We start from the raw sequence: 138,101 nt of genomic DNA on the forward strand, positions 1-138,101 counted from the left end.
GAGAAGCACAGGCAGGCAGAGGAGGACCGTGGGGAGACTTCTGGGGACGATCAGGCTTCATCCCAACCTCAGGCATGCAGCTCCTCGGCTGCCCGGGTGGGAAGTCTCGGGACTGGAGGAAGTCATCCTGGAGAGGAGGGAAACAATCCCCTAGGGGGGACCCCTTCTCCAGGGGATGGGCCCGTATCCGAGCGCACTCGGGATACTCCTCGGTGGGAGGGGGGTCGGGGGCTTCTTGTAGTGGGGGATTTGATTATTAGAAACATAGAGAGGGGGGTTTGCGACGGATGTGAGGACCGCATGGTGACTTGCCTGCCTGGTGCGAAGGTTGCGGACATCACTTCTCGTCTAGACAGGCTAGTAGACAGTGCTGGGGGAGAGGTAGCGGCTGTGGTGCATGTCGGCACCAACGACGTGGGCAAGTGTAGCTGGGAGGTCCTGGAGGCCAAATTTAGGCTTTTAGGCAGGAAGCTGAAAGCCAGGACCTCAAAGGTAGCATTCTCTGAAGTGCTACCTGTTCCACGCGCAGGGCCAGCTAGGCAGGCGGAGATCAGGGGTCTCAATGCGTGGATGAGACGGTGGTGTAGGGAGGAGGGGTTTAGATTCGTTAGGCACTGGGGCACTTTGGGGCACTTTGGGGAACTTTGGGGCACTTTGGGACAAGCGGGGCCTGTACAAGAGGGACGGGCTCCATTTGAACCAGAATGGAACCAGACTGCTGGCGCATAACATTAAAAAGGTGGCAGAGCAGCTTTTAAACTGATCCCTGGGGGAAGGCCGACAGGAGCCGAGGGGCATCCGGTTCGGGACTCCTCATCCCTATGGGATGAGGATGGGGAGGTTAGAGAACAACAAGACGAAGGAAGAGTAGGAGAAGAAATTGGGAAAGGTAGGGTGATGGGATGTGATAGAAGGTTGGGCACAATGAGAGGATGCGGGGACAAAGGAGCGAATAAGCAGCGCATCCTGGGGCATTCCGTGTATAAATGCTTTTATGCGAATGCCCGAAGTCTACGAGCAAAGGTGGGAGAACTGGAATGTCTGGTGACAAGGGAAAATATTGACATAGTGGGCATAACGGAAACCTGGTGGAATGCGGAGAATCAGTGGGATACCGCAATCCCGGGCTATAAACTCTACAGGAGGGACAGGCGGGGCGTGTTGGTGGTGGGGTGGCCCTTTATGTTAAGGAAGGGATAGAATCCAGCAAAGTAGAGATTGAAGGTGGGTCTGACTCCACCGTAGAATCTCTGTGGGTTAAATTACCAGGCTTGTGCAGCGATGTAATACTGGGGGCGTGCTATCGTCCTCCAGACCAGAAATCTGATGGGGACCTTGAAATGAGGAAACAGATCAGGGAGGTGACAAGGAGGGACAGGGTTGTAATCAGGGGGACTTCAATTATCCTCATATTGACTGGGTCAATTTGTGTTCTGGTCACAATAAGGAAACCGGATTTCTTGACGTGCTAAATGACTGTGGCTTAGATCAGCTAGTCACGGAGCCCACCAGAGGACAGGTGACTCTGGATTTAATTTTGTGCGGTACGCAGGACCTGGTTAGAGATGTAAACGTTACTGAGCCATTGGGGAACAGTGATCATGCTGCGATCCGTTTTGACGTGCATGTTCGGGGAAGAATACCAGGCAAATCTCTAACAAAAACCCTTGACTTCCGACGGGCGGACTTCCCTCAAATGAGGAGGCTGGTTAGAAGGAGGTTGAAAGAGAGGGTAAAAAGAGTCCAATCTCTCCAGAGTGCATGGAGGCTGCTTAAAACAGTAATAGAGGCCCAGCAGAGGTGTATACCGCAGAGAAAGAAGGGTTCCACTAAATCCAGGAGGGTGCCCGCATGGCTAACCAGCCAAGTTAGAGAGGCTGTGAAGGGCAAGGAAGCTTCCTTCCGTAAATGGAAGTCTTGCCCTAATGAGGAGAATAAAAAGGAACATAAACTGTGGCAAAAGAAATGTAAGGTGATACTGGAGGCCAAGCGAGACTATGAGGAACGCATGGCCAGCAACATTAAGGGGAATAATAAAAGCTTCTCCAAATATGTTAGAAGCAGGAAACCCGCCAGAGAAGCGGTTGGCCCTCTGGATGGTGAGGGAGGGAAAGAGGAGATAAAAGGAGACTTAGAGATGGCAGAGAAATTAAATGAGTTCTTTGCATCTGTCTTCACGGCAGAAGACCTCGGGCAGATACCACTGCCTGAACAGCCCCTCCTAACTGAGGAGTTAAGTCAGATAGAGGTTAAAAGAGAAGATGTTTCAGACCTCATTGATAAATTAAAGATCAATAAGTCACCGGGCCCTGATGGCATCCACCAAGGGTTATTAAGGAATTGAAGAATGAAGTTGCAGATCTCTCGACTAAGATATGCAACTTGTCCCTCAAAACGGCCATGGTTTGCCTCAAAACCAGCCCTTGACTTATCTGTGGGATTGACTTATGCTGGAGTGTCTGTGGTAGTAACCCTGTCACATATGATTACTTCTGCTTTAGAGTTCCTTCCTCTGAATTAAAAGTTTGTGAGAGTTGCAAGGCTTTATACCGTACACAGAAAACCAGCTATCTGGTGGAAATATACTTCCAAAAATTGGAATGCGTTGGTATAGACACTATACCACATTTAGCCAGTATAGCATCTATACCAATGCATTGTGGGGTGACACTGGAGGAGCAATAAACCTGGAAGTGGGTCTTTAAAGCTACCTTTAAAGCTTCCAACAGTTATAGGTCCTCTAATGTTCTATTTTGCTTGAGGTTCTGATAGATTTTTATTTTTTAGGAAGCTCTGGGGAGCCAATGGAGCCATTCTGGCTAAATGGAGCCAATGGAGCCAATGGAGGAGCAAGTAACCTGGAAGTGGGTCTTTAAAACTACTTTTCCACTGATTTTTTAATCCACTAAGGGCACTGGAACAGAACCCCAGTGGATAATGATGCACAACCTGTATGTTATATGTAGAGCTTCTGGCTTAACACATCAGTCGCATTAAAAAAGGATTCAATTAATGGTTCTACCAGTATGATAACAGTGTGCTTATTCTGATAGTGTTTACAAAACAGTGGTGAAGACCAGAATTTTAAGCGTTAATGAATAAAAATGTATTTTATGATTTTACTTATTTTTAATAAATTAGAAACTCTACAGTTCTTGGGTAACAATTACAGCTAGCATTATTTACTACCAATTATTTTTCAGGATCTGACCTTGGGTAAAATCAGACATTATAGTCAGACACCACCCCAAGTTTAACCCTTCGACTTGTCCAATGGTCATAGGAAAATCCTCAAGCAGACCTTTATTACCAAGGTAAAATGGGCTCCCTGGTTGAGTTTCACAAGGACCACAGTCTTTCAGACAAAAGATTTGAAGCAGGCCTTGTAAGCTAGTTTGCGCTGGAGAAAGGTGCATTTATCTGAAAATGAACATACAGGTTTCAGTTTTGAGCTGTCTCTCTGAATGATGCTTGGAAAACAGTTTATGGATATTTGATTTTTCTCTGTAAACCGCTTTGTGAACTTTTAGTTGAAAAGCAGTATATAAATACTGTTAATAATAATATTGTGCAATTATTTGGTCTTGTGCCCCAAGGGCACAAGCTACTATCATTTCTACTAAAATATTGTAGTTCTGCTCCAAGTAGAAGTATGCTCAATTGAAAAATCCTTTTTTCACTAAACTGCACTTTCAAAGGTTTAGCTAACTGTTGAAGGTCATATTGGCTGCTCCTACTTCAGATTAGGTCAGTCTGTTTTTTAGACAACTGAAACGAGGAAAGGTGGATTTGCATTTATCTAAAGCTTGCAGTTGCTTGGGTTTGAGCATACACACAGCTATACAAAAATATAGTGGCCCATATCAGAGAGTTGTTTCTGATAAATTCAGAAACTTCATAATAGAAAAATATTCTTCTTTGCCATCTCCCTCACCCCTGCTATGCATGTTATTAAAGCAGACTTATTGGGTGTTTGCATGCCTGTGTGGTTCCAAACACATAAAAATGTACATAAAAATAAGGTGCATTTCTGTGTCTTATAATCTCAGCCACACTTGCTCTCTGATGGGCTTTATGGTGTAAAATTACAGATTTAAAAGGCTACTGGTTCACTTATGTGAGTCAATTTGGTATTTGTATAAGCTTGCAAACAAAACCAGTCTTTCCAACTACATTTCATTGCAATCTCAAGTTTTCAGAAGTATATGGTCTCTCTTCTACGGTTGTGCGATCTTCAGTCTGTTTAGAACCTCAATATGCATGAAACATAGCTGTGAAAGTGCTAAAGAAATTAGCCATACAAATCCTCTGACCCATTAAGATTCAAATAGGTAAAAGAAAGGCAGTATTAGTTATCCTTAGCAACCACCCTATAAGAGAGACCATTATATCTACCATTTTATACATGAAAGCAAGGTAATGATAGTTTGACTAAGACCATTCTATCGTCTGAGTTCTGCTTCTTAACCACGATAGCAGGTCTGAATGTTGTTGCTGCAGCACACAATACAAATCTAAGTAATTTGTCTCCCTGGGACATGTTTGGCACTTTTGGAATAAAATGGGTCTCTCATTGGACAATTCAGTACTTTCATTTGGCCTTGAAATACAGATACTATCAGGGTGCCCCTCATGCAGCGTTCAATCTTTAACTTATATCGTTCAATGAACACACATACTACTACTACAACCACAGAGAGAAAAGCAGGGATCTAATTGTCTCAGTTCTAAAGAACTCACAAGGTTGTATACAATGTGAATGGTGAGACGCCCTCTGCTGTTCGAAAGTTAGAAGACTTCTGCATACCAAGATTAAAGACAACACACAATTTTGAAATCTGCTACGTGGCTGCTCATACACCCACTTAATTTATAAGTACTGTACAATGTTTTGCTTGAGATTTTGAGCAAACCAAGCAGTAAATGCAAGTGTTAAGACACATTTATAATACTCAACTATCAGTACAGTTCATTATACAAGGTTAATCACCTTGAACTTCTCTTTCAGACTAGAGCAGGCAAACTACCTACAACTTTTACCATGTCAAATTAAATCAGTTTTAAGTGTACAACTTTAGTTTATTGGAAATAATGTTCAACATTAGGAATTAGGCATGACTAACTAAATATAATCCTTTAAGAAATAAAAGTGAATTTTCACATAATAGAACTCAGAACAGTCCAGAGTTTTAGTACAAGCTGCTTGGTTCAGAGGCCTAGATTGGTTAAGTTTACTCAGCTGGTATTCAGAGGACTATCACCAGTATAAACAAAAGGATGCCAAGCCTCAGTATTGATCCCCATTTGTTTTCCTAGAATCAACATTTAGGCTGCTATCCTATCTACACTTTCCTGGAAGCAAACCCACTGCAGGCATGTATAGGATTAGCTGTAAGTTATAGCATTACACATCTTGCTGCAGTTTCATAATAGAGGTACATTTTGATCATCGATTTTTACACATTTATAATGAAAGCACACCCCAATCGCACATATAAACATAATGTACCTTTTAAAAGTGTGGACTTTCATTGTTCCAAATCAAAACTTTAGATGTTCTAGTAAAGCTTTGGGTCATGTCCAGTCTTTATGAAATTCTTTAGCAAGTTATGGCATTTCCTCTAAGTGAAGAAAACATTTTCAGGAAGAGCAGCAACTCCCATAAATTCTATCTTCTTTTAAAGATATTTAGGATTGCATCTCTGTCACCCACCTTTTATATGAATGGATTTAAGTCCATAAGCAAGCTAAACCTAATTTGACCCTCCATTTTACCAGAAGACATAAAGTTAATGACATGTTTATTAAAGTTAAGAATCAAGGGGCAGGAGGTCTGGTCTAGAGGGTAGAGCCTCCATTTGCCTGAAGATTAACATCCACAAGGTCGCCAGTTCGAGGCCACCGGCACCGTGCGACCTTGAAGCAGCTGACAAGCTGCAGCTGAGTTGTTCCATCTGCTCAGAGCGTGGGAGGATGGAGGCCAGAATGTTAAAACCAGATCGGAGTGTAACACCTTGAATGTGGTGGTTCTTGAAAGAGAGAACCTTCTTTCAATTTGTAAAAATCCCTGCGTGGATTTAATAAGCCTGCCTGTGTAAACCGCCTTGAATAAAGTCTTGAATAAAGACCAAGAAAGGCGGTATATAAATACTGTATATTATATTATTATTATTATTATATTATCAAGTATTTTTCAAAGGCTTTGCAGCAGGCCCTGTACTCAATTCAAAAGATAGCAATGTTTATTAAAGATAAACTCAGAGCAAGTAGAAGTACAAGCAAGCACAGTGTTGAATTTACATGCATAGATTTTACATTTTATTGCTGCTGTAATGATCTGAAACAGAAGGGCAGATATATTCAGGTGAACATATCTTAGTAGTACAAAGTAGCAAGATGTTATGCCACTGGAAAACATTTACCAGAAGTTTTTAAAATATTCTATGCCAGTTGATCAATCTACTTTCTTGCATCATCTTTCTTCTTGGCAAAACACTAAACTTGTAAACTTTGATCAACAAGCTTTTAAAGTGCTGTTTTGAGACATTCATCTCTTACAAGAGTGTGTGAAAGGCCACATGCTTAAGAATACATCAAATTCCTTCAGTCTTCTCTTTTGGAAGTTAGTGCTGGTGATAGCTCCCAGATCTGCAAGTCTCAGAATAGACCCTGTACACTTAACCCAGTCCAGTAACAGTTTACATGGATGTTTAGGAATTCAGTCTTCATACCACATTCAGTTCACAACATCTACCAAAAGGTTCAAAATTAGTTCTGACATTTAATGTGTCGGATTGCAGTTGTATGTTGTGATACACAGAAACTTGAACAGGTACAGATTGGAATGAAGAATGTATTTATCTACTCTAAGCTGAACAGAATGGAAGAGAAAAATATTTTCACCCATTAAAGTTACATTTTACCAAGACACTAATTATGAATTTTAACAAATCCAAAAAGTTTCAATCCAAATAGCTTTGCTCTATTTCTATTATGCCTAGCCTTTGAATTCAAGTGAAGAGCAACTGTATTCTCAGATTTTCTGCTTTGGTTCTTTTCCACCAAAACAGAATGTGTTTTTTAAAAAGGGAATACTTTCAAACCACACTTTCCAGAATAATGGTTACTTTCAAGTACAAGAAGTGCAGTGTTCCATTTGAAAGAAATTCTTACAAAGAACAAAAACAAGGAATTCATGTGTTGACCTTTTTTATCTGTAAGAAGAGGCGTGCAGATATACAGAATTTTACTATAAGAAATTCAAGGGATGTTAAACATTAGCTATTCAATTAATACAATGTTTATTTTTCAGTATTTATTCTTGTCTGTGACCTATCACCCAGTTTAATCAATACACGTTTTCTGTACAGAGTAGTTCTGAAATCAATGCAATGTCCTACTCAGTCAGACAGATGAACATGAGTCAGTTACATTTACAGCAGAATGTATACCTCATTTCCCCTTTGGAGTTTTTAGGGCAACATCTTTATAAGGCAAGGCTTGGATATTTAGGTTTCTTCTAGAAAAGACAATTAAGGAAAGATATGAGGGATTCAGAACATGTGGTAAGCCAGAGAATTTGTCCTTCTCTCACAAACTTAGAACTCAGGGTCACCCAGTGATGTTGACTTTGTGGTAGGTTCAAGACAGACAATAATGTCATACATGTTTAGAGGAATTGGCTACCACAAAGCCGAACAGCAAGTAGCTTAGAAGGCTTGGAGGACAGGTTTATCAGCAGTTATTAGCCACAAAAGCTAATGAAACCTCCATTAGGCAGAATGGCCCTGATATCCAGATACTGGAAATAAACTAGATATAGTGATCACATTTGTGTTCCACTTACAAGCTTTCAGGTTCATCAAAATTGTCATTGCTTGCAACTGAATGCCAGAATGAATAGTTTGGTCTCATTTTGCTATCTGAATGCATCCAACTGCAATGGACAGTCAGACTGATTATTTTTTCCTTTTTACATAGCACATCATTTCATCCACAATTTTAGCACAATCCTGATGTACTAGACAGATCTACATTCAAAGACATTTTACCTGAAGACCTATTCGTGTAATAAACACTTCTAGCATGCATACAAAAATACTGATGGCAAGACTCCAAAAGAGAGAAAGCAACACTTTAGCAGTTGGTCTCTACTTTTTAAAGTCTTTAGCAAAGTGTCTTCTTGTTCAAGTTAGCACACTCCTCCACCCGTGTTTTCTCTTGAAATCTCACAGCAAAAAAGTAACAGTGAAAGAGACTTCCGAAATGAAACATTTAATAGAAAATACACAAAATAAATAACTTCCAATAGCACCTTTGTCCAAATAGCAAACATTAGCTTTGCCTCACACCACCTTGTGAGATAGGTGGTTTCACCCATTTCTCAAGTAGGCAAACTGAGGCGGAGTCTGCCTACAACTGCAGCCAATGTTTAGACCATCAGTCCTAAAAAACATTTAACTACTACTCAAATCAATATTCATGAGTGCATTTCAGATAATAGCTTTACATCTTAGCCTGAACACATTCATTTGAAGGTAACATGGATTTTGAATGGTCTATATTATTTCCAAGGAAGTGGCTTATGTACGTGGCTTTAGAACAAATGTTTAATATACTCCACTTGAACTATTGTATAAAATGTACCCAATCTTTTTTTAACTATTCTTTTATATGTTTTAGAACTACATATATACATAGGCTTGTAAAAAGCTACAGAAAGAGGCTAAAACATGAGCTTGATTTTAAAGAAATCACCAGTGCCAACACTACCGACAAAAATCCTCCCTTTTTATTGGCTTTAGTCAATTTCCAGTATTTAATCCACAACCAAGCAAACCTTTTAAACACATGATTATAATTTAAATTTTTCCAGCTTTTCCCCCCTATTCTACTGAAGAAAGTATGTAGCAAGGCAATCTTGGAATTGCCCTCCTGAAGCATGGCCCCAGTTTGTTTCCTTAAGGCTTTAGATAAAGGATCTTATAGATACTTTAGGTATTTGCACTTAACAGCCCCAATCCTGCTAAATTTGGTCATGACAAAGTTCCATTTAAAGCAAAAGGTATCAAGTTAGCCATGAATAATTTATTTCAATTGCTTTCCATGGGACTTGCAGAACTTTCGCTGGACCAGAGCTAACCTGTTTTAACCTACCATTTTGGGGGCAGTGACTGCATGCAGTCTGCTATGATAAAAAGTTTGTTCCTAGAGTTCTTTCCCTTCAATATATTCAAAATGAAAATACATAGGAATATAAGGTGATTCAAAAATACCTGATCCAAACTACAGAAATACTACATTAAAATGTTGATACCAAATGTTACTGTTTTTAATATATAAAGAGATCTGGAACTCCAAACCTGGAGTCAAGCAGCTGCCAACAACACACACAGCTGTATCAGCATTCTAAGTGCAAGAGGCTACTATCATTGTAGGTCATGTGAGCTGCAAACATGTTATCAGATACTCCAGATTGCGCAATTATTGGCTTTCATGGATTACATCTCCTCCCAGTATGTACAACTGAACATGCTATGCTAGAACTAGTGATTATAATTGCTCCTGGCATAGTAGCAACCACCAATGTGGTTGCATTGGCTTAGTATTTGTGGGTCTGCCTACAACACCATGATCCATTACAGTCACACTGACAAATATATCCCATCCTAACCGTTTATTTTTCCCCACTCAGCCGTGCATAGATATAGAATTAACGCATACAAAAATATTATGCTGCTGGGAATATATTTTTAGTCCCAGTGAAAGTACCTGCTGGACTGCAGTTACTTACACAAAGGTCAGCGAGCCTTATTTTCTAGTGTCCATCACCTCAATGGTGGCTGGTGACAACCCTATGCCCATGCCACTTTGACCTTTTAATGGATGCCACCATGAAGCTATTTTAAAACACAAGATAGAAACTACAATTTTGTGAACCTGATTAGGGTTCATTCCTCACCCCCCCACCTCCACCATTTCATTTCTAAAAATTAAATCTTAAGTTAGACACAAGATTAAAATGTGGTTTGGCATCCAGAAAGGCCATATAATGTAGAATGACGATGTTCAGAATGTGTTTCAGTGGAAGCAACTATTTCTTAAGAATGGAAAAGCTTTACTAACAGATACCATTCAAGTGATCACAATAATTTAGCCTGGCAAAATCTGACAAGGCAGGCACTAAAGCAGCAGGAAGGTCCAAATTCTAAAGGAGAGTCTAAACATAAAAACAACTTATAACTACTGATAATGTACCTAGTTAGGGGAGTCAGCAGCTAAAAGGTTATGCCAGTCTGCCATGTGATGCAATGAAAATTAAGGCAAGAGTGTAAAACCTCCAGATGCTGGTCACTAAAGGTAACCAGAAATTTTACACCTGGCAACAGACAGCATATTCTGATGCAAGTCTTTCACTTTCATTATTAGTGAGTAACACTAATCCCAGCTGGCTGTAAAACATAACAAAAGTAGGCTAACTGCTTAAAATATAACTAAAGGATACTAATAAGTTAAATAATGAAGAAATATGTAAACTTACCAGCAGCTTTTCACTCCCTAAAAATGTTGAAGGCAACACCTTCAACTAAGAATAACAACCTTAATTTTGTACATCTGACAAGGTACAGATGTCCTCACATAACTATTCCAGGGTTATGGAATATCCAGAAATTGGTATCCAGATACCTAAACCATGGATACTGGAGACGCCTGTATTAATAGCATGACCCGCGCATGCCCCCATGAATGTTAATGCTCTACAGTCTTACCAATAAGTTTTCCTTGCTTTCAATAGGGAGCTATAAGCATTAAAGCTTATAAGTTTTAATGCTTACAGCACAGAAAAAATCAGGCAACCTGAATAACTGACAAAAATAGACCTAATGCTGATCAGAAAGCAGAAGTTAACTGCTTCCTGTTTAGTGTTAAGTCTATTTTCATCAGTTATTCAGACTGTTCATGCTGTAAGCTTGGATGCTTACAGAACCTTGTTCAAAGCAAGAAACACTTACTGGTAAGACTTTAAAAAACATTAATGGGCGTGCAAGGGTGCATGGGCAAATGAAAACAGTGGATACCGGATCCACAGATATGGGGGCCCATTTCTACTTTCTTAAAATAAACCAACTTTGGGATTGAGGCAATTGTGTGACTTATTTGCTTTTAGCTCAGCACAACTCTTCATTAATGAAAATGAGACAAGTAATTTTGCAATTCTTGAATGCAAACCAATTTAACTAGAGTGGATAATGAAACTCAGTAACTGAGCCAAAATTTTTATTCCATCAGTGATGTTAAAAATCTTATATGCAGTCTAGCTAGCTGCAATTGTATAGCTATTAGGTTGTGTCCCAGAGGAATCCCTGCATCAGCTCTTCCAATTCTGTCAGAAATTGATACTGATGTTCACATCAATAGCCGTCTCTTGTTCTCCTAGATATGCCAAAGAACACTTTTAAGCCAGTTGAAAGATGCTATACCACTGCATACATGCATGTAAACTTATCACACTAACCACAACAAATCTGTGCTCATCAGCCATAATTATGTTAATGGGGCTTTCTGGCTTCAAATGAAATCTGATGATCACATATAGATTTAAAACCTAGAGGCTTGATCTGGATCAGTGAGGTAGTAGATATGATCAACCTCACACAAAATTCACACTTCGCCAAAATTGGTGTGTCCCGTCTCCTTGGCATGTTCTCTGGCTTCCACTTGCCCTGTAAATCCTTTCTGACATACCATACATCTCAATGTAAACCGGTTTACATCAGTAAACTGTCTCTTTCTTCTGGCTTCATCTGCTAACTCCAAAGCCTGTGCAAGGACAATGTCATCTGTTGCTGAAAAAATTGTCTGGGGAGGAACATCTGAGTTGGGGATTTTACGCTCAAGTGGATCATAGTGAATACCATCATAAATTAGAAGAACCCGTTTAGCATAGCCAGCGTCTTCCCCAAAACGGTCTATTCTAACTGTCTGAGTGTCCACTACACAAATTTCACATTGATAGAATTTTGACAAAATGGAAACTTCAATTGCACCTCCCCATGTATCGTCTCTTCTGATCCAGTCACAGTATTCCTGGTTAGTTTTCCCCAATACCGCCTCACTATAGGATTCTGGATCACTTGCAACTATCTGTGCTATGAGACTTCTCATCTCTGGGGCACATGCTGGCTCATAAACACCACCTTCTACCACATAGTATATGCTGGTAAAGAGGCACGAGTTATCTGCTGGAACAACCTTCCGGGCAAGTACTGGAATAGCTTCTCTGACTGGATTGGGAACAGTTCGCTTTGTAACTATGGGTGACTCAGTCTCAGGTCTGGTTGCATCTTCTTCAACTATCAGAGTATCACCTGTCAAGAAAAAGGACAAAAAAAACAGAAAGGTAGATAAGAATATAAACTTAGGTCCCTCCATGGTAATGAACGCTAGCCTCTCCTTTCTCACAAAATCCAACAATAGTAACATCTATATTGCAAAGTTATGAGGATTACACAGATGACAGCAAGACATACAGGTGGGTCCCAATATCCACAGATCCAGTATCTGCAGTTTCAATTATATGTAGTTCCGGAGGATACCGGGGACACCTTTTTAAAAGAGAGCAAGTGAAGGGGAAGGTTAAAAATAGTTTTGTTTACCTATTGCAGCAAAACTGTTGTGTTTTCACAGCTGCCAGTAGCCTGTTCCTGGACACTCTGAGGCTGATTTCTTCCCCCCAATGTTGCCCCAGAATGCAGCGCAACCACGAAGGAAATGCATTGCACTGCATTCTGGGACTACATTGGGGAAGACAGCAGCCTCAGAATGACATGGAAGAGGCTGCAACCAGCACAGAAGGCTACCTATAGTTCTGAAAATGCAGTGGTATCGCTGCGATAAGGTGAATGACGGTAATTTTAACCTTCCTGTTCACTTTCAAAAAGGTGTCCTTGGTATCCGTGGCAGTAAGGAGTAGAAGCACGCCTGTACTCTAAGCAGTCAAGTGAAATACAATTATGGGTGCAATCCTAACCCACTTTCCAGCACTGACATAAGGGCAATGAAGCTCAGAGGTAAGAGAACAAATATTCCCTTACTTTGAAGAGGCCTCCGTGAGTGCTACCCAACTGCAGAACGCAGCGCATGTCCCATTGGCACCGCTATGCCAGTGTTGGAAAGTTGGTTAGGATTTGGCCTAAGAACGTAAAACTAGTTAATGATATGCAGAGCAGATTTGAATCTAACTAGAATAGCTAGGAGACAAACAGAACACATAATATTTCAAGGCAGAGTTTCCAGAAATAACACATGCCAACATGCATTTTGCTATCCTAAATGTTAGACCTATTCCTGGGTATATTTTGGGTGCCGAATCAAAAAATGGGATCAGTTTTGCCCAATCAAGACTAAGTTTTGGAGATACAGCATGGTATCATTAGTGAATGGTTTAAGCAGTTTCCTTGTGAGGAAGCCTATGATAGAATCCATACCAGTGCTTTATAATCAAAAGTTTCCTTCTAAATTTTTTGTTGTCGCCCTAATGATTTTATTTACTGTTTTATATATTGTATATTTTTAGTTCTTTATGTAAGCCCCACCTGGAGCATTTGCTCTGGCATAGTAAAACTGGGATATAATTTTTTTTAATAGGGAAAAATTGATGCCATTTTCTGAATTGGTGCCCCAAATTCATATAAAACCACCATAATTTTTGGAAGAAGTTTTTCAGACCCTCAAAATTATAGGCCTGTATAATCAATGTAATGGGGCAATCATTTCTGTATTTTTCATGAAAGTACAAGCAAAATGTGTTTATTATGACTATTAAATATATTTAATTGAATTTCAAAACTCATCATGTTCATTTATGGAATTACAATTGTGCTTATGTATATTTTTTACTATCCTGTCCAAGTCACATTTTTGTCCCTAAAACTTCATATTTATCAAATACAATACAGGAGACCAGATGCTACATCAGTTATCTATGCTCAAAGGTCAGGTCACCAACATTTCACACAGAGGTAGCAAGCTTCTGCAATTTAATAAATGGGTGTCAACTACCGTCCTACCAGTTTCTGGCAATTTCTGAATGACATTAGCATCATTGCTTCACGACTTCCTGTCACAGGACACAAGTATACTCTATATTCCAGAGATGCTTAATGAAAACTTGGAATATGGTAGTAAACAGCACCATGACAAGGCATGAAGGTCATTTCTTTAAAACTATTAAGGGGAAAGGACAAGAAGCCACACAGCTTGTGCTCAAGACATGCTAGGTAAGCTGTCAGAAGACCTGTCCTTTCCCTGAGCAATCTGGCAGGAAAAAAATACAGCAAAAAGTTTTTCAAGTCCCTCAGGCTGCCCTACAGCTGGTCAAAGAACAAACTATATATGAAAACCCACCCTACATTAGACAATTCTGAGTTGGCATTTCAAGTAATTATAGTTTATACTTTTCAAACTATCACCTAGCATCTTATATTTGAAAAGGGAATTAGCGATACAAGATTTTTTTTAAAAATCCTGATTTCTCACAGTTCTGCACCATAGAAGTGACAATACAGGTTGAGTATCCTGCTTGGGTGAAAGTGCTGTCTGGATTTTGGATTTGTTTTGATTTTGGCATAATTGCATAAAATAAATACAGTGAGAAAATTTTCCTCTTGCTCTTTCCACTGCTACCCATATGTGTGTCTACTTGCCTGTTTGAAATTTTTTCAACAATGTCTATACAAGCACACACCACAGAGCTGAGTACAGAACCTACAGCCTGTATGTGGGAATGAGCACAGAACCTTCTACTGTTCACACTACAGAAAACAAATCTTAGACAAAAATATCAGATTTTGGAACAGTCTGGATAAAGCGTAAGCTACCTCAGTGTTTCTCAAGGTTTGTCCTATGCTGCACCATTTCACATGGTCCACCTATTTGAAGTACCACCCAAAGTAACTGGTGATAACACCACTGCCAGTTGGGAGGCCAGATATGACACAACCAACACAAGTAAGAGGCTCAGGGTGGACAAGAAAGTTTTTTTTAGCATGGAAAAGCAAGCTTTGGAGCTCTGCCCGCTGCGCTGAGCTACCTACCGCTGTTGTGCTGTGTTCATCATCATCAGTATTTATATACTGCTTTTCAACAAAAAGTTCACAAAGCAGTTTACAAACAAAGGCCCAAATCCTAACCAACTTTCCAACACTGACACAGCTGTGCAAATGAAGCATGTGCTACATCCTGCAGTTGGGTGGCACCCACTGAGGCCTCCTCAAAGTAAGCGAATGCTTGCCACCTTACCTTGAAGCTGCATTGCCCTTACCTTGGTGCTGAAAAATGGGTTACGATCGCACCCAAAGCCAAATAACTAAATGGCTCCCTGTCCAGAAATGGGCTCACACTCTAAAAAGATGCGGAAGAACACCAGTAAACAGCCACTAGAAAAGACTCTGTGTTGGAGTGAAGAGGGACAGTTACTCTCCCCCTGCTAAATATAAGAGGCACGCTAGTTGCAAAAGTGTCTCTTGCCCATTTAGCAGGGGATGATCCTGGTCTTGCTGCTGGGCGACAGGTGTACCTGTGAGTACCACCAGACAGCACCTCAAGCACCACAGGTGGTGCCCAAACCACTGGTTGAGAAACACGGATCTACCTGCATTCGTGATCGCAGGCTGGCAGCACACACTGTGCCTACTTAAATTAGCTAGGCAGCCAATGCCTTTCAGGGGCAGAGTCATTCCTCCCTTGCCTGGCAATGCCAAGCAAGAAAGGGGGACCTCCAGGGCAGCCTGAGTGGCACATACGTACTCACGCCATGGAACTCCCATGAGTAGCGTGGCCAGGTACGGGGGGGGGGGGACAGAGTGCTCATAGCTAGGGAAGAGTAGGGCCATGGGTGGGTGAGCAGGTTCAGGGGGGGCAGAGTGCCTGTGCCTTTGACCACTGTACAGAGGGGCGTGGGCAGGTGTGGCCTTCTCAGCCCTCCCCTGTTGGGCTGCTCCTGCCCAGACTCCCCTCCACGCAGTGGCTGCAGGCAGAGGCTCTCCGCCCCCTCGAGCCTGGTCGCCCCCCAAGCGGCCTCCCCCCCCGTACGACACTCGCTGGGCGCGGGGGCCCGGGGCGCGCTCCTCACCCGAGTGGATGCCGAGGTCCCCGAGGCGCCGCTCGCCGTCGCTGAGGTCCAGGCTGCGCGGGGGGAAGCCGAGCAGGAGGCGCTGGGCCTGGACGGGCACCCCGGTGAGGGAGGCGAGGGCGGCCTGGAGCTCGCGCAGGCAGGAGTGCGCCGTCAGTCCAGGCAGCGCGTAGGAGCCGCTCCGGGCCTTGCAACGCAGCCGCAGCATCCTGCCCCCTTCCCGCCTCGCTGGCTTCTCCCGGCGGCGGCTGCCGGGTTTCAATGCCGCCCTCTCTCCCCCCGCAGCAAAATGGCGGCGGCGACGGACCGCCCAGGCAACCCTCGCGTCCCTTCTTTCCGGGTTGCCGATTGGCCAGCTTCGCCACCGCCCCGGCGCGTGCTGCTCCACATCCACCAATCAGAGACGTGGGCGGGCTTCCAAAGCAAGCCGGTATTTGAATAACAGCCGCCTCACCTCTCAGTTTTGTCCGCTTGCGTGAGACGTCGCGTCTGGGGCGTTGTGACGTCACCGCACCGCCCCTTTCGCCTCGCGCCGCGTTTTGTAACTAGAGCCTTTGAGGGGGTGGGGCTTGTGTGCGCATGCGCGCCTCATGGACGCCGGGTAACGGGTTCACGCTGTAGAAGAGTAATTACAGTAGTAACGAAGCGCCTCCCGACAAAGCGGATGTTGCAGCACGAGCCTATGCATGTCTACTCAGAAGTAAGTCCCATTACAGTCAATGGGGCTTACTCCCCTGTAAGAGTGGATAGGATTGCAGCCACAGTCTCTGAAGTGCCTCAAGGTGTTTGTGTCATAATTTCTGAGGCGTTTGTCACACTGTAGTTAGTCATGATGACTGCTGCTGCTCAGTCCTTACGAGTAGATTTCCTGCCCACGTGCAGGCAAGCCCCAGCTGTGGCTGGGTCTTCACACACTGCAGTAGCCCTGGAAATCCCGTGCGTGGCATTACGCTCGCTGACATGGCGCATCCTGGGAACCGTGCAACTTGGGGGTGCACGTGTACCATGCATATCGTTGGGCAGGGGTAGGGAGCTCGGGTCACCCAATGGACGACACAGTGCCTACACCTTTAACCACAGCACAGAAGAGGGAATGTGGGCAGGTGCAGCTTTGAAACCCTTCCCTGTTGAGCTGCACCTGCCCAGATTCCCTCTCCTATGCCATGCTAAAGGTGTGGGCACCCTGCCCTCCGCTGCCCCGGTAGGGAGTCCCTCTGCTCTGCGAAAAAAGCGCTCAGATGCAGGTTGGAAAATGGTGCCCCAAACGCAGCCCACTTCCTTCTTTCAGCGTCGTTTCTTAAGTTCAGGTTTCATCAGCTCATCCAGAGCTCCCCCGTTGCACCGCCTTCGCATCTCCAGAGAGCAGCCGCCCTCCTCCTGCTTCCTCTTCCTGCTCAGCGGCTGACAGGTGCCACCTGCGCCTTTGGAGCTGCTGCCCTTGCCGGGGGTGTCTCCCTGCACTGCCTTCGCGCTCCTGGCCTTGGGCTCTGTCGCAGGCTGCGCTTCCACCCGGCAGCTGCTGGATCGGCCCCTGACTGGACTCTGGAGGTGCGCGGGTTGGGACGCACGCGGGGAGGAGAGTTGCGTTGCGGGCTGGGGCAAACAGTGTGGGGTCCTTGGGTGGGTGGGCTCCAAGGGAAACAAGGGGATCGTGGCTGTGGTGGCCACGATCGCGGGCGGGGGTCTTCCCTGGTGTGCTTTGCAGGCCACTTGCAGCCCAATCCTATGCATGTCTACTCAGAAGTAAGTCCCATTGTGTTCGGTGAGATTCACTTCCAGGAAAGTGTGACTAGGATTGCAGCCTTGGTTGTATTGCCCTGGAAACCTCTCCAGCACTTGGCATCATCCTGCGTCAATGGGAGTGGAAGAGGAGGATGTTGATGATGAATGAGATACTGGATCAAAGCTGCTGCGCTCTCTTTCTCACTGCGGGATCTCCTTCCTGCCCCGGCTGCGAGGGTCCCTGCGAAGAGCGCCCCCCTTCCCTGCCCCTCGTCTGGAGGAGTTTTCCTTCACCTCTTGCAAAAATGCCTGCTGACCTTGAGGAGCAACTTCTGCGCGGCTTCCTGCTTCTCACGCTCCCGTGGCTGGTCTCTCTCCCCCGCCAGGGCTGGAAGAGCGTCACGGGCACACGTTGCTAGCCTGCCTGCGTGTTCTTGCTTTCTCTGCTGCGGAGAGGCGAGCGTTTCATCACGCTTCTCTTTGGGTGCTTCGTTTCTTCCAGAAGGGGAAGTGCCTGCCTGCCTGCCTCGCAGCAATGTCAAAAGATGAAGCCCAGCTCCTCCGGGGGCAGGTCAACAGCAGCTGTTGCAGCCAGGAAAGCAAGCCTTCCAATGCAAGAGTCTCTGAGAAAAAGTGTTGTGAGTATTTTTTGTGTGTGTGATTATTTTAGGCTGTGATGTGGTGGGGGAGGGGCAAATTCTCTTCAGCACATATAAATACCAAGGGAGACAGATAGGCGTTAAGTGTCTTCAGTTCGATTGCCTTACTGCAGTGTTTCTCAAACTGTGGGTCACGAGCTAATTTCAGGTGGGTCCCCATTCCTTTCAATATTTTCTTTTGAATATATCAGGCTTGATGCTACCATGGGATGTGACTGCATTTGGGGAAATGTTACAGATCTGAACTTTTAACAGGCTACTATGTATATGCTTTTAACAACAATAGTAAATGTGACTTACTCCTGGGTAAGTGTAGGTAGGATTGTTAAAAAATTTTCTGCCTGATGATGTCACTTCCAGTCATGACATTACTTCCAGTGGGTCCTGACAGATTCTCATTCTAAAAAGTGGGTCCTGGTGCTAAAAATTTGAGAACCACTGTCCTACTGAACTGCAGGGTGTAGGGTCATCCCTGGTGTACCACAGTGTTTGGAGGGTATGCTACTGCACACTCTTTCTATACTGAATGATAATTAATATCTTGTAAAAGCATCACGCAGAATAAAATAGGAATATCTGGCTACCACTCAAAGTACCTTAGTTCAGTGTTTCTCAACCAGTGGTACAGGTAGCACCAGGGTACTTGGAGTGGTGCCTGGTGGTATTCACAGGAACCCTGGACATCTGCTGCCCAGCAGCAAGACCAGGAGTGTGACAACAGTATATATAAATACTGTGGTATATAAATACTGATGGTGATGAATGCAACACAACAAACAGCAGTAGGAGGCTCAGTGCACTGGGCTGAGCTCCAAAGCATGCTTTTCCATGTTCAAAAAAAGTCCTCCTGTCCACCCTGAGCCTCTTACTGGTGTTTGTTGTGTTGCATCTGGCCTCCCACCCCAGAAGTAACTAGTGATGATGTCATCACCAGTTACTTGCAGTGGTACTTCGGATAGGTGGACCATGTGAAGTTGTACAGTGGAGAACAAATGTTGAGAAACACTGCCTTAGTTCACATCCCAATTTGGCATGAAGCAAACAGAGTGACCCTGGTCCAGTCACTCACTTTCAGCTCATCGATCCTATCTCATAGGATCCTTGTGAAGATAAAAAAAGGAAGTGGAGAAGGAACAGCCTTATACACCACCCTGAGTTTTTGGTAGGAATTTCAGGGTAAAAATAGAATAAACAAACATTTAATACAAGTACTTTAAATGATTTTTTTACAGTGGGTCATGTGAAGTTATTAGCACTCAGCAGCATGGGTGGGATACATCTGTTCATGACAACATGTTTCCTTTGATAGAAAACCCCTTACCCACTTTGAAGAGTTGTGTAGTTTTAAGGTCTCTAGCAGTCCCTGTCCTTTATGGGGCCCCTAACTTCAAGAAGATTTTCTAAAGAGTTAGGAGTCACAAGGTCCTTTGCTGATAAACAGCCGTGCCACCTTAGTACTGAGTACTTTCAGTACCTAATATTTAATGTTTTTCCTGGAATCTCGGGGAAGGTGGGAGGATGAGAACAAATGTCCAGTATGTCAGTGAGGTGACTTCATCCAGTACTTTGTGAATCAAACTGATGAGACTTCTGCTGTAAATGCAAATGACGGGGGAAAAAAACCTTGCCTATCCCACCAGTCCCATCTGTGAGATGACTGATATGGTTGTACTGAGTGGTGCATTGCAGGGAGTAGCAAACAGACTGGGGGTTCCTTTCATGCCAAGCTTTCTACTGCCTCCCTTCAGCCCTTTAGACATTGCTCCTTCCTCCTTCAGTCCCTTTAAATTTAACAGGAAGTGCTCAACATGCTGGAAGGGTTCCCAGTGTATACTGTACTTCCAGATTTGTTTAAAGAGACAGTGCAAATAAGGAACACTGTGAAGAGGTAGGGGGCTGGATCACCACTTTCAGAGGTGTTTTGGAGGACACATAAAGATGAGTTGGGGGTGGTATCTACATTGCCAGGCTGCAGATCAATCTTGAACTGTTCCTCAGCTCAAGCTTGCCATTATGCAGAACTGCTTTTCGTTTAAAAAGGACAAGTAGGAAGACTGTTAGTTTTTTCTCCAGTGTCACATCCAGTACTTCCAGTTTGGCCCTTGATTGGAGAAAGATGGACATTTCTGATATGCTTGTACACTATCTGACACAACTAATCCCAGTATAACGCTATGCTAATGGCACCTTGCATAGCACAAGGCTAACTTTTACTCCACAGTGGTACCACATACTCTTGTGAACCATTTTTTAAACTTATTTAGTACCTTGAAGGTATACATGCAAGTGTGTCTTTTGTGTCTCACCAGCCAAGTGCCTGTTTGCTGGAAACCCACTGCCCCCAGCTGAGTTCTTGTTTTGTTTGTTTTTTCCTCTCCTGTACCCTCAGTTTATTCAGGGTGAAATGAAATATTATGAATATTCCTACACAAATGAAATATGTGTAGGAACTGACTTCTAAGTTACAGCACTTTATTTGAAACAATAACAATATAACAAAGCCAAGTAGGTTACTTTAAAATAAAAGCGTCAGTAAAAATACTTTCTTATGCACACTTCCATGCATGGCTTCTCAGAAGTAGGTCCAAATAAGTTCAATGGAACTTACTCCCAGGTGTGTACAAGACTGCAGCCTTCAACTAATATCTACTTATGCCCTGTTGCAAGTCAGGCAGTATGCTGCCCTTCATTTCCTGATAGGCTTCTTTCTCCTCCTCACTTCCTTACCGTTCTCTTCACTTGTCCTTTTTCTAACTGCCAGTGACCAGCTGTCAACTTCTAAGTGACCCCCTCACCTATCCTTCTATAAACCAAACACATCTTTCCACTAATCCTGAAAGAGTTCTGCCAATTAAAATAGTGTTTCGCATTTTCTTCTGCATCCTCAAGTTGTTACCTCTCATAGTTTTGCTTTTTTTAAAAAAAACTTTCAATATAAAAACAGAGAAAACATTAACAACTTTAACAGTGAATCTATATCAGCATATAACCTGTTGCCTCATTTCTCTACACAGTAAAGCTGTGTTTCCCATCCTTAAACCAATCCATTACCTGTGGGCTGGATAGGGAGTCCATTATTTTTGACTTGTAGGACTTTCACACTGAGATGAAAATGTAATTCACAGGTTGCCTAAATAAACATTAAAATAGTTTTTCTCTCGTTATTGCATTTCTCATTCAAATGCTTACTTTTGACACTGTGCACAAGGAACTTCCTCTGCTCATGTCCTGCTGAAAAAAAAATCCAAGTTGCATAAGAATACAGTTTTCCTCTCTTGTAACTTCCTGTGATTTCAATCTGTGCAGAAGTTCAGTGGGTTATGCACAATTTAATGTTACCCTCTGTGTTCTTTTTTCTTGGAAAAATATTTCCATGTCATGTTATTGCTGAGATGGATTTCAGAGAATAATTTTATCTAATTGATATATAATTGTCAGGTTTCAGGGCATCATCTTATTTCTAAGCACCAAAATTACATGTGACTTTGAAAGTATTATTAAACTTGATTGGTTTAGTTTTTGTCTGGAGCAGCTATTTCTACTCTACATGCAGGTCACAAACACTACTGTGAGTAGTGGGGTGCCAATATGATCTTTTTTTCTAACGTGAATAACAGCCAAATCAGGAGGGCCATAGTAGTGAGTTAGGGTTAAATCCCCACTGCAGTGTCCTAATCCAGGGAGACACCTGATCCAGCTGCATTTGATCAAGAAAAATGAACTAATTGGGGCTAATAATGCTTTATATGTCACATGTAATTTGGCTTCAAGACATCCCTGTGAATATCTGGAAAGCCATTCCTGCACAGCATAGGCTGTAACAAAACATAACCCTCTTATCATATAAAGTGCCTATCATATGACTAAGAAATGGATCTCTTCATTTTATATCTTTAGAATGTTAACATGGTGAAGTTTTATCCTGGCTCTCCTGCAGTAATTGAGAGCTAAGTAATTGAGAATGTTGGTATTGACTGCAATGGAGCCCTAATTCTTGGAAGTTATGAACAGGTTTCACTACACACCTGCGACCTTGTCTTTTCTCTTTTTTTGGCCCACTGCACTTGGTATAAAAAGGACTTTATTATTAATCTAGAAATAATAATATCCCATATCTGAATGGTGTTAAATTCTGCCTGTGTGCAACTTCCATTCATCTCAGTGAGGCTTGAAAATTAATGTTTAAGAATGTGAACAAAAGCAAACTAAGATTAACTTAGCCACATTCAGCATGTTGAAAAAGGAAGTTGTCTGTCTTTGTAGTCTCAAGAGGAATTCTTGTCTGGCATTTTTTCTTCACCTTGAAAGGCCACCTGCTTAATTCGAAAATATTTTTAACTCTGAATGACATATTCAGTTGGAGCACTTAGTCACTGGCTATTTTTTGCTTGGCGAGCCTACCTTATTATCAAATACCCACAACAGTATGTTATGGTCTTTTGATCGATTATAGGAAATTTACACAGCCTCACTTCCTCTTGTCTACAGTGGATGCATTGGCAGAAGAAATAGGAGTAGAAAACAGGAATTATTTTGGCTTTTTATTAGCATTTTTCTTTTTCTGGTATTTTGATTTTATCTTTTGATTTTATCTTTTCTTTTTGCAGCATGGGCCTCTTATATGACCAACTCCCCTACCCTGATTGTGATGATTGGCCTTCCTGCAAGAGGCAAGACATATGTGTCCAAGAAATTAACTCGCTACCTCAACTGGATTGGAGTGCCTACAAAAGGTTTTTGCCTATTTTTAGTGAATGAGATATTATTATAAACTATTGGTTGAAGCAATAGATATTCTAATTCTGTGCATGATGGGGAAATTGGAAAAGGTGCATGTTTATGAGTTGCTGAAAAGGCTGGCATTCAGAAACTCAGCTTGGGGGTTCTCCTGGATCCACAGTTGCTCCTGGAGTCTCAGGTGGCGGCAGTGGCCAGGGGAGCCTTTGCTCAGCTTCGGCTGATTCGCCAGATGCGACCATACCTGAGCTGCGCGGACCTGGCCACAGTAACCCATGCCCTAGTGACATCTAGATTAGATTATTGCAATGTGCTCTACGTGGGGCTGCCTTTGAAGATGGTCCGGAAATTACAACTAGTACAGAACGCAGCTGCTCATGTGGTTGCTGGGGCACATCGGTTTGACTCTGTCGAGCCGTTGCTCCGGCAGCTACACTGGCTGCCGGTTCTGTTCCAGGCCCAATTCAAGGTGCTAGTTTTGGCTTTTAAAGCCCTTTACGGCTCGGGTCCGGGGTATTTGAGGGACTGCCTCCTTCCCTACAATCCTGCCCGTGCTCTTAGATCATCTGGGGGGGCCCTTTTGACTGTGCCGCCACTAAGTGATGTGAGAGGGGTGGCGGCCAGGAAGAGGGCCTTCTCGGTGGTAGCCCCCAAACTGTGGAATACCCTCCCCTTAGAACTGAGAACTGCTCCCTCGTTGCTAACGTTTTGGCGTGGACTGAAGACCTTTTTATTTCAAAAAGCTTTTAATTGTTAACAGGCTGGCTGGTGTTTCTGCTTCTTGCTTTTTATATGAAAATCCACGGGGTTTGTTTGTTTTTAGATTTTTTAATTATTGTACATTGTTTTTAATGATTGTTTTTTATGTTGTACTTTTAAATTGTAAGCCGCCTTGTGTGCCCGTTGGGCAAAAAGGCGGGGTATAAATTAATTATAATAATAATAATAAATCAGATCCTCATTGACTGATAATTAGGACTAGAAATTGTTATTTTGTGACCTCTTTACAGAATGTGTGGGATATTCTGAAGCTGTACTATGTAACAATAGAGTCATAGTACTCCTTATTAGAAGCAGCAATCCAGGCCAAATAAATTTCAGTTCCCTGTTTTGTACCAAATTTGAGCATGTCTCAGATAATGTAATCCTCAAAATATTTATGCTGTTTGGAATCCCCGTGGACCTCTGCTAATATAGAGGTTATAATTCACCCTATTAGTTTGCCCAGTGGCGTTGCTAGGTGGTGCGGGGGGCGGGCTGCACCGGGTAACGCGCACGGGGGGGTGACGCGCATGGGGGGGTGACGTGCACTGGGGGGTGACATGCTAAAATCGGGGTGGTTAGGAGTAACCCCATCATATTATATACCATTGGATGTGGAATTTCAAGCGGAATACAATGCAGAAAACCAGAGTGAAATATCTCCTTTCTATCAAAAGTTATGGCCAAAAAACCGGAGAACAAAAAAATGCATGGATCCCTATGGAAAGTGAAAGTGAGCCTTATCGCGCGTTTACTCGCGAGTAGGTGAACTAACCTTAGTCCATCGGAAAGGGCAGGCTGAGAGGAATCCAATGACACCAGAATTAATTACTACACTAATGTTATTTCTGTAGTCTATTGAGGCTTCAGTTTCAAATCCCCCTATACCAGAGCAATTCTATAGAATTTAACAGGCCTCTTCAAGCTGTGTTACTTGTTGAGTATTGTGCAAGTTGTGAATTGCTGCCCTGATTTGTAAAGTGTACTACCATCCTTGGGCGCAATCCAGGGAAAGGAAAGTGTAACAGCCCAGTCCTAACTTTCCAATGCAGTCATGCCAACAGGGCCTACCTTGCTTTCTTTGCTGGAGGGGAGGGCAGTCACAGAGGCCTCCTTAAGGTAAATAATTTTTTTTGTTCCCTTCAGAGCTGTATTGCAGCTGCATCAGTACTGGAAAGTTGGTTAGAATTGGGCTGTTAATCCCATTTATTTTGTAGGAGAGATGCAAGTTCTTTGCTTTCTCTCATTGAAATCAATGGACTAAAAATGTTAACCTCTGAATGGATCTTGCCCTTTGTGTTTACACTGTGAGGTAGGTCACAGTAATGACCATTTTACAAATGGGAAACTGAAGCTGAGAGAAACTGGCATGCCCAAGGACACACAATGAATTCTTGACAAAGGCGAGACTGATCCCAGGTTTCCAATTCCAATTTCAGTGTTTCATCCACTGCAGTGGTTCTCAAACTGGTGGGTTGTGACTCACCAGTTTGTGTAATGCTTCCCCCATCCCTTTAAGGAGCGGGGGAAGGGAAGGGAGGCAGTGATGCAATCCCCAGGATCGTGTTGCTAAGAGGGGCGAGGGGAGATGCTTTGCACTTACTTCAAGAAGGCAGGGCTTCAGGAGGCACGGGGAGCCCTGCGCAGCCCTGCACAGTGCTCCCCGAGACTTGGAGCGTTCACTAAAAGCGGGTGCAAAGCACTTCCATTTTGCAGGAGGTGCTTTGCGCCTGCTTTTAGCGAACGTTCCAAGCCTCAGGGAGTGCTGTGCAGGGCTGCGCAGTGTCCCCACTCCTGCAGCCCTGCTTTCTGAAACTAAATGCAAAGTACCGCCCCTCACCCCCCTTAGTGATCCCCAGGATCATGTTGCTGCCCTAGCCCCTCCCCTGCAAAAACTTACTGAGGGAGTAAAATTCCCTCAGTTTGAGAACCTCTGATCCACTGGACAAAACTGGCTCTTGTACAGTAGTCTGTTAATAGCTGCGCTAGTTACTTATTCATGGATTATCTGGAAACTCACAGAACTCAATGGCCTTGTTGTACATTCTATAAAAAATATGCTTGCAACAGTTATGTGACAGTTCAAACTTGTTTTGTTATAACTCCCAGTGAAATCAGTAAGAATGAGATGCAAATAAGTATGATTGCAATCATAACCTTTGCTTAACTCATGCTGACTGTAAATGTTTTAGTTATCAAAATATAAAGGCAGGTGGGGGAATCTCTTCTTTGCTCAGTATTTATAGGATGTTGCTAATTTTATTTTATTTATTTTTTGAAGTGTTTAATTTAGGGGTATATCGTCGTGAAGCAGTAAAATCGTACAAGTCATATGATTTCTTCAGACATGATAATGAAGAAGCCATGAGGATTAGAAAGTAAGTGGTTGCCAACATCACTCAAAATACTGTGTCTGCAAACTATAAATGATGCTAATTGTGTTGCTAGTCTTGGAATGCACTATAATTAACCTGAATTAAGAGAACAAAAAAAATCTGTGCTATGCCAGTGCTACTATAGCTGTCTTTCTGTGTGTGTATCCCAGCAGTACTGCCCAAAAGGGCAGGGGTTCCCCCTGCAGGTTTGCCCTTCTGAGGCATTAAACGTCCCCCAGCAGACAGTCTAGGACAGTCTCACCTCCTCTGAGGACTCAAAACTCACAGATCTCAGACAACCACATGAGTTTTCTAAACAGGCATTCAGAACCCATATGGAAAATTCCAGACTCATGGATTAAGAAGCAAAAAAAGGTACTTGGTTTATTCCATGAGGAAAAAAAAAACTCATGGATAACACACAGATAAGGAAACTAACATGTGTCTTGCTTCCAGACATGTGCTACATTTGTAGGAAATATTTGTAGGAAATACTGATTTTTATGTGCATTTTGGCACGTTAGTTCTGGACACATTATGAAGAATGAAACAGGCTAAAGGCCCAATCCCATTGGGGCCTTACGCTAACAGATCCTGTAATCTATCAGCAGAAGTACTGCGCCAATTGTGAGAAAGCTGCTCTGCCATTTGGCAGGCTGTGGCTGCCAGGGCAATTAGACAAAGACCTCATATGGATGACAGCAGCCCATTGAATGCCCTTCATCTCCCATCTTTGCTGGTAAGTCAGCAGCAGGGAAGGATCTTGATGGCAGTCGTGCATGCTGAGATCCTATCTTTCCTTCCCAGCCCAGACCCTCTCCCAGGAGTCTTCTCAGATTTATGCCATCAAAAGATCTGGCATAGGTTCAAGGAGACCTATTGGAGAACAGATGGCCTATAAAGTTAAAAAAAAAATTACTTGCCTCTCCCGGACTTTCTGGTGCCTCTCCCATTCATAGTATGCAGGCATGCTCCATCAGTGACACTGCACACTCTGGGCTGGTGAGTAATAGGATTGGGCTCTAAGGGACAGAAAAAGAAGATAACAAAAACTGGCCAAGAAAATGAGAAGATGAATTTCAAAATGGTGCTAGGTAGAAAATTTTTCAAATAAATATGCTCTGCCTGACAAATTTCAGCAATATATCCTTCAAAGACAATTACAATTTTTCTCATCGTGCTTTCTCAGCATTCTAGTTCACAGCAAAGGTCTGAGCTATCATTAGTTAATATTCAACTTTCCAGTACCGTACCATGGGGAGTTATAGTTAGCCTTCATACAAATGCTGTGTTATCTGTTTAACATAATTTGTAGAATTGTTTATTTTAGGTGAAGTGCATGCTATTAAAATGATTATTTTAGAAGCAAGCTTTGAAGTTTTTTGCTCTTGAGGGATAACAAACTTTAGACCTTGAGGAAAGACTTGTAGAAATATAATTTGGAACAGGTACAGGCAATTACCAAGAGAACATACTATAACTGTTTTCTGTTCTTTTTGAAAAAGGCTGTTGCTTGTAAAAAGAAATGAAACTTGGGCATTCTGAAATTGTAAGAGTGGATTAATAGATGGCTAGAGGAGCTATTTTTCACATTTCATTTCCCCCTTTCTCTAAGGAACTCAGGGTGGTGTACATGGTTCCTCCCCTCCTTTTGTCCTCACAATGACCCTGTGAGATAGGTTAGGCTAAAAGATAGTGACTGAGACATGGTCATCCAGGAAGCTGCATGGCTGAGTTGGGATTTGAACCTGATCTTCCAGATCTAAGTTGAGCTCCAGAACCACTATACCATCCTGGCTCCTGGTAGAGGGAGGACAGCCCAATCCTGAGCTGCCCAGGGCACCCAGCCTCAGCGGCATTGAGAATGGCTGTCGCCAGATCCTGCACACTTCGGGCTACTGCAGGTGGCACCTCAGGAGAAGGGGACTTTCGTCCCCTTCTCCCGGATAAAAGGCTACTCACTTTACCACTGACCAAAAGGTTGGCAGTAAAGTAAAACCGTTCGTGTAGGGCGCTGAACCTTCCACGAACCTTCCCCCACTTACCATGCCACAGCTCAGCGGTACATGAGACCGGCAAGTGTCGGAGGCTGGGCGCCCACCCTGCACCCACCCCGTGCTAGCCTGGCACTAGCCCAGCACCTGCTGGCACTTTTGTGGCGCCACGATTGTGGCGGTAGTCCAGCAGTGAGGCTCGCAAACGTGCCTTATGAGCCCAGGATTGGGGTCTCAGGGATCTAGAAAATTATACTTTTTTTGAAACACTCACATTCTGCTATGGGAAACAATGGAATAAATGCAACAGTTTAATTTTGATGTTTTGGCTGAACATTTTGGAGTGGGGACTTGGCAGAATTTAAATAATTTGTAATTGCTTAGTCAGTGAACAAGAGAATTGAGAGAAATTCAAGAAACAATAATTGGGCAAAAGAAATGTAGCAGGAAGGGAACCAAGAGGTGAATATGAAGGGAGCTATATTAAGTAATTAATCTCTTCTCCCTCAAGTCCTTCTGAGTCCATAGTTTCTGAGCAACTGGAATCTGTTTTGAATAGTGGGGGTTTAATGCATGAAGTTCAATTTCTTTGTTTTTAAATGAAACAGTTGATTTTCTTAATTTAAAAGAATCTCCTACATTCCACACTGGAAAGCCAATTTCTTTAGTTGATTGTGTCATCTGAGTATTTCAGGGCTCCATATGCTTTTGCAACAATGTTTCTAAGAAATGAACAATAAATGTTACCAAATTATCTTTTTAAAAAATTGTTCACACAAGCAGAGCCTTGAGGCTTGGAAACAGAGATCCTGTATGAACAGTAGAGAAGTAGATCTTTGAAATTTGGGACATGCCTTGTGTCCTGTAAGTGGAGCTGCCTTTTTGCTGTGTGTCCACATAAGAACAGCCCCACTGGATCAGGCCATAGGCCCATCTAGTCCAGCTTCCTGTATCTCACAGCGGCCCACCAAATGCCTCAGAATTTAGCATCCACAACTCAGCATGTGAGATTTTTCTGATTGTTAATGTAGGAAGCATTCTTTTTCCAAAAGGACTGAACCACCATGAAGGCCTCTCTGTAAACTGAACAAGCTACAAACGATTTGACAGACACTTTAAACTTCTCATATTCAGGGTCAGAATGGACATTACTTGTAGTATGCACTGTGTGGCTGCCTTCTTGCTTTTACTTTGTCAGATAGCGTTTATGGAGGGAGGGCAATACCGATTGTGACTGCACTGGAAGAAGTGAACTTTAACCTTTGTCCCCATTGCAGTCACAATCTGGATTTCCTTCCCCATTTAATAAAAACAAGGGATTTAATTTTAATAAAATTAAAATTTTAATTTAATTTATGCTATTTATTAATTAATGTTTTATTTAATAAAAACATGAGATTGCCTTGAAGGGAGAAGAATACTGCTGTACACTATATCCTACTGTGTTACTATTTCAAATAGTTTGGATTCTCATAAATTTAAAACTTATTTCACCCTTTCTTTTTTTTCACAGGCAATGTGCCTTGGTGGCTCTTGAAGATGTGAAAGTTTATCTGATGGAGGAGTGTGGCCAGATTGCTGTAAGTGCATAGCCTACTAGATGGGTGAGAGTTTAATCTGAAAGTCCAGCCCAAATGTATGAAATGTCTAAGTGTTGAAATGTGGGGAGGGGGAGCACAAATCTTGGAGGTTTTCATCCGTGGGCCCCTCTCTCATGTTTTGGTACTGAAACTGGGAACTGATACAGCAAATAGAAAAAAAAAAATGTTTCATGCAATGTTTTCTCACAAAGAAAATTGTACAGTGATTTCAAGTAGTTTTTATGTTGTCATCACTGTACTTCATTCATAATGCTTTCTAATGATAAGTAGTATAAGTCTTTTAGTACAGATTTAACTGCAGAACACTTTTAAACACCAAAATGTTATAAAGGTCTGCTCAATTTAGGGCACAATTCTAACCCCTTATGTTGGTGCTTTCTGCACCCAACTGCAGGATGCAGCACATGACCCATTGGCACTGCTATGCCAGTGCTGGAAAGCACTGACATAAGGAGTTAGGATTGTACCCTTAATCAATAGAGATCAAAGAAACCAGTCTGGCAAGAAAGGTGCCCAGAAGATTTTTTTTCCCTTCTGGTCCTGTTAGCACCTATAGTCCTATTTCAGCCCTGGAGGGGAAGAGATGCTCTGCCAGGGTCTGGAACTCCCAGAGTGGCCACCAACACCAGCCCATCCATGAGGCCAGCTGATGCAGGTTGCATTCATGGCAGATTGAGAAGAATCCACAGGGCAGTGTATTTGGGATGCCTTTCACCCTAAATTCTATGATGACCTGGCCACCACTGTCAAGAAAATCCCTGTAAAAGAGCCATTGTTCATCCTCGGCGATTTCAATGCTAGAGTTGGTGCTGATAACAGTTCATGGCCCACTTGCTTAGGTCAGTTTGGCACTGGGAGGATGAACGAAAATGGCCAACGCCTGCTAGAGTTTTGCTGTCATCACGGTCTCTGTGTCAGCAACACATTCTTCAACACAAAGCCCCAACATAGAGTCTCTTGGAGACATCCAAGATCAAAGCACTGGCACCAGCTCGACCTGATCCTCACCAGACGCTCCAGCCTTCCCAGCATCAAGATCACACGCAGTTATCATGGTGCTGCCTGCGACACTGACCACTCCCTGGTGTGCAGCAGAGTGAAACTGCAAACAAAGCGACTGTATCACACGAAAAAGGAAGGAAGACCTCGCATTGATACCAGCAAGACCCGGGATCAGAGAAAAGTGGAGGAATTTGCATGAGCGCTTGAGGAATCTCTTCCAGGCCCGGCCGACGCAAACGCATCCAACAGATGGGAACATTTCAAGAATACCGTTTACAACACCGCCTTGTCCATATTCGGCAAGAAGACCAACAAGGCGGCAGACTGGTTTGAAGCCCACTCTGAGGAGTTGACACCAGTCATTGAGGAAAAGAGGAGAGCTCAAGCAGCATACAAGGCCTGTCCCAGTGAGCGCAACCTGCAGGTCTTCCGAACTGCTCGCAGCAAAGTCCAACAGACTGCCAGGAGATGTGCTAACGACTACTGGCTCCAGCTCTGTTCCGAGATACAGATAGCAGCTGACACGGGCAACATCAAGGGGATGTATGATGGTATCAAGCAGGCCCTAGGTCCAACACAGAAGAAAATTGCCCCTCTGAAGTCTGCCACAGGCGAGCTCATCCAGGATCGGGCGCAGCAGATGGAACGCTGGGTGCAGCACTACTCTGAGCTATATTCCAGAGAAAATGTAGTCACCGAAGAAGCACTGAACAACATTGAGTGCCTGCCTGTGCTGGAAGAGCTTGACAGTGAACCAACCCTAGAAGAACTTCACGTGGCCCTGGACTCCCTTGCCTTTGGCAAGGCACCTGGAAAAGACAGCATCCCTGCTGAAGTCCTAAAATGCTGCAAAGAGATCATCGTCACTGAGCTGCATGAAATCCTCTGTCTCTGCTGGAGAGAAGGTGGAGTACCTCAAGACATGAGGGATGCAAACATCATCACGCTGTACAAGAACAAAGGTGACAGGGGTGACTGCAACAACTACCGCGGCATCTCTCTCCTTAGCGTTGTAGGAAAGCTGTTTGCCCGAGTTGTACTAAAGAGGCTCCAGGTACTTGCAGAGAGCGTCTATCCAGAATCGCAGTGTGGATTCCGAGCCAACAGGTCCACCACTGATATGATATTCTCCCTTAGACAACTGCAGGAGAAATGCAGGGAACAACGACAGCCACTCTTTATAGCCTTCATAGATCTCACGAAGGCTTTCGACCTGGTCAGCAGAGACGGCCTCTTCAAGATTCTCCCCAAGATTGGATGTCCACCCAGGCTCCTCAGCATCATCAGATCTTTCCACAAGGACATGAAGGGCACTGTTGTCTTCAATGGCTCCACATCAGACCCTTTTGACATCCGAAGCGGAGTGAAGCAGGGCTGTGTTCTTGCACCAACCTTGTTTGGGATTTTCTTCGCTGTCCTGCTGAAGCAGGCCTTTGGAACTGCAACAGAAGGCATCTATCTCCGGACCAGATCAGACGGAAAGCTCTTCAACCTCTCCAGACTGAGAGCAAAATCCAAAGTCCAGCTGAAATGTCTGCGTGACTTCCTCTTTGCCGACGATGCAGCTGTCACTACCCACTCTGCCAAAGATCTCCAGCAGCTCATGGATCATTTTAGCAAGGCCTGCCAAGATTTTGGACTGACAATCAGCCTGAAGAAAACACAGGTCATGGTTCAGGATGTGGACTCACCTCCCTGCATTACAATCTCTGAGCATGAACTGGAGGTTGTCCATGACTTTGTGTACCTTGGCTCAACGATCTCCGACACTCATTCTCTCGATACCGAGCTAAACAAGCGCATCGGTAAAGCAGCTACCACGTTTTCCAGACTCACAAAGAGAGTCTGGTCCAACAAGAAGCTGACGGAACATACCAAGATCCAGGTCTACAGAGCTTGCGTCCTGAGTACACTTCTGTACTGCAGCGAGTCATGGACTCTTCGCTCACAACAGGAGAGGAAACTGAACGCTTTCCACATGCGCTGCCTCCGACGCATCCTCGGCATCACCTGGCAGGACAAAGTTCCAAACAACACAGTCCTGGAACGTGTTGGAATCCCTAGCATGTATTCACTGCTGAAACAGAGACGCCTGCGTTGGCTTGGTCATGTCGTGAGAATGGATGATGGCCGGATCCCAAAGGATCTCCTCTATGGAGAACTCGTGCAAGGAAAGCGCCCTACAGGTAGACCACAGCTGCGATACAAGGACATCTGCAAGAGGGATCTGAAGGCCTTAGGGATGGACCTCAACAAGTGGGAAACTCTGGACTCTGAGCGGCCCGCTTGGAGGCAGGCTGTGCAGCATGGCCTTTCCCAGTTTGAAGAGACACTTTGCCAACAGTCTGAGGCTAAGAGGCAAAGAAGGAAGGCCCATAGCCAGGGAGACAGACCAGGGACAGACTGCACTTGCTCCCGGTGTGGAAGGGATTGTCACTCCCGGATTGGCCTTTTCAGCCACACTAGACGCTGTGCCAGAACCACCTTTCAGAGCGCGATACCATAGTCTTTCGAGACTGAAGGTTGCCAATATATACACCCTAAATCAGCTGTTACTGCCGCTGCCATTACTGCCTCACTCCAACCCACTGCCAGTGTAAACCCCAATTATCTGCTTGAATGGGAAGCAGATCAGTCCCCTCCTTATAATGTTCCATGGTCCTGACATTTGTGCTGTCTGTAAATGAAACCAGAAGTCCTGTACTTCCTGATGTAATGACAGAATGTAAGGGTAATGGTAAGGGTTTTGGGTTTTTCTGGTAGTGCAAAGATGGCCAAGACAGTATCAGACAATGTTGCATCACCTCTGTTGCCACTGCTGCCATTACTGCCTTCTCCTGCCCCAAAGCAAGTGCTTAAAGGAGCCTTGGGACAGAGAAGGGAGAGGTGGTGACCATGGAGGAAGCTTGGAGTACTTGCACTTTCTGCTTCCACTGCAGCATCTATGTTTCTCTGTCTCAGAGCAAGTTCTGGGGTGGTAGGAAGGCAACAGCAGAGACAGCATGGCCCAGGTACCTTTGAGCACTTTGTCAGCTATCGAAAGATCACCTGCAGAGCATCAGGGATCCATGCACGTTCCCTTGGAACATGCAAAGTCCTCAAGCCAAGCTTGGTTGAGCTATGTTTGCGCTTATGCATCTGTTTATCAGTAGTGGTAATTTAGAAACTGCGTCCCTCTGGCTCAAAGGCAAACAATACAAAATGTTAAGCATGCCTTCGAATGTTCTTGGGTGTTTTTGTGAATAGATCAGGACAACGGCATGGGAGGAAGCCTTAGGTTTTGCTGTATCATGGTCCAGATTCAAATTAGGGGGTCCTGCAGCTGCCGTTTGTTCCTAGAGGAAAGCTGCTATAGCACCAGTAAGCTATGAGGTGAACTGGAACACTATTAAGTCAATAGCTATGATTGAAAACTGTCTAGACATTGGGTGTGTGTTTGTTTTTTCCTTCCATTGATTCTAATGTTCATATAAAAATATATATCTAAACACACTTCTGGATATTGCTGCTAATGCAATTTAGCATTACACTTTTTTCTTTTTATTTAGGTCTTTGATGCAACTAACACAACTCGAGAGAGGCGGGATATGATTTTAAATTTTGCTAAAGAAAATTCTTTTAAGGTGACTACTTCATTTCAAAGAAGGATTAAGGGTTATGGATTGAAACCTTTCCATGGCACATGCTGTAGTGTCTTTGTGCATATTTAAATCCTTTGCTGTTCCACACTTCAGGTAACTGAGAGCACAGACCAATGCACATCTACTGAGAAGTAAGCAGGCTGCAATCCTGTACACCAGAGGTTCTCAAACTTTGAGGGAGCTTACTCCCCTCTCCCCTTAAAGGGACAGGGGAAGCATTACATGAACTGGTGGGTTGCGACCCACCAGTTTGAGAACCACTACTGTACACATTTATATGGGTGTTACATTGATCTCAACAGGACCTACTTTTGAGTAGACGCGCATAGGATTCTGCTGTAAGGCATGGGAGCAGGCATGGATCCACAAATCACTTGAACCATCCACAAGGCAACTGGAAGAGAAAGATTCTAGATTAACAGCTTAAAATTCCAAGCAGTGGGACTAAGCTGTTTGAAAGTACATTGGTATGAGCTGATTGTAGAAATCTAGAGATTTCTCCTCCTTTCCTTAGGTGAAGGGCTGTGGTCAAATTTCTGTAACCACACTGAGTTTTGGAAACTCTGTAGTGCAGCAAGCCTTCTTGTTATTCCCACATGCCTCCCAGCACAAAGTCAGAAACGAACCCCCACTTGTCACTCAGTTTGTAGTGGTGCAGCCATGCATCAGATTAAGGCTTCCTGTAATTGAACGCTGTGTTGTTGTATGCAGCTGATTGTTCACTGTTGACTTTGTGGAAGTTACAGAAATAGAAGGAAAAGACCTACCTTTTCCAGAAATGCCTTACACTCACTTGTTTCTTCTTGCACTTAACTATGTTTTTTACACTTACTTATGTTTGACCACTAAAGCACTGAAATGACCACATAGGAAGCATTAATGATGCTCCCAGAATCTTTTATTTGTTTTCTTATTATTAAATTCAGAAGATTTTAGAGATCTTGAGTGTAACTTTAGTTGCAAAACCTGACATTCTTTAGACATGTAATGAATGTATTACATTCCTGGCAAGGAAATGCAGTTTACTAATCCATTTTCATTTTTCCTTTGCAGGTGTTTTTTGTGGAGTCTGTCTGTGATGATCCAGAGGTTATTGCTGCTAACATATTGGTGAGTATTGCACGTCCCAAAAAGTTGCCACCTAGGGTTCCTTTGTAGTAAAATTACACCTGTTAAAATGGCAGAACCCTCACTTTAATGAACCTCAATTCAACAGACTTCAGAAAAAAGGACAATCTCTGATGTCTGCAGAGATTTGTTAAATCCTTACTTTACAGATCTACCTTAGCAGTGCTAACGGAGTTTCAGAAGGGGCTCATGGACAGACTAACCTACTTTCCAAGACTCTGTTGATGCTGGTGTTCTCTTTTTCAACTTTGAGTAGGGTGCTTTAGAAATGGAAATAGTTTTCTGTTCCTGAGGCTGCTCTAGGGACGGAGAATTCCTGAAGTTGTGTTCCAGTGAGATTAATCCTATACAGCATCAGAGTTTAGAAATGCAAAGTTTGTATAGGTAGTCCCCTACTTAAATTCAGGTTCTGTTCCAGAGGTCTGTGCTTAAGTCAAAACATTAATAAAATTGTATGTAAACAAAATTGTGAACAATGTTCTGCAATACTTGAAAAAAGTATAGAAATATTTATTTCTATAAATTATTATCTATGAAGTAGATAATTCACTCTGTTGTGAATGTACATTCTGTGGTAGCCCTGCTTTTTTGTGTGTGTTTATAATATACAGAATGGGCCCTTTTACAATTTGCATTTTTATTAACTGAAGAGGAACACAAATACAGTACAGTTCTGGTGAGTATTGTACTGATTCTCTTTAGCGAGCACTGTTTGTCTCCAGAATGCAGTATCTCTTTCTGTTCAGAAAAAAAACTAGTGATTCATTCTCACAAACCAGCATCTCTCTCCATCTCCAAAATCAGCACTATCGCACTTGTACAAAAACATCAGAGCAGACAGACTGTGCCTGTATGAAAGCATGACATGGCTGTCTCTAAGTTGGAGTGTCTGTATGTTGAATATCCTTAAGTAGTGACTACCTGTATATTTACACACACATTCTTTGTATTTCTAACTTTGACTGGAACTATAGCAATTTTATATGAAGCACATCCTTTAGTAATGACTGGATAATGCTTATGGTGCTTTCTTCAGTTCAGTTCTTGAGGATAGCTATTAATCTTTGTTTGGTCATGAGAACTAAAGACAAATATGTATTTGCATAGATTATGTAAGAGCTTGGAAACTAAAATGAAGTTATGAAATTATTAACCCTGTGATGCATTTTCATGGGAAGTTTGTATTGCAAAGAGCATTTACTTTATTGGAAGAGTAAAAGAAATTGGAGCTTGGTCTGTCTTTCCCCAAGGCATATGTTGCACTGTGCATTCAGAATTGTCCTTTGCCTCCATGCCAGGGGAAGGCACAGTATGTATTTAAGGATAGTATCACAAATGTGTTTTGTGCATATGTGTACACTTTGCTTTACTTTAAAATGTTTTTGTTGCTTTTATTAGGAAGTGAAGGTATCTAGTCCTGATTACCCAGAGAGGAACCGAGAGAATGTGATGGAAGACTTCTTGAAGCGAATAGAGTGCTATAAAGTCACCTATCAGCCTCTTGATCCAGTTGATTATGACAAGTAAGATGCGTAGCAAGAGAGTTTTCTTGGAATGGAAATCAAATAGAAGTTGTTTCCAAAATGATGTTAAATGAAACACGGGAAGAGCTGGGAGATGAACAATTGAAGGGAAAGGAAGTACAAGTGAATTGAATTTCCTTTCTCTGCATCTTAACATCCAAAGCCACTTTCTGGCGGTAACAGAAATAGCAGCTTTGAACCGAGATCACTTTTTCTTCTGGAACGGTTCCAAGGTTCCTCTTTCTTAGCAATAAAGTAGCACCACCCTTGTAATCTTCAAAGTTCTCCATCACTGCAGACTGGAATTCTTTGCAAAAAGTAAAAGTTACCTTGTGGCTTCCTTGAAACACTTTTCTGGCTGTTGAAGCACTCATCTGCACTGAAGTCTGCCATAGTACAAAATTGCCTGGTTTGCAGTCAAAGAGATTGCACTTTCGCTATATCTGGCTGTCTGCTGTTTTACGTTTTACAGGGCACAATCTTAACCATCCTTCCAGCACTAGCATAGCTGTACCAGTGGGGCACTTGTTGCTCCTGCAGTTGGGGGGTAGTCGTGGAGGCCTCCTCAAAGTAAGGCAACATTTGTTCCCTTACCTTGGAGTTTCACTGCCCTTATCTTGGTGCAGGAAAGTTGGTTAGGATTGCACCCACAGTGTGTTAAGCAGCATTGTGATTGAAGTTTGTAATTACTTGGTTTGGATGTAAATTTGTACAGCTTACAATGTTCAGATGTATTATGAATCTGGCATCATTTCCCAATAACTTATTCTCTGCACATATACAGAATATCATTTTACATCCAGAGCCAATCAGTGAGCCTTTTCAACTGAATCGAGCCTTCTCCAAGTTCATCAATTTTTTATTCAACAACTAGTCACTAATCACTGCTCAGGCAGAGCTCTGCAAAAGCCCCCAAAACATTACTTTTAAAACGCTGAGAGTTCTCAAAGGAAAGTTGTATATGCTGAGCCAGCTCCAAATCTGCCTGATGGAAATTCACCCATATTAGTTGTAAGTAAATAAATAGCATGGAACTATTCCATGTTTTAAAATGAAATACTATATCTAGTTTTTGGCTGTGTTTATTTCTACACATGACTAATGGGGCTGTTTGTTGTTCACTGCCATTATACTCGTAAATCATCATACAGATATACAAGAATTCAGAGAAAGATTTGTTTCAAATAACCTTTAAAATGTTCAGGAAGAAAACTTTCTGTTCCTGATTAAGTTTAAAACCCTAAATAACCCAGAATAAGCAACTTGCAGGGCCATGTTCCCTTGCAGCAACTTGCAGCAACTTGTTCCCATGTTAGCCTCTCCATCCTGTAAGATCCTTCAGAAAGGTTGTCTTGAAAGTTGTTCTACCTTCTGAGGCTTAATTAGCAGTAACTTTCAGGAGGGCCTTCTTAGGGGTGACTTCCACAATGTGGAAGTTGCTTTTTAGTCAGTCTTCTGGTGCCAGCTGAAGACCTTTTGTTTTGACAGGCCTTTGTCAGCTTGTTATAGTCTCTTCCCCAGTATTAGATTTATTTTTATTTTTTTCTCTGTTGTTCTTGCCATGATTTCTATTTGTTGTGTTTTAATTTTTGTTTTTAATTATTGTGCTCTTTAGTTGCCTTTGAATCAATTGAGAAAAGCAGAGTATACATTTCTAAAACAAATAAATACATTTTGAGAAGGAATGGAATATGAGACGGTTTTGATTTTGAACTGAATCAAAGTTGCTCTTAAGGAAGAGTTTCAATATTCAAAACACACTGGGCAATAAATTGTCTTCTGAATACTTTTGAGGTCTCTAAATTCAGTACAGTACTGAGCCAGAGTAATCTAATAATGTATACAAACCCTTAGGACTTACAAAGCCTGGTTGGCAACCTTCAGTCTCGAAAGACTATGGTATATAAGCCTACAGCACCTGGTATTCCCAGGCGGTCTCCCATCCAAATACTAACCAGCCCTGACCCTGCTTAGCTTCCGAGATCAGACTAGATTGGGCATGTGCAGGGTAACAGTTGCTGAGCCTGCATGTGCAAAAAAAAAAAAAAATGACCATTGAAACATTAGTGATTCCCTAGGAGAGCTAAGGTATTGCCACAGCAGACCCATCTATGAGGCCAATTGAGCCCACTTCTCAGTCTCCGTACTTGCCACCCCTACCGTTCCCTCTCCTTCCTCTCCCTGGACTGGAAGGGGGCCCAAGAAGAAGAGGAAATGTGGATGGGAGGAGAGCTCTGAGTTAGATCACTGGAGAGTGGGAAAGCAGGGGCTGGCATATCAACAGGTAAGGGGAGGCAGCATTTGGCAAGCCACCTCGGGCATTGGAAGATCTTGGGCTGGCTCTGGGTAGCATAGTGGTTAAGAGACTTATCTACAAATTGGGAATTTCCAAATTTGAATCTCCTCTTTACCGTGAACTCATTAGGTAGCCTTGGGCAAGCTTCTCTTCTCAGCTTCAGCTTCCCAGCTGCAGTGTGGGAAAATTAATGTTTACTTACATTATAGAATTGTTGTAATTCTTGCAACAAGATAAGCGTATTGTAAATTATTTTGAACACTTTAAAGTGCATAAAACTGTTTATTATGTATGTTTCTTAATTTCAGAGACCGATCTTTCATTAAAGTGATTAATGTGGGACAGCGCTTCCTTGTCAACCGCGTCCAGGATTATATCCAAAGCAAAATTGTCTATTACCTCATGAACATTCATGTTCAACCACGCACCATCTACCTTTGCAGACATGGTGAGAGTGAGTGCAACCTTGTCAGCAAGATTGGTGGTGATTCAGGCCTGTCACCACGAGGGAAGCAGGTATGGCTTGGGAAGTACAAGGCTTATTACTCAGTACTGCCTCTTTTGCATGTGAGAGCTAAGCTAAATGTCACATTTTCTGCTGAGGTTCAGTTTTAGGAGAGCTAAATAGCCGAAACGAACAGGAGAAATGTCATATTTTATCACACCAGTAGGATTCCCATTGGTGGAACTATTCAAATTATTAAATGATATTCTGAGAATCATTTCTCATAACCACTTTTTAAAAAGTGCTACTCTCGATCAAGCATCTGTTTTGCCTATCTTCAGTCACCAGGAACATCTAACTGCATACTTGCTTTGCATTGCATATATAATCCTTCTAGATAATAGGAATGATAAATCGTTAATTCCGTTGGAGTTTTACATTTTTCCAGAAGAGATTTTGCTTTCCCAGGCATCCACGTTATGTGTACTTTCATGTACCAATGTAGCAACCTTCCCTGATAGTGTGAGCCATATCAAGCATAGGTTGGTTTTCTGATCTAAAGAGAGAAGGAAGAATGATTTCCTTGTACAACTGCAAAAACTGCACAAACCTGTTTTCTCCTAGTTTGCACAAGCACTGAAAAAGTTCATCCAAGAACAGGAGATTGCAGATCTGAAGGTTTGGACTAGCCAGCTGAAGAGAACCATACAGACAGCAGAGGCCTTGGGGGTGCCATATGAACAGTGGAAAATACTGAATGAGATTGATGCTGTGAGTAGAGTGGTGGATCTGGGGTGGTGGGAAGAGTGGTTATTTCAAGTAATTTGTTATAAAGTTAAGTAGGCCTGATCTGAAAAGTCATCCCTGCTGCCTGTCCCATTTGTAGGCAATTAAAATGGGGGAGAGCTATAAGGCTGTGTGGGAATTGCCATTCGTTTTAACCCTGGAATGGCCTGGGAATTATGTGTAATGATATAGCTAGAAGTGTGATTTTTTTTTTTACAACAAACTAAAAACACATAACACCGCTTTCTGCATGTGTTGCTTTTGTAAAAACAAAAAGAAAAGACCAACAAACAACAAACTCAAAATCAACTAAAAAATAAAACACATCTACATATTGGTCACTGTAGGCTGGTTGGGCTGGACTTGGGGGGGTACATGAGTAGTAACTGGGGCTGCATCTGCTGACACAATGCCACCTATATCTACCTAGTACACTTCTAAATCAGTTATAATTTATAATTATAAAGGCAGCCTTGGAATGAAAACACATAACACGGCTTTCTGCACTTTTTCTCCTTGGGCAGAAAACAAAATCTGCAAAAAATTTTTTAAAAACCCTCTAGACATAGCATCTTCCTGAGGGACATCCTGGAGGAAAAATGGTGGCTGGACAAAAACCAACCTCCAAATCAGCCTACAGCACTGTCTGCACTGCTTCTATTTCTTTATTCTCTTGGAATTGCTCCCTTTTTTCCAGGGAGTATGTGAAGAAATGACCTATGAAGAGATTCAGAGAAAGTACCCAGAGGAGTTTGCACTTCGGACTCAAGAGAAATACCTCTATCGCTATCCTGGAGGAGAAGTGAGGAGCTTTCATACTCAATTCATAAACTATTGCCACTTTGTGTGTGTGTGTGTGTGTGCGCGCACGCAAAGTTTATTTATTTATTACAGATATAGGTAAGGAAAATGGGTTAAACTTAGGGCTGGGACTACATAGGTTACACATGAGGATATTGGCCATAGATTACAACATGTCTTAATCCCAAAAAGAAATCAACAACGACTGAAAAAAAAATAGTCATTGATACAAAAATTATCATATTTGTCATTATACTAATTAATGATTTAACTAAACAATCACTATTGTTTAACTAAAATTATTTATCCAGTCATAAAAAGGCTTCAGATTTTGCACATACAATATTCTTGCTGCTATACTGATATGTACAATAAAATGTTTCTTATATTGGTCTTCAATTTCTGATATCACATTTAAGAGGAATATTTCCGGTTTGAATTGTACTACACAATTCAATATCTCTTGTAACAATATATATCACTTTCTAATATTTCTTTACTTTCCACATATCCACCACATATAATAAAGAATTCCCTCATTCTCTTTGCATATCTAACAATTATTTGATAACCCAGGGTACATTTTTGCTACTTCCTCTGGAATTAATTATCTATAAAACAATTTATATAACTTCTCTTTAGAAGATACCGCTTTAATTATCTTAACACTGCTTTAATTATCTTAATATTTGTGTTCCAACTTTGTTTTCATTTACATCTGCTTTGATTTGACATAATTAATGGAATACTCCTCACTTCTGAGAATTCAATCCATTAATATCTACAAAAAAATTTCCACTTGTTATTCAGCCATTTTCACTTCCTGTCGCTTCACTTCACTTAGTATTTTCTTTGTTGTCTTGTTGATATTTTCCTTCTTGCTCCTCCCGCTGCTCCTTCCACTCCTCCTTCTTCCTCTTAACTCTCTTATATTTTTGTTCCCTCTCTTTTCTTCTTCCGTTTTCTCCATTTTATTCTTTTTGAATTTAATCCAAAGATTCTTCTTCTTCTTGAAAGGACGCGTTCTCTTTCTCTGAGAGTTCCCTCTTTTTTCTTCCTGAAAATTCTGAGTTCTAATAATAAATGCTGCTTTTTCCATCTCCTGTCTCATTACAAAAATCTCCAATTCTTTAGTTTCATCTGACATCTGGTCCATTCTTTTTTCCATCCCCTCCATACTTTTCTTTGTTTGTCTGTTTGTCAGGGAGGAGTTTATTTGCCTCATTTGTTCAGATAGTTTTCCAACCTCTTGCTTCAGTTCATTTCTGAATTCTTGCAACATATCCATTAACGAGGTCTGGCTTTCGCTAACATCCTTTAAATTTTTTGATGTCATTCTTATCAGTATCAAATCAAGCCAATATAACTCTGGCTTTAATTGTTCAGGTCTGAGTCTAGCCTTTTGTGGCAAAAACGAAAGTGAAAGTTGTTCCATCCTTTAAAGATTGTTAATTTCTTTTCCATGCATACCATTCCAACAGGGTGATCCTTTATTTTCCCTTATTTACTTTTCTTCCAATCATCCTTGTTACAAAAAAGAAAGAAAAACTGCTCCAGCAGGGGCTTCTTAAAATCCACATTCGCTCTTTTTCCCCTCTGGGTGGCTGCAAGCCAATGTAAATAATCTTAAAGTTGTCTTTCCCTCCTTCCAACCTCTTGATTGCAGTTCTTTTTATAACCTTTTAATGAACTGGTTACTCACAGTTATTATTATTATTATTATTATTATTATTATTATTATTATTATTATTATTATTATTATTATTATTATTATTATTATTATTATTATTATCAGTATTTATATACCGCTTTTCAACTAAAAGTTCACAAAGCGGTTTACAGAGAAAAATCAAATAACTAAATGGCTCCCTGTCCCAAAAGGGCTCACAATCTAAAAAGATGCAAATGAATACCAGCAGACAGCCACTAGAACAGACACTGCTGGAGTGAGGTGGGCCAGTTACTCTCCCCCTGCTAAAAAAAAAGGAGCACGCACTTGAAAAAGTGCCTCTTACCCAATTAGCAGGGGTTAGAGAAGGGGTTAGACACCCAAGACAAGGTGTCTCTTATGTATACACCTTCAAAGAGATTTGTGTAGTTCATGTTCACAGACAAAATACTGTTCATTTTGAGGGAGGGTTCAAAGATAAAGTCTGCAATTCTATGTACACTTACTAGGAGCAGCTGTTGAACAGTGGAACTTGTGAGATTTCATGCATAAGAGCATGCTACACATTAACAATATTTCTTGCATTTTTCTAAATTATTTAAGGTTTAGTCTGAAATTTTACTGAAACATACCAAAATTCAAGGAGCTGTAAATGCATTTGTTTCCTTTCAAATGTACAAGATCAGCACACAGCAATCTGCATATTTTCATAGTAAACTAGCACATTTGTCAAGATTGTTAAGGCTTTGTTCGCTTTCATGTTTTATCTGGGCTGTGGGGGGGGGGTAGTCCTCAGCTGTCTGAATCGTCTCCGAAGATGGCGTCCGGGATACGATGTGATTCAGCACAGAGCAATCGGGGAAAATATCTCTGAAACCGCCCCATCTTAAGAGACTGCCCCGTTCAAGCTTTCAGCCTTCGTTCCTTTTTCTTGGCAACAAAGAGTACCTCATTGTTGAGGTTCTTGGAAAACACATCTAATTAGCAGTTCCCCCCCCCAAGCCCTCCAAGGGAGCCCTCCAAGGTTCCCTGCTAATTCACTGTGTTAACTCCACCCCCCCCCCAACTATTGCCACTTTGAATAGGTTTGGGGCAAGAAGGCTACAATCTCTTATAGCAACTGCTAAATACAGAAAAAGAGAGACATTCAGTAGATAACTACCATATCTCAGGCTGCAAACCTTTATACACCTTCCTAAAAGTAAGCCTGATTGAACACGTGCCTAGGATTGTGCTATTTGTTATACAAGATGAATATCTGAATTTATTATAAGTCCCCCAGATAGTCTCCTCTCCACATCAGCAAACTCTTGACTTTGTACTTTTTGTTTTAAAATCAAAATTTTCACTGAATACCAGTGTTCAGACTTACATCTAGTAAGATCCCTTGACTAATTTCCTGGGACTATATCCATTCTTATTATAATGGGGGGGGGGGAATGCTGATCTTTAAAATATGGCAAGCATTGTTTAACTCCTTGCCACTTGCCTACCTTAAAATTTTTCACTTAACACAGTCGGGAAGCACCTGATGACATGGTAGTGTCAAAGTTCAGCATATGTGATCCTGAACAGTGCCTGTAGTTCCATGTGAGTCTCTGATAGGTTTCTAAAGGAACCAGCAGCATTTGAGCATATTCATCATAACGAAATAGTCATCAAGGGTTTTTTATATTGTTATTGAACACTTTTTCAGTATGTATGAAATTAGATGAATAGCCCTTGTTCTGATTCACGTTATTTCTTCTAGTCCTATCAAGATTTGGTCCAGCGCTTAGAGCCCGTGATCATGGAACTAGAACGCCAGGGCAATGCGCTAGTTATTGCTCACCAGGCAGTTATGAGGTGCTTACTGGCCTATTTCCTTGATAAGAGTGCAGGTAAGAAACCAATCCATTTTGGGTACATCCTTGCTAAAACAAAATAGGTCACTATCTGGGGAAAAAAAAAAAATTTCCCATGAGTAACCATAATTCAGCTGTGATCAAACTCAGTTATATTTGATCATAGCGTAACAACACACATGCTTGCATACAAAGTCCTTTTCTGAACCTGGGAATTGTGATGATTGTGTGAATGTGAGGGGGTGAATGTACAAATGTGGTTTGGAAATGTGAACTAGTGGTGCAATGAGAGAGCACTAAAAGGTATTTAGGCCTTTGGGATGGGCCAAAGATCTGGGCTGGCAGCCACCTAACATGTTTTGCATTTAGTCTTCAGTTGCTACTTGTTTTCTTATAGATGAGCTACCTTACCTGAGATGCCCTCTTCATACCATCCTTAAGCTCACACCAGTTGCTTATGGTAAATATTTGTTTGCTTATTTATGTGAATACATATAAGTTGGTGGACAGCAAGAAGGGAAGAAGCAGTAATCTAGTGATTAGAATATTAACTTAAAACTTGACTCATGGTTTTAAATATCTCTTCTTTCACACAGCCAGGAAAATATCATTTAGAGCCAAAATACATGTTATGGTGAACAACTTTGTCTGGTCCAGTATTTTTTTAAACAATAGTGTGTGTGTGTGTGTGGGGGGGGGGGGGTGGTGGAGAAAAACTGTAGTGGGAGACAGGGGACCTTTAGCATATTGCACTGCAGATTCACTCTTGATTGCACATGCCCTGTGAATTAATTAGGAAAAAAGCTTCTGTTGAAAGCTAGTGGAAGTGTTTTTTCTAATTAAAATGGCCCATGGTGCAAAGGCATAATTGATATCAGAACTGTGATGGGGGCAAAGTGCTAAATGCTCCTATTGCCATTTCACCCCATTTTAAGCCCCCCCCCCCAGTATGAGTTAAAAAAAGAAAAGAAAGAAAGCCACTGAGTGAAACTAACATGTTAATTGTAATTGTAACTGTAATTTGATCCTTAACATCCATTGTAAATTTGGGGATATGAACCTGCCCTATCAAGCAGAAATGTTTGCCATGGGGGGGGGGGAAATGTTTGGGGAAGGACTGGGTAATTATGACACATTCTTGTCTCTTCCTTATGTCCAGGATTCTCCAACTTTCATGTTGGCATTCCTTCCTTTGATTATACAGCTAAGAATAACATTTCACTTTTTTCCTTTATGTACAATGCTATTTCCATGATCATTTCATATTATACAATGCACATAGATTGCATGATTCTAGAGTATATGTTGCTTTTTCAATTTTGTTAAGGCTGTAAATTGGAAATGATCTCTCTGAATGTTGAAGCTGTGGACACACACCGAGATAAGCCATCCTCTACAACAGTATGTACCTCTATACAAATCTATGCTAGTATCATCTGTTTTATGAATTGCTAAACTTACAGCCTGATCCTGAATATGTTATCCTGAAAGTGCTTGGATTTCAGCTGTTGAGTCCCACTGACTTCAACAACACACCCAAGTGTGTTTCGATTTCACTGAAATCATGTTGTTGAAAAAAGGGGTTATGGCAAGCAGAGTAATCAACAGAAGAACCCTTTTCCTATGATATATTCCATCACCTAGCCAGTTTGCTTGCTGTTAAAAAAACATGCAGAGGAACAGAGGCAGTTTTCAGAAAAGAAAAATTTTACTTTACAGTCTCAGAACCACATGCACCTTCTGAAGTATCAGAGGCTTCTACAACTTCAGCAAAAGAGAACCTACAGCTGTTCCCTTTGCATGAATGGAAAAAAGAATGTGCTCTTTAGCAGTGGCTATCTGCCATTGGGGACAGAGCACAGCAGCCTTGATGTCCCTGCTTTGGTGAGCAAGAAAAGAAGGTAGGAACATGTGGGAGAAAGGAAGGAAAATGAAAAAGGGACATACCTCCTACAGATACCACATTGAAAGAACTTCCAGGTGTCTGGAGAATACCCCATCCCCTAGAATCCTGCATGCAGCATTATACCCATATTCCAAAGATTATAAGGCTTTAAAGTCTTTAGAAATCAATGGAAATTTCTTAGAGTGCAATCCAAAAAGCACCCTAGGCTGGCGCAAGTCCCTTGTGCCGGCCTCCAGGAATCACAAAAGTGCTGTAAGGCACTTCTTCTGTGGTGGTGCAGGAGGCAGGCTGGGACACTGATGTGCGCCAGCTTTCAGAGGCCAAATTTGGCCTCTGGAGCACCAGTCAGTTTGCACTGACTTGGCCTTGGCTGGTGAAGGGGTTCAGGAGGGCAGTCTGGGGGGTGTTCTGGAGCGGGGGAAGGTGAGTGTTGGGTGGGCCAGGCCTGGGATGGGGGCCGGACCAGGATCCAACAGTTAGGTCAGATCCTAGTCCCCCTCTGCAGTGGGGCCCCCCTTACACCCGTTCACTCAGATATATACCACCTCTTCAGGTGATGCAGATCTGAGTAACCCCTTAGGAGCAGCTGCCATGCAAGTTGTACTGCAACCCGACCCAGCCCTGCTCTGGATGTAGCAGAGGTCAGCCGGCCTGCCTGCTCCAGGGCAGGTTAGGACTGGGCGGCCCATTTAAAATAGATGATGCCTCCATCATCTCCATTCAAGAAGTTAATATTTTTCTAGAACACTCAGCCTTTCTAAAACTGTCTGTGGAAAAAAATGATAGCTTGTTTTTCAGACAAGTATAGGATTAATTGCTACATTAGAATTTGGAAACAAATTAACCATCAGAGAGTTGTTGTTTAAAAAAATTACTTTATTTAGCAACAAAAAGCCAGTTTCTTGCCTTGTGCATTAGTGGTTTATAATTAACCATCAGCTTTCTTTGAAAAACATTAGACCTGATTTCTCCAATTCTCTTCTGCATACACTTTGAAGAACTTTCTGCTTTATTGGCTTTCGTGTTCCTTCAAAAAACGAAGGTCACACCCATAATAGGCATCTTCTTCAAAATTTGACCTTGTTTACCTCAGTCACCCGTTCATCTGTGCTTCTGTTCTGGCAAAAAACAATGATATCTCTAAATATGTCAGCTATAGAGTGAATACAGGCAGCCACTTACCATGCTGTAACTGCACTAACAAATGGTTATTTGCCTATGCCCGTGCCTTCTCATCCATAGCATATTGTTACAGGCTGAGAATTTTACCACCCCTCTATACCTAACCAAAAATCTAGGAAAGCAGATGGAGCAGCAAGATCTTACTTCCCTCCTCTCCACACACCAGATCTCATGTAACAGATGATCTGTTAACCATTCAGACTGTGAAAGCACAGAACAAGTGTACATATGCCAGTATGCTCTTGTACAGTACTGAAATGTAATCTCTGAATTCACACAGTTGATACAAATGCCTGGTCTGCATACTGGTGTGTCATAAATGGGTAAACATGTGTATGATGTTTCCTTAAAGTGTAATAGTTGCTAAATTAGTCATCAGTGTACAGTATAGACTTAGTTCCAGAGGGTCTCCGGAAAGCTCATTCAAGGAATCTCCTCTGTGTCTTTTGATTTCTGTGTTCTGCTGCAGACCACATTCCACACTCTAAGGGTCTCCAACTCTTAGGAGTGGCATTGTGGGGATGCAGCAGATGTAAAATGTGGCATTGTGGGGATGCAGCAGTATTTGGATCTAACTCAACATATTGCTACTGGTATTTGGGAAATTATTTTATTTTTGTATGATTCTGGGTACATGATTTGCCACCATTTTGAGTTGTTTGGTTCACAGGAAAGGTGAGATTTCTGATGTTTTAATGCCACTATAGAGGCAGGCCTATTAAGACAGGCTGCTAAAAAAAGTCACTCATAATTCAGGACAATAGTTTAAAATGTAGGCAGTTGGTTCTCTTGGCTTTGATTGATGTAGGCAGTGCTTAGCAATCTCATAGCAGTGTTTCTTTATGAAGTACTGTGGAGTTCTAAAGTTCTATAGTGCTTGAACATACTGAATTGCTTGCTTGCTGCTCATAGTAGCTTATGATATGGCATGGAAATTTCTTTATCCTATAGATGTGCTGGATTGGAAGTTTTGATTTCTAATTATAAGGCATTGTTAGCACCATGAAGGATTTGGTAGGGATACAGTAGTGGGAGCCATTCCAGTCTTTGGGCATTTTCACAAGTAAAACTTCAAACTATTCAATGTATAACTTAAACCGCCCAGCCTGTCTTTCTTTGTCAGAGAAAGGGGGAGAGGGTCCTGGGAGAAAGCAGGCTGCTGAAGGGAGTAGTGCCCAGTGGTTAGCACACATGCACCCCTTCCTCCTTTCCCCTTATTGGATCATTTTGACACCCAAGGCAAGACTCAAAATGCATTTGACAATAAGTGATTTGTGGTGTGCTGTTGAGGTTTCCTGTCCTTTAATTCCAGCAGTACATGAACCAGGCCTTACAGCAGGACACATGCATTACTAGCTCTGTACTTCAGTGCATTTTATAGGGGAGTAGTTATTCTGTGGTTGGTTTGAAGTACTCTATGTCAGGCAGTCTCATGAAAATCAATGTCATTAATATGTCTGGCTTCAGAAAATATTCAATGATGTTTAATTTTGTTGTGTGGTTCAACTTCTTCTTTATGATATCCTCCATTTTCAATCAGAACAACCTTTCAAAGAGCCAAACCCCTGTAAGGATGAGAAGGAACAGCTTTACACCACTAGCCAGCTCGGACACAGTAAAGCGTCCTCGCAATTACAGTGTTGGGAGCCAGCCTCTCAACCCAGCAGGGTCTCTGCTATTCCTCAAGGCTCAAGATGGGGCTGATCAACAGAAGCTGAAAGACAGTGTTCAGGTTGTAATTCCTCAGTCTATCTTAACCCCCATGTCCTAAGCCACACAACACAGTCCTCTTCCTCTCTCTCTCTCTCTAATTTAAAGCATTGTATAAATTTTGCTACCTTATGGTACCTGCTGTAGTTCATAATACACAGAAATTCATCTTTATGAGCTGATTAAAAGCTATCAAAGACGAGCATGGTTTCTCATGCTATCCTCTCAATTATCATTGAACTTTAGTTAAAATTTTATTAACTTAGAATGCTATTTGGATTTTTTGTTCACTTGATATTTGTCATATGCAGCACATTGTTATCTTTGTATAATTGAGTGTAAATTGAAGACTGGCTGCTCTTTTTGTCCTTGGCCTCTGATATATTTTCAAAATCACATGGATTGTTGTATGGAGGTACTATCAAAAAATCCAAAGAGTCCCATCTTTGAGACCAAGAAGCTTCTGTACATGTTTAGAGGTGTTACCAATTTCCCCCTTCTAGCCATAGTCTTTCATGCCACATCCAGTGCAACTTTTGAAGGGTCTCCTGACATTCAGATGTGGTTTTATGGTGCAGGAGGTAGCACACAGAGAACTGTGCATGGCTCTTTGGATCTTGGCCAAACATTTCACTCAGGACCAACCCATGACCTATTGGTGCCTAAGGCAGAATATCAAATGCTCCTTACCTGGCAATGTACCAGCCTGTCATCCTCTCAAGCCTCCTCCCTGGCTTGGAAAAGAAAGAGGGAGGACAGAATAGAAGAGGAACTGTAAAAGAGAGGAGTGTAGTGGGCTAGAGCACCCTCAGTTCTGCAAAAAATGCATTTCTACAAGTAACAGCAAACAAAAAGCAATGACAGAGATACTTTTTTGTCAAATGGTTGTAAAAAAAGTTTTCAGCTGAGTACAGAAACTCAGAGAATTTGTTTTTGTAGAAACAGTACCTATTTCCTTGCATTGTACAGTAATATTTGTTATACAAAAATAAGCCAATCATTTGCTATAATTGGCAGTGGCTCAGGCTGTTGGATATCCCTTATGAATAAATATGAATTATTCATCAGCATGTCCAAGGCATAGTTATAGGCCCAATTTCCAGCATGTACTTTAGTGTGGGTGCTACAGTGAGGCTGCAAATGATGCAGACTGCACAGGTACTGGAATCTTGCTCATTTTTATGCTATCTAGAGACCATATTGTTATGGTCTGCTAATTGGGCAAGAGACACTTTTTCAAGTGGGTGCTCCTCTTTTTAGCAGGGGGAGAGTAACCGGCCCACCTCACCCCAGTAGTGTCTTTTCTAGTGGCTGTCTGCTGATGTTGTTTTTTTTTTTTTGCACTTTTTAGATTGTGAGCCCTTTTGGGACAGGGAGCCATTAGTTGTTTGATTTTTCTCTGTAAACCGCTTTGTGAACTTTCAGTTGAAAAGCGGTATATAAATACTGTTAATAATAATAATAATGTGGCTTTCTCACCCTTCTCTTTCCCACTGCAGGCCCCTTTTGGCTCCTCAAAACCACTTTTGAGGGTGGGGGCCCTCTGTAGCAGTATGGGATGTAGTGTGGCAGGGAGATGGGGAAAGTGGCAAAAATTGTGGAATGTACTAGTGGCACCTTCTGCTTGTACAGGAACCCCTTTGCGTACAAACCATTGTAAAATTGGGCATTGCACACATACTTCCACTGCTTTGTAAAACAATCACTCTTGCTCCTGGACAGGAAGTTAAAGGTGATCGGTCTTGATGCTGGTCACATAACCTCTGTGTACTGAAATGGCATGTCTTAAAAACAGTGCCAGCTAGCAAAGGGTGGACTTCACTTCTTCATGATCAGGGAGCAAGGTAGGAAGGGTTACAAAATACTATTGGCCTCTTTTTCACACTGTAAAGGGAGAGAATATGTAAATAGCCTGTTATTCCCCTCTCTACAGGGAGAAATCAGACAAAATCATCTGTGAGTTCCTGCTTTCTGCCTCAGCCGCCAAGTGAGATAGTCAAGCGAAAGAGACATTTGCTGCAAAGCTGCTCAGAATGGCCAGTCTGTTCCTTTTCTTCCTTTTGCATTAATTTGTGATTCTCTTTGCCTGCATTCCCCTCTGCTGTATTACTTAAGCAAGTTAACCTGCAAATATTTCGTGCTACACCAACTTTTTCCATTTTGTGTGTGGACTTGATTTGTACAACTTCTAAGTAATATTTTTGTGAACTAGTGATTTTTTTTAAAAATTCTGAAACTGCTGCTGTTGTCCTGTGAATCTGTTGTATATGTGTGTGAGTAAGAAATGTTTTGTGGCATTTTTGCATGGTTCCTTCATGGAGTCAAGTTTCTGCCCAGCATGCCTGGGTAATTGCAATGACTCCCTTGTAACACCTTTGGGGTTGCATTTATTTATTATTCAAGCAAACTGTAATCTGTTTGTGATCACTTGTTGATTATAGGTGTACATTGATAACCTTGGGAAGATAAATATTTTTGTAAAACATTAGCTGGAAGTGTATGCAGGGATATTTGATTCAGTGACTTGGATGCACTTTGAATGGATGGCACTGTTTCCGTGCCTTGCCTTAATGGAAACATTCTTAAAAGAAACTGAAGATTATTTTCCTACATAATGTGCTTTATTATTTGCCTAAAATGTTTCATCTTTGTCGCTCATGGATCTGGGAACATTGTGATGTGTTTCTCACACATAACCACTTCAGTCTTCTCATAACTGAAAGCTTGAGCTTTGACATATTTTCTTGATAAATTCAGAATTTGTTTGTCCACCTCCTATGATAAATCTGATCCAGTTTGATGCAGAAAGGAGGAGTGGTGGAATACTTGAGACAGGATGCACTTGTAGATGCGTGCACAGTATCATGGCACAGATTCATACTTAAAAACTTGTTTTGGTTTGTGTTTTTAACAAATAACTCTGATAAATGAAGGGGCCACAGGATAGGACAGCAACCAGGAAAAATGAGAGCACAAGGCTTCTGTCCAGACTAATCACATAAAGCTCATACCACTTTAATAGGAACAATAAACATTTGCATGAAAACACAAGTGTAGTACAGGAACATATCCTGGGGTGTGGATTCTACCATATCTTTGCACAAATAGCAGCAGATCACAGATACAGGGCCAAATTCTATCCAACTTTCCAGCCTTGGTGTAGCCGTGTCAAGGGGTTATGCACTGCATCCTGTGGTGGGAGGTTAGTTACGGTGGCCTCCACAGGATAAGGGAACATTTGTTGCCTTGCCTAGAGGCTGCATTGCAGCTGCACCAGTGGTGGAAAGCTGGATAGGATTGAGCCCATAGCTACTTCATGTTCAAGGTGCCTCTCACATGTTGTGCTGCCAAGCCAGTTATTTCCCATGCTTTACTTGCAGCTTTAGATTAAAGTACAACACCCAGGGTAGCTTACAATGATAGCAAGATGTTTTGCTAGGCTAAACTGACTAACCTGAAATATACTAACACAGTCATTCATATGGATTGAATTTCTGACACTTGTTAACCACTTAAAGTTATGAGAAGGAGATAGTCCAAGTAGGTTGTGATCTTGTGAATGTCCCCCTCCATATTTCACTAGCCTTACTTCTTTTGAAGCAAAATAGATGTTAGGAAACCTTTTTTTCTCAGTCATTGGAGACTGGCTCTAGCCTTAGTATTTGCACTTTAACCTTGGATGATTACCCTTGGGTGCTTTTCTTTTCATACCACAAAACCCAGATGTATGAGTGTGCTTTCATCTCTCACACTTGTGTGGCCTGTTATGCCCTTCTCTCTTCCTTCCTCTTCTTTTAATCCCACCCACCTTCCAAGCCTCACCCCTACACAAGCTACTGGCCCACCCAGCCGCCCCCCCCCCCGTCAACCTCAACTACCTGACCAGTGACATGTAAATTGCATGAGGCCATTGAGTAGGGCTGAACTCCACATTGTATATTCAGAAAGCAAGGCTATTTTCAGAACTCTGAACCATCACATAAGTCCTTAGGATGAGTGTGAATTCTCCAAAGTTTATGGCTGAGGATCAGATTGGACACCTCAAAAATATGTCTCCAATTGTAGTAGTTCTTCTGTTAGACTATTGTACTTGAATAAAGCATGGGGAAGGAGTTGATAATATATTGCTACATTATTCACTTAGACTTTTAAGTTTATGCAATAAAGTATCCCTGAGGGCTTTGGGAGAGGTTTCTCCTAGCACCTTACAGTTCATTTGACATCAAGAAATTAATTTCATTGTTTCCTAGCACCTTTTGAGGGCTCTCCTTTTTCCTATAGGTTGTCCCAGATATTTGAATGACTCTTTGGACAGTTATGGGAAGTATGAACTTTGTAGTATAATGTGTCTAGAGAGAATCACTCAACTTTTTTAAAATGTGTATTTTAATTTGCATGTTTTGTTGTGTGGTAACTGATGTATCATTCATATTTCTTCAGACAAATGATTGTGTGTCAAATTAGAGGGCAGTGTGCCTTGCTTTCTTTGGCTCTCTATTGATAAACTTGAAATAGGTGAACTGGAGCAGGTATATTAAATGCATATTTATTTGTGCACTAAAAGCAATGTGACTTTTTACCAAAGCTGCAGTAATGCACAAGCATAAATGATTAGCTGTTTTATTGCATTATACATGTAAATGTGAATGTTTTGCATGTGGTCAAACAGTAACTACATGGAGATGGCATCAAGCCTCTTTGGAGGTTTCTCTTTTTTTTTTTTAAGTTATTCATTTTGGTCAAATCATTTTTTCTCAGCCATTAATATTTTCTAAGTGCCAGAATCAGAGTGATGAAATTTGTATGCTATGCTATGCCTTTTCCTGTAGCAAGGAATTCATTCGTGTCTGCAGCAATTTGTCACAAATTCAATGGGACATGCTTAGGTTGCTATCCTGTCCACACCTCTCTAAGAGGAAGTCTCAATGTAATGAATGGGACTTACTTCTGAGTTGATATACATAGGATTGTTCTGCTAGAATGACATTAAAGTCTAATTATATGGAACAATTTTGATCATGTGATTGAATAGAATAATTGTGCATTAATGACACCAGTCTTAAAACTCTAGGCCAGGGGTCTCCAAACTGGTTTGGGTCTCCAAACTCCAAATATCTGGCCTGGTGTGGAGGGCCGGGGAAAAAATTTAAATATAAAAAATAAGTAAGAGATGGAACTTAGATGAGTGATCATTTATCATTCATTCAATCTCTCTGGCCCTCAGAACACCTTCCAGGCACAATCAGAGCATGGTTCTGGTTATGTTCAGTTGAGTGGGCCAGAGGCTTTCAGGGGACAAGAGGTTGGCCGTGGACTGGGAAGAGGCTTGCTGCAGGCTGCATCTGACCCCTGGGCCAGGGTTTGGAGACCCCTGCTCTAGGCCATGGATATTACTTATCATAAGCAGTGTACTGCTAGCTAACTGAGAAGGCATTGTCAGTTTCAAGTTCTGCACTATGATCCCGTTATTGCAAACTTGAAATTATAATCATGGTTATACTAGACAGGAAGATAGAAATGAGAAGATCCGTATGTAATATTTGGAATCAAAATGCTAACTATTTAGTGAGGTTTAAATTCACCCCGAGGCTTCGAATTCCTATTAAGCCCTTTCTACCAGTTTTGTTGTCCAGGGATATTAGGAAGAAAAAGTAACTCCTGGGCCTTGTGATGCCATTATAAGATGGTGCATTTGTCACTGTGACCATATATATGTCCATGTGCAGAAGCTGCTATAGTGGGAATGAAATCCCACAGAGAAACGGTTCTTTGCAACTGATATTATGGTATTTGAAAATATTAAATTGTGATTTGTTTCTCTGTAGTAGTGGGAGCTCAAGCCAAAAGTGTATTGCACCTGAGAGGGATTTTGAGATTTTACATTTAAATCTGTTGACTAGCTAATACAGTTGTGTGCCACTATAACAGGAATGTGGACCAGCATCCTGTTGTCAAGCAAGGCTTGAAGCTATGCAAAGCCTCTGAAGGCAAGGGGATGCTCTGCTTCCCTCACCTCCAGATGCTTTTCTGAGCCTTCCAAAGACAGCACACATCTTAATAGGAATCCTGCTAGCTGGTATAGAATAGCGGTTTTCAACTGTGCCGTAACACATTGGTATGCTGTGAATGATCTGCAGGTACACCACCAGAGTTGGAGGGGGGAAAGTCATGTATTAGTAGGCATATTAGCATTCTGTGACCTTTCCTTAAAAAAAAAAAATGCAAGTTTTGACCTGTGTGACTTCTTAGCCTCACTGCATTATTTCCAAGCCCACGGGAATCTCAGGGTGGCTTAGCAGCACCAAGCTTCCTGTCAAGATAGGAAGGTGCATGGCTGTTTAATATATACCAATCAAAGTCAGGAAATGCATGAGTGGCAGTTAAGCAGACCAATCAAAAATCCAAGGCAGGCATATCTGTGGCTTTTTGGAAAGACCAGACATTGGGAAACTAGATACAAATATTGTCAATTTAATTCTACATAGTTTGTCACTGCTGAATAAAAACATTGAAAAGTATTTTCAACAGTGACAAGCATTTCCTGTCACTTAATGTGTTTTTCCTAGACTAGATGAGAGATTTTCTGTTAAGCATGTGCAAGTCAACAGAAGATAATGAGCTGACATAAATCAGAAATAGAAGACCAAAACACTACTCAACACAATGATTAAAGTTTTAGTTATTGAACTTTAAACACAATCTTAAAAATCTTTAGTCTTTAAATCTTTAAACACATTTTTTAAATGATTAAATATTTCTTTGAAAAAGCTGATGATGTGCCTTGGCAATTTTAGCACCTTGTCAATGTGCCATAAGATAAAAAAGGTAGAAAATTGCTGGGTTAGAATATGATTTTATAATATAACCAAATTTTGGTGGGCAGAAAAGATTTCTGAATGTTACTTGAAGAGGTCTCTGGTTGGATAAAGTAAATCACTGTCTTTGAAATTTGTCTCCTTTTTAATAGTATGTTTAAAATCTACAGTTAGATATTAGTATCTCAAAAGTTACTCTCAGTATAGTGGTAAAGAAGATGAACGTAAAGAATTTAGCTATGTAACAGTGGTGAAAACAAAGGTTACATAGAATAATGAAGGCTCCAAGATAAAAATGTGTGTATTAGCAGGGTGAGATCTGATTTAGCAAGTCCTTATGGATCATATAAGTTGATTCTGATGCCTACCCACATTTTCTAGTAGTAGTTTTGTGTACTACAGGTGGGGCCTCAGTATCCATGGGGGTTCTGTTCTCGGACCCCCCTGCTGACACTGAATTTTGTGGATTCTTAAATCTGCAATCTTTGCCCCATTAACCCCTCCTGAGGGCTTTCTGGAGCTTGGAGAGGCAGCATGTGTCCACCCACTGCCAGAGAAGCAAAAAAAAGCCACTTCCAGCTTCCTGAGAGAAACCGGAAGTGATGTTTTTAAGCCTTATAAGGCATCCAAAGGCTAGGGAAAGTCCCTCAAAGGTTTCCCCAGGCCTTAGAATGCCTTAAAAGGAAAAAAAACAAAACCCATCCAGTTTCCCTCAGGAAACTGGAAGTGGCATTCTTTTGCCTCTCTGGACTATTCTGAAGCCTGGAGAGGCAGCGGGTAGATGAGTGCTGCCTCTCCAGAATTCAGGAATTCTGCTGGAAGGGACTGGAGCACAGCTCCAGTCTCCTTTTGGAGGGCTCAGGTGGAGCCAGATCCACAGATAAACAGGCTCCACCTGTATAAGAAGCTGAGCTTCAAAACAATAAGTAAAAAAGTCAAAGCTTTCTGTGCATATCTTTGTGTGTGCATGCACACAAAAAAACATGTTTTTAATGTTTGGATATGAGTGTACCATTCATACATGTGTGAATGAGTACTTAAGCATCAGCCTACCACTTGTTAACTCTCTGTGCAAAAGAAAACATATAAAAAAACAGTTTTACATACGGTTGATATTTTCAAATTAGAAGCCTGAATATCAATATTGTAATGATACATCTTTAATTAAGTGTTACAACTGTGAACTTTTTTGTTGATTAGGTAAATAAAATGTTCAGAAATCATAAACCACCTTGCTGCTTTTCTCTTTGTCACCATTTCCTACAAATGTCAAACAATAGGTGAAATGGCAACTAAGTGATTTGCCTGCAAATGTAATGTAAAAGGTGATTGGGTGCTTCCACTCACGGAATCCATGAGCAGAAAGCATTTCCTCTCAACTAGGAAACGGGGAGCACTAATTCCAAGGGTCAGCTGAAGCTACTGTACAATGGAAAGCAGACTGATACTACTGACCCCCAGCCCCGCATCATTTACCTGGCTCCTTCCTCTTTGAATCACAGCAGGAACTGTGGAGCACTGTAGGCTTGCTCCCAAGGCACTTGGCATTTCCTGCTTTGTATAAAGAGCTTACAGAGAAGAGTGATTTTGCCCCTTCCTCCACAAGGCTCTTGAATCAAGGCAGGAAACTGAGAGTCCACTGGGAGCAATCTTAAAGTACCAAGTGGTGGAAGGAGCCAGGTGAGGGAGCCAGTTTGCCTCATGCTGAGGATTGGGTCCTAGCATTTTTACACTTTTCTCTGCATGGGTTCTATACATGAAGCAGGAAATCCACTGGGAGCAATCCTAGTATGCCCCATATTCCTGCTTTGATTAAGAGGAAGGGGTTGGTAAGGAGGCTGGTTCTAGCCGCAGCGGGAGGGGGAGCTAGCAGTTGTCCACCGCGTCCTGCTTTGGCCCCAATTTGCCACCTGATGCGAGCGGACATGTTCATCTCATAGACAGGCCAGACCTGCTATTTCCTGATGTTTTATGGATAGGGGCAGTCTAAAATGGCAAAAACAAAACCGCTGTAATGTGAAATTGAACTTATAAAAGGCGATATCCTGCTCAATTAATGAAATATGTACCTATTAAAGTGGCTGTGGAGCATCTGTGAATCATCCCGAATATATTTCTAAGCCTCTAACTCCCTCGGAGTTCTGTGGCTTTAACTAGTCTGAGCATGCTCAGAAGCATGGAAAATGCATGGAGCCCTATGGAAAGTGAAAGTGAGCCAAAGTGCATGATTACTCATGAGTAGGTGACCGCGCTTTGGTCCACTGGAAAGGGCAGACTAAGAAGAATGCAATGCCACCAGAACAACCCCAAGCTGATGAATATAGGCCCAAAAAACACAAGAAAAGGAGGTCCCTGCCTCCAAGCTCATAAATGTATTGGACTCTGGAAAGCAAAACTGATCTAAATGTTCACATTTATGCATGAGTAAGCAACTGTTTAATGGTTCCTTGCTGTAGGTGTGTGTTATTTCCTACACTTAAAACAAGTTTCCATAGTAATTCAGTACTATTTTCTGTTGGTTCAAACTGTTGTCTTCTCATTTGATGTTTCAATTTGTTTGTGTTTGGCAGCATTAGGTTCATTGTAGTTCATACAAATAGCAGGCAAACCTTAAATGGCTGCTGTAAGTTCAAGTAGTTGACTATGTAGTTGTGCTCTTCGTGTGTGTGTGTGTGTGTGTGTGTGTGTGTATTTTATGCTTGTTTTATTCCTGTGGCTATGTCTGCTGACAGCCACAGGTATAAAACACATATCTACAACCCATATGACAGTGATTACACTTGATAAAAATACTTTAAAATTGATTAAAATATTTGGAATAAAAACACATAACACTTTCAGCATCCCCCCTTTTAGGATAATATTGCCATCCATGAAAAAATAAAACTGTTTTAGACTGTCTCTATTTATGGAAAATGTCTAAGGCAAGATAGAGGTGCTGCAGGATGGAAGGTGATGCTTAAATAATCCCATGGTGCAAGTCAAAGATTCCCTATGGTGCAATAGATCCCACCCTACATTTTTTTTTTTTAAATGGTGCATCTGTCTGACTGAAACCTCTGACTGAAACACCTGGCTTCTGCTGACCATGGCTAGCAGCGGGGAAAGATGCAAGAGGCAACTTTGCCTAGAAAGGTATTTTATTAAAATATACTGGTGTTTACAGGCTACTGATAGTCATACTACAAAAGCTGATTTAAGGAACCTCATTGGGAACATAACTACAGTAAATTAGCACTGCTTCCTTCTATTCCTGTTTGTTTCCTTTGAAAATATTCAGTTCCACATACCACAGCCATGTCAGTGGGGACCTGTCTCAAACTGGCCCCAACCTGCACCATGGGACAGACCTTCAAAAGTCCAGCATGCAAAAAAAGATGAGCAAGTGAGCAGTCGGTTTCTCTTTTTTCCACACAAATGGAAAATGGCAAATCAGGATGTACGGCTGTATATTATTCTGTCCCTTTTATTCCTTCCAGGCCCATTGGAAGGAAAGGAGGGACAGAGCATTACACAGGGAGGAAAATAAAGTAGAGGAAGCAAGGTGAGGCAAGACAGAGAGCAGAGGGAGTAACATGGTAGGGGAGAGCAGCTGGATGGGTGTGGGGCTGAGGGGGATAACTGAAGATTACAGGCCTTAGCCAAAGCAGCCCTTCCAAAGTCTCTAGTGGGAGTTACCTCAGGTAGGATCCTTGTTCCAGTCAGTGTCAAACTGTAGAGGCTTGGACTAAAAACACAACGGCAGTAACAGCATTCTTGCCTCCCACTTCTGGGTCACAACTCACCAGTTGAAGGCCTCTGCTTTAGACCAACTTATCTCAAGCTTGGGGGGTGGTTACAAACCATTTTGCATGCCTTATTGACAATGTATTTGCTTATGAAATTACAAAAAAATCATGGTTTGGGGTTTCCCAGAGTTTGTGTATATACTAATTGGGATTATTGAGGACCCAGTTACTTTAGAGGAGAGATGAAATGGTAGGGGCAATGAGTGTATATATAGGAGTTGGAAGAAAAATTGATATGAGGAGCTTGGAAATGGGATGAATAAATCAAATGAGGCTTATAAGTTGGAGATGTGCAGAAGACCCAGTCATTTAGCACAGGTACATCTCATGTGTTTTGAGAAATGAAACACTGCTTTACATGTATCAATGTAATTTGATACAGCATCACACACTGTTGGTATGATTTTACAGGTACTAAGAGATGAGCAGCGGTTTTCAACTGCTGTGCTGTGGCACACTGGTGTGCCGCAAGGTAGCCTCAGGTGTGCCATGGGGCCAGAGGAAGCAGGTGGCAGGCAGCAGCCGAGCACGGGGGAGAAGCGGCTGCTTTGACAAAAGCGGCTTTGCTTTGTCAGGCAGTGAGTGAAAAAGGAGCAGCCGTGGCTACTTTGCATCTCCTGCTGCTGAGTGAGAGGAAGGCTGCAACCCGATCCTCATTTAGCTGAGAGTAAGCCCCGTTGACTATTATGGGGCTTACTTCTGAGTAGACACACCTAGGATTGGGTATCAAGTCCACCCCACATGCTCACTGGGCAGCTAGAGAGACCTGCTGAGTGAGTGAGGAGGTGGTCGGTTGGAAGGGAGCGAGTCTGCTGAGCCACCAGCCCAGGAACTGGCTGGCTAAAAGGGTCCTGGTGCCCCAGCTGCCTGCAACTCCCCAAAGTGACCCTCCCTGCCTTGTCTTTTGCCTTTCAGGGGAAGGGCTTTGGGCCACAATCCTATCCACACTTACCTGGGTGTAAGCCCCATTGACTATAGTGGGGCTTACTTCTGAGTAGACATATTGCCTAGGATTGGGCTTTTGGTTGCATTCTTTTCTCTTAAATACAGGAGCAGGCAATTGGCACTTCTCCCCACCCCATTCCCTCCCACAGGCCCTCCCCACAAATCTCATAATCCTGGTCAGCACCTCCCTTACTGTACTTCCCTTCACTCCTCCTTATTCTTCAAAGGTCCAGAATCACTTTCCTCACATTCCCCCCCCCCCCACTCCAGCTGAATCCTACACTTCTTTCAATCATGTGTCTTCATTGCCCCTCACCCCACTGTGTGCTTAGTCTGACCTCTCTTTGCCAGCACTTTCTGGCATTACACTTTAATAACAACACTTTTCCTTCTTTCCAGAATCACATATACTCCAAACTTCATACTCTCCAAACTTCTTGTGAGTCTTTGGCTGCAATCCTAACCACACTTTCCTGAGAATAAGCCCCACTGAACAAAATAGGACTTACTTCTGAGTAGACCTGGTTAGGATTGTGCCCTTTGTCATGTAATGATTTAATTGTATTAATTGTAATGTATTAATTTAATGTAAGTAAAAAACTGGTAGTGTACCTTGACAATTTTAGCGCCTTGTCAGTGTGCCCTGAGCTAAAAAAGGTTGAAAATGGCTGCTCTAGAGCAACAATGAGATAGTCTTATGATCTAATTTTTCATAGTTTTCATTCATGTATTTTGTATCTCCTTTTTCTAGAAAACAGCTGAAAACAATGTAGAAGTGTAATTGAAAATCATCATGGAGGCCTCAGGAAATAGGTCATCTGGGACTGGACCCCTCTGATCAAAAGCCTGTATGTCTGCTGAAACTGCTGTTGCGGGAAAGGGTGTTTAAAAAATGGTTGCCAGCTAATTTTCTGAACCAATATAACTGTAACAAAAAAAAGCAGTGAAAATTTTCATGAAGATAAATGCTACAAAGCCAACAGCTAAACTTACAGCAAACTCATTTTGAACCTCTCAGGCTCTGGCAACACATAACATTTTAAAAATCATGCCTTCTTGAAACTTAATGCATATTTACACTACAAATTCAGATCAGTTTCAATTCTGTTTTAGTTCTGCACTGATCAGCCAAGGAACTCTGGGAAAATGGTTCTATGAAGACCAAGTGATCTTTTTTCAGAAAACTATCAGCACTATGGCAAAAGTCAGACTCATTAGTGAAAGTCATAACAATTAATAACTTTTAACAATTAGACAGGTTCAAACTTGAAGCACAGATGCCCTCTAAGATATTTTTGATTCCTTTTTCCCTTCTTCCAATCTATGTTGCACCATATTGCTTCACGAAGTTCATCCTTCTAGAAGTGGTTCTGAGAATCACTGCTAGTGCCTATATGCCAGGGGCTATGGAGCAAAGACCTGAATTGTGCCCCCATAACACCTCCTACCTCCTGATGGCACACTGGGCACTGCCACAGATAATTGTATAGGAGCTTGCTACCCATTACATGCATTGCTGAATCTCCTACTAATCCTTTTTCCTTTTGAATATGTGTTGCAACTTCAATGCCATTCATGTTCCCCAATGTATATTCAGGAAACTATCCAGAAAGTTCATAGAATAAACATGATAAATATGATTGTGGTAATTTAATAATTACCTTAAATTTGTGGCATTGTACATGGCCAATTATAGTCTCTCTCATTTTGTTGAATAGCAATTACAAGAAGTTACTGCAGCTTTCTTTCAGGGGTATTCAGTCATGAACTACTGGTCATCAGCATTACTGTAGTGAGCAGCTCTCAGGTTCTCATGGTAGAGAATGATGTCCAAGGAAAACATATCTGAGGAAAAATAATGAAACTTTTTTTCAAAGGATTTCAGCACACTGCTCAAATAAAAATAACTTCTAGGTTTGGTGCACCACTGTCGGCTCTTTGGGCAGTGCCATTCGCTCGCCTGCTGTTGAACTGTGTTGAACTGGCAATTCAAATGTTAGCTTATTGCTTTGAACTCTGATAATCTCTAGAGCAGTGTTTCTGAAACTTCCCAGGAGATTTACTCCCAGGGTAAGTCTTTGCTGGGGCAGAGGCAGCAAAGCGATCCTCAGGATTGCGCCCCTGCGGGGGAAGGGGGGCTATTTTGCAACTAAACTTACATGCTCCCAGGGTCCAGGGGGTGTGGGGAGCCCTGCGGAGCGCTTTCAGGATTCCCCATGGCTTCTAAACAGTGAAAGTTCCAAGCGCGATTAAACCAGAAGTGGAACTTCCAGGTCTAATCTTCCAGGTCTAAGTCTACCCCCAGAACCACTACACCATCCTGGCTCTCAGGAGGAAGAAAATTAGAGGAAACAGCCCTAAGATTTTTCCAGCCTTTTCCAGATGGCATGAATCTCACATTCAGTGGATGTAAAGGTCTAATCAGTAGGGGTTAATTTCACTATCTTGATTTCTGCTAAGTAAGCCTATTGAAGGTTTGTGTAGTCAGACCCTGTTTGTCTCTTAGATAAAGCTCCACTATATACAATTAGACTTGCAACTAGATAAATGTGCTTAGGATTGCAACCTTATTGTACAATCCTATTGATGTCTACTCAAAAGCCCCACAGAGTTTAATGAAACATACGGCCCAATCCTATCCAATTTTCCTGTGCTGGTGCAGTTGTGCCAGTGGGGCGTGTGCGGCATCCTGTGGTGGAGGGGCAATCACTGGGATCTTCTCAAGGTATGACAATGTGTGCCCTTACCATGGGGCTGCATTATGACTACACCAGAGCTGGAAAATTGGATAGGATTGGGCCCTTACTCCCAGGTAAGTGCAATAGGATTGTAGTTTCAGGGCCCAATCCTATGCTGCCCTGGCACCACGCAGTACAGCAGTGCCGAAATGGCCGCTGCTGTATCCTGCAGAGTCAGAGCAGCAGTCAGAGGTTTCCTGGAGGTAAGGGAATATTGGTTCCCTTGCCTCAGCAGTCCCACATGTCTAGTCAGACCTGCATCAGGTAAATCACTGGCGTACAACCAAAGAGACCAGTGTTAGGCTCAGGAGAGAAACAGAATCTGGTGGCAGCCTTTGCTGCTGTTCCTACCCCCCCCAGCCTGCCCTACCTCAGCCCAGTTTTGCTCCCACCCTGCCTTCCCCCCTACCCCAAAATGCCTTTTCACAGGTCAGCAGGCACCTTACCAGGGAGCATTCCACCAGCTTCTCCTGCTGGCACAGAGGCCTAGCAGCATCTGGCACTGGCCTCCCTACTGGCACGTTCTCCCTCTTGGCTGCCACAATATGCCTTATGGCACCTTTGTGACAGCTGTTGCCTGGGCACAGAGCAAGCAAACAGCGCTGCCCAGGCAAGAATCAGGCTGTTAGTGTTACTGCTTAAAAATTTGGGAAATAAAAATTGAAAGAAAAGTCCACAGTATGAGAAAATACTTTTGGAGTGCCTCTTGCACATTAGTACCTTATGGTCACATTCCAGCGTGCTACTAAGTGTATAATCTTGCATAGGTGGGATATAAATTAAATGAATGAAAAATAAAAGTAAGAAGGAAAAAAACAGGTTCCATAGAATTAAAATAGCACAACTTATTGCATCTACGCACAATATACTGCTGAATTTTTTGCACTATTTTATAAATTAATGCTGCTCATTATAAGTTTGTGTTGAGACATAATATATAATATTTACAAAATATATGAATGTGATTGCTTACATTTAAGTGATCTTATCTACTTACTTGAGAATGACTTTTGCAACATACTGTAAGCATCTTCAAAATGTTGGGGTAGGTTCTGAATTTGATGCAGCTTTACCTAACAGCCCTGCATGAGCCTGTGATAGTAAGGTCAGGGATATCTGAATTCTCATTATGAATATCTTATGTATCACTGCTCACGATTGTCTGTGACTTTAATTTCAAAATGCAAAGTATGTATTTTTATAAGCTCAGCTATTTAGTAATTAATGTTTTTAGTGCAACAATGCTGATCTTGGTTCTTTTCAATGGTACTTGTGCTCCATGCCCAAATAATAAAATAAACTGTGGAATGTGTATCAGTTTATCACTCATTAGCTACATAGCATTACAAATTATCACCCCATCCCATGTCTCAAGGCTTACCAGAATCCTTGTAGCCTATGACCCAGATATCTTTCAGACCAGGGGTGTCAAACTCATTTCATACAGCAAGTCAAATAGCATTCATGGTGCTTGCTGAGGGCCAGACATGACATCATGAAGTAGGAAGTGATGACATTAAGTAGATGATGGCAAGAGATAAGCATTTTCTTCTCACTAGGAACAAAGCAAATGATAGAAAATATGCAAATCTTGATCATATTTTCAAGATAAGAGAGAGCACAATTATCATGCAGAGACAGCCAAATTATTATGCATGCCACCCTTTCATCAGTGCTACTTCTGCTGAGGTGTCACTTTGCAGCTCCGCAGCTGAGAGGTTTTCAGAAGTGGCACTGCTGAAAAGGTGGCCCACATCATAATTGGGCTCTTCCAATGCCTTGGCAGCATCTCCCTTTTTCACTCTCTTGGTCTGCCCCTTCACCCGTAGCATTCATTGCCTTCTGAGGCTTCCTTCCATCTCTCCCTCCCAGAGCCTCAGCAGAAGCAGCACTGCCTAAAGGGTGACACTGGGAAAGCCCATTTATCCTGAGGGCTTCTGTGAGAGCTTCTGTGGGCTGAATTTGGCTCAAAAACCTTATGTCTGACACCCTTATTTGAAATTATGAACCATTTTAAAGCAGGGAATCTTATTTGTCTGTGCAGGCCACTTGATAAGCTTTTTTTGTTAAAAGTGGTACATAAATATTCTTATTCTGAGCAGCTCCACTGGATCCAGAACCCCGCATTGGACCCCCTGGCCTGGCACGGGGCTGCTCAACTCTGTGCCAGCTAAATAGGTGGCATAGACTTGAGTAGCCTCATTGTGGCCTTGGAACTTCCCCTGAGAAGCGGCTGCCCTACATTTTGGCGCTGCTGCACCTCTGGGCACTGGGCAAGTGAGGATTTGGCTGTTACTTGCCTGGAGAAAGAAGCACAGTGAAGGGCCAATAACTGTAAGGGTGGGCAGGAAAACTCTGACTGAGGTTCTTCCTGTAATGTTTTTTTTAAAATATCATGTAATTTATGACATTGCTGGAGGCCCTGTTAAAATCTCCAAGATGGCTTTCAGTAGTCATCTGGAGGGTGGGAGTGGTAACCCTAAGGCACAAGTGAGGGAAACAGGCTCACCACGACCCTGAAGAGCCTTAGGGTCCAATCCTATCCAACTTTCCAGCAGCAGTGCAGCCACAATGCAGCCCCAAGGTAAGGGAACAAATGTTCCCATACCGTGAGGAGCCTCTGTGACTGCATCCCCAACACAGGAAGCAGTGCATACCCCCTTGGCACAGCACCACCAGTACTAGAAAACTGGACAGGATTGGGCCCTTGGGCTGCAATCCTATGCACACTTACCTAGGAGTAAGCCCCATTGACTATAATGGGACTTACTTCTGAGTAGGCTATGACTTACCTGTGAGTAAAAATGCATAGGATTGGGCTGTGAGGCTGCACTCCTATGCACACTTACCTGGGAGTAAGGCCCATTGACTATAAGGTGACTTACTTCTGAGAAGACATGCATACATTTGGCTGTGAAGCTGCAATCCTATCCATACTTATCTGGGAGTAAGCCCCATTGACTATAATGGGACCTACTTCCGAGTAGACATACATAGGATTGGGCTGTGAGGCTGCAATCCTATGCAGGAGTGTAAGCCTCACTGACTCTAATGGGACTTACTTCTGAGTAGACATGCATAGGATTGGGCTGTGAGGCTGCACTCCTATCCATACTTACCTGGGAGTGAGGCCCATTGACTGTAAGTTGCCTTGCCTGTGAGTAGACATGCATAGGCCTGGGCTGTTAGAAGACTGCCCCCCCCCGCCCCTGAGGCAACGCCTCGCCGCCTGCCTGCCTCCCCTCCACTGCCGAGGCCACCGCGGTCCCCACAGCCGTCGGGGAAGCGTCTTCTCCACCTGGGCGAGCGGAGCTCCCAGCGGCTGACTGGTGCTCGGGGCTGGCGGCGGCGTGTCAGGCCCGCCAGAGGAGAGCTGGGAGGCGACAGGCGTGGCCGCTGCGGGGCTTCTCCGCCGGAGGGCGGCGGCGCCGGCAGGGTTCTCGGCCTCCCGCGTCGCCCTGGCAACGGCAATGGCCGCAAGAACCAGCCGGAGCGCGAGCTTCGGGACAGAGAACGCGGCGGCGGCTGAGCTCGGCACAGCTGCGGGACGAAGCCTGGCCGGCTCCTCCGACCGCACAGGCCGCACCCAGCGGAGCAGATGCTGCGCAGCCCTCGGCTCTCGCGCCCGGCAGGTGGGTCCCGCTGCCAGGCAGGAGGGGACCTCGCTTGGCTCCTCCTCCTCCTCTGGCCGCCTGGCCTCGAGCAGGCTGGGTGGAGGCTGTGCTCGTGCTGGCCTCAGAGCAGCGAGGCTCGGCCTCTGCCGCCCCCAGGCACACTGGCGTGGGCAAGGCCCACCACCGGTTCTTTGACAGTGGGCGAGGCGCACTGTGTTGTCAGTGGGGGGCTCACACCCCCAGTGGCCCTGCTGATGAATGACCCTCCCCCCAAGTCTCACGGCACACCTGAGGACGGTTCATGGCACAGCACTGTGCCATGGCACAAGGGATGTGCGGTGGGTGGGGAGGCAGGTGAGGCAGAGACTCACCTGCCGGAGTCCTTTGAAAAGCATCGCCACAGTGTGAGGTGCACAAGCACTCACAACCCACGGGGGAGGCTCTGCCTCACCTGCCTCCCCACCCACCACACATCCCTGGTGCCATGGCACGCTGGTTGAATGTTGCTGCCTTAGAGCCTTGCAGGCTGGTCTCCGAAAACATCCCGTCAGTCAGGGTGACTAGAAGTCCTAACTGCAAAAGAGGACCAGGCACCCCAAAATGTAGGACAGGGGTGTCAAACTCATTTCATACAGCAGGTCAAATAGCATTCCTGACACCTGCAGAGAGCTGGAAGTGATGTTATTAGACAGGAAGTGATGTCATTAAACAGGTGATAAACAGCAATAAACACATTTTTCTCACTTAAGAACTCATTTGCTACAAATGACAGAAAATACATAAATCTTGATCATATTTCAAGATATGGGACAGCTCAGTTATCATGTAGGCCACCCTTTCAGCAGTGACACCTCAGCACTGCTCAGCAGCTGAGAGCCTAAGGGCTGGACAGAAAGCTTCCATGGGCTGCATCTGGCCCCCAGGCCTTATGTTTGACACCCTTGATGTAGGACACCCAAGAAAGATGTAGGATATGACAACATAAAAGCTAAAGAGCACTCCTCTAGTGATTTCATGTGGTTAATTTAAGCAATTTCTGCCCAACATTGCATGTGCGCAACAGGGACCAAATATGTACACTTTTGTGCTGGGCAGAAATGGGTTATTGAACACTATATTACTTATTAATAAATTTAAAACTGTATTACACATATTTTATTAATTACAAGAAGGCTATGCACTGTGTGCAGGGGCTGCTCACAGGGAAAAGGAGGGCATTTAAGTTCTTTTCCAGGACATGAGGCTACAAAAGAGGACATGTCCTGGAAAAAGAGGATATTTGGTCACCCTGCCCTTAATGCCTGATCCTGAAGATGGGATGGGGCAAGGGTTTAAATGCCTTCCTGCTGCTATGTAATACTGCTCAGTTTGATTTCTCTTGATTCTACCTCCTGCACCACTTCAAACATAACCCCCAACGTTGCTCCTATGAAAGTCATCTTCTTTCTCTTTACTAATATTATCTACCTTTTACAAGGAGCTGGTGTTCTCCAATTAGTGGCAAAGGTGGAACAATCTGCTGAGTATTTTATGCTAGTGGGAAGTAGCCAATGTAGTCCTAAGTCTGCCACCTCCCCTGTTGAAATCAATGTCTTGCACATAGTGAGGTGCATTGTTTTCAGACCGCAGTTTTATGGAATAAACTCCACTGCGTTTAGTGGAACCTTTTCTGAAGAAGCGTACTTAGGATTGCACTACACAAATCGTATGAATAGCAGACTTTTGGGCTCCTCCACCCTAACCCATATAAGAAAAAAATGTGAGTTTTCCAGTTCTTAAGTTAAAGAACTGCTTTAAGAGGAGGGGAAAAAGTGGCCACACCTGTTGACAAAGGAAGACTATGATACTTTCTTTGCATCAAATCTTCCCTCCCCACTCTTTTTATCTGCTTTCAGTCTGAAGGAGTGCCTGCAGTCTTTAGGTGATACATGTTGCTGCAATGGTGTATCTTCCTTGCTGCTGCTGCAGACTCTTTACCACCTTGCTGATGCTGGCTTTGTCTGAAGCTGAAGGTGAGTAAGAAGACTTGGGTGCTAATTAGTGTTGCATTCAGGGTGATAGGATTCACCCTGGAGAACAAAGTGCCTATAACTTTAACCGTTTTATAGAAGAGGGAATTTGACAGGTGCAGCTCAACATGGGAGGGTTTAAAAAGTTGCATCTGCCAAAATTCCCTCTTCTATAAAATGGTTAAAGGTATAGGCACTGCATCCTCCATTGTATCTGGTCACATTTCTAAGGGCTGTATCTTGCCTGGAAGTCATGCCATCAGGCATCCTAACTACTTGGGGAGGGGGGTTAATTGAGGCTTACTCATACTTTTGTGCATGCTAAGAGGCATTAACATTGATTAATAAATTCTGACATTAAGAGCAATGATTCTGAGGGAGCCCAGATCTTGCTGGGGCTTTTTTTTTCCAGGTGAATTCACCTATTCCAGGTGAATAGGAGAAACATAAGACTTTCTCTCAGCTTTTGGGCTTGTATGGAAAAACCCTGATGGGGTTTGTGGTGACTGGTGGTAATGACCAGGAAGTTTTAAAAAAAAAATCTTTCTCCAATTACATCTTGAAATTTCCAAATTGAGAAATTTTGTTTTATTGCCCCCAAATTGGACATTTTTTTATGAAAGGAGGACCAAAGGGGAGATCTCACTATAGTGCCCAATCCCACTCCACAGTCCAAAGACTGTCATGGGGTGCTGGCCCAGCAGACTTTCCAACATGCTGGCCAAGCTCTCTCCTGGCTGCAAGCAGAGCAGGCAGGTGATTAGTAAGATGTGAAAGAAGATTTTATTCAAAATAAAATACAAAGGTGGGGAAGCTTGGGATGAAATATGAGCAGTCTTAAACAAAGGCATACCCATGCAGCATAATTAAACCCAGTATATCTAGCTATGCTTCCCTAGTTTCAGCTTACTCGAGGCAGATTCCCTGTGGTTGTGCACCTCCCAAGGGATGGATGATTTTCATTTGTTGCAGACCAAGGATGCATGCAGAATGTTTTGGGAGATTACGCTGCTCTCCACCTGTCCTTTAGTCTATGCTTTCATAAGATCTAGTTGAGAAGCAATGGACCAATGTGTTCCTGAGATGGTGACTTCTTTGTTAGGGAGGAGCCATACTATCAATCTGAAACTGTAGTGGTGCAGCCCCTCCTAAAGAAGCTGTCTCTTGAGTGCTTGTGACCCAATTGCCACCAGTAATAAACCTTCCCTTCCTAAGTAAAGTACCAGAGAAGTTGGTAGCAGTCAAGTATGTCTGGAGTAGCTGATTATTTTCAACCGATTTCAATTTATCCTTTGGCAGATCTGTCCCAGTTTTGAGACATAAATAGCCTTAGTCACTCTTACAGATGACCTGCATTGGCATACTAATGGGAGATTGTGACCTTACCTGCTTTCCTGAATCTCTTACTAGCTTTTGATATCATCAGCTATGGTGTCTTTCTGGAGTACCTGTCTGTGTGTTGAGAGTTGGGGGCATGGCTTTGCAGTGGTTCTGCTTCTTCATGGTTCTGCTCAGTTCCAGAAGGCGATGTGATGAATTATAATTGTGCACCTTGGCAGTTAAATGACAGGCTGCAACAGGATTCTGTTTTCTCTTTCTCTTCCTTTCTCCCATGCTTTTCACCATCTGCATGATCTCCTGGAGAAATTGTCAGGGAGACTGAGTGTTGCCAATATGCGTATAACACTGAATTCTATTTTTCATATAAATCAGACCTAGTGGGTGTCCTGAATAGGTTTATTTACTATATTTATAACCCGCCTTTCTCCTTGAAGGAACCCAAGGCAGCTTACAATAATAATTAAAATTAATACAAAAAACAGCCCAATTAAAAACAAGATAAAAACACATTCACAAGGAACATCTTAAAAACAGCAATCAGTTATTAAGAGGTGTCAAAGAGCAACAGCAACAATCTTTAAAAGCCCCAAGCCTGTGAACCAGATGTTAAAGGTTTTTATAATCAACAGTGGAATGGATGAAGATTAATAAGCTTGATCCAGATAAGGTACTGGTTCTGTTGGTGAACGTTCTATCAATCCAGGTAGTGGTGACCAACTGGTTCTGGATAGGGTTGCATTCTCCCAAAGGATCAGGTTTGGCTTCACTGTGCTGACCTTGCTGCTTGATGTACAAGGTGCATCAGTGGTGCACAGTGCTTTTGAACAGCTTCAACCAATATGTCAGCTGCAGCCTACCTGGAGAGTGATGGCCTTGCCACAGTTGTCTACTCCATGCCATCCAGATTGGACTACTGTAATGAATTATGCATGGATTGCCCTTGAAGAGTGTCCAGAAACTGCAACTGGTTCAGAATGTGGCAGCCAGGCTCTTGTCTGGGATGGGCTGTTGCAATCATATCATGCCAGTGCTGAAAAAATTGCACTGATTTCCAGTCTGCAGCAATTCCAGAGGTTGATGTTACTCTAGGCCCAAGCTGTTTCAAAGCTTGAAAGTAATTTGAAGAACTCCTTGCTGCCATTTGAAGCTACAGTTAAGTAGTCTTTGGAGACTGTGCTTTGGGTGCCCCTACCAAGGCAAGACAGGCGGCAACTGGAAAGAAGCAAGGCAGGTGGCAACTGGAAAGAGGAACTTCTTAATAGTGGCCCTGAAACTATAATGGTTCTTCTTGGGGCAGTTTACCTAGAACAGGGGTGTCCAAACCTTTAGGCAGGAGGGCCACACCATCTCTCTGACACTGTGTTGGGGGCCGGGAATAAAAAAGAATTAATTTACATTTCAAATTTGAATAAATTTACATATATTTACATAAATGACTATATTAGAGATGGAACTTACATGAATGAACGAAGGTTTTGCAATAGCTCAAGGCCTATAAAGGGCCTTTCACAAAGCAAAGTTGACCTTTCCTTCGCTGCTGCTACTGCATCACAGACAGGAAACAGCAAGCAGTGGAGGGAGCCCTTGTCCCACAGCTCATGCAAGAGGTCAAACAGTCGCCCTCACACTCAGAACAGTTGCATTGAGCCAGCAAGTCTCCGGAGGGCCAGAGGCTCATTGGAGACTGGGGGCTCCCCGGGGCCAGATTGGGAGTCCTTGATGGCCGCAAATGGCTCCCCGGCCGGGGTTTAGGCACCCTTAACCTAGAACCATTATTACTGTCTGACATCAGGCAAAGTCCACTCTGTTCTCTTGGGCTTTTCTTAATTTGATGTAGTTATTTTGCCTTGATGAATATAAATGTGTTTTTCTGCTATGTTATTTTGATTGTTTTTATACCTTTTAATTACATTTAATTTTTTTATTATGAACCATCTTGATTAGTATTGATAAGATGAGAATTAAATCCTTTAAATATATATTTTTATGTCCAGGAGATTGTATCCGACCTAAAAAGATAAAACATACTCACCTAAGCGGTGGGAAGATGAAAGACAGCTATCGTGCTGGAACTACTTTGACATACCATTGTGTCAAAGGCTATGAACATATTCCTGGAGTAATTCCACAAATTATGTGTTCTGTTACTTCAGAATGGGTACCTGACTCTCCTCGGTTTTGCCAAGGTGAGCATATTTGTCACACTTTTATTTTTTGTCAGCAGTGATACTTATGTAATGCTGATTGAAATATAGCATCGAATAAGAAACCCTCAGGGATTTATGTTTTAAATGTATAGTGTTCAAAAGCTGCTAAAAACAACTGTGTTGCATCATTACATGAATTTTTAAAACCATTGGAATAACCATATTAGATTAGACCATTTATCTGTGTGTCTTGCCCTTAGAATTTGGCAGATCCATGTTAAAAAATGGATCTGCCTAATTCTAAGGGCAAGACACAGAATGTTAAAAAAAAAACTGTGTGGAATAATCTCTGTTGTGCAGTTTCTGTAGAGAACTTAAATTAGGGAGAATGGAATTCCAACATGTGCTTTCTAATGCTGAGTTTCCTAGTCCTCTGGATTGTACTAGTGGCCACTACTGGTGACAGAGTTCAAAGGCTTGGCTATACACTAAATAGAAAGATAGATACTTTCTTGTGATTAAATTGAATTGCTCTTTATCAAGTTCTTTGTTTCAGGATTACGTGGAACTGTACGAAACGATCCCTATTCCCTTCCCCTCAGTCCACTCATAATATTGTTTGGTAACTTTCCATCTTTAGGATATCTTTCCCAAGATATATAGTCCTTGTCACATAATCTTTTTGCTTGCCATGTGTTGTATGCAGGTGATAGTAAAATTAGAAATGCTGCCACAAAGAATATCAGTGGGTTCAGCTACCAAAAGTATTTGTTAAAGTACCAAAAATCTTGCTTTTTGCAGCAATTTCTCAAAGATGAGAATTGATAAGGGATTCCCTCAAAGGTTTAAAATCATTCTCCTGATGTCACATCCTTGGCAAAAGCACTTTGCCGACTATAGCCCCATATTAGTTGGTATTCTAAGCACTTTTTCATATGTAATGGTTTTATTTCTGGAATTGCTTTGGAAATTTGAGATTACTCGCTTCTCATAAGTTTGAAGAAAAACTCTACATACAAATCTTGTGGAAACTTATGTTTCTGTGTGCAAATACACTGCTCAAAACAATAAAGGGAACACTTAAACAACACATCCGAGATCTGAATGAACGAAATATTCCTATTAAATGCTTTGTTCCTGACATAGTTGAATGTGCTGACAACAAAATCACACAACAATCATCAATGGAAATCACATTTATTAACCCATGGAGGTCTGGGTTTGGTGTCATACGCAAAATTGAAGTGGAAAAACACACTACAGGCTGATCCAACTTCGATGTAACGTCCATAAAGCAAGTCAAAATGAGGCTCAGTCGTGTGTGTGGCCTCCACGTGCCTATATGACCTCCCTACAACGCCTGGGCATGCTCCTGATGAGGTGGCGGATAGTCTCCTGAGGGATCGCCTCCCAGACCTGGACTAAAGCATCCGCCAACTCCTGGACAGTCTGTGGTGCAACGTGGCGCTGGTGGATGGAGCAAGACATGATGTCCCAGATGTGATCAATTGGATTCAAGTCTGGGGAACGGACGGGCCAGTCCATAGCATCAATGCCTTCATCTTGCAGGAACTGCTGACACACTCCAGCCACATGAGGTCTAGCATTGTCCTGCATTAGGAGGAACCCAGGGCCAACCGCACCAGCATATGGTCTCACAAGGGGTCTGAGGATCTCATCTCGATACCTAATGGCAGTCAGGCTACCTCTGGTGAGCACATGGAGGGCTGTGCGGCCCCCAAAGAAATGCCACCCCACACCATTACTGACCCACTGCCAAACCGGTCATGCTGGAGGATGTTGCAGGCAGCAGAACATTCTCCCTGCCGTCTCCAGACTCTGTCACGTCTGTCACATGTGCTCAGTGTGAACTGCTTTCATCTGTGAAGAGCACAGGGCGCCAGTGGCGAGTTTGCCAATCTTGGTGTTCTCTGGCAAATGCCAAACGTCCTGCAAGGTGTCGGGCTGTCAGCACAACCCCCACCTGTGGACGTCGGGCCCTCATACCACCCTCATGGAGTCTGTTTCTGACCGTTTGAGCAGACACATGCACATTTGTGGCCTGCTGGAGGTCATTTTGCAGGGCTCTGGCAGTGCTCTCCTGTTCCTCCTGGCACGAAGGCGGAGGTAGCGGTCCTGATGCTGGGTTGTTGCCCTCCTACAGCCTCCTCCACGTCTCCTGGTGTACTGGCCTGTCTCCTGGTAGCGCCTCCATGCTCTGGACACTACACTGACGGACACAGCAAACCTTCTTGCCACAGCTCGCATTGATGTGCCATCCTGGATGAGCTGCACTACCTGAGCCACTTGTGTGGGTTGCAGACTCCGCCTCATGCTGCCACTAGAGTGACAGCACTGCCAGCAGTCAAAGGTCACCCAAACATCAGCAAGAAAGCATAGGGACTGTGAAGTGGTCTGTGGTCACCACCTGCAGAACCTTTATTGGGGGTGTCTTGTTACTTGCCTATGATTTCCACCTGTTGTCTACTCCATTTGTGCAACAGCATGTGAACTTGATTGTCAATCGGTGTGGCTTCCTAGGTGGACAGTTTGATTTCACAGAAGTGTGATTGACTTGGAGTGACATTGTGTTGTTTAAGTGTTCCCTTTATTGTTTTGAGTAGTCTATATTTTTAAAAAAAACCTTTCTGAAGAGTAACCCAAAATCTTTTGGTGCATGAGGCAATGTGCTAAGTGCCACCTATGCTCTTGCTTCCACTACTATTCTTTATCTCGGTGGCTTGAGTGTGCTTGCTTTGCTTGCCCTCTGCTGCTGCCAAGAGAATGCCCACTTGTTTGGATTGAAAAGAGGGAGTCAAACATAAGAAGAGCCCTGCTGGATCAGGCCAAAGATCCATGTAATCCAGCTTCCTGTATCTCACAGTGGCCCATCAGATGCCTTGGACAGTATACAACAAGATACGTGTATCCTGTACTCTCTTGCATCTAGTATTCAGAGAGAGACTACTTTTAGAACCAGGAGGTTGCATATACCCATCATGGCTTGTAACCTTTGATGGACTTCTCCAGAAATTCATCCAATCCAATCCAATCCATAAATGCCAATTTAAAGGCATTTAGGCCAGATACTTCACCGCTTCCTGTGGCAAGGAATTCCACAGATTATTTACACATTGGGTAGAGATATTTTGTTTTGTCTGACTCTCCCAACACTCAATTTTAATGGATGTCGCCTTGTTCTGGTGTTGTGTGAGAGGGAAAAGAACATCCATTCTATCCTTCACATGCATAATTTTGTCAGAGTGGAAGAGAAGGAGAGTGGTGAGCTACAATGTCTTCTCACCACTGTCCTCTCTCTTCCAGTCTCCTCCTTTCTAAATACAATGTAGACATGATAGGGTCGCTGCTACAGCTTTCCTTCCCCTTAGTTAATTAGCATGACCTCTCCTAAGAGTTCATGGCATGTCACCCCAACCAGAGTGCTGCCTATCTCCCAGCAGGGCCAGCCAGAAACCAGAATAGAGTTAGATTACAATCATCTTGAGAAAATGAGGATGCTTATAACATAACCTTGTGCCTTCAGAAAACCTCTACAGTCATCTGACTCTTCTGAACATCTAGTGCTCATTCATCTTTTCCCTGTCTTGTTCATCTAACTTAAGTTTTTGTCCCTATGAGCAAGAACTGTCTATCTTGTGTATACAGTGCCTGGTGCATGACTAAACACTTATAGTATAATTGGGCAACAGTTAACTTCAGACTCCCTTCTTCCCAATGACAACTGCTGGTTACAATACTTCAATAGTCATGTCATCAGGAATAGTGCTCCCCCCCCCCCAAAAAAAAAAGTCTGGGCACTGGAGCTCTTCAACTCAGAATAAGGCCTGGATGTTGTCTACAACCTGATTTCTGTCTTTGTCACTTCCCTGCCTTCTAGCATCCAGTATCTGTCAAAATACTGATAGGAAGGGGCAAGTAGACTTGTCTGATGCTTCTCCTTTCCTGCAGTTTGCCAGTGCAGGTACCTCTTGTTTACCACAGGTTTGATTTACACCTAGCGCTCCTGCGTGTTTGGATGGCCTTGTATGCTTTCCTTTTGATTTTTAATTTATACATTTTTGAAATAGGTTCTTGAAAATTGGCGTATAACAGCTGTGTAAAACAAGAGATGCCTGTATGTAGATCAGCAGTCTCCAAACTGGAGACTGCTGGGTGCTGGAAACAGCCTCCCCGGTGCAACGGGAGATTACCATTCCTCTGGGGAGGCTACCTTTGTCACTAGCGGTTTCTCCCCATGTTTACCCTGCCCAGCTGCTTCTGCCAGGAAATCCTGGTGCAGAACCTGCTCCGGCAACAGACCGTGGCTGGGCAGAGCAAACATAGGAGGTTGGCAGTGACAATGGAACGATCCATTGAACGATCATCTCTGTTCACATGGAGGAAGGGTTAATGAGGGTGCCAGATCCAGCCCATAGGCTGCAGTTTGGAACACCCTGATGTAGATGATAATGTTCAACTTGATCTGGCAACATGGGTTCACATCACTGTCTGCATATTGTGGTGGGTGATTTGTAGTAAATCCCCTTCTCTCAACCTTGTCTGCATCACCAGGTTTTGGCAGGCTTATCTATATATGGGCAAGGAGAAGTAATAATGGTCTAAATTCCATGGAGAAGAGTACAAAAAAAAACATAGTAATTTGACCAATTTGATTAACATTTATAATTTGGAATTGGATAACATCTGCAACAGTTTGGGTGTCTTTCCCTGGACCCAGAAAAGCAAAATGAAATGTAAAACAGCTGTATATGGTTCAGGATTGATCTGTCTTGTCTTTAATACTGTGTGTATCCCTTTTCCAAACATTTTATGGCAGATGAATAAGACTGAATGCTTTTTTTGACCTAGGAAGCATTATTTTCTGAGTGCCTATATAACCACTACTTTCCTTGTTTTATTAAATCATGAGATAAGACTGAGTCTAATTTTTCTTTTAGGAAAGAGATGTCCTTCTCCAGATTTCGAGAATGGCAAAATCATATCCTCAACGGACTTGCGACTTGGTGATCGAATAACTTTTGCCTGTGATGACGGGTGAGTTGTTGGTCACCTGTCTTAATAGCTAAGGTTTGTATAAAAACTGCTGTATAGAAGTTTTGGTATACATGGCCCCAGAATGGTAATTTCAAAGATATATGAAGAGCTGATATTAAAAAAATTAGCTATATACTACAGTATCACTTGTTACAAATGAAGGTGAAATTTTGTCTGATGTCCTGCTGTAAGGAGGCCTCAAAAGGTTCTGAATAATATTTAACTATACTGTGCTTTCTAAATGTGCAAAGTGTTTCATATTTATCTTGGTATTGTCCTTATAACAACCTTGTAAGGTAAGTTCTAGTATCTTCAGTTTGCAGCTGAAGAGCTACTTTTATGAAACCACCGAATGGGAGGGAGGGCGACCCAGGAGGCAGAGGAGATTAGGGTTTCGCCCTTGTCCTGGACAGATCATTACCTAGTATAGGTAATAAAGTATAGGTTTATGGTGGCACATAACCCCTGTAAGGTGGACCTAGTGGTATGGTCCACCCCCCAAAGACTGATGGATCCTGAGGGCTTTGGGGGATCTCCCTGCTTCTATGGCCAGAGGCTCACCTTCTGCACTGGTTGACTTCTGGAAAGAGGAAACGGCCAGAGCACTGGATGAAGTTGTACCTATGCAACCTCTCCTGGGTTTTAGAGCTCGGTTGCCTCCTTGGTTTACTAAGGAGATTAGGGTGATGAAATGGCGCAACAAACTCTAGAGCAGCACTGAAGAAAGACTTGAGACGAATCTGACCTAACCCAGGCAAAATTACAACGTAATGCCTATTCTGTGGCAGTGATGGTGGCAAAGAAGAATTTCTTCTCTGCTGCCATTGCCGCAGCAGAATGTCATCTAGCAGAGCTGTCCCGTATTGTTCAGAGCTTGTTGCATGTAACACCACAGGAGAATCAAGTACATTCTCCTCATAGTCGCTGTGATTTTGCAACACATTTTGTGGATAGGGTTGCTCAGATTTGACTCAACTTGAACTCCATTTCTTCAGTATCTATAGATGTCCCTCAGGCAACTGTGTCCAGTTATTTGGGATTCTTTTCAGTTTATACAACCTAAGGATGTGAACAGGATTCTCAATGTGAGACCTGTTGCTTGTCCTCTTGACCGTTGCCTGGCATAGCTATTATGTTCTGCCCAGGGTGGGTTGGTGGACTAGGTGGGGAGGATAGTAAATTTTCCTCTCAGGAAGGGGGTGCTACCAAAAGTCTTAAAGTTGGCAGTAGTCTGCCCTCTTCTGAAGAAATCCGTCCAAGACGTCCAAGAATTGTCTTGGACAATTTCTAACCTGTGTCCAGCCTCCCATTTTTGATTAAGGTAATTGAACGGGTGGTGGCGTCTTGGTTCCAGGGATTCTGGAGGAAGCGGATTATCTGGACCCCTTTCAGTCTGATTTCAGGCCGGGCCATGGGACAGAGTTGGCCTTGGTTGATGATATGCGCTGGGGACTAGATAGGAAGTGCATCCCTGTTGATTCTGCTGGTCCTCTCATCGGCCTTCAACACAATTGACCATGGTGTCCTCCTGGACTGGCTGAGTTGGTGCTTGGAGGCACTGTTTTGCAGTGGTTCTGCTCCCTGACAGTTCGGACCCAGATGGTGAGACTGGGGGGCACCTGTTTGGCTCCCTGGCCACTATTTGTGGGGTGCCTCAGGGATCTATTTTGTCCCCCATGTTGTTTAACATCTACATGAAGCCATTGTTGAAGGCAATCCAGGGATTTGAAGTTGGGTGCCACCAGTATGCGGGTGACAATTCAGCTCTATCTCTTTTTTTCCCCACCAAATACCCCTGAAAACAGTCTGGAAGTTTTGCAGTTGGTGCAGAACGTGGCAGCTTGGTTGGTCACTGGGGCTCGGTGTGCGGAATCTGCTATGCCATTGCTCTGGCGGCTACACTGGCTGCCCATTCCTTTCCAAGCCCAAGTCAGGGTGTTTGTGATGCTGTTATCAGAGAGAGCCCTTCTTAGGGTACCTCCACCATCCAAAGCCAGGAGAACGGGCAGTGAGGTGTAGACTATGAATTGGTCAGATTTGACTAAAAAGGTGTTGGGATATCTTGTACTAGGGGACCAGTGGCTTGTTAGAATAAGGAGGAGCTTTACATTATATAGTTTATAGGTAATTCTAGAGGTGTTACTTGTAGTACCATCCAGTTTTTGCAGACAACTCACAGACAGAATTGCAGCACTACTTCTGCACCTACCAAAATATATGTGCTCTTACAGCTGCATTTTCCATCTATATTAGGAGGCTGTCCAAAGTGCCAGGTGATGTTACTGTTGTTGTGGAATTCCTTGCCGCATGATGTGATGATGGCACTAGATACCTTTAAAAGGAGATTGGACAAACTTATGGAGGAAATGTCCATTGCAGGGTATAAGCCATGATGACTATATGCAATCTTCAGGTTTTAGAGGTAGTCTACCTCTGCCAGGGAGTGGCACCAGAATGTGATATCTTGTTGCCTTCAGTGCTCCCTGAAACATCTGATAGGCCACTGTGAGATACTGGAAACTGAACTAGATGGGCCTTTGGCATGATCTTCTTGTATCCTTCCCTAATCCCAGATGTGTGGTTACTGGTTGGTTGTGAGGAGGTCTCAGAAAAAAGACCTTTGACCTATGCTCACTGCTGCTGTCCTTTAGAATGACATGCAATGTTCAGCTATTGTATCGAAAATAGGCTCTGGGACTGTGCCTTGGTGTTGATTAAAATTGGTCTCAAAATAAGGCAGATCTGATCACTCTGCTTCAACGGGATTGTCCTTTTGAATTACCCCCTACCCAGATTCCCTTCTCTTAAAGCCAGTGACTGCTTCTAGAAGTGTTTAATTTCTAGAAGAGATACTGAGCTCAAATTTACCTAGACTTGCCATCTTCCACTCTAGAAGCCTTCTTTAAAATGCTGATTATGAGAACTCCCTCAGTAACTAACTTGGTGCTGAGGTTGATACGCACTGCACCTGCTCATGCCCACCCTCCACTGGCCATTGTCTGTCCTTGCTGTGTTCCATGTCAGTCTTGTGCACATGTTGTCAAGAAGTGCCAGTACTGAGTCATGTGCTGTGCCTTCAACTTTGTCATTCATTTCCTTTTATGCAACTAATAGTAGCAGCCTCTGCTGGTTGTTCCTTTAACAAGCTTGACAAACACTACCTCTCCCATACATTCACTCTCTAAGCCAGTGGTTTTCAGCCTTTTTCATCTCACGGCACACTGACAAGGTACTAAAATTGTCAAGGCACACGTTCAGTTTTTTGGCAATTGACAAGGCACACCATGCTGTTGGTGGGGGCTCACATCCCCTAATGACCCTACTAAAAAAGACCCACCCCCAAATTCCTGCTGCACACCTGCATACCATTTGTGGCACACCAGTGTGCCATGGCACAGGGGTTGAAAATGGCTGCTCTAAACTGTCAGCTTTTGTTCCCCCCCATCTCCGTTACCACACAATCTTTGGCAAGAACTGCTTTTATACAGCAAAAACTTTTAGCAAAGGGCTCAAAGCACTTTGAGAGGAAAGCTCAGTCCCAGCAACACTGAACAGGGACAAATTGCTGTCATTCATCAGGCCTGGTAAGATGAGCACAGTGGCGGCATCCCCACGACAATTGCATGAAGTGAGGAAGGGGAGCAATGCCAGCCAAGAGCAAGGGAAGGAGGGAGCGAGTGAGAACAAGCAGACCTACCTCTTATCCCCTCAGGAATGCACACAATTCCCATAAAGACTGGTGCTCCAAGCTGAGGTTAAGTTCTAACCCATCAGCTCCCCCTTTTCCAAGCATGACAGCAGTGTTCATTGTCTGACTTTGCTTTGGCATTTCTGCAAAAGCAACAATTCAACATAACTGCTAATAGCATTTAGCTCCAATATAGTATAAGAGCTAAATCAATATAACAGAAAATAGTTTAGAACAGTGTTTCTCAAACTATGGGTCGGGACCCCCTAGGTGGGTCACGAGCCAATTTCAGGTGGGTCTCAATTCATTTCAATATTTTATTTTTAATATATTAGACTTGGTGCTACCATGGTATGTGACTGCATTTGGGGAAATGTTGCAGACCTGTACTTTTAACAGGCAACTGTATATGCTTTTAACAATGATAGTCAATGGAACTTACTCCTTGGTAAGTGTAGGTAGGATTGCAGCCTAGGATAGTTAAAATTTTTTCCTGCTTAATGATGTCACATCCAGTCATGACATCACTTCCTGGCAGATTCTCATTCTAAAAAGTGGGTCCCAGTGCTAAAGGTTTGAGAACCATTGGTTTAGAATATCCACCTTCTCCAATGGCTGGCACGCAACCAGAAGTGAAATGGAAGGAAATTGCAAAGTTGTTAGTGAAGGTACATTTTGCTGGAGTACAGAGGTGTAGCAATGACATTGAACACATCAAAGCCATGCCTATCAAAACTCAGAACTGAAGCACTGATTGTTAATGGTGTGATCGGTTATTGCAGTGTTGTAGTGCTATAAGCTGTCATAAAAAGCAGAACATGTCTTTGTAGATTTTCCCCAATTAATAAATGCTATGAATGAACCATGAGTTGACCATGGATGGTCTCCACTGCATCCTGAGGGGGAATTTAGGCCTCCTGGGGTATTATTATTATTATTAACAGTATTTATATACCGCTTTTCAACTAAAAGTTCACAAAGCGGTTTACAGAGAAAAATCAAATAACTAAATGGGGTAAGGGAACATTTGTTCTCTTGCTCTGGGGTAAGCTCCTTCTGGCCCAGTGGGTCAACTCAGACCTGTACCATCTCAGTAGCTTGCACAATTCCAAGCTGATCCTTGAAGGCAGATCAGACCTGGGAAGGGGGTAAGGATTTTGTATATGCCACTACCAATTAACCCGCCTCCCTCCTGGGCCTGATTTGCCCTCCTTCTCACCCCTATTGCCCTATTACACCCAATTCCTAGACTGTTCCAACCCCTATGTGACCTTACTTGCTCTGGTGGGTCTTCGACTGTCTGCCAGTGTGCAGGAGGCCCCTTCAGCTTCCCTGCCAGTGACCTGGTACACACGTTGGCAGAGGCTGTTTTGTGACTGCTGTAAAGCAGTCACTACTGGCACAGCACACATTGTGCCAGCACCTGACCTGGTTAGGATTGAGCCAAAAAATCTTGAATGCCACTCAATCACATTTATGACTCTTGTATATGACTCTTGTATTTTATTTGCTTAATAGGGTTGTAGAGTTTGCCCTAAATTTCCCTATATTTACACAAGTTGTTAAACTTCAGAAATTCAGCTGTTTGCAGGGCACTTAGCAGCTATCTGATTTTTGAGTAGCCTCAGGGCTTGAGACAATTATCTGTTCTTTCCATCACCCTGTTTTCATTGGAGACTCTCTGGGACCCACCAGAAATCGGGTCACAACCCACCAAGTGGGTCCTGACACCTGGTTTTAGAAACACTGACTAACTAGCTTTCAGAGCTTTTTCTGTATTTTTTTCTGTCTTCTGGAAAGACCACTTTTTCATTGTTTTAGAGATGCTCTTTATGATTAATGTTTTTTATGAACTTATAGTAGTTCTAAATATTGTAGTTGTGGACTGCCTGCATTAGAAGCTGTGAACTGCCTTAACTGGGTTGGATTTGATTTTGTAGGCCCCTACCAATACTATGATAAATGAGATCTGTTTTGAGTCTCTTTAGAAAGGTTGGGGTCAGAGAAGGGGCATTCCTCCTGAGCCCTTCTATGATTCAATTGAGATAGGACGCATTTGATGACCCCATTCTACTCAGCATGTTATTTCTTTACTCAGCATGTAGTTAATCTGTGGAACTCTTCGCCACAGAATGTGGTGGTGGCATCTGGCCTGGATGCATTTAAAAGGGGATTGGACAGATTTCTGGAGGAAAAATCCATCACGGGTTACAAGCCATTTGTATGTGCAACCTCCTGATTTTAGAAATGGGTTATGTCAGAATGCCAGATGAAAGGGAGAGCACAGGATGCAGGTCTCTTGTTGTCTTGTGTGCTCCCTGAGGCATTTGGTAGGCCACTGTGAGATACAGGAAGCTGGACTAGATGGGCCTATGGCCTGACCCAGCGGGGCTGTTCTTATGTTCTATCCCAGTGTTTCTCAAACTGTGGGTTTCGGGCCCATTTCAGGTGAGTCCCCATTCATTTCAATATTTTATTTTTCATATATTAGACTTGATGTTACCATGGTATGTGACTGCATTTGGGGAAATGTGACAGACCTGTACTTTTAACGAGCTACTATGTATATTCTTTTAACAATGATAGTCAATGGGACTTCCTCCTGGGTAAATGTGGGTAGGATTGCAGCCTAGAATTGTGAAAAATTTTCCTGCTTGTTGATGTAACTTCCAGTCATGACATCACTTCTGGTGGGTCCTGACAGATTCTCATTCTAAAAAATGAGTCCCGGTGCTAAATGTGTGAGAACCACTGATCTATCCAACTTTCCAACACCAATGCAGCCTCAATGTAAAGGAACTACCATTCTCTTACCTTGAGGAGGCCTTTGTGACTGCCTCCCCACTGCAGGATGCAGTGCACCTCCCTTTGGCACAGCACAACTGCATTGGTGCTAGAAAGTTGTTTAGGATTTGGCCCTGTATCACTGTAGTATTAAAGTCTGTGTGCAATCTGTGAATTGATTGCTAGTACTGAAAATGCATGGAAGACACATGCACCATTTTTCATGCAAGTAGCTTACCCATGAACATCCTAAAGCATCTTCATGTTCATGTACTTTGCGTATTCACTTTTCTTTTGATTTTGCTCTTCTTAAACCAAAGACAAAAGTAAGCACTGGCAGGTAAGTAAGCATATTGTATGGATGGAGGTCTACTTTTAATAGACTTTGAAATTTCTAATTTATGAATTCTTTGAGACCTAGGGTATTGCCATGTTAACCAGGGCATTTTCTGAGCATTTTTGATAGCAATTCTGAATCAAGGATATAATTAATTGTTCACTTGTCTTGACAAGTATTATCTTGACTCGCCAAGAAAATAAAAATCATGTATTGTGCTCTTCATATCACGTCTTAACATTTAAACTTCTCTTTCCCTTTAGATATCGATTAGTGGGTCAAAAAACTTCTCGTTGTAGTTTGATAGCTGACAGAGTTAAATGGGATCATCTCCCATCTTGCAAACGTAAGGTTTTATATGTTCATTTCAAGTTATAAAGGCCTGATTCGTGTAATACAAATATTTTAGTTTGTCCAAGCTTTATTGCAGAAATAGTCTACAACGTCTTGTTTAAGTGAGAGCAACTGTAGATCTCCATTTTTTGTTTCTTGCATCTATTAATCCTGCAAACCGATACACATAAAAACATACTGATTTACAGTGCAATCCTGGGCAAGTCTGCTCAGAAGTAAATTGCATCAAATATAATAATATGTATTGGATTGCAGCCTTGGTGTATATTCCTGTAAATGTAATCTAAACATATCTAACAAGTAAATAGAAATGTTAAGAATCATTGCACTCTAGACAACTTTTCCAGGGTCTGGTATAAGTGCAACCCTGAAAATCTCTACTGTTCCAAATGCTGTTCAAAAGTACATTCTTCTGATTAGGCAGTCTGCAAAGGTTCATGAACAGCAATATCACAAACACTCAGTAGTATTGCTGGTACGTTGGAAAAGTCCAGCTGGATCGGGCCAAAAACCTGCCCAGCCTCATTTCATAGTGGCCAACGAGATGCCTCAGGGAGTACACAAGACGAGACCTGCATCCTGGTGTCCTTCCTCTCATTTGGTATTTTATTTATTTATTTGATTTTCCACCTTTCTTCCCGAAGGGCACCCAAGGAGGTATTCTGAGGTAGCCTACTTCTAAAATCTGGAAATTACACATCATGGCTTGTAACCTATGATGGACTTTTCCTCCAGAAGTTTATCCAATTTCTAGAGGAAAAGTCCTTCATATTGCACACTTGGGATGTGCATCACCCTTCTGCAACATACAAACCCCCCCCCCCACACACACACACACACTCACAGTGATAAGCAGCAGGCCTGGGGTCAATGGCTACAGTAGCGCCTGGCATGCAGGCACAAAGTATGGCACCCAGAGGTAGTTTGATCGTGATGTGGTGGTATCATGGCATCACTGCCAAATGCTTCCAGAGTTCTCCAATTTCAAGCCAATCAGAGGCAGGAGGGAGGGCCCACTGCTGTCTGAAATGAACTGGGTTTATGTTCAAGAGAACTCAAAATAACTCACTTCATTTTCAGAGCTAAAAGGTTTAAACTAAAATCCCTGGCAAAGCATGCAGCAATTTATCCAGTGCCCCATTTAGCAGGGCTGTTTGAAAAATTGCCCTGGGGGAAATGAAGGAAGGAAAACGTCCATCTCCACAGGAAGCCGTCTTATACCAAGGGCCCCATGTGGGTATGCCCCTTTCCAGATTTCCCAGAGGCAGCTCTTCAAAGCAAAGAACAAGATCCTTAGCAAAGAACTGGAGAAATGTCAGGCAGCCTGATCCTAACAAGCCTCAGCGCTGGCACTGCCAGTGCTGATACAGCACAAATGTGCTGTAAGGCAGATTCGCGCCACCCCATGAGTAAACAGTGCCAGCAGGGAGGCTTGCGCTGCCCTGTCAACACTACAGAGGAATCCCAGGTGTGGGGAGGGTGGCAGGAGGGCGGAATGGGGGGTAGGACAGGCCCAGAAGTGGGTGGGACTGGCGGAGGCCTCCAGTGCCAAATCCTGTCTTCCTTCCCACACTTGGAAGCCCAACACAAGGCTCGAGAAACCCTGTGCAGGCTGGGACTTTACTCAGGGTAAGGATTATTAAGAAAGATGGAGTCGGTGAACTGTTGGTGTCCTAATACCTTTCTATAAATCTATGATATGGCTACATTTGGAACACTATAGACAGTGTTGGGCTGCAATCCTATGCATACTTACCTAGGAGCAAGCCTCATTGACTCTAATGGGACTTACTTCTGAGTAGACATGCCTGGAATTGGGCTGTTGGTCGCTTTATCTGGGAAAAGGATAGTAGGGAGTTAGTAAAGATGCAGAAAAGGGCAACAAAATAATTAAAAGTCTGAAGGATTTTCCCTACAAGGAAAGGCTAATGCAGAGGGGATATTTCATATATTAAAAAAAAAAAAAAGATGGGGGTATACACATAACAGAGTTAATAAAATTACAGATGGTATTGAGAGTGATAATCTCACTTTATGACACTCTCATAATTTTAGTTTCAGTGAATGACCCAGCATTTTGACTGGCAATAGATTCAGGACACAGAGCCATCACTGGAGGCAGCAGTGCCTGGGGCAATGATGTCACAACCTCATGGTGTTGTGAACTTGGTTCCAGGTTTGCTTCCTATGAGGAGGTGCTGGCTGCAGCAGCAACCCTACAATCCTGCCACCTCCTTCATTGAGCCTCAAAGGTGAAGAAATGGAGGAGGGTGGCCAGATTGTGCGGCTGCCACCAGCACCACCTCCTTCTGTTTTGGTGGCCCCACCCTCATTCCTTCTCCTTTGGAGGTTCAATGAGAGCCTCCAAAGAAAAGAACAGGTGTAATGATTGGACCCCAGGGTTGGTGCTGCCACCAGTGCAACCTCCTCAGGAAGGATCGATCCTGCTTTCCCTTCTCCTCCTGCTTGTCTGCTGGAGGGTTTCTGGGGAAAAAATTGCACCCTACTCCTTGGTGTAGCGCCCAGGGCAGGTGCCAGGCTCTGCCTTTGTTGTGCTTCTGTTAGCACAGTCAAGAGTCCTTCTCACAGTGCAGAATTAATTTATGAATTGCTATGTTAACAGTGGCCACTCTCTTAGGTAACTTGAAAAGGAAATGGGTCACATTCCTGGATGATGGATTATAAACCACAATGCCAAAGTGAAGCCTACAGGTTCTGAGGCTTTGTGCTTCTGAATACTAATTGCTGCTGCTCATACCGCAGTGGAGGGTTTGCTTTCAAACCTTAGCCTGTGGGGCTGAAATTAATGCCACTGAGCTCTTGATTTGGCCCATGGGCCAGTTGCTTCTCCTCATGCCCCACAAAGTCTCCTCAATTTTTCTCTTCTGCTGGAATCACCAGGGAGTGGTTAGCCCTTCAGAGCAGGTGAAAGGGGGAAAAGTATATTTCCCAGGCTATTTGAATTATTTTGCTTGTGTAAGTTCAGGAAGGAAGAGCATTTTGATATGAACTTTCCAAATCTAATAACTTTTCTGGAATTAGATGAGTAAATTACTTGGTTAGTGACAGAACAGGGTAGGCCTTAGGGCAATTCACTTAATCAGGCCCCACATGTGATGGGGCCCCACTGTTGCAGTTGAGGCTGGAGCAGCATGTGGAGCCCCTCTGTGTGGGCCCTCTTTTCCACTCCAGGTCCTATTGGCTCAAAACCAGGCCTCTTGGAAGCAGTTGGTGGTGAAATCATCACATCATGATGATTAATGAATTTTTACCTTGCCTTTCTACCACCCAGTGGAGCACCCAAGGCAGCTTACAATATAAAAGGAATGCAGTAAAACAAATCAGACCCCAGTGAATCACCAATTAAAATCACATTAAGTGAATAAGTGCCAGCTCAATGTGTCAGCAGTTAAAAACCTTTTTGAATAAAGAAGTCTTGTGAAAGGTTTCTTGACTGGCTGCCATTTGTAATGCCAGGGGAAGGAAATTCCACAGACAAGGAGCCAACACCAAACAGACCCTATTTCTAGCCGCCACCCCCTCACCTGTACCAGTGGTGGCACAGTCAGAAGGCCCCCTCTGCCTGGAGAGTACAGGTAGAATTATATAGAAGGGGGCAGCCCCTCAAACACCCTGATCCCGAAACTTAAAAGGCTTTAAAAGTAAAAGCTAACACTTTCAGTTGGGCCCAAAAACAAGCCAGCTGCCAATATAGCCGCTGGAGCAACAACCCAACTGAGTTGAACTGAGGAGCCCCAGCAACCTCATGCGCGGCTGTGTTCTGCACTGGTTGCAGTTTCCAGACAGTCTTCAGAGGTAGCCCCACGAAGAGTGTGTTGCAGTAATCTAATCTGGATGTCATTAGGTCATGGGTCACCATGACCAGGTCTGAGCAACCCAGGTATGGTTGCAACTGGCGAATCAAATGAAGCTGAGCAAAAGCTCCCCTAGCCACAGTCACCACCTGGGAATCCAGGAGGAGCTGCGGACCCAGGAGCACCCCCTGCTCCTTCAGAAGGAGTGCAATCCCATTCAGATCAGGACAATAATCCAATACCCAAGTCATGGACTTCCAGACCAGGAGAACATCTGTCTATCAAGATAATTGAAGAATGAAGTAGCTGATCTCTTGACTAAAATATGCAACTTGTTCCTTAAAACGGCCACGGTGCCAGAGGTTTGGAGGATAGCAAATGTTACAACAATCTTTAAAAAGGGGAGGGGGCCCAGGAAACTATAGGCCAGTCAGCCTAACATCTGTTCCAGGTAAGACAGAGGAATGCCTCAACAAAGATAGAATCTTAAAACACAGACGACCAAGTCTTGCTGAGGGAGAATCAGCAAGGCTTCTGTAAGGGTAAGTCTTGCCTTGCAAATCTTTTAGAATTCTTAGAAAAGGGCAATAGGCATGTGAATGTGGGAGAACCTGTGCATATTGTATATCTGGATTTTCAGAAGGCATTTGACATTCTCCACCAAAGGCTACTGAGAACTCCACAGCCAGAAAATTAGAGGTCAGGTGCCCTCCTGGATTAGGAACTGGTTGAGGACCAGGAAGCAGAGAGTGGGTGCCAATGGACAATTTTCACACTGGAGAGAGGTGAAAAGAGGCGTGCCCCAAGGATCTGTCCTGGGACTGGTGCTTTTCGACCTATTCATAAATGACCTGGAGACAGGGTTGAGTATCAAGGTGGCCAAGTTTGTGGATGATGCCAAACCTTTTCGAGTGGTGAGGCACTCCAGAAGCATCTCTTCGAACTGGGAGAATGGGCAGCAAAATGGCAAATGTAAGTAAGTGTAAAGTAATGCACATTGGGGCAAAAAATCAAAACTGCACACAGACTAATGGGTTCTGAGTTATCTGTGACAGATCAGGAGAGAGATATTGGGGTACTGGTGAACAGCTTGATGAAAGTGTTGACCCAATGTGCGGCAGCAATGAAGAAGGCTAATTCTATGCTTGGGATCATTAGAAAATGTACTGAGAATAAGATGGCTAGTATAATGCCATTGTACAGATTGATGGTAAGGCCACACCTGGAGTGTTGTGTCCAGTTCTGGTTGCCACATCTCAAAAAGGATATCATGGAAATGGGCAAGGTGCAAAACAGTGATTAAAATGATTACTGGACTAGGGCACCTCCCATATGAGGAAAGGCTACAGCGTTTGGGACTCTTCAGTAGAAGAAAGGTGTCTGAGAGAAGACATGATTGAGACATACAAAATTATGCAAGGGATGGAGAGAGTGGATACAGAGATGCTCTTTTCCCTCTCACACAACACCAGAACCAGGGGACATCCACTAAAATTGAGTGTTGGCAGAGTTAGGACAGACAAAAGAAAATATTTCTTCACTTCATGTGTAGTTAGTCTGTGGAACTTCTTACTACAGGATGTGGCAAAGGCATCTGATCTAGATGCCTTTAAAAGGGGATTGGACAAATTTCTGGAGAAGTCCATCACGGGTTACAAGCCATGATGTGTACATGCAACCTCGTGATTTAAGAAGTGAGTTACTTCAGAATGCCAAATGCAAGGAAGGGCACCAGCATGCAGCTCTCTTGTTGTCTTGTGTGTTCCCTGAGGCATCTGGTGGGCTACTGTGAGATACAGAAAGCTGAACTAGATGGGCCTATGGCCGAATCCAACAGGGCTGTTCTTAAGATTTAATTTCAGCTTGCTTGTCCCATTTAGCTCCCAGCTGCCTCCAGACAGCGATCCAGGATTTTGACTGCCCCCTCTGACTCAGGAGAAGAGGAAGAGCTGGGTGTCATCAGCATGCTGATGGCACCCTACCCCAAACCTCTAGATGACCTCTCCCAGTGGCTTCATGAAGATGTTGAACAGCAGGGGGACTATTCCTATTCCATCTCATGAATAGGAAATTGCCTGTTTCCCAGGGCATGCTTCACATGTAGCACCATCAGCCCTCTGGGCTCACCGCAGGCACTCATTACCATAGTTTGTCAGTGAGTAGGGGGGGCCTGCAGGGCCCCCCTTGCAAAAATGTGTTACACTGGGTCCCGCCACTTTTGGGGCCAGCCCTGTGGCCTAAGGTTGTCAAGCAGTACATCTACTTGATTGATTCAGCAACTGACTACTTCAGCCAGCTAACATCTTTTCAGTGACAATAACTTTTGCCTGAATATAGCTCCAGTTGGTATGGTTTTGCAGTTGTATTGTAAGCAATGTTCTGATTAATGTTAACGTTGATTATCTTCCCCAGGCATTTCTTGCTTTCCCCCTTCTGACATTATCAATGGTAGGAGAATTGGTGGTCACAAAGCTGCTTATGGGTATGGCTCAGAGATTACGTATGTGTGTGATCATGGATATTCTCTTATTGGAAGCGAGACTATTACCTGCAGAGCTGCCGCAAATGGCATAGATGGAGAGTGGGATTCACAGTTACCAGAATGCAAAGGTAATGAAAATTAAGTATTTCCCTTGCAATATGCTAAAGTGCTTTTATTGTGCATAACTTTTGGAGAAGAAAATTCTTCCTAGCTGTCTAATAAAGGTGCACTTGACTAAGTGCACTACTCCTGTGAAGCCTCCATGAATTTCAGTGAAGCTTCTGCAAGAGACTAAATGGACTGAGAAGCAGTGTTGAGTGTGGGGAAATGTTGCCCTCTAAATGTGCTGCTTGTTAAAAGGAGCCATTTTATGGGAAATCTTATTGCTCAGTCATGACTAATTTTAGTTCATTCAAAGTCTCATTGAAAGCAAAATCTGTGAAGTTTCATGGCTCTCTTGTTGGGTTTGGTTTCAGCAAGACATACATCAAGGTAGGCATGTAGAGATACGCTATACATCTGTTCAGAAGGTTCATGAGGGACAGCAGTAACAAATAATTCATTACTAAAATTAATTTATGGGCTGATATACGTTCCAAGCACTCAGGTGGATGGCAAAAAATGCACTATAGCAAATCAATTTAAAAAACAAAGTTTCTTTGCTCTGGTGATTTAAAACAGCCTTGCTGACCTTTGGACTTTAAGAGTGATTAAGAAGACAATCCATCAATCAGTTCTCATAAGAACATAAGAACAGCCCCATTGGATCAGGCCATAGGCCCATCTAGTCCAGCTTCCTGTATCTCACAGCGGTCCACCAAATGCCCAGGGAGCACACCAGATAATAAGAGACCGCATCCTGGTGCCCTCCCTTGCATCTGGCATTCTGACATAGCCCATTTCTAAAATCAGGAGGTTGCACCTACACATCATGGCTTGTAATGGATTTTTCCTCCAGAAACTTGTCCTCCTCCAAGCTCTTCACTCAGTCCCTCCTTCACCAATGCAAAGCTATCAACTTTCTTTCACATGCTCAGGGGGAAGGGAGGGGTCCGTTCCAGAGAGAAAGACTGATGGATTGTCAGCCAGCTGCCCCCCCCCTCATTAAGGAGGCTATTGTTAAAGGACTGTTCAGTTTTTTAAACTGATTTTAAAGGGGCATATTCCTTCTCATTTGCAGGGGCCATTCGTGTTGAGTCAAATCTGTGTATAAAAAATCTGTGTATAAATAGGCTGAACCTGTAATTACAAATACAAAATGACCTGAATTGATCCAATACTGGTTAGATACTGGAATTGATAGAGACTGGAATTGATCCAATACTGGTTCATAAGTATGTTGCAAAAGTTTATTTTTTGATCACACTGGAACGATACACTTTATACAACAATCCGTATAAAACTTGGAAACACCAAATAACTTTAGAATTACAGTAGATTACTTTGATGGAATTTGTCAAAGTTAATCCAGAAAGATAACTTCAGGATATAATACTCTGATCCTCTACACTTGTACCTGGAAGGAATAACTACCAATTTCAGTGGACATTTGACCTGATTAATTCTGCAATTGTAAATTAATTTAATCAGATTAGGGCCTAATCCTTTATATCATGCTTCAGTCACTAGGCTCATTGATCTTGGTGAAAAATACTCTCAAATATATTTTAGTGAAATAACTTAAGCCACTTAAGTTAATAAACTTAATAAAATGAAATAAAATGCCAGGGATAAAATGACTGAGGTTATATCTTATGTTGGTTCTGCTAATTTTTTTCTGAAGCTACCAAAAGTGGAATTTGCTCTTGTATGTCCATTTTTTGCCCTCAATCTGCTTGGTTTCTATAAAAGAGAGCAGGTCTGGCTTCCAATCGAACTTCTTTATGGCCAAAGATGGGTGGTTCTTCCTGGTTTTCAAAATCCACATTTTGTGCAAATTATTTATTGCAAATGCTGCTCTTCTCTTTTCAGAGATTCGCTGTCTTAAACCAGAAATTGACCACGGAAGCATAGATTCACTTCACCCTTCATTCACCCATGGCCATTCCTTGATGATTAAATGTGATACTAAATATATTTTGTCAGGGGCCAGTCTTATTAAATGTGGGGAAGACAATAACTGGCATCCTCCTGTTCCAAAATGTGTCCTTGGTAAGTTTTATTGCAGTCAAGTCTTTCCCAATATGTGCATTCAAGATTAAGCATTGTGCTTCTGTAGAGATGATTATCACTTAAATCCAACATATTCTTTTTCCTCCTTTCTCTTCCAGGTTCTACTACTACGACTGCTGCCAGCTTGAGTGCACTGCCAGGTACTTTTTCTGTGCATGACTTTCAGTTCCTGCAAACAGAATACTTTGGGAAGTTAGGGCAACCCACCTGTCCTTTGCACCCATGCCCTTCACGGTTGATACCATCTAGTTAGAAAGCAGTAGACAAATGGGTAGCAGATGCTATATTGATCAAAAAGTAGAGTGTAAATCTATAGATAGATACATTGTGAGCAGTCTTGAGTGCATCCCTTGCAACCAAAACATTAAATGGTGATTTTCATCCAATTTGTCGATCTAATTTGGGGGGGGAGGGTATTGCTTCTTCTTAACAGGTCATTTGGAGTACCAGTATTGATCCAAAGCTCACTGATGGATGAAATCACTAAAATACAAAATGAGTTGCTATATACTATAACTTTGCATGCCAACAGCTACCCTAAATAATAAGAATTTGTACATACTAATTGCAAAAGATAAGACAACTAGGGAAGTGTTGGATTGGGCTGCCCAAAAGTGATATTTATGGTGATGGGCAAACTTTCTGGACTTGACTAATTAGAATATTTTTCCTAAATGTCTGAAAATAGCTCATTTATTTTCTCTGTGTGTGTCAATTAGAAACTCCCATTATACTCCAGTGGCATAGTTGGGAGTAGCACAGAGTTTTCCAAGGCCTTCCTAGCCTCAAGCCCTTGATTCATTGTCTACATCAGGGGTGCTCACACTTTTTTGGCTCGAGAGCTACTTTGAAACCCAGCAAGGCCCGGAGATCTACCAGAGTTTTTTTTACAATGTTCGCGCCATCATAACATATAATATTTATGTGTACAATGTATGTTGGTGTACCTTGAGCCCCACTGAGTATAACAGGACTTACTCCTGAGTAGACATGCCTAGGATTAGGCTGTGAGGCTGCAATCCTAGCCACACTTACCTGGGAGTAAGCCCCATTGAGTACAATGGGCCTTATTCCCGGCATTTCCTCCCAGAGGCACCTGAAGGGGGGGGTCGGCACTCCGCGATCTACTCATTTTGCCTCGCGATCTACCGGTAGATCGCGATCCACCTATTGAGCACCCCTGGTCTACATTGTCTACATTGCCTTCCCACAATTGTCTACATTGCCTTCCCACTTACCTGACCCAGGCACAATAAGGAATGAAAACCTTTCCAGGAAGCTTCCTTTTCCTAGAATGCTACAGCAGCAGTATCCTAAGGTTCTGGGAACCTTATAGACTCAGATGCCTTGGGAAAGCATTATTTACCAGGCTTCTGGTACTTGGAACACTGCCATTGCAGACTTCCTCAGGCCAGGGAAGGAGGAAAGCCTTTTGGAAGTCTCCTATCCTTGCTGCTGTTGCAACTGCTCTTGCTACCGCCCCATAAATGGGTGATGAGCTACATCACTGGACTGTTAACAGCATGTGGTTTAAGTATTTTGCTAGTGTTGTCTTTGTACTGCTTTTGAGTTTAAATAAAAGGGTGAATTTTCCCATCAAAATAACACCTGGATATAATAATGTTGCCAGAAAAACCTATACTGATTTTTTTTTTAAACACAAGGGATGACTTGGTGCAGAAACAAAGATTTCGCCCATCATTCTGTGATTCTGCTGTGCTCCTGGTTTCACTCTTGAGTTCATTTAAGCAAAGTGAAATGTTCCAACATTATTTCTAGAATTTGCTCCCTGCAATCCTGCAATCAGGTGCCCTTCTACTACATCTCACCATTTCTTTCTGCATAACAGTGCTTGTTCCAGCTTATTAATGGAGAAACTGCAGCAAACATTTGCTGTGTTTGGAATATGAGTAGAAAGAGATTTGGGATGGGGTAGGACTTGTATGTGTGTATTTTTGCTTTCCAAACAAGCAGCGCACTATGTAATTAGTTTCCAGGCACAATTCAAGATGTTGGTTTTACCTTTTGAAAACCCTTTATGGCTTGAGACCAGGGTATCCTTCATCCATATTTACTGCCTTGCTCCCAAGGTCATTTGAGGGGGCCCTCCTACATGTGCCATCCTTGACTGAAGCCAGGTTAGTGGCAACGGAGAAGTTAGGGCCTTTTCTGTGACAGCTCCTCCGCTTTGGAATTTCCCCTCCTTTTGAGCTGAAATCTGCACCCACCTGGTTAGTCTGGTTAGTTAGTGGGGACTGAAGCCAGGTTAGTGGCAACGGAGAAGTTAGGGCCTTTTCTGTGACAGCTCCTCCGCTTTGGAATTTCCCCTCCTTTTGAGCTGAAATCTGCACCCACCTGGTTAGTCTGGTTAGTTAGTGGGGACTGAAAGCTTTTCAACTTTGTTTGGCTCTTTCATTGTAGTGTATGTGTTTTTCGATGCTGGTCTGTGTTTTATATTACCATTAATGCTGCTGTTAATAGGATTATTTTATATGTGCAGTTTAATAGCATGAAGGTAGGAAATTGGATTTTTGGTGCTTTTTTTCTTTGTTACAAGGCATTATAGGTGGATCCTGATATCCACCTGATATCCACCTGATATCACCTGATAGTGGTGAGTCAAATCAGTGGATAACAAGGCATGACTTGTAAATAAATCACAAGGCTAACCGCAAAATTGGAGTCCACAAAAGGGAGTTGCTTATTGACAAAGGGATGGGCATACTCCTCATGGGCTGTGCCATGGTGGAGCAGGTCCTATGGAGTTCATACCTTCCCACCACCCACATTTTCAGGATTGCAGGGATCATGTTCACATTCAGTAATCCCCATGATGCAGCTCAGTGCTGGATCAAATTCAACAGAAGTGAAGGAGCGATTTTGCGATGCACTGGGGCAGGATCCCTGCATCTAGAAAAAGCCTCCCTACTTCTGTTGTATGCTGCAACTGTAGGAAACTGAACAGGTATCCCAGCAGGAGATGGTGAAGTCTTACTTGCAGGTAGAGTATGATTTGTGTGTGCAATATTCAGAAAACATCTTCCCCTTTCCCTGCTGTTCAGGAAACCAATAAGCAACATCTGTGGTAAAATCAAGCTATTTTTCTCTACCAGTGCATCATGCCCGTGGAGAAGTTATAGCTCCAGAAATAGCTGGAAAATGAATTCTTCCTTCTCTTTTCATTATTACATTATCCTCAGCTTTTTTATATGCTATAGATTTGGTTGACAGCTCATGCAGCCTGTTCTGGTTTTTGATTTAATAGCGGAGCACTGTTTTAAAATTTGTACACAAATGTCCCTGTGTCACACATTCCAAGGCCAGTATGGCAAAAAAAGTTTTTTTAGAATAACTAAAAAAATATAGGATTATGGAGTACAAATTAATCCCTGAAATTACTTGTGGAAAAGGAGGAGAAAAGGATTGCAGCAATTATGTCGTTGCTAAATATCTGCATGGGTTCATTCTAGTCTGGTGTTGGGTATATGGTCTTAGTGATTGCTCAGAGACAATTAAAAGTCGTAATTCTTTTTTTCCACCTGCCTCCAAAAACAGATTATTGTTCCTGATGACAGAGAAAAATATGCAGAGAAGCTTTTTCTTGGACTGCTTTTTTTAAGAGTAACATTGTTGGTTTTCTTGTAGTGTACTCAGTCATCTGTGTGCACACATGCTGTAAATAAGTTGCCTTGTTTACTGAACTGCAGATGAAGCTTTGCTTCCCTGTCCTGCACTCATGTCTCTCCTTGCCAACTGTTCACAAGCCAAACAGAGTTAACCAGGAAAAGGGTGTACTTGATCTTACAAGAGGTCTCAGTAAATACAAGTTATCACCCATGGAGTGTATGGATATGAGCCAGAGATGCACATCAGGTTGTTGATCTCCTTAATCATATCCTGTTTATCTTTTTCTTAAATAGCCCGGTCACTGAAAGACCGTCTGAATGACATCGAAGAAAAAGTGGACAAAATTTTACGTCAAGTCAGTGAAACCTGCAGCCAAAATGCGGGAGGAGAATAAGCAGTGATCCTATTCTTTCTATTTGCAAGAGTATATATATTTTTCTTATCATATGAGGTTTGGAATAAACAAAAATACTCTATAGCCAAAGAAAAAATAAATTCTAGCATCAGCATATGGACTACGAGTCATGTCTGCTACTGATCATACCAGCCTTAGGTATTCCTTATCTATATGAGAAACCAAGCCCCTAAGGGCAGCTGATACACACTAGACCTCTGGCTTCCCCTTCCACTGTCATGTACATTTTATTCTGGTTGCACTAAGTATACACATTAAAAATGTATGTACTATATACCTATAGCCATAAGTTTATAATTTAGTAAAGAAGTACTGTTATATAAACAGATTAGTAGAGATTCTGTGGTTTGGTAGTGATATTGATGGTAATAACAATAAGAGCATGTAATTGTAGAGCATGAGAATCTACTGAATGTGATAATACAAAGAATGCATCTGCAAGGCCTCATCACTCTCCCACCACTTGTCTTGTCACTATCCATGCTTGCCTCTCTTCTGTATTTGCCTTAAAGAATTCAATTGATGGAGAATTATGGGGTTCTGTGCTCCATCATTATAAACAGACATTAGCCTGAATTTTTAACAAAAAGTTGATATCTTGGGTAATGAATTATGATACCAGAATACCAAAAATGACAAAAGTAAGATAACAGCAATCAACAGAGGAAATCGGATAGTATCTTATTAAGACTGAAAGATCAATAAGGGAGACCTTCCAGGGGTAGAGGAATCTTACAGCCTAGGTGTCATAGCCAAAAGGGCATGGTCCACACCAGCTGTACTTCTCATGGTAGTAGGACATGAAGCAAGGGGTCTTTTGATCAAGTGGGAACAGCTTTCAAATCTTCTGGTCCCAAACTCTGTACAGATATACATGTACTTATACTCCACCAAATGCCTGCTCTCCCAGAGGGACACCAAAAGAGAAAAAAGTCCAGTTAACACTACTGGTGTTACAAGGTAATGCTTGTGCAACCTGGAGCACAAGTTGAAATGCCATTTTTTAAGTTTGGTTTTTGAATCAAAGGGCAAAAAGTCACTAAAGCTTCCCATCCTACTCTTCTAATCAGGTGTCAAAACCATTTATTATTGATGGTTCTTCTCTGCTGTATCAGCATTTTCAACATGACATTGCAGCATCCTAGAGTTTCTGAGTGACTTGTCACTCACATGATGGCTGAGCTGCTTGCCTCACTTTCATGATACTAAAGGCTAGGTAAGATGAGATGTAAGTAACATAACTGGTCCTTGCATGCTTGCTTATGTTAGTAAATAGGGTATGGGGAGATGACTCTATCTGGTTTGGGACTGGAGGGTTAAATCCCTCCCACCATGGCTTTGACCCTGAACAGGAGCCCTGCATATCCTATTTACAAGGACAAAGCAAGCACTCAGAGGGCCAATGGCAACCTGATTAAAGTTGCATCTATTTTGACCCCATTCAAGCAGTTTTGCTAGTTATAATACCAGAAACTCACTGGTTCTCACACATTTAGCACCAGGACCCACTTTTTAGAATGAGAATCTGTCAGGGCCAACTGGAAGTGATATCAAGCAGGAAAATTTTTGACAATTCTAGGCTACAATCCTACCCAGAGGTAAGTCCCACTGATTACCATTATTCAAAGTACAGGTGTGTCACATTTTCCCAAATGCAGTCATATACCACGGGAGCATCAAATCTATTATATTAAAAATAAAATATTGAAATGAATGGGGGCCCACTTGGAATTGGCTCATGACCCACCTAGTGGGTCCCAACCCACAGTTTGAGAAACACTGCACTAACTGATTTACTAGTTAGTGCTTCCTTGTGTCAGGTTTGGCAGAGGTGATATTCCAAGCAGTTTTATTTTTCCATTTTTGCTCCTTTGCTGTCTGTTTTCATCTTCCACTGAACTCCTCTCTCATTGGGAACATCCCTGTTTGGCAAGGAAGTTTTGCTATGAGATTAAGTAGATTATTCTAACTATGTGACATGCACTGTAGTGCTATCTGAAGCTTCCAGACATATTTGAGGCTAGGGCGGAACTGTGTGAAATATAGCACTCTTATCAACTCATTCTTAATCTAGAACATCTCTAAGTGTGCATGGTAATGATAACATACAGCAGAAGATAAAATTTGCAGTGGATAGGCTGCTGTGATAATACTCTATAAATATATAAATTATGAAGGTTCATAATTTCAGGTTCAGCTCATGGACATGAATATTATAGAACTTTTAAGTCCAAAAGCATTTTGAGAGCTTCTCCTATCCCAGAGACATCAGTTCAGATTTCAGAGGAGGGGCACAAAATTTCTCAGTTGTTAAAGGCTAGTTTAAAGCCAAAGCAGACGTGACAGGCAAACCATATTTGTTTATTAATGTGTCTATCTGAGAGAGCTCACAGGTGAGAGAAGCTGAACATTCCCCTTTCCCCTATCTTAACTAGAGGTGCCGCATCACCTCAGGCACTTTTCTTCAGTCTGGTTCAGTACTGAAAGTTTGCTGAGCTCTATGCATACTGTACATTATCCCTTCCTTCCTTCCTTCATGGAGGGAGTGGAATTGGAGCTTGATGATGAAAGATGCCCCCTGGGCCAAGGTATCTGTTATGCCTGCCCAGGAAGAACATAAGTATTCAGCACTTGCCATGTGAGGAAGACAAGGTGACAACAAAGGGCTGCTCTGATATCTGTGGCCCAAGAGGAGGAAACCTGATTATTTTTTTGGTTGTTTGGAAAGACTTTAGCCTTAAAGGCAGTGTACAAACAAATCAAACATACATAAATAGTCTGCAAAGGGCACCACTAAATTAAAGTGCAATTCTATACGCTCTGTAAGCGTGTTTTGAGTCCCAACTGTTTTGAGTTTATGAAACACAGATCCCTCTGCATGATCAACCATGTTTAACTTGCTCTAGAACCCTAAACAGTAAATCTCATTTACAAGGATGAGATCAGGGGTTAGCTTATTTTTTTCTGAACCTTCTTGCACTAAAGCGTATCTTGCTTTTTCTTTTGAAAAAAGAAAATATGGAGCTGAAAACTCAAGATAGCTCTATCTGAATTCTGATTTGTGACAGTATCAAATCTCTGGTAGTATTTTTTTTAAATGGGAACATGCAGAAAAGGAGAGGACAAAAGGCAAGTTATCTCCCCCCCCCCCACACACACACACCTGTATGCACACTTTTGTCAGGGTGAAAGTATACAAGTGCAGTCCTGTACACAGTCCAGTGTATAATCCCTATGTATCTTTCCCAGCAATCTTCTCCAGATCATAGGTGGGTCTTTCCATTCTAGAAAATGAAAAAAAGTTTGCTTAAGCCATTTCTGCCCAACCTTGCATACATGCAACAGGGACCAAATGTGGACACCTGTGGGCCAGACAAAAATGGGTTAACTGTATAATAGAAAAAAGCTGGGTCACAGCATGAGCTCACATTCTTCTGTTTCTTCATCCTCCCTGCTGTTTGCTTATCTCTGCTGTTTTGCCCACAGAGTTTTATCATTTTGGACCTGGCGTTAGCAATGTGTTTTCATACTTATTAGAACTCTGCAGGGTATAGGGTGTAGCTATCCTCTTCTCACAAAGAGAGTCTGGTCCAACAAGAAACTGACGGAATATACCAAGATCCAGGTCTACAGAGCTTGCGTCCTGAGTACACTTCTGTACTGCAGCGAGTCATGGACTCTTCGCTCACAACAGGAGAGGAAACTGAACACTTTCCACATGCGCTGCCTCCGACGCATTCTCGGCATCACCTGACAGGACAAAGTTCCAAACAACACAGTCCTGGAACATGCTGGAATCCCTAGCATGTATGCACTGCTGAAACAGAGACACCTGCGTTGGCTCGGTCATGTCGTGAGAATGGATGATGGCCGGATCCCAAAGGATCTCCTCTATGGAGAACTCATGCAGGGAAAGCGCCCTACAAGTAGACCACAGCTGTGATACAAGAACATCTGCAAGAGGGATCTGAAGGCCTTAGGAGTGGACCACAACAGGTGGGAAACCCTGGCCTCTGAGCGGCCCGCTTGGAGGCAGGCTGTGCAGCATGGCCTTTCCCAGTTTGAAGAGACACTTGTCCAACAATCTGAGGCAAAGAGGCAAAGAAGGAAGGCCCATAGCCAGGGAGACAGACAAGGGACAGACTGCACTTGCTCCCAGTGTGGAAGGGATTGTCACTCCCGAATTGGCCTTTTCAGCCACACTAGACGCTGTTCCAGAACCACCATTCAGAGCGCGATACCATAGTCTTTCGAGACTGAAGGTTGCCTACTATCCTCTTCTCACTTGCTGATCCCTACCCCTGTCATCCCACTCAGCCCTTTTGTCCTTACCATTCCAAGAGGGCAATTCAGATCAGAGATCTGAATCAGCCTAAATGAGACTGTCCTATTTCAATCCTTCTCAAAGCCAAGTGTATAGACCCAGTACTTATGCTTTTGGCATAATCCACATTAATACTGTAGTCCCACAGATGTCAGCAAATGTTTTGATTTAGTAATAAAAACAAAGGCCATCTTTCTTGTCAAGACAAACATACTGTATCTGTTAACCCATTTTTGCCCACCCCACAGGTGTACACATTTGTACACATTGCGTATATGCAACGTTGGGCAGAAATGGCTTAAATAAAATTAGCTTATCCAAACAAGCAGCTTCCTTTATGATTTAGGATTCTACGGTGATAATTGAAATGGAGATGGAATAAAATTAATGTACAATCTAGGTTTTATTTTCACTACTCCAAAAATCATTTTTTCCTTCTGTTTTGGGGTGATCACATGCTTGTTTTATCTTAGCCTGTCATTTGTGTTTGCACACAGAAAAGCTGCTTCAGTCTCATGGAAGTAAACAAGATCTAAGCAACGTGACTCTTCCTTGTGGCTGACTCATGCATACCTGGGACTCAAAAAACCCTCTGCTTGGAAATGCCCTTTAGATACTTTTCTGAGAAGGAGTGCTTCATGCATTCAACAAAAGTAAGCACCATGGTTACTTTATTGCTGTGGCTTCAGTTTTTTTTGAGCCTCTGCCAATAGCTCAACACTACTAGGGGCCAAATGACAAGTTATATTATGTTCCTCATTTCAGTTGACTTTTTTCCTTATTTCCAAAATAGGGGATGTGACAAGATTCAGATCAGGATTGCAGTGGGGGGGGGGGTCTTTAACCTTTGTCCCCAAATGGTCCTTCTGGATTATCCCCAGATTAGGCCCTCTGTGGCTGCTAATTGTTGCAAGAGGGAAGCTCCCATCAGCTGTCATGGCCCCCCACCCCATGCAGCAGCTCAGATTTGCAGCCTGAGAAAGAAGCCAGCTGGCTCAGTGTTTAGGAATTTCATGGTGTCCCTGCCCATTCCTCAGCTCAGCTGAGCTGCTGCCATACCTATTAAGAAGTCAGCCTGGCCCTTTTATGAGAGTGGTTCCAACCTAACTGATCTGATACCACCCTGCCAGTGCTAGACCTAATAGGGAGTTGGAGTCCATGAGCCAAGGATTATGAGCTGTCAGAGGCTTAAGCAGCCCCCCAGGCTGACTCCTCTGAAAAAACAGTTCCATCCATACAAGGAATCTCATGCTCCATTCCTGCTCACCAGTGCTAAGAGTGAGCAAGGAGGGAGTTGCTGGAGAAGAGGAAGAGCACAAAGCTCCAAGGCACAGGGCTGCCCCCTTTAAAACACTCCTCTCTCCGGACAGCAAGAACAGAACCTGGGAGGGGGGGGGTCTATTTTTTCTATTATCAACCCTTCATCCAATGCTGTACCAGGCCCCTCCTTTTATCTTCACAACAACCTTATGAGGTAGGTTATCATTAGACTGAGAGATGGTGGCAGGCCCAAGGTCACTCAGTAAACTTCATGGCTGAGCTGAGCAAGGATTATGAACCTGGGTCTTCCCAATCCAAGTCCAGCACTCTAATCATGGCTCCACATTGTCTCCAGCCAGCCCCTCTGGAACATAAGAACATAAGAACAGCCCCACTGGATCAGGCCATAGGCCCATCTAGTCCAGCTTCCTGTATCTCACAGCGGCCCACCAAATGCCCCAGGGAGCACACCAGATAACAAGAGACCTCATCCTGGTGCTCTCCCCTACATCTGGCATTCTGACTTAACCCATTCTTGCCTCTAATAGGGTGTGCTAATAGGGTGTGCTAAATAGAACTAATAGGGTGTGCTAAATGCTGCCTCTCATTTATGGGTTGAGGAACCAAACTCTGCTCCACCCTCTCCTAAATTGGAAGAGGGGGATGGAGCAGAAGAGGAAGTTTGGAGGAGATGCTCTAGCCCACCACTCTTCTCTACCCTTCCTCTTCTACTCCAACTTCCTCTTTTCCAATCCAAGAAGTGAGCAGAGTGGTCGTAGAGCTGAGTTGGCTGATGGAAGTAAGCACTCTCCACCAATCTCCTGGCTTAGGTTACACCTCCATTGTCCTCTTGGATGGGTCAGCCTTGGCCATAATTGCTCATTGCTGCCCTCTGTTTCCAATTCCACCTCATCTCATGAAGTTCTACTCAAGGCTGGGCCAGGACAGTGAGCCCAGACCGAGACCACGGTGAGGGGCAAAGGATTAAAGCTCCTCCACTTTGCCTTTCCAATGCAGATCGCCCTTGCAGCGTGCTAGGGGTCCTTCCTCTTCGGAGCCATTCCAGGCAGGGGGAGCATGACGCCTCGGGAGCAGCGGCAAAGCACTAAAAGCCCAATCCTATGCATGTCTACTCAGAAGTAAGCCCTATTAGAGCCCATGGTGCTTACTCCCAGGTAAGTGCGGCTAGGGTTGCAGCATAAGTCTTTTAGGGAGCCTCCCCGCAGCTTGTTTCCTGGGATGGGTCTTGCTTCCCCCGCCTGGAATGGCTCCGAAGGGGAGCGACCCCTTGCGCTCTGCGGGGAGGCTCCCTGCAAGACTTAGTGCTTTGCCCCCCCTCTAGCTACGCCACCGCTCCCGCGGTCCACAAGCAAGGACTGAACGTAGCTCTGCTGCTCCCACGCCCCGGGTGTGGCTGCCGCAAAAATGCTCCCTCTGCAGCCCTCGCGATGCGCCCGAGGAGTCCTCTGCGGCCGGGCCGGGCGTGCGGTGGAAAAACGGAGTCACCGGCAGGAAGGCGCGGCGAAGGGGCAGCGGTAAGTGCTGGCGCGCTGCGGCTCGCTCCTCCGCGGCGCGGCACCCGGAGCGCCCTTGCCGGGAAGGGCCGCGCCCCCCGTCCGCTCCCAGCCACGCTCCGCCCTCGCACTCTCGACGCTGTCTCGGAAGAAGTCGTTGCTTTGGAACGGGGCTCCCTCCAGGCGGTTGTGGAGCGGCTTGCGCGCCGCGATGCCGTGCGCTGTTGCCCCCAGGCTCCTGCTGCTGCTTTTCTCGCTGCTCCCCGCAGTTCGGGGTAAGTCTTCTTCCTGGGGGTGGGTGGGTGCCACTGCTCGGAGGAGGGGTCGTCCTGGAGGGTGAGCCCCTTCGTTGAGATGAAGGGCGAGATTGCTACCCAGCGTGTAGTTAGTGGAACTCCTTGCCACTGGATGGGGAGATGGCATCTGGCCTAGATGACTTTTCAGAGGGCGTTGGTTGGACACATTTCTGGAGGAAAAGTCCAGCACGGGTTACTAGCCATGATAGAAGGAGGCTACCCCAGAATGCCAGGTACAAGGGAGTGGCACCAGGATGCGGGTCTCTGGTTGCCTTGTGTGCCCCAGAGGCATCTGGTGGGCCACTGTGAGATACAAGGAGCTTGACTAGATGGGCCCTTGGCCTGATCCAGCAGGGCTACCTAAGAATGCCAGATGCAAGGGAGAGCACCAGGATGCAAGTCTCTTGTTGTCTTGTGTACCCCCTGAGGCGTTGGTGGGCCACTGTGAGATACAGGAAGCTGGAGTAGATGGGCCTTTGGCCTGATCCAGTGGGGCTCTTCTTATGTTCTTATGTACACAAGCCAATGTGGCAGAAAAAAGTGACAAACCTGTTAGACCAGGGGTGCCCAAACCCCGCCCTGGGACCACTTGTGGCCCTTGAGGCCTCTCAATGCAGCCCTCAGGTAGCCCCCATTCTCCAATGAGCCTCTGGGGGTTTGTTGGAGCCCACACTGGCCCAACGCAACTGCTCTCAGCTTGAAGGCGACTGTTTGACCTCTTGCGTGAGCTGTGGGATGAGAGCTCCCTCCACTGCTTGTTGTTTCACGTCTGTGATGCAGTAGCGGCAGCAAAGGAAAGGCCAGCCTTGCTTTGTGCAAAGCCTTTTATAGGCCTTGAGGTATTGCAAGACCATTCATTCATTCATTCATATAAGTTCATGTTTAATATATTCATTTATGTAAACTTATGTAAATTTATTCAAATTTTAAATGCAAATTAATTCTTCCCCCCCGCCCCCGACACCATATCATAGAGACGATGTGGCCCTCCTGCCATAAACTTTGAGCACCCTTGTGGTAGACAAACTGCTTGCATTGTAAGGCATAAAGAGTATGTCCAGGAGCACACAGCTCTTGAAGCAGTCCTTTATGCAAGAGGATAATGCTTTGATTTCTAGTGCTGGTCCCAAATTATGCTTCTGGATGCTGTGACATGTGGACCTGAAAGTGTCTCCTGTCCTTTCCTCAATACTAAATGATCAGTAGTATTTGGGGGGCATAGGAGCTGAGCATCCAATAATTCCCTTATTCAGACTGCTAATGAAACTGCGTGTCAAATAAGGAACAGGTCACATCTGGAGTATTGTGTCCAGTTCTGGTCACCACATCTCAAAAAGGACATAGTGGAAATGGAAAAGATGTAAAAGGGAGCGACTAAGATGATTACTGGGCTGGGGCACCTTCCTTATCAGGAAAGGCTACGGCGTTTGGGCCTCTTCAGCCTAGAAAAGAGACGCCTGAGGGGGGACATGATTGAGACATACAAAATTATGCATAGGAAGGATAAAGTGGATCGAGAGATTCTCCTTGCACTCTCCCATAACACCAGTACCAGGGGACAGCCAAAAAAATTGAGTGTTGGGTGGGTTAGGACAGACAAAAGAAAATATTTCTTTACTCAGTGTGTGGTTGGTCTGTGGAACTCCTTGCCAGGATGTGGTGATGGCATCTGGCCTGGATGCCTTTAATAGGGGGTTGGACAAGTTTCTGGAGAAAAAATCCATTATGAGTTACAAGCCATGATGTGTATGTGCAACCTCCTGATTTTAGAAATGGGCTATGTCAGAATGCCAGATGCAAGGGAGGGCACCAGGATGCAGGGCTCTTGTTATCTGGTGTGCTCCCTGGGGCATTTGGTAGGCCACTGTGAGATACAGGAAGCTGGACTAGATGGGCCTATGGCCTGATCCAGTGGGGCTGTTCTTATGTTCTTAGGAAACTAGAAATCACCTTCACTGTCCTGGTTTGACCCTGGTTTTACCACATTCAAGTCCCTGACACTGAAATTAAGAATTGTTTTGTGGTGGTAAGGAGTTGTAAAGTTTCAGACAAGAGCTCGCCTCTTTAAGGATATACCTAGAAAATCTAAAGTGTATGTCAGCCCTGAAGTTTCAAAATCTGCCTACAGAGTTGTTAGGCGGGCATTTTCATGATACAGGTCCATGTGAGACAGGACTCTGCATATGTAGATCTGAGTCAGTGGATTCAGCAGGCAACTTATGTGTAGTCTGTATTATTTGGTTCAGAAAGAGAAGGATGAATCCCACCCTAGCAGTTAGATCAGCAAAGATTAGCCTCCGGATTCCTCAGCAGAAAATCAGCTTTTTATTGGAGGGCAGTGATAAATGTAGTAAATTACACTAAATGTTAGGCAAGCTGAGGTAGCAATCCTTCATGCAGGAGGAGTTGTGTTTGCAACAGAAGCAGTAAAGATTTGAATGGAATCCTCAAGTACCAGTGCTTATGCAGTGGGTGGGTGGAGTGGATAGAGAGATGTTCTTTTCCCTTTCACACAACACCAGAAGCAGGGGACATTCACTAAAATTGAGTGTTGGGAGAATTAGAACAGACAAAAGAAAATACTTCTTTGTCCAGGGTTTACCGGCAATTAGTCTGTGGAACTCCTTGCCACAGAATGTGGTAATAGCATTTGGCCTAGATGCCTTTAAAAGGGAACTGGAGAAATTTCTGGAGGAAAAGTCCATCATGGGTTGCAAGCCATGATGGGTATGTGCAACCTCGATATTTTAGAAGTAGACTACCTCAGAATGCCAGGTGCAAGGGAGGACACTAGGATGCAGGTCTCTTGTTGTATTGTGTGCTCCCTGAGGCATTTGAGAGATACAGGAAGCTGGAATAGATGGGCCTTTGGCCTGATCCAGCGGGGCTCTCCATATGTTCTTATGTTATGTATGCTTTCTTCAGGTTGTGGAATGCAGATATCTTGTCTTGTGTGCTGTCTGAGTCATCTAGTGGACCACTGTGAGATACAGAAAGCTGGAATAGATATGCCTTTGGCCTGATCTAGCAAGGCTCTTCTTATGTTCTGTGCTGGTGATGAAATATCAAAATGACTTTCAGCCCCATCCTAACTTCCACAGGTACAGACAGGCCGCAGTGGCCTGGTACATGGCAGGCAGTGGCCTGGTACAGGGCAGGTTAGGAGGTTGCTGGGGCTCACCACCTGGAAAGGGAATATTTTTCCCCTTGCCGAGCTCCAGACACCCTTATGTAGCTGGCACAAATCTGAGCAGCCCAAGTAAGGCTGCCCAGCCCAGGACTAGGGTTAGGATATGGCGCACTCTGCCGCTTCCTGTTCTACCCTTTCCCTCCCCAAAACACCCCTCCCTACCTCTGTTCCACCCTCTGCCACCCTCCTCCCACTTGGTGCAAACTTACCCCAGGCAGCCAAGGGACTGAATCTAAAGATAAAATTGTTATGATACAAAAGCTAAAACAACTGGTCTATGTATCTTTATGGATAGCTTCTTCCTAAGGTCCTCAAACCGAGTTTTGGTGCACTTAATTTGCCACAGTGAAAGTAGTGTGCTGTTGTTCATGTCTTGCAATAGATGGAAACTGAACAGAAAGATGTGGACTGAATGTCTGCTGCTTTGACCTAGAGTAGGGTGAGCATGTGAAGGGGGAACACCATCCATTGAGACAGCGTTTTGGTCATGCATGAGTCTCCAGCAGATATAAATAATATTGGCAATGCCACTTGTGCATCTGTAAAGCTGTCTACACTCATACAGTTTGTGGTGAGCACCATGGTACATGAGTGATCATTCAGTGATCATGTAAATTAGTACAGTGCCACCATCTCTGAAAGTACCATGGTTTTCTCCTGAGAGTTGTGATGGATCACACCATTGTCTTTCTTAAAAAGTGGTGCCCAGAACTGAATGCAGTATTTCAAGTGAGGTCTCACAAGTTCAGGATAGAATGGAACGATAGTTTGGAACAATTTCTTCTCTGGGTCTGGGCTCAGTGTTTCGGTCAATGCAGTCCAGCATTGCATTGGGTTTTTTTTTTTGCAGCCACATCATACCACTGACTCACGTTCGGCTTGTGGTCCGCTAACAGCCCAAACCTATCCTTGGCTTATGGTGGCAGATCTTGAAATCTGTCCTCGTTAGTCTCAGGCTAATGGTGTAAAAGCTATGCCACTGTCGTGCACACCAGAACCACCGGTGCAAACAGCCGAACATCTTGCGTGCATTGCAGTGGCTCTCAGAAGCCCCACTGGAGCAGGTAGGTGGGTGGCGGGGTGGTTCGGGGGAAGATTAGGCGCAGTTGGAGCAGGGACTGTCCCATGGAGCTGTGTTGAGGTTGAATGAGACACTAGTTACAGATCTTGTTGCACACTAAAAAGGATTAACCGTCATTTTTAACCGTCAATATCCATTAACCGTCAATATCCAGCTGTATTGAATCAATCCCTGTATATTATTTTGTATTAATTCATCTGCTCATGGTAATGATGTGTTTTGCTGTTGATGTTCATTTAAAATCCATAGAATGAAGACTTAAAAATAAAACTAATTATGTTCAGTGATTAAAATCAATATTCTCTCTGCTTCTAATAGGTAATTGTCCACCTCCACCAAAACTTAAGAATGCTGTCTTTCGGAATGGTGATCCTGGAACAAGTTTCCCTGATGGCATGAAAATATTTTACAAATGTTTGCCGAATTTCTATAATATCCGTGGCAAAGTAGATGTCACGCAATGCCTTGTAAATTCATGGACGCACGTGGAAGACTTCTGTGAACGTACGTATTTACTACTTTCAGTACCCTCCCTCTCTGTGGACACATCTAAACATCATGACTTGTTGAGTTATTTTTTTTATTGTTGTGAAGTACGTCAAGTAATGCTATACCATGATTAAAAGTTTAGAATGTGAGAAGTAATGCTTTTTTAAAAAAATAGTTGGCCTTAGCATGGTCTTTCAGATCTTCATTCTTGTTTTGTTGCCAGAAAGCTGCCCTGATACACCGGTATTCACATTTGCTTTCCCAAGAAAGCAGGACGTGAAGACTTACTACGTGCCTGCGGACATCTTGACCTATAACTGTCGCTCAGCTTATGAAAGGATCCCTGGAATAAATTCTGTTATTACTTGTCTTCAGAACTACACCTGGACAGAACTCCCAAAGTTTTGTGAAAGTCAGTATATTTTTACTGCAGACATTTTACTGGAGACTTTTCTGGAAGAAAAATTCCTTGCAGGGTATAAGCCGTAATGGGTATGTGCAACCTCCTGGTTTTAGAAGTAGGTGACCTGAGAATGCCAGTTGGCAACAGGATGCCGGTATCTTGTGGTCTTGCATGCTCTCTGAGGCATCTGGTGAGCCACTGTGAGATTCAGGAAGCTGGACTAGGTAGGCCTTGGGCCTGATCCTCCGGGGCTCTGATTATGTTCTTAGTAACAGTTAACTTCAAGATCACACATTGCAACAGTTGCTTTGGCTCATAGTGCTTTCTGGTCAAAAGTGTATGATACTAAGAATTTTGGTGGATGTTTTGTTTTAATGGAATTTTTAGTGATTGGTGGAGTGCTGCTTACACTCAGTGGAAGTTATTTTGAGGATTTTCAGAAAGGAAGACATTCAGTGCAAAACAAAGAAGGGTTTTAGGAATATCTACAGGAATAAAAACGTAGGCCACAAATTAAGACACAGGTTTACATGCATGAGATTATTAATTTCAGTGATTTAGTGGCATATAATTCAACATTGAACTATATGGGGTTTGGTGTCTGTGCATGTGTATATACCAGGAGTGTTTTGGCTCCCCCCCACCCCATGACAGCAGAAGTTGTTTGCTGCTCATGGGCGTCTACTTCTGAAATTTTGAGGGCAACCAGTGGTAACGTTAGGTTTGGGGGGATCATGGGAGAAACCTCTGGGACCTGTACACACTGGCCCTCCTCAAGGTAAGGTGCATCCACACTGCTTGCTTTTTCTTTCCCAGCCATATTAGTAGAAAAAGGTGAAGAGGGAAGTCTCGTGGCCCTCTCAATGTACAGATAATATTCCCCCTCCCGCTCCCCAGCATCTGTGGGAAACGTCTCTATATGTTCCTCCTTCAGCACCCTGGTGGCCCTTGGAAAGGAGGAACATCCAGAGAATATTTCCCGTTCCAGGTCAGGAAAGGAAGGTGATCTCTGCATGTTCTTCCCTCAGTATCCTGACCGTGCTGAGGAAGGACCAACCAAAAGCCAGGAATGCAACAAATTACTCTGTTATCCTCTTCTGCCCTCTGCTAGTATCTGTGCATGGGATTTGTCAGAAGCCCCTGGTCATCACTGGAGAGAACTGTGAAGGCATGAGTTACTCGATTGAGGTTGTATTGCCACGGCCTGCAGACAGGCAAGTTGGGAGACTTCAGAGATCAGCTGTGTGGGCCCTTGAATTGGTGCCCAACCTGGCCAACCTCTGGCACCTTACAACATAGATGTCTCCTTTTTGAAAGACCATAAGGCTGTGGTTTTCAAACTCAGGGTGTTTGAAGACCGCAGTAAGGGGAGGGGAGGGAGGCAGTGAGGGCAGGGGGAAGGCAGCAGTGCAATCCCCAGGATCCTTCCAAAAGTGAAAGTGGAGCAATCGTGCTCCCCTTCCAGTTTTGTGACAGTGGAGCACAATTGCTCCACTTTCACTTTTGGAACGTCGGGGAGCCCTGCAGACGCTTGCCCAGGGCTTCCTGCATGCCTGGCAGGCTGCTGCAGCCTCCTTAAGGGGGCAGAGGCCAGGGCTGTCGGGCTGGGGCGTTGCGACGCCCTAGTTTGAATAGCTCTGCCATAAGGGACCAGTTTGGATGTTACTCCAAAGTGCTCTGTTAAATGTATGGGAAAAGAGCAGGGGGACCCGTCTTCCTCCTCCCTCTCTCACTGCTGCCTAATATGCTAGGGTGGTTGTCCAAATCAATGCATGAGTTTAATTACTGCTTTAAAGTAGAAGAGCCACAACCATCCCCTGTAAAATTAGGCAGATGTGAGAGGGCATGCTGTTTGTGGGGGCGGGGAGAAGTGTGCATTGAAGAGTTGGAGTTATTATCTGAGCTGGTCTTCCTTTGTTTGTGGTCCTTGAATTGGGACCAATATATTGAAGGAATTAAATGGCATTTAATACAGTACTGTAGGACTCCAGTTTAATAATAATAAAAAAAAACTAGGTATTTATATACCGCCTTTCTGGTCATCAGATTACTCCTCTGACTTTATTCAAGGCGGTTTACATAGGCAAGCGTTTCTAAATCCCTCAAGGGGATTTTTGCAATCATAGAGGTTCTCTCTTTCAAGAACCAACCACATTTCAGAATGGATCTTCCTGGTTTGGTCTCACTTCTGGCCTCCAGTTCTCCCATGCAGGCTGACAAGCAGCTCCATCTCTCACATGGAGGGCAGCCAAGATGCTTCTCGCTCACACCAAGAGCAGGTGGAATCACTCAGCTGGGCTTGTCAGCTGCTTCAAGGTCTCGCCATTCTCAGCCGTTCAGGGAGCTGCCGGTATCCTCGAACTGGGGACCTTCTGATGTTATCTTCAGGCTAACAGAGGCTCTACCCTCTAAACCAGACCTCCTGCCCATGTCATTTATGTAAGGATTTCATACCAAACAGCCTTATGTAGATTGATTTTTACTAAGTCAGAATTGCATGATCATTTTTCATCCAGGCACTTTAAACAAAGCAGGAAACGAGCATTTTGGGATTGCCCCCAACTTGTTCCATGTTTCCTCTTTAATTTAAAGATCCTGTGTGAAGGAAGGAGTATGATGCTGTGTTCTGATCCTGTGTTCCATTGCCTTTGATTTGGAAGAGGGAGCAAGCAGAACAGGCAATATTGCTCCTCCTTCTGTGTGGCCTCTTTAAATGATGATGGCATCTGAATCACACATGAAGCAACCCTAGCTTGCTTCACATTTCCTGCTTTGTTTAAAGACTGGCAAGCAGGGACAGCTTCTCATGCCCCTCCCAGCAGAGAGAGCTGACCATATGCAGACCATATGCAAAATTGAGTTTCTGTTAAGTTGGAGACTTGCTGTATCCTTATAATCTCTGCATGCTAATTCTCAGCCTTATTTTCTGCTAGGAAAATCATGTGGTAACCCAGGAAATCCAGCAAATGGCAAAGCTGTTGCTCAAACTGATTTCCTGTATTCATCAGAAGTGAACTTCATCTGCAATGATGGGTAACTATAACTTTTTCAAATTCTTCTTCTGTAAATATTTGTAATAATATAATAGTATGATATACAACTACCACAGAATTTGGAGAACAGATCTGTAGTTTTTCTGTGTGTGTGTGTGTGTGTGTGTGTGTGTGTGTGTTTTTTTAAATCCTCTCTCTAAAGGCCCTATAATCATGCTGTTGGTGCCTGTATGGAAAGCATAGCACATATCCTTCTCTACATGAATGAAAACAATCTAAACTGAATATTTTGTCTATATTCTGTGTAATGTTCTCCACTAACCATTTGTTTTCTGTAACTCATTATTACTTTGAATTCTCGCAGGCATCTAATATAGACCAAAGAAAAAGTTATGGCACCACTTTTATGAAACTCTCTGGCAGAAAATCTAAAATCTGCCCCTTCAGTAGAGAGTTCACAGCGTGGCCTAAAAACATTTTTAGTTACATTAGCTTTTGGGGGTGAGTAAGGCGAGAGATTCCCAACTGTTTTTATCCAGCCTGTTGCTTTTATTGTGTATTTATAAGTTTGCTGCCAGGCAGCCCAATCCTATCCTATCCAGGGCTGATGCAGCAGGGCTGCATGGCGCACACTGTTTCCAGCACTGGAATTGAGCAGGCTTGAGGTAAGGGAACATTTGTTCCCTTACCCCATGTTGAGCCCCAACCTGCTGAATTGATGGTGCAAGTCCAAGAAGCCCTGCGTAGGGCTTCCAGGGCCAGGAAGGAGGTTTGGATATGGCAGAGGCCTCCTCTGCTGACCCTTCTACCTCCTGAGTCTGTACCATCCTCCCCCCAAAATCCCCTGTCTCCACCTCTGTTCCGCTCCTGTGCTCTTGGCGCTGTACTTACCACACCAGCGAGTGTCAGGCTAGATTCGGCATCAGTGGGATGCTGCAGGCTTTCCAGCCGGCACTTCATTTGCTGTGCTGGCCTTTTAAATTATGTTTTAGATATTAAATATTTAATTATTTGAATTTTATTTTGAATTTTACTCTATTAAGCATTGTAATCCACATTGAGCTTTTGGAAGGGTGGGGTATGAATGAACAAATAAAGGAGCTGCTATCCTTTACATTAAAAGTGCACTTAAGCCCCTGAAATGCGTGGTTTAAGTGTCTGTGGCCAAGACTGTTGGACTGTTGCCAGGATGCCTTATAAGGCATTAAAAAGTCACTTCTGGTTACTCTGTGAAACTTGAAGTCATGTGTTTTGAGCTCTGAAGCTCAGTCTGAGCCCTGCAGAGGCAGGGGACAGATGTCCTCTGCCTCTGCTGAGTTCAGAAACCCCTCTGGAGGTGAGGGGAGCAGAACTCCCCCCGCCTACAGAGGAGGCGCATGGGGAGGGCCTGACCCAATCTGCCAATAACTGAATTTGCGGATATGGGATCCACGGATATGAGGCCCTCCTGTATTCATAAGTGGTGCCCCATTTCAACACTCCTACAAGGCTGGCATCTGCTTTTTGCAGACCTTCAAGTAGCTTGACCTCTAAGTGTCCAGAGGGGAGCAAGGTGTATGTTAACAAAGATAATAAGGCCTTTGCTCTGACTCAGGGGATTCTGGGATGTACCACACCTGAATCTCAGCAAGATCAGAGACTTTATGATCAGGCCCCCCATCAAAAGACAATCAATATGGTGATGTTTGTTCTTGATGGATAGGCCTTTTAGGTGGTCTGACCCCCCAGCAGGTGCTCTGCTCTCTTCTCGTCTGATGCTGGTGATGCTCCTTGAATGCTTTCCTAAGAAAGCTACGTTTAACTGTATGTAGTTTCAGGTACATTTAGGCAGTTGTCCATCTATCAGACTTGGGCCCAAATCCTAACCCGCTTTTCAACACAGCCATAGCTGTGCCAATGGGATGTGTGCTGCATCCTGCATTTGGGGGGCACTCACGGAGGCCTCCTCAAGGTAAGGGAATGTTTGTTTCCTTACCTAGGAGCTGCATTGCCCTTATCTCAGTGCTGGAAAGTGGGTTAGGATTGCGCCCTTGACTACATAGGAAGATTTATCCAGAGGTAACTGCAGCTGACCCTCTGGGTAATGTGGGGGCAGCTCCTTGATTCATGTTCATTAAAAACAAAAAAACATGTTTAGTTTGAGAAAAGATTTCATCTGCTTGAGTTGTTTCAAAATGGTGAGCTAGTAAAAAAGCTGCAGGAAAATGAGCTAACAAGTTGCACAACGCTCTTTTTCCCTTTTCTTTAGATACAGGTTAATTGGGTCACCGTCTACCCAGTGTAAGCTGAATGGCAAACAAGTCAAATGGAACCAGGAGCTTCCAAAGTGCGAGCGTAAGATTCTCCCGGTGCTTTTGATAGCATAGGGTCAGTACTTGCATTGTGACAGCAGCATGGAATTCACTGCCATGCCAGTGCTCCCTATACCACTGGGCTAATATGAGAAGCCCTGGACTCTGCAAGAGCACCTGCAGTTTGATTGCTAAGACTGCCAGCTGTAACCCTATGAAAACTGGGTTAAAGCTGGGTTGGAGAGCAGGTGCAGCTGGGGATGCTCTTGCATGGTCATAGCCTTCTCAGAATGCTTAGTGGTGGAGTAACAAATGGATCCAGTCTTGCAGGAAAAACTTCACGTTTTGTTTAAAACTGTATTTTAATTTTTTCACTCTTGGTCCCTTATCTGTCTTCTCCTTTTTCTCTTGTGCCTTTCATCACTCTCTTCTCCTCTTGATTAGACCTTAGTTTACCTCCTCTGTTTCATGCTACTAACCTTTCTCTTTTGCTGTCCCAGTTCTCTGGTGCATCTCAACATCCACCTCTTGCTTCTCCTTGCAATTGTTTAATAAGTGTCTGAAAACACACTTCTTTTCTTGAGCCTTTGCGCACTGTCTCTTTTTTTTCCTTTCAGCTTTTCTTTTCATGGCTTTTACATGTTAAATTGTGCTAGGGTAACATTTGTGTATTCAAGTACAATGAGTATTAGTCTGTATCTGAGTATAGTTATTAATATGCCCCATTCAATAAAAGTACAATCTGTTTTACGTATTAACAATCCATGTACACTGTACACAAAAATGAACCCAGGAACGTTTCATGCAAAAATGTGTCCCTGAGTACAGATCACCCACACCCAGGTATGGCATAATATGTGAATAGCCCTTTTGTGTCCTTTCTGCCCCGTGTTGTTGGCTCTTCCAGCTTTTGCCTTGCTCCACTGCAGCTGACAACATCTAGGAACGGGCAGCGAAAGGGCGGGGGAAGGGCAGATCAAGTTTGTTAAGGGAATGAGTTTGATGGCAGCAGCAGTTGCCAAACCCTAGCTTCCTTTGCAGACCAGAAACCGCGACACAGGTTCATCAGGACCTGCACCAGCAAATGCTCTAGCGCAGGTACGAGTGGACCCCTCTGGTGCAGTGTCTTATCCCAGGTAAGGGAATGAAAGTTCCCTTGCCCTGAAGAGACCTCTGCAACTTCGCCTCCCCTCACTTTTTGCAGGATGCAGCAGTAGCCTTTTTGGAACCCTTGCTTCAGCATGGGATACTGGATAGGATTGGGCTCTGAGTCACATTCATAGCCAGTATGGTATAGTGGTTAGAGCATTGCTGTTGGATTAGGAAAAGTCAGTGCTTAGCCATGGGCCAGCCACCATCACTCACCTTAACCTATTTCACAGGGTTATTGTGAGGATAAAAGGAGATGGAGGAGCCATGTACATTCTTCTGAAGTCGGTGAAGAAATGGTGGTATATAAATATCAAAATAAATAAATGCATTGAAGCCTTCACTTAGCCTAGTTTTGTAATGCCTAAAAGCAGGTGCCACTTCAGAAAAATTGGTGATCTAACCATAGAGTACTGAAGATAGAGGTATTTATTTTTTGAAGTTATTGGTCATGGCTACACTCCTAAATTAAGCATTGTGGGTTTGTTGGAAGGCGATTACTTCAGCCCAGAGGGTTTCTTTTTAGGGATAATTAATCTTGATTATTAAGCTTAGGGAGATACTAAACCTTGAATTGACTTTGAGACAATGCCATCTTTTTATATAAATGTTATTGAGTTTGAAAATCCTACAGTTAGCCTAATATTTATGTAGCAAAGGGTGAAAGGTTGCATCAGCCTCAACCTGAAAGAACCAAATGTTGAGAATGGGGAGTCTGAGTATTATAAAGGAGATTTTTCCCAATGCAGCATAAAATATCCAAATCTCTTTCGCCCCTTAAGAGAAATTGTAGTCAGTTTGTTCATTAGCAAAACATTTGTGGCAAACTGTTTTATATGGATTATTTCAGAAATCACTTGCATTTCTCCTCCCGACATCGCTAATGGAACGCATAATGGGTCAAATGGAACTTTTGCCTATCACTCAATAATAACTTACAAATGCGAAGATGGCTTTTCACTTACTGGAGAGGTTTCTCTTCGTTGTATTACTGAAAATCAAATAAATGGAGTCTGGAATGGTTCTGCGCCTGAATGTAGAAGAAATCTTACTCCTCAAGGTAAGAAATGTGCTTGTTGATCAGGAAAAGATGCATTTTAGCTGAAGGATGTCACAACTTCAGAATGTCCAATGGTTTTAACAGCACTCTTGTAATAGAGAAAAAGATGGGCAGGGAAATGGCATTAACTGTTTGAGACATCCTTAAATTGAAGTAATTTTTTAAAAGTATTTTTAATTTTTCTAACCACCATGTTGTTTCTCACTTCACTGAGAGGCTGCAATGTGTCGGGCAGTAATTGGTAGGATCCTTTTTAGATATAAAGCCTATGTTCTGTGTTCTATAGATAAGTTCTATGTTACTAAGTTGATAAGAAGTTCTATACTGTGCAGCAAAATCCTATACATGTTTTGCCAGAAATAAGTCCTGCTCTGTTTGTGGAGTCTTGGGGCCCAATCCAAAGGGCCGCTTAGGCTGGCCCAACTCCCTTGTGCCAGCCCAGAAGTGTTGCACAAGTGCCGTAAGCCCTGTAAGTTTGCTTGGCCTACCTTGACCAGCACAGGGGTTTGGGGAGGGTGGAAGAAGTGTGTTCTGGGGCAAGGGAGGATGGATGACGAGCCGGCTGATGGGCCCAGGAGGGAGGCAGGATCCAGCACTTAGGCCAAATCCTAACCCCCCTCCCGAGCGGCCCAGCTTTACACTGGGTTACTTGGATCTACTCTGCTTCTCTAGGTGGCACAGATTAGCCCCATAGGGGCAGTTGCCGTGCAACATGGGGCAAAATGAATTAATTCCCTTTACTCTGAGGTGTGCTGCAACCCAACCCAGCCCTGCTCTCGGTGCAGTGCAGGCCAGTTGTCTTGCCTGCTGCAGAGCAGATTAGGATTGGGCTGCCACGCTCTCTCTAGAAAGTGTGTTCAGGAATGTAGCCTTAAAGATACACATCTGATTGTTTTAGTCTACATTCTTATATTCTACTGTAGCCACAACTACAGTTACCGCACCCTTACCTTCCACTAGAAGAGAAATGGAGAGAGGAGGTACTTCTTCAGGTAAATGAAGGAAAAATAATTCAGTACAAGAACTTACCTTTTAATCTTCTGCATGGCAATTGTTTCAAAATCTTAATGACTTGGGATTTAATGGAAGTTGTGTCAAATCAGAACTGTTCTCTGTACAGGTGTCCCCCATATCCACAGATCCAGTATCCACAGATTCAGGGATCTACAGATCTCCCCTCCACCCCCGTGCCAATTAACATTGCTTACGGGGGCAAAGTTCCTTTCTTTTACAGGACACTACAAGCATGCAAGCTTATAGCACATGCAGGCAGGCTGCAGATAGCCTGAATGCTTGGAAGAGACTAGAGCAAAGCAGTTAACTTCCTGCTTACTGTTAGTTTGATGTAGTCTTTTCAAGCATTTTAGGCTGCCTGCCAGCATGCACTATAAGCTTGCATGCTTACAGCGTTCTGTAAAAGGTAGAAACACTTCACCTAGTAAGTATCTAAACAATGTTAATGAACGGGGGGGGGGGGTTGCGGAGATTGTTCCCCCCCCGTATCCATGTTTTACATATCTGTGGAGAACGACAACCTGGAACTGATCCCCTGGGGATAAAGGGGGGGGACAGGGATGGGACACGCTTATACACTAAATGTAAATATTGTGTGACTTGTTAACACTGGGCTGTGCATGTGTATTATTCCAGGCTCTTCTTAAATGCTTTTAAGAACATTAAGTGCTAACTTCATGCAACCTAATATTCTTTCTCTGATCAGTGTCAAGTAGAAAGTTTACATTTGGTTGAGTAGATGTTTTATAAGGGAACATCCTATGGCAGGTTGTGCATGAACATCTCAGCTGCTGTTATCTTGATAAACTTCCACTGAGATCAGGGTGGAAAATAAGTGCAGGCATGCCCCTGTATCCACAGGAGTTCCATTCTGGAACCCCTCATAGTTATTTGAAACTGCAGATATGGGCAAACGCTTCCCCCCCCCTTCCAGAGCTGAGGGGAGTTTCTCTTTCCTTTCCTCCAGAGGGTCCTCTGAGCCCAACAGAGGCTGCTGATGGACGTCTGCGGCCACTGCTGGGCTCAGAGGACTCTCCGGAGGCAAGGGGAGCTCATCTCTCCTTAGCTGCAGAGGGGGAAGTGCATGAGGAGCCCTACAGACCCAATCCATAATTGAATCAATGGATACAGGACCCCCCTGTAAGTTGTATTTCGTGCAATGTGTAGTTGTTTTTTGAAACACAGTGGGGTGCAATGACAGAGAGGTGGTCGTGGTGTGCATGCACCAAAAAACGGTGGGTTGTTGAATTTGGCACCACTTCAGATGTCAGCCTGGATCAGTCACTGTGGGAAATGGGATGCTAGACCAAGAAGGACTTCTGGCCTGATCCAGCAGGGCTCTTTTTGTGACCCATATTCTTCCACACAGATTGGAATCTGCTATCCGTGTTGAAAAGAAATAACTGGGGGTTGGCTCAGATGGTGGCTTCTAGTGGAATTCATCAGTTTCCTGTAAATGCTTAATGAGTTGAAAAAACAATTGGTCTTTAGAATGTAGTATGGAGTATCCATGAGCAGTGCCCCCATGGGTCCCAAATCTGCAGTAACTCCATGTGTTATTGCTGGTTGGCTGCCAATGTAGCATAAAGAAATAACTGGAATTGATTTTTTGTTTTTAACATTTATTTAATTTGCATGGAAATACTGATAAATATGTATTGAAATGCAAGCTTTGAAGTAACAGGCTGAATCCATGAAGTTTTTTGGGGGGCTTGGTTTTTTGTTTTTGTTTTTTTGCATTGCTTTTACTCTAATCTGAAAGCCTTTGAAAACATCACCTTTTCCTTTTAAACTTATCTCAATGCAGTTCTCTGAGGTCTTGAAACTTGCTACTTTGTAAATAAAAGCTAAGCTTCTCAGGGATCATTTTGATAATTGTAGTCATTAACTATCATTCCTTCTGATAACTATTGCTTTTTCATATAGGACCTACCTACAACAACAGCACACCAATTAGTCGTATAGAAAAAAAAGGTAAAGTTGATGATACAAACAGGGAATGTGCTTGCTAGTTGATTGTTTTATGGTGTTTGTGGCCAGAGAGGAATCTTAGGTGATATGTAGATCTACAACTTGTTGACAAACTTTTTATTTCACCGTGAACTTTATAACATGCTGCATGATTGTGCAGTCTTAGCTCCTGAATGAACTGATCATGTTAAGGAACAATTTGAATTGAGACTTTCAGTACGTTATATAGTAGTCGCATATTAATCCAAGTTCCATCTTGCTCTCTGCTGGGCAGATGTGATAAGGCTGTTTACTTGTGTGCCCCAGGATCTGTGAGAACAGTGAACATGTGTGCATGTTTTGAGGGGAACAGGACTGGATCTTCTGGCTGTGTCCCTGATGGTGATATGTCCATTGGCTACACCCCTGGTATCCATACATTCAGTGCATGTAGAACCTCTCTGTGGTGGATGTGGCCAGTGTGTTACTAGGGCACATTATTAACATGTACCTATTTCTGCATATGTGTGTGCAGGATCTTGACCATTGCTGTGATGCACCCAATGTATTAGCACCTTCCGAGACAATAAAAGGGACAGCCAGATGAAGGTTCATTTGGGGTTAAATCACAATAAAAGGGAAATTGAGAAATAATACATCTTAAAGTCAAGCAGAAAAATGTTACAGGTTGCCCTACCAGAGAGAACCTGTGGGTGTCACTGTTTAATGAAAACCCTTGCGTAGCTTTTAGGCTAAAAGCTATACTATGGGATAAATGGAACTGTCTCACTGCAGCTATGAAAGGAGAGAGGAGGAGAAACGAATGGTGATTTGGTTCAATCTAGAAGGAAAGAGGGAGCAAGTATTCTGCTGCTGCTGGAGAAGGGTACAGAGGAAGCCCTGGGCAAATGAAAAGGAGAGACAGGCAAAGAAGGGGAATGAGCTTGGAAAGAACCTGAAATAGACTAGCTCTTTCTGTTTATTGGGGGCGAGGGGAGCCAAACAGGAGCCAACAGAAGAGCCATGAAGGAAGCTCAAGGATAAAGCGAAGGTTGTTGTGCAGTGTGTGTGACATAGAGTGACCTCTGCCTCCAAACTAGATAACTTTAAAGCTACAGCTGCAAAATTATAATTGAGCTGGTGGGGACATTTCATGGTTGGAGGGCTTCCATTTAACCAGATTAACATTTGTTTACAAGCAAACTTGTCACCAGGCTTTTGCCATTGTTTGCACAATATTCCAATTTATAGTCACCTTGTAGGTGGAGCAGGAGAGGAGCCCAAAGGAAAAGAGAGATCCGTTAAACTCAGTTCAAGGATCCAGGCTTACCTAGCCAGGAAGGACTTTGGGGTTCACAGACATACACCTTGTGCCCCAATATTAAAGAAGAGGGTCTGGTTACAAATGGGTTCCCTGAATTTGAGAAGGACATGGTCAATAGGTATGGTTCTACTTCTTATTTGTAGTTTCAGTTTACGTGTAGCAGGTATTTGAGGAGGGGTGTCCAGATAGGTCTTGCTTTCAGTACCTGCCAAGCACTGATACACTTGTGTTTTCACATTTGGCACCGATATCAATAGTCCCTCCAAAAACCATTCTCAAATCCACCCATTGAGGCCCCACACAAAGTGTAGATAAGAGGCACAGCTACAGGAGAGAATTATAGCCAAAATATGACTTACTCTAAAATTCATTTATTGAAGTCTTTACCTCCTCTCCTACTGCAGCTTCTAGTCTGAAAAACCCTCTTGCAATCCTGTCTTTTTTTTTCTTTAGATAATAAACTTTCAGACTTGAATGTGCATGCTCCTTCTGAAAAATAGTTGGCCATAGTTTCTCTTCATTATGCCAGAATCAACTTATAGAAAGAGCCTTGGTCCAGTATATAGTTTCTTCTTAAGTCACGTGTTTGTCTACGTCAGTGGTTCCCAACCTGGGATACGTGTACCCCCAGGGGTACCTGCCAGAACTCTTGTGGTACTTGAAAAAGAATTTAATAATGATGGGAACAGGCAGGTCTATATTAGAATGCCTTGTGGGCCTAGGAAGGCAGCTACCTGGCTGCGAAATCCCCAGGAACTGCTGGTTTCTGGTCAATTCATGTATTATCAGATAAGGATCAGTAGGCGAAAACATAAATTTGAAAGAAGAGCAACTATTTTAATTACAAACATTCTACTAATATGAGGGGTACAATTAATGGAAAAGGGCTACCAAGGGGTATGCAAGTGGAAAAAACATTGGGAGCCACTGGTCTACATAATATAAGTGCATGTATAAGCAGCTCTTTTTAAAACAGTGTTTCTTCAATGTCAGTTTCTATTTTTGTTTTAAGGGTCACAGATTGGGATCATAGCTGGTGTTTGTAAGTAACCTGGAACCAAGCACACCAAGACATAATAATTGAATTAATTGTTCTTCTAAGTCTCTTGGCAAATGCAACTGTGTTTCCAAGTTAATTCATTCTGTTTTCTCACGAATACAGTAGTGCTGCATGAACAAATTTATTTTTAAAAGAGAAAAGTACAGCAACCAAAAATTCATACACCGAAGGTCATGTGGTGGCCACTGACTCCAGCCGTTTGGATGCTGGCTCATTTACAGAGTCACTTACGTGCTATCATTCACATACACACAGATTTTTAGAATCCCAGATTGTCAACTTGCCTCATTAATAAAATTAAGGGTCAACAGAAATTTTGCCGAGGGAGCCTGATTTCTACCTACCCCAAATGATTGATTTTTTTTGTCATGACTAGAACACAGCCATTTTTTTAATAGCCAGTGGATGTTATGTTTAGCAGCTCTGTATTGCATCTCTTAAAACTCTTTATGAGAGGCATAATGTGCTTTGGTATAGACTGCATAAATTGGACACAAAAACAGGCTGTTGGGGACTGGGCAACTGGTAATGTTACCCATGTCCTGTTGGGCGACTTTCCAAAATCTTTCTAATTATATATCATTCTCATCGCAGGTGATTTGGGACAGCATGTGTAGTTTTGCGAAACATGTATGAATAGAAAGAATATTGTGTGGATGTAATTGCTCTGTAAAACAGTGGTTCCCAGATGTTTTAGTAGCGGGACCCACTTTTTGAAATGACACTCAGTTGGGACACACCTAGCTTTACAAGACTAAAAAGAAAAAAAGTTTCACTTGAGCAGTTGCTCAAACCTCTGTTTTTATCATTTTTACTATGGTGGTGGTGGGGGGATCCACCTTCTGGAGCATTTGTTGAGCTCCATGTTCATTGGATTGGGACCATTCTGGTGGCCTTATATCCCCCCCCCAACCTGGCCTTTGATCATTGCTGAGGCATGTTTTCCTACTCATGAATAAATGAGCATGTGTGGCTCATTTGCATTTCCTTCATTTTTCTAAATTCTGCTGCTGCCTGGTTTACGAATGCTAGTGGGTATGGCTATAATGGTGCTTCCGCCCCCCTCCCAAGTAGCAACTTGTTTAATGATGCACATAGCCTTATCTGCCTTGTCAGTTTCACAACCCACCAAAAACATGAGTCGTGACTCATTGCTGGGTCCCAGCTCACAATTGGGAACCTCTACTCTAAAAGCATTCCCAAAAACTATAGCATTTTTTCTGTAATGATAGTTCATTTATCATCACCAAGCCTTCTCTCTCTCTCTCTTGATCTCCACCCCTTCAGCGACAGTTTCAGGTGTAGCTGCTTTTGCTTCTGTGGTTGCTGCTGTTAGAGCTTCAAGAAGTGTTAGGCAAAAGAGAGCAAGGTAAGCAAGTCCATAAACCACATTCTTGGATTCAGCCCATTATGTTTCTTCTTCTGTTGTTCTGTTCATCTATTCTTCTGCATTTAAGGATGCAGTCCTATACACACTTACCTGGTAGGGCCCATTGAATGCGGCAGGTAAACATGCATAGCATTGCACTGTTAGAAGCCTTAGGGTTTTTCTTGCGTGAATGTGGAAAGCAAAGGGGGAAATCCACCTTGGAATGGCATTCTTAAAACTCTGTTTTTCGGCATAGCATACAAGAGTGTGGAACTGAAACTGAGATTAAACAGATAACCCTTTTTGTATGTACAGAACACTGAATTTTCTGGTTTATGCTGTACATGAGAAACAGGTCAAGCTTTGCATATATAAAACTCTATCCGTGCTTAAAGTATTGGTACCAGGTTTCTTGAAACTTTAGAGCAAAAGTTTGCATGTGACACTCCACCTGTCCCATGATGGTACTGCCACTTACGGTGTGAGTGTTGAATCCATGATATCATCCCTACATGCATGAAAGCTGTTGAGTGGTGGAGCCAAAGACCCTGGTAGATACGTTTAGTCTTGCTTTCAGTTCTGTGACTGTATTTCTAATTCTCAGCTGCCTTTTTTCTTCTCTCTGATGATTCAGCTCTTATAATTTGAACCATGGTAGCAAAAGCATGCAGCTTTCTGCAACATCACATGCAGAGGTATGAAGGGACACCTAATTTGGACCCTGAAAGGTATATGTTTTGTGTTTGTTTTTTTTTAACCACTTAAACTGAAAATAAATGAAATTACAGAGTATCCATCAGTGAGCTCATCCATGATCTTCTGTGTGATAAATAGATATTTATATAGTATCAGAATATCCAATTAGTGGGCAAAGTAGCCAGTACTGTTCTCCTGGCTCCAGAATCCTGCATGTTCTTCCCATACCTCTTCCTTTTGCATCCCAGCTTGGCTATGAGATAGAAGAAAAGATTTTATGTTGCTCTCCTTCTGGATGAATCTTCTACCCTGTTGCTAAGAACTGGGATTATTTCCATGCAGATCTTCACAGAGAAACTTATGAGTGATCAGTATGTCTAATTTTGCAGGTTTTTTCATGCCTTTTCTTGCATGGCAGTGCTTTTTGTAACATCTGTGAAGCTCCCCAAAGATGAAGAGTGTTTCACAAGATATAAGCTAGCATATGCCTTTCATAGGAGGAGGCAAGTTTATCTTCACTAAACACACTGTTTTTAATAGACACTGAAGCTCTCCTTAAGGAGTAGGAGCCCTAGCAAAAAGTTCCAGCAAAAAGGCTACTTGCAGCAACTTAGAAATTAATATCTTATGGGCATAGGCTTTGATAGGTTTAACTTTGCATCACTGGAGACACAGCAGATGTAGGTTTTATTAAGTGCAGCAGAGTACTTTATCACGAATAAGTGAAAAACATTCTTCCCAAAAGCACTATTTTAATGGTTTGTGTAATTGTTTTTCCAAAGGAGTTTTGAATGTTTTGAGCTTTGCTTACAGGACCCATTATTAAACATGATTGATGTCCTGCAATCAGTCTTTATTTATAAGGAATACTAAAAATACTAAGGGTGAACTTCTGTAGTGCAGTCCTGTCACAGATTAGTGCTTTCAACACAAGAGCCATTGCTAGTGAACATTACTGAGTTTTCATATTTAGACCAGGAAGATGTCAGCCAGATCTACACTAGCTTTTCTGATTAATAATTTTGGTCACCTGCTTTCTCTCTGTTGCTTCTCCCTTCAAAATTAACCCTTTTAACACACTTTCCCCCCTTCTTTTTCAGTTAGACTTTGCCAATCAGGGAATGCTGTGACTTCCACTTCATCCTGAAATGGGTTTACCATTAGATTCCTAGGTACCGAACCTGATCTATACACTTCTGCTGATAAGGGTGCTATTTGGGCACTTGCTAAAATGCATTAGTAGTCCCATCCTTAATAAAATGGAAGCTGGGTGACCAGATACAAAGGTGGACACAGTGCTTACACCTTTAACCATTGTATAGAAGAGGGAATTTTGGCCAGTGCAGCTTTTTCAACCCCTCTGTTTTGAACCTTTTCTGCCAAAATTCCCTCTTCCATCCATCGGCATAGCGGTGCCAATGGGACGTGCTGCATCCTGCAGTTGGGTGTCACTCATGGAGGCCTCCTCAAAGTAAGGGAATATTTGTTCACTTACCTCAGAGCTGCATTGCTCTTATGTCAGTGCTGGAAAGCACTGACATAAGGAGCTAGGATTGCCCCCTGTGTGTAATAAAGAGAGTGGGAAGAGGAGAGAGGGGGCACTCTGGGGATATGAAAAATGACTTTCCTTCAAATTACCTCAGGATTTCAAGAATGAAGGTGGAGCTACCTTTCAGGAGAATGTTTCCATGTGCCATCCCCAATGCCATTTATTGGCACACATAGCAGCCATGCTAGGTGGGGGTGGGAATCTGGAAATTCACCCTAATGCTGAGTTTCCCCCTCAGCAAGTACCACTACAGAATCCATCCTCCCCTACCCATTGTTAATAATAATAACTTTTATAAAACAGTAGAATATATCATGAGAACAGTTTAAAGAGGAACTGAACAAGAGAAACACTGTGCATGTGCTAATGGCAGTGTTCTGCTAAACTGCTGTCACACCAATAGTGGGGAGTGGGTGCATGTGAAGAGCTGTTTGTGCCTCCCCCCCCCTGAAAATGTGGTTAAATGTATGCTTTCATGTAGGAATAGGAGGGTGCACAGCCTCCAAAGAATTTAAAGTAAACTAAACCTTCTGCTAAACAACTGTCAGGGATAAGCTCTCCCATTATTTACCTGTTTTAATAGCTGTATTAGTGCACAGCTTCCAAAGAAATATTTTAACCTGTATATTACAAAAAAGGTTCACAATTTAGTGTAAAATATACCTGCATCCAATTTCTTATTTTATTTTTACAGGAGAATCTGTGCATTGGCAATAAGCTCATAAACATAATATTGGGAGGAAAAAAAACCTGAGATCCACTTGCTCTCTGATATGTAATGTCTTTGCACACACTTCCTGCAGTGAGAAATTACAGCAGGTAGTGATATGAAGGCCTGGAAAACAATGGAAAAATTGTGGAGAATTTTTTAGCATTATTTTTTGGAGACCTATTTTTCCATGGAAAAACTAGACATCTGAGAACCCAATGACTTTTTTCCCTCTTTTGAAATTATTACTGGAAAGTGTGTTAAGGTAGCATTTTCAAATATTGTTTTGTCTGTCCTGTACTCCCTCAGAATGCATTCAGATAACTATGCAAGACCATCTACAGAATTAGGCAGTTACCATTTAGTACACTGCAGACACAAATGACTCTCACCTACTTCTAATTCTGCCATCTTCTGCAGCATCTGAAAGAAACTGGTCACTATTTGAAACATGAAGGAACAAGCAAAAAAGTGAAATAGTAAAGCAGACCTTTCTGTGCAGACCATTAGTTCTCTGTTTAGTTCCAAAATATAAAAATGACTGCTCAGAATCAGAAATGAGTTACCTTTCCAGAAACCAATCCTGATTAGAAAAGAAACCGGAAACTGATGTATTTTTCCAAGGCATTATTATTTGTCATTTATTTATTAAATGGCATGCTATAGGTTTTTTGTGGCTAATTGTATTGACAGTTATTATGACACTGTATGGTGATGATGATATACTACTGAAGAGTTCAATATTACAATAACCATTAACTTGGGATCAAACATGTTCATCTAAATGCATTTTGAAGAGGCAAGCTTAAAACTGGAAGTTTCCTTGACAGAAAGCAACTTGGGGATGACTCTTGGTAGGAAAATAGCATGAGAGAATTTTTGCTGAAGAACCCAGTCAGGATTTTGCTGCCACCGTGACCACACAGTTACTTTTTCCTCAAAGAGGTTTTTCTGGTCTAAAACACGCCTCTAAAAACCATGCCTGGGAAAAGACACTGTTTGGCCCTCAGTATTAAGATTTACCAACAAGCTGGAAGTAGATCCTACAATTTTTCCCCAAGCTGTTTGAAACAAGCTTTGTAGTTTGTGATGTGTGCACTTGTTGTATTGAGATGTTGCAGGGTTTTGTATAGTTCCTTCTGTTTTTAGATAATCCTGACATTCTGTATGGTTAGAAAACTGTTTTGTGTTCAAATAATAAAAACATATTTTAGTTTACTACAGTGCTGATTTCTTCTGTTTTCAACCTTTATTTTCCCCTACTTTTACCAGTGGCAAAACTGTTCAGCTACTTTTGGCTGCATTTTAAATTATGTTTTAGATATTTGTAATTATTGTTTGAATAAAATGAAGGGCCTAATCTTATCCACATTTCCAGCACCGACGCAGCTGTGCCAATGGGACATCCATCCTGTGGGGGGAAGGCAGTTGTGAAGGTCTCCTCAAGGTAAGGGAACATTTGTTCCCTTGCCTCGTGGCTGCACTGATGCTGGAAAGTTAGATAGGATTGGGCCCTAACATTTTTCATAAATATATCAAACAGGATGATTTTATGTGCTGCATTTCCATAATACAGTTTATGATCTTAAAGTAGCACAGCAAGTTTTAGATCTGATAAGGCAGTGCTTCTCAAACTGTGGGTCGGGACCCACTAGGTGGGTCGCGAGCCAATTTCAGGTGGGTCCCCATTCATTTCAATATTTTATCTTTAATATAGTAGACTTGATGCTCCCATGGTATGTGGCTGCATTTGGGGAAATGTTACAGATCTATACTTTTAACAGGCCATTATGTATATGCTTTTAACAATGATAGTCAAGTGAGTGGTCTGCTGTTGCTGCTGCTTCCTCCCACCATCACGCGATAAATATCCCCATTGCATACCTGACGCTGTGGGACAAAGCAGCAGACCGCCATCATCAAAAGCTTGCCCATTACTTTGTGTTTGTGGGTTCTATCAAAAAGTATTCATATTGTTGCATTTAGAACTTTTTCCCCAATAAACTAACATAACCTGTAATTTTCTCAAAAATATGCTAGCCCAAGAATGGTTTCCTTATAACTTTCCTAATTCTGAATTATACTATTGATTCCTCAAGCTCAGTATTGTCTGCATTGGCAGGCAGCAGCAGAGATGGTGCAGTTTTTGGTGGGGTCCTTGTGCACATGTCCTGCGGGGGCACCCCTTTACATGTAAGCATGCCTGCCAGGTGCTCCCTCCAAATCTGCCCAGAAAAGGGGCAGAAGAGTGCTTCTGCTCCTTCATGCTGCCACTGCAGTATAAATTCCTAAAAACCAGAAACAAATATTTAATCGTATTTAAAATATAGCTTAGTGTAACTAATGAGACAGTGAATTACATCTAGTTGCATGAGGTTGTAATAGACAATCTGTATTAAATGTAACATATAAACAAAATGCAAGATGGCTGCATACATAGATTTGAATGCCTACTGTAGGTTTGCCAGGTCTTGCTTGGAGATGTTTATCACCAAGGTGATAAATCTTTAAATGCACCGAGGCCTGAAACAAGGCTGCTGCACCTCCAGCCACATTCCTCCACAAATCCTCTCCCACCTAGCCTTAGCTACAGGGCAGATATAAAGTCTTGTTAGGCAAAGCTGCTACAGCTTGGCTTGAGTGTCTCTGACCACGTCAAAGTGCAGGCTTCATTGCTAATCAAGGAGCTGGCAAACCTATAGGTTACTGTTTTGTATACAGTACGGTTGCTTCGTATCAGTTCCAGCTCCTACAAAGTCAGGTTGCCCCAGGTCCAGAGTGTGAAACAAAGTCAAGGCACTTCTGCAACAAAGAGCAGAATATCCTCAGTTCTGGGCCTTGAAAATGTTAGTAAAAGTTCCTGCTTAACATGTGGGCAATAACACTACTGAAGATATTTCTTAGCTGGTCTCGCTGGTTATCTATAGTTCCCAGAGCTGGCTGGTAGTAATAATAATAATAATAAAATAGTACATAAGCTCCGTTCATATTCCCCACACTACAGCAGCAAAAGAGAGGTAAACTCAATTCCTGCCACAATTCATAATAGATGAATGGATTCCTTTTTTAGCACCAGTTGCAAAACATTTACCTTCTCTCTCAAAACACTGATCAAATGAAAAGTTTGTTGCAAGAAAACAAAAATTCTCCAGCCTTGTACTTCGGCCTGTGTTGCTGGAACCTTTTAATTAGGTCCAAATATCTTTGGCATTTTGACTTGGCTTAACATCTGCTTTACTGTAATCCTCCCAAGTGCCTCATGCTCACTTTCCCACTCACCCCCTTTCTTTTTTCTTCTCATTGTATGAAGGAGACTGACAGCAGGTGATGAGAGATGTTATTAGCTCCTCTGTTGAAGTTGGTGCATTATTTGTTTCAGAATGTGTCCAAGATACACACTTAAAGGAATTGTATGTGGGCATTTTATTGTTCCAATACAAAAGCTATTTTGGGGGGGGGGGTCTCTCTTCAGGAATGTTTTCCTTGTACTTCAGAACTTGCTACCCCTGGAGGAAGATTTTTTTAATAGATTTAATGTTTTAATATTTTTCATGAATAAAACTTACACTAATGTGAAGTATACGTCCCTGTGAGTTTTGTTTTTGTATTACTGTGTATGTGCACTGAAGCAGCAGGACTTGGCCTGTGTTGAACCAGACCTGTAGCCAATGCTTAATCAATTTCTGTGCAGTCTTTCAGGGGGAAAAAAAGCTGTCATCAAAGCTGGACAGAGTTCTTCTGCATTCTGTAACGCCACTAAGTACAGACACCCCCATATCTGTAGATCCATGGATTTAGTTATCTGCAGATTCAGTTATCCACAGATCTGAGCACCCCCGCGACCATTACAATACCTTCATTTTTCTTTAGTACTACTTGAAGCATGAGTGTTTCTTGCTTAACAAAAAAACATTCTTGCTTAACTGAAAAATGTGACATGCAGGCAACCAGCCAGCAATCTAGAGGGAGCCTAACTGTACGTTAACAAGAAGGAACTGTCCTGCTTCCTGTTAATATTCAGTTAGTCTTCACTCTGTAGTGTGCAGGCTGGTTGCCTACACATCGTGTTTTTCAGTTAAGCAAAAATGTTCCTTTGTTAAGCCAGAAACACCCATGCTGCAAGCACTAAAGAAAAACGAAAGTAATGGGTGTGGGGGGGGGAGCTGCTATTTATATGTGGTTCCCCCATATCTGTGGTACTCTGGGGAAGGGGTGCCAAAACATAACTATTAATGGGTATAGGATCCAGCCCTGTCACACTATAAACTTTTGTTGGTGATGAGGGCAAATGAGGGCCAAACTAGACGTGCACATAAATGTGCACTTTAGAAGTGTGTGCAAGTGGAAGCCCCCCCCTTTTAAATACAAACCTGCAGCACATGGTGGGCTGTGTGTTCATTTGCTAATAGCAAGCATCAGTCCACCTGCAACTGGTGTCTTGTGTCTCTTCAGTTGTGTCTGACCTCCAATAAGTGAACAAAATATTCTTTTCAAAGGCAGCAGCTTTTACAGGCAATTCCCCCAAATAACAGGAAATAAATTGGAAAGTCACTCTTCTTGTTGACATGAGGGCAATTTTATGCTACAGGATAATGAAAAGTTAATCTTCACTGAAAGGCAGGAATAACATTACAGATGTTAAGTAGTTTACTGCTGAAGTGAATACTGCTGGAGTGAACTATTATTATTGGAAAAGGCAGCATTAACATAGCTATTTGTCCCCCACCCTTAGATGACTAAATTCAGCAAGCACTAGCACTTGGTGCACTTCCACTGATGAGCTAATTTCTGCCTGCCCCATGGTTATGCATCCCCATATCCGATATCTATTATAGCTGGCAGGAAGTAGTCTTTTTTTTAAAAAAAAAGGGTGTGGAGCCATGCATTTAGTGACATCACCCATCTGCTCATTCCAGGAACAATTCATAATTTTTTTAAAAAAACAATCCACTTGATAAAAAGAATTAGAGAGTTTACTGTATAATGATTCAAAGGGAAACACTTCTTTGGTACATAGTGTGACTCTCAGGTTTCTTAGAACTACCATTTGATCATGAGCTATATTTCCTTGAACAAGTCATCATGCACTGCATGATTCAGAAGAGGAGTACAGTGAGTGAGTGATCACCTGTGTCCCAGCAATGGTGATTTTCTCTTGGAAATGGTTAGCATTACCATTCCCCATAGATTATGCCTGACAGGGTGACAAATGATTTGGAATGTGTCTGGTTTTTTGCTTCTATGTACCATAAATAGATGGGGATAATTAGGCTCTCATTGCCCTAACTCCTGCCCTCCTTGAGTTCATGCATGGGATATAGAAAACTCAGCTCAAGAACCATCACTACTCAATAACTAAGCATTTGTCTAAGTTTGAGTGACATGGCTGCCATGTCTTGGAAATTATTTGGTGATTGGGAGTTATTGTTAAATATAGCACCATCCACATGCATGGTACTTTACATAGGGCAAAAATGCAGGTCCCTGTCTTCTGAGAGAGAGACAAAAGAGGAAGGGCAGGGAAGTGGATGCAGAGAAAACTGGCAAACAATATGTGACTATCATGTACATGACAAATATCGGAGATGACATAGAAATACCAGAGAAGCATTTGGAGATGTGAAATTGAATGGAAGGGCAAAATCTGGAAATTGCTGAGGCTGTCACTGAACTGGCTGTCTACATCTGATTTTAGTGTTGAACTAGACCAAGAAGAGCAAGATTCAAAGCCCTGATTATTCATGAAACTGACTGGGTGACTCTGACCCAGTCTTACTACAGAGTTGTTGTGAGGATAAAAGAAGTAGCTGTTTATGTGTGGGAGGAAGAACTTTGTATGCTTCCCTGAGTTCTTTGGTTACGCTCTGATGCTGGTTCCATTCCCTATTGTGCACTTTTTTTCCTTTCCACTTTTCCTTCAAGAGCTCAGAGCTCATGGGTCAGGATCCCAGAGTTACTTTAGAATATAGAGCATTATCTCTTCCCTTTCTCTTGTACCATGAGATGATGCTGTTCTAACAAAGGTTGATGGTCTAGAAAAAAGTTGCAGGATTTTACAACTGACATCTTAGTTAAGATGGACAGGATGAAATTGTGCCATCTTGTGGGGACGGTTGGACCTGACCACAGTGGTCCACACCTTGGTAAAGCTCATTTAGATTACTGTAACAAGAACTACATGGGGCTGCCCTTGAAGATGGTCTGGAAACTGCAATTACTGTGGTCTATGGTAGCCCATGTTGTTATGGGGCTCAGCTGTTTGACTCTATCAAGCCACTGTCCAGCACCTACACTGGCTGCTGTTTCTGTGTCCAATTCAAGATGCTGTTTTTAACTTTTAAAGCCATCTTACAATTTATGCCCAGGTATCTGAGGGTCCATCTTCATCCATATATTCCAACCCACCCCAGAGATCTTCTAAGAGGGCTCTCCCACACATGCTGTCCCTGACTGAGATTAGGCGTGGTAGTGAGGACAGGTAGCGTCTTCTTCGTGATAACATCATAGTTATAGAACTCCCTCCCTTAGAGTTGCCCCTCCGCTTGAGGTGTTCCAGCAAGGATTAAAAATGTGTTTTTTAAAAGTTTTCTGTGTAGTTAGGGTTGGTGGAGGGCTTGCTGAGTCCATGCTTTACAAAGCATATTGAGGTATCTCACTTTTTACGGCCACTTCTATTGCTACTGTTAAAAAGTGATTGTATTACTGTGATTCCAAACTGTGGAATACCCTCCCCTTAGAACTGAGAACTGCTCCCTCGTTGCTAACGTTTCGGCGTGGACTGAAGACCTTTTTATTTCAAAAAGCTTTTAATTGTTGACGTTCTTGCTTTTTATATGAAAATCCACGGGGTTTGTTTTGTTAGCTTTTTAATCATTGTAAACTGTTTTTAACTGTTTTTCATGTTGTATTTTTAAATTGTTGTTAGCCGCCTTGTGTGCCCGCTGGACAAAAAGGCGGGGTACAAATTAATAAAATAATAATAATAATAATAATATCTTTATAGCATACTGCTTGTTTTTTCTCATCATGAGTTTTTTATGCTGCTGGTCTTAATTAAAGGGTTTTTACCACTGTTTTTGTAGTGCTGGGGGTCTTTTATGCTGTGGGTTGTTCTTATACTGGATAATTTTGCATAATCCTGTTGTTTTTGTTGTCCTAATGTCAACAAATATATTTATATTCAAGTTCATAAATTAACAGTGCATTCATTTTTGTATCTTGCTAACTAACTTGGATGTTCACACTGTGGGGGAAAGGCAGGGTGCAAATCTATTAAATAAAAAATAAACTAGGATGTCTTCAGGAAAGAAAGAAATGTGTGATGCTGATGCAAATTCCATTGCCTGTACTGACAATCTGGATCATGTTCTCAGCTTCTCTCGAGTCTTTCCTTGACCTTCAGGACACCAGTGTGTTCATTCATCACAATGTTATGTCTGATGCTGCCCTAAATAGAATATTTGTGGTTATCCTTTGTTATCTGTACAGTAACTCTGTAGAACAAGTGAGGAGGAAAGAGAGTGACTTATCCAAAGGTACAGAGTGACATTCGTGCTGAGTGAGGATCTGAACCTTGAGCTCTCAGGGCTCCACTCTTCTAAAATAAGAATAATGTGACTGACTTCATAAAGTGGCTTGAGATCTTCACGATTAAAAAGCAACACCTTCCTAATGTAAATGCAGAGAGAGAGAGAGAGAGAGAGTAGTTACTGTTGGGAGCAGTACTTAAGTACCAAACCAGTGGCTGAACACAGTGAGAGCCCCCCAATTCCTGTGTGGATTACAGGTGCTGTGTCTCCAGTTTATAAAGTACAGTATAGGAAGTGTACTTTATTTTGATTTGCAATTTTTTTGCTCAAAAGCTTTTATAAGCTGTTGAATTATCAACCTTGGAAAAAAATATATGATTATATGACTAATGACATTACAATGACGGACTGGTAAATGTTGCTGTAGATGTCATTCTCTTTAGTTTATTAAGTGACGTGTTGCTTTTAGTACTAAATCTGCCCTTCCTGGGTGGTCCTTGTGTTATGAAATACAAGAATAGCTGCAATGCAGAAATTGGGTGTGGCCACCAGATAAACTACAAGTACTTCCACATGATGACGCAAAGCAAGCAACAATTCCTCAGAAAAGAACAGTCCCTTTCACATGATGCCAAGAATGTGTTTCTACAGCAAAGGGTTGACTTTGACTTCCGTATACCATCAGTACTGAAGGCACAAATCCAAGTAAGCATCCATTAAAAGCAATTCAATCAAATTAAGAAAATAAGTACGAGATATAAATAATTCACATTCTGAGAGTAGTTTTGAAGGTAACTGTCTCTTATAAATCAATAATGTAATACATTTTATAACAAGGAGGATTTTTTTGAATCAAATCAGTGCCATGAGACTTATAGCCCAATCCTATTGGGTTAGTTATGACAGCTGTATGACAGGTCTGCTGCCATCACTGGCCATACACAGTGCACAGCTGGCAACCATTTTGGAGCTGCTGCTGCAGAAGACAGCAGTAACCTGTGTGCCGCAGCCTGGAATCTACTCCTGAGCCGGTAAACCGGCATTGGGGGGCAGATTGCGAGCAAGGAGGAGGAGGGATGAATTCAGCATCAATGACGCATGCTGTACCTTAATCCAGCAGGGAGGGGAAGGGTGGCAATGAATCATGCTGGGTCTTAACCCTGTGCAGGAGGTCTGGTCTAGAGGGTTGAACCTCCATTTGCCTGAAGATAACATCCGAAGGTTGCCAGTTCGAGGCCACCGGCACCATGAATGGCGAGACCTTGAAGCAGCTGACAAGCCCAGCTGAGTTATTCCACCTGCTCCTAGAGAGATGAAGGAGCTGCTTGTCAGGCTGCGTGGGAGGAATCTGGAGGCCAGAAAGTGATAACAGACCATAAAAGATCCATCTGAAATGTTGTGGTTCTTGAAAGATAGAACCTTTCTTCAATTGTAAAAATCCCTACGGGGATTTAGAACAGCCTGCCCATGTAAACCGCCTTGAATTAAAGTCTGAGGAGAAATCCGACGACCAAGAAAGGCGGTATATAAATGCCTGTAATATGATTATGATTAACCCCTCTTTTGGAAACCTCCATGTTCCTTTTTCCTCTCCAGACACATGCCACCAAAATAGGTGGTGTATATTTCAGGAGACAGGTGGCCTCCATGCTTACATGGAGGTAAAACATTTTACGGGTCCCCCCTCCCACATACCATAGCATACAGCATGCACCTTTTTGATGCAATTGCTTTGACAATGGTAGCGGGGGATAGGATTGAGTTGTGCAATACTCCTTGCCAATATGCAAGAACTATGCCAATATATTACCTCTGTCCCAGCAACTGAGCTCAGCACAAAGGTTTTGATGCTTCATTCATCAAAACATTCATTCATTTTTTAAGGAAGAGAGGATTATCTGTATATGCATTAGCACTGTACACATGGAGCAAGAGTGAAGTAAATGGAAAACCCCACAGAGCTTGGTACTGGGATATGAATGTTTAGCTGAAATGAATGAATGCAGTCTAGTTGTAATATAAATGAATACTTCAAGTCCTAAATCAAAGACAGCTAGGGGTTTCTCAGGCTTTATTTTCTAGTATATCTGAATAGAGCCTCATTCTATTTTCATTCAGGTTATATATTTGAACAACAGAGTCAGAGTTTTCCATAAAACCCATTTACTTAATAAAGTGTACGGAATTCGTAATTTCATGTTACCAATATCTGTTCATGTCTAGGCTCAAGCTGTAGTACAGACATGGGAAAGTTCCTGCCATGGATCTCAATCCTTCTTAAAGTATAGGTAGTATATTCTTAAAATACATATATTAAAGTATAGATAGTGGTAGCATGAGAGTTTTCACCTTGTGTTGGATCATGCATGATCCCACATTTTTTCTACATATTTGTATACTATATACAGTATAGGATTGCAGCTATAATACAAATACCTGTAAATAAGTCCCATTGAAATAAGTGAGCCTTACCTCCAAGTAAACAAACACAGGATTTTGCTCTCTATGTCTGTCTGCATGCTGCTTAGACAACTACATGCAGAAACATCAATGTGGCCAAAATACAGAGGCAGCCACCATGATTCCTGTGACTGTGGCACATGAAGAATTGCAGAAGTGGTTCAGCACTGTCTCTGTGTATGTTGCAAATACGAACTAGCCCAAAAATATTAGCCCTTGCTTAGGTAACTTACAGACTAATCTTTTGCATGTTTTCTCAGAAGTAAGTCCTACTGTGTTCAATGGGGCTTACTTTCTCTGAACTGTGTTTAGGAAGGGCAGATCTGAATGCTGAATTTTCTGGAGAAAAA

The 138,101-nt window shown here is 42.9% G+C and overlaps 3 protein-coding genes and 1 long non-coding RNA gene across 8 annotated transcripts; 2 read left to right on the forward strand and 2 right to left on the reverse strand.

Annotated features, from left to right (window-relative positions):
- Positions 1-6,220: 6,220 nt before the first annotated feature.
- Positions 6,221-16,405, reverse strand: YOD1 (YOD1 deubiquitinase). Its single transcript, XM_066626317.1, has 2 exons — positions 16,133-16,405; positions 6,221-12,368 (listed from the first exon to the last, which is right to left on the reverse strand). The coding sequence occupies exons 1-2, from the start codon at positions 16,338-16,340 to the stop codon at positions 11,662-11,664; spliced, it is 915 nt and encodes a 304-aa protein (XP_066482414.1). The 5' UTR covers positions 16,341-16,405; the 3' UTR covers positions 6,221-11,661.
- Positions 16,406-17,630: 1,225 nt separating this feature from the next.
- Positions 17,631-65,493, forward strand: PFKFB2 (6-phosphofructo-2-kinase/fructose-2,6-biphosphatase 2). 4 transcript variants are annotated; one of them, XM_066622816.1, is made up of 16 exons: positions 17,631-17,680; positions 18,357-18,492; positions 23,121-23,246; positions 26,294-26,390; positions 29,895-29,961; positions 34,533-34,607; positions 35,679-35,735; positions 37,152-37,276; positions 39,881-40,088; positions 40,642-40,788; positions 41,501-41,605; positions 45,024-45,153; positions 45,515-45,577; positions 46,445-46,518; positions 49,746-49,937; positions 62,215-65,493. In XM_066622816.1, the coding sequence occupies exons 2-16, from the start codon at positions 18,390-18,392 to the stop codon at positions 62,242-62,244; spliced, it is 1,599 nt and encodes a 532-aa protein (XP_066478913.1). In that variant the 5' UTR covers positions 17,631-17,680; positions 18,357-18,389; the 3' UTR covers positions 62,245-65,493. The 4 variants fall into 4 exon arrangements, with proteins under 4 accessions (XP_066478913.1, XP_066478914.1, XP_066478915.1 ...); XM_066622817.1 differs by lacking the exon at positions 62,215-65,493 and adding an exon at positions 51,849-52,188; XM_066622818.1 differs by lacking the exon at positions 49,746-49,937.
- LOC136647343 (uncharacterized) lies at positions 50,612-65,748 on the reverse strand. Its single transcript, XR_010794278.1, has 3 exons — positions 65,583-65,748; positions 63,125-63,308; positions 50,612-50,687 (listed from the first exon to the last, which is right to left on the reverse strand). It is a non-coding gene; the product is annotated as an uncharacterized lncRNA (long non-coding RNA).
- Positions 65,749-105,261: 39,513 nt separating this feature from the next.
- On the forward strand, positions 105,262-128,929 carry CD55 (CD55 molecule (Cromer blood group)). Of its 2 annotated transcripts, XM_066622902.1 has the most exons (12): positions 105,262-105,414; positions 110,025-110,210; positions 110,419-110,607; positions 113,532-113,631; positions 115,840-115,925; positions 117,882-118,091; positions 119,015-119,083; positions 121,032-121,079; positions 123,392-123,421; positions 124,727-124,808; positions 125,443-125,536; positions 127,748-128,929. In XM_066622902.1, exons 1-11 carry the CDS (start codon positions 105,351-105,353, stop codon positions 125,507-125,509), a joined length of 1,131 nt encoding a protein of 376 aa, XP_066478999.1. In that variant the 5' UTR covers positions 105,262-105,350; the 3' UTR covers positions 125,510-125,536; positions 127,748-128,929. The 2 variants fall into 2 exon arrangements, with proteins under 2 accessions (XP_066478999.1, XP_066479000.1); XM_066622903.1 differs by lacking the exon at positions 119,015-119,083.
- The last annotated feature ends 9,172 nt before the right edge of the window (positions 128,930-138,101 follow it).

Source organism: Tiliqua scincoides, chromosome 4 (genome assembly GCF_035046505.1).
Source record: "Tiliqua scincoides isolate rTilSci1 chromosome 4, rTilSci1.hap2, whole genome shotgun sequence".
Taxonomy (NCBI): Eukaryota; Metazoa; Chordata; class Lepidosauria; order Squamata; family Scincidae; genus Tiliqua; species Tiliqua scincoides.

Bases quoted from the DNA above. Each gene is read 5' to 3' on its own strand.
- PFKFB2 (XM_066622815.1), top strand. From the start codon at position 18,390: ATGTCAAAAGATGAAGCCCAGCTCCTCCGGGGGCAGGTCAACAGCAGC. The intron at 18,493-23,120 runs GTGAGTATTTTT...TTCTTTTTGCAG, and splicing joins AGTCTCTGAGAAAAAGTGTT to CATGGGCCTCTTATATGACC. The intron at 45,154-45,514 runs GTAAGAAACCAA...GTTTTCTTATAG, and splicing joins TTTCCTTGATAAGAGTGCAG to ATGAGCTACCTTACCTGAGA.
- CD55 (XM_066622902.1), top strand. From the start codon at position 105,351: ATGCCGTGCGCTGTTGCCCCCAGGCTCCTGCTGCTGCTTTTCTCGCTG. The intron at 110,211-110,418 runs GTACGTATTTAC...TTTTGTTGCCAG, and splicing joins CGTGGAAGACTTCTGTGAAC to AAAGCTGCCCTGATACACCG. The intron at 123,422-124,726 runs GTAAGTAACCTG...CCACCCCTTCAG, and splicing joins TGGGATCATAGCTGGTGTTT to CGACAGTTTCAGGTGTAGCT.
- YOD1 (XM_066626317.1), bottom strand. From the start codon at position 16,340: ATGCTGCGGCTGCGTTGCAAGGCCCGGAGCGGCTCCTACGCGCTGCCT. The intron at 12,369-16,132 runs GTGAGGAGCGCG...TTTTCTTGACAG, and splicing joins GGACCTCGGCATCCACTCGG to GTGATACTCTGATAGTTGAA.